General features: G+C 46.9%; 1 protein-coding gene across 3 annotated transcripts; it reads left to right on the top strand.

Annotated features, from left to right (window-relative positions):
• Positions 1-68,297: 68,297 nt before the first annotated feature.
• LOC140385345 (mediator of RNA polymerase II transcription subunit 30-like) lies at positions 68,298-132,348 on the top strand. 3 transcript variants are annotated; one of them, XM_072467412.1, is made up of 5 exons: positions 68,298-68,331; positions 75,841-76,048; positions 98,883-99,041; positions 114,381-114,491; positions 131,598-132,348. In XM_072467412.1, exons 2-5 carry the CDS (start codon positions 75,878-75,880, stop codon positions 131,691-131,693), a joined length of 537 nt encoding a protein of 178 aa, XP_072323513.1. In that variant the 5' UTR covers positions 68,298-68,331; positions 75,841-75,877; the 3' UTR covers positions 131,694-132,348. The 3 variants fall into 3 exon arrangements, with proteins under 3 accessions (XP_072323513.1, XP_072323512.1, XP_072323511.1); XM_072467411.1 differs by lacking the exon at positions 68,298-68,331 and adding an exon at positions 68,556-68,673; XM_072467410.1 differs by lacking the exon at positions 68,298-68,331 and adding an exon at positions 68,556-68,913.
• The last annotated feature ends 11,831 nt before the right edge of the window (positions 132,349-144,179 follow it).

Genomic DNA, 144,179 nt, shown 5'->3' with positions numbered 1-144,179 from the left:
TACATAACAGTCCTTAACAACTTACAGGACATTCCATCCGTAATAACTATTACACTCGCCAATGCCATATTGTTTGCTGCATTGGTTACAAATTTCCCGCCGTGGCATCAAGCTGCCAAGATTCTTAAACTATTGGCATTTAAAATGCAGGGGTTCCTCGTCAGTCACGGCTGTCTGCCGAGACCCTGAATAACACAACCGCGTAGTACATACCCCGTGGAGACCACAGTTCATCCATCAGCTAATGTCCAGTTGGAGATGTCTGACCGGAGGTTTCACTGTTCAGTAATAATTTGATATTTTGATTTGTTTCTAACCCGTAAGGTTTTTCTTCCGGCTCTGTCATTTAATTCCCTCAAATATGTAGCCAATTGTATCATTAGTCCCCCCCCCCCCCCTCCCCTCCCATACTGTCTAAAATATTCTTCTCTGGAGTGTAGTTCTCGTTCTTCATCTGTGTTATTTTTGCTTCATCTGAAAACCAAATGAACAGGTCAAAGGCGGAGAGGGCCCTATTTCTTAATTTGTATCTTTCTATTCTTGTTTGGATGTTCCAGAAGTGCCCTCTCCAGGACTTCCGGATTTCCATTGCCACCATTCCCCCCTTTTTTTTCTGATCATTGATGTACATCATACGATTAAGGCCTGTTAAGCCTCCTCCTTCTATCGTTGCACCCCTGAGTGAGACTCAAAGAATCTCAAACTACTCCTCCTTTGCTCTCTCAGTGATCCAAGCGGGTCGCAACTTCCCCTGATACATGTCGAATATTGCTACTGCATTTACTTTAATTTCTTTAATTTTGATTACGACTGGATTTTTATGAAAGTAATTTCCAACCATGACATTTTCACTTTATCATCTGTCCTATCGATGCTGCTAACAGGTTTCAATTTACTGCCATCCCGCTCCACTGATTACATAATACTAGTAAGTGCAGTTATCCCCTGCCACTCACAACCAAACATTCCTTTTCCCTTGTCCGAGCGGCTTGGGGATATGATCTATCCTGTGGCACGGCATCATTGCAGTGATACAGTCTCTGAACACTGTTAGGCTAATTTTACGTCCCCGGGTCATCCCATCATCTCGTAAACTACGTACTCCCTCACTAATTGGTACCACAAGTTTGTCACTTCTCCACAATCCTGCACATCCTTTCACAATCATTTCGTCGTCAGCTAGGTTTTCTCTGCAGTAATTATAATTTATCATTATCACATGGTCAAAATCTATCATGTGGTCACAAACTTCAATCATCAGTGTTGCCTAATGTTTCACAAAACAATCATGACAAACTGAATTCCCCAAATTTCCCTGAGAGCCGAAGCATTTCCCCATTTCTGTCGTTCTAAATGCAATATCAACTCACCTGAATGCTATATCTGCCATTCTCCTAGGTCTCATATGATTACTCCTTGTGCAAACTACTGGGCTACAAAACGTGCCACATCCTTGACACGATGTTTCATTATGTTGACAATGAATCATTTTAAACTGGGGTCCATTAATAACAGCCCTTGATCTATCATCCCATATTCTCAATTCCTTACTGATTACGTTTCTTCGTTTGCTGCCGATAGGTTGCCTATGGATTATAATAATCTCTCTTTTATCATTTAATTGGGTCGGATGTTTTAGTTCTGATACAATTCCTTTGCTCCAGATGCCACTGATTCTCTAATTCAACTTCCACCGTGCTGCTATCAGCTTTGATTAAAAGGTACAAATTACATTTGCTGCTCCTAGGAAAAAGAGGGCCTGCATACTCTAATGACCATTCTTCCATCGGTGTCTCAGTTTTTTTTATGCTACTCCCTGTTTCTCCATCGTTTTCTTTCCTGAATTTCTTTTTTAAATGGATGCCCATCTGGCTTGTTCTTCGTCCTCCTTAACTTTACTCCTATCGAGCTGTATTCGCACCTTGCTGGCAACCCTGTCTCTTGGTCAACTCTGTCAATTCTAAAAATTCATTTGTGACATAAATTTCCTTCCCGGCTGATAAATTTTCAATCTCTGCTATCCTTTTTGTTATGGCTGCTAGGCATTTTGCGATGTCCGAAAACTTTTGTTCCGCCCTTGCCCAATTTCCTGTCAATGTTTGATAGGTGTCTGAATACTATGATTAGCAAGCACCATACCATATCCATTTGCGTACAGATCAAATTTAATGCTCAAATCGTCCTCTTCATGTCTTTCCTCTAATGGCCCGGATGTTGCTACAGCTGTTTCTAACTGGTCCAAACGCCTCTGTGCTTCACAGCGAAAACAGCGCGAGAAGAGAGAGCCGGGAGATTTAAAAAGCACGGCAGGAGAGAGCCGGGAGATTTAAAAAGCGCGGGAGGAGAGAGCCGGGACAGCGAAAACAGCGCGGGAGGAGAGAGCCGGGAGATTTAAAAAGCGCGGGAGGAGAGAGCCGGGACAGTGCTGGGAGAGGTGAGTGCACAAAAGGTGTGGCAGGAGTGCCTTTAGACACGGAGTGCTGATTGGAACAGAGTGCATCTGAGTTTAGGTGAGTGTCTGAGTGCTGATTGGAACAGAGTGCATCTGAGTTTAGGTGAGTGACTGAGTGCTGATTGGAACAGAGTGCATCTGAGTTTAGGTGAGTGACTGAGTGCTGATTGGAACAGAGTGCATCTGAGTTTAGGTGAGTTACTGAGTTCGGGTGAGTGGCGAGAGAGGGCTGTGTTTTTGTTGGTGTTCGGGTTTATCCTTGAGGTTATATTAAAAAAATTATTATTATTATTTAAATTAATTAACTAATTGAATATGGCTGGACAGGTGATGTGCTGTTGCTGTATGATGATGGAACTGGTGGATCCCATTGAGACCGTCAGTGACCACATCTGCAGCAAGTGTTGGCTGCTCGAGGAACTTCGGCTCAGAATTGATGAGCTGGAGACCAAGCTGCGCACACTGCGGCACATCAGGGAGGGGGAACATTACCTGGACGCTTTGTTTCAGGAGGCAGTCACACCCGGTAGAATAAGTACTGTTAATTCGGACAGTGGTCAGGGACAGCGTGGTGTGACTGCAAGGGAGGCAGGTAGGGGGATCCTGAGTTTAGGAGTTGAGGAGCCTCAGCCCTTGACCTTGTCCAACAGGTATGAGGTACTTGCTCCCTGTGTAGATGAGGAAGAGGGCTGTAAGGAGGATGTGTTGACTGACCACTGCACCGTGGTACAGGAAGCCATTCAAGAGGGGGGAGCAAAAAGACAAGTGGTAGTTGTAGGGGATTCTATAATTAGGGGGATTCATGGCATCCTTTGTAAGCCAGATCGAGAGTCCCGCATGGTATGTTGCCTGCCCGGTGCCAGGGTGAGGAACATCTCTGATCGGCTTGAAAGGATTTTGGAGAGGGAGGGTGAGGATCCAGTTGTTGTGGTCCACGTTGGGACTAACAACATAGGTAAGACTAGGAAAGAGGACCTGTTTGGGGATTATCAAACACTAGAGACTAAATTAAAGAACAGGTCCTCCAGGGTTATAATCTCTGGATTACTACCCGAGCCACGTGCCAATTGGCATAGGGTTGAGAAAATTAGGGAAGTTAACACGTGGCTAAAGGAGTGGTGCGGGAACGAGGGATTCCATTTCATGGGGCATTGGCATCAGTACTGGGGCAGGAGGGACCTGTACCGTTGGGACGGTCTTCACCTGAACCATTCAGGGACCAGTGTTCTAGCGAATAGGATAAATAGGTTGGTCACAAGGACTTTAAACTAGCAAGTTGGGGGGAAGGGAAGTGTAAAGCTATGGACAGTATAATGGTTAATGGAGATCAAGGCAGCAGGTTACGTGACAGGTTATTATGTAGAGATATGGGTTCAAAGACAAGGAAAATTAGGAGAAAGGGTAAGAGGAAAAATAAATTGCGAACAGTTACTGATCAAGGTGTTAGGATTCATAACGAAGACATAAAAAACAGCATACGTGTACTTTATCTGAATGCTCGTAGTATACGAAATAAGGTAAATGAGTTGATGGCGCAAATCATCGTGAATGACTATGATTTAGTGGCCATTACTGAAACATGGTTAAAAGATGGTCACGATTGGGAGTTAAATATCCAAGGGTATCAGACTATACAAAAGGATAGAATGGACGGTAAGGGCGGTGGTGTAGCTTTGTTGTTTAAGGATGGCATCCGGGCAATAGTAAGGGATGATATTGGTGCTATGGAGGACAAGGTTGAATCAATTTGGGTGGAAATCAGGAATAGTAAGGCGAAAAGGTCACTGATAGGAGTAGTCTATAGGCCACCAAATAGTAACAGGATGGTAGGGCAGGCAATAAGCAAAGAAATAACGGATGCATGTAGAAATGATAAGGAGGCAGTATTGGGCAAGCTAATGGGGCTAAAGGTAGACAAGTCTCCTGGCCCTGATGGGGTGCATCCCAGAGTGTTAAAAGAGATGGCTAGGGAAATTGTAAACGCACTAGTGATAATTTATCAAAATTCACTAGACTCTGGGGTGGTCCCAGAGGATTGGAAATGAGCAAACATGACACCACTGTTTGAAAAAAGAGGTAGGCAGAAAGCGGGTAATTGTAGGCCAGTTAGCTTAACTTCGGTAGTAGGGAAGATGCTGGAATCTATCATCAAGGAAGAAATAGCGAGGCATCTGGATGGAAATTGTCCCATTGGGCAGACGCAGCATGGGTTTATAAAGGGCAGGTCGTGCCTAACTAATATGAGGGCATTACCAGTGCGGTAGATAACGGGGATCCAATAGATATGGTATATCTGGATTTCCAGAAAGCTTTTGACAAGGTGCCACACAAAAGGTTGCTGCATAAGATAAAGATGCATGGCATTAAGGGTAAAGTAGTAGCATGGATAGAGGATTGATTAATTAATAGAAAGGTAAGTGTGGGGATTAATGGGTGTTTCTGTGGTTGGCAATCAGTAGCGAGTGGTGTCCCTCAGGGAAATGCAATGTTGTCATTCATCTCAAGAGGCTTGGAATATAAAAGCAGGGATGTACTTCTGAAGCTTTATAAAGCATTAGTTAGGCCCCATTTAGAATACTGTGAGCAATTTTGGGCCCCACACCTCAGGAAGGACATAGTGGCACTGGAGCGGGTCCAGCGGAGATTCACACGGATTTTCCCAGGAATGGTAGGCCTAACATACGATGAACGTCTGAGGATCCTGGGATTATATTCATTGGAGTTTAGGAGGTTGAGGGGAGATCTAATAGAAACTTACAAGATAATGAATGGCTTAGATAGGGTGGATGTAGGGAAGTTGTTTCCATTAGCAGGGGAGACTAGGACCCGGGGGCACAGCCTTAGAATAAAAGGGAGTCACTTTAGAACAGAGATGAGGAGAAATTTCTTCAGCCAGAGAGTGGTGGGTCTGTGGAATTCATTGCCACAGAGGGCGGTGGAGGCCGGGACGTTGAGTGTCTTTAAGACAGAAGTTGATAAATTCTTGATTTCTTGAGGAATTAAGATCTATGGAGAGAGAGCGGGTAAATGGAGTTGAAATCAGCCATGATTGAATGGTGGAGTGGACTCGATGGGCCGAATGGCCTTACTTCCGCTCCTATGTCTTATGGTCTTATGGTCTTATGGTTCAGTGTTGCGCCCACAATTGTTCACAATTTACATAGATGATTTGGAGTTGGGGACCAAGTGCAATGTGTCCAGGTTTGCAGACGACACTAAGATGAGTGGCAAAGCAAAAAGTGCAGAGGATGCCGGAAGTCTGCAGAGGGATTTGGATAGGTTAAGTGAATGGGCTAGGGTCTGACAGATGGAATACAATGTTGACAAATGTGAGGTTATCCATTTTGGTAGGAATAATAGCAAAATGGATTATTATTTAAATGATAAAATATTAAAACATGCCGCTGTGCAGAGAGACCTGGGTGTGCTAGTGGTGGAGTCGCAAAAAGTTGGTTTACAGGTGCAACAGGTGATTAAGAAGGCAAATGGAGTTTTGTCCTTCATTGCTAGAGGGATGGAGTTTAAGACTAGGGAGGTTATGCTGCAATTGTATAAGGTGTTAGTGAGGCCACACCTGGAGTATTGTGTTCAGTTTTGGTCTCCTTACCTGAGAAAGGACGTACTGGCACTGGAGGGTGTGCAGAGGAGATTCACTCGGTTAATCCCAGAGCTGAAGCTGTTGGATTACGAGGAGAGGTTGAGTAGACTGGGACTGTACTCGTTGGAATTCAGAAGGATGCGGGGGGATCTTATAGAAACGTATAAAATTATGAAGGGAATAGATAGGATAGATGCGGGCAGGTTGTTTCCACTGGCGGGTAAAAGCAGAACTAGGGGGCATAGCTCAAAATAAGGGGAAGTAGATTTAGGACTGAGTTTAGGAGGAACTTCTTCACCCAAAGGGTTGTAAATCTATGGAATTCCTTGCCCAGTGAAGCAGTAGAGGCTCCTTTATTAAATGTTTTTAAGATAAAGATAGATAGTTTTTTGAAGAATAAAGGGATTAAGGGTTCTGGTGTTCAGGCCGGAAAGTGGAGCGGAGTCCACAAAAGATCAGCCATGATCTCATTGAATGGTGGAGCAGGCTCGAGGGGCCAGATGGCCTACTCCTGCTCCTAGTTCTTATGTTCTAATTAGGGATGGACAATAAATACTGGCCTTGTCAGTGATGCCCACATCCCATCAACAAATAAAACAATTATGACCCTGTCCTTTGGGATTTTCTTCCAAAACGACATTGCCCTATCTCTCTTTCGCCTTTCGAAAACCTCGTAAAAGCAAATCACTTATTCCTTTAATTTTTACTTGTCCATATCTGGCACTGTAAAGTAAAATAAATGTTCTTTTCTATGACAAACATTATACTGATGCCTAAAACTAATAACAATCTTGATTTGATTAAATGAAAATAGTCAGAATTAAAACAACCAGTATCTCCTCTCAGGTAAAAGATCATTAAATGTGTTTTTTAAATCCTACTTGCTTTTCAACTATTTTCATGGACCTGCTTCCAGCATGGTCTTGCATGTAGCAGTGACTTGCTTCTCATGAGCTTTAATTAATGTGCAGCCTTGGAAATTAGAAGGTAATTTGCTTTCATTTTTTAAGAGTTTACTTACATTTGCACAAAATTAAATCAAACTTCGATCAAAATAAAAGTCTTGTCAGAATGCAGCAAAAAATCTTCTAAGTTTTAAAAGAAGCAACTTCAAATAATTCCCATATTAAGTTTTTTGCTCTTTAGTTGCCCCTACTCTGTCCTTGCATTAAGTATTGTTGGGTTCTCCCAATTTTACTTTTCACTATTTTTTACTTACCTCTCTTTGCTTACCTGGGGAGAGTCTTACCTCCTTTGATAATATTCTTCCATTCGGCATAAATGCTGGTGTTGTCCCTAATGGACTGCGAGACTCGCCCTGCATGATTATCCGAGAGATGGTGAATTACAAGGCCATCTCCAAGAACCACGTCCAATTAAGGATGGTAGGTGGGTTCCTGAGGTGGCAGGCCCAATCAGAGGCCTCATAATGCAAGTGTCCTCAGGAGCATACGTACAATGTCAAACCAAATGAGGACTCAAGCTCTATGAGTTGGAGGGGAGAGACTTTCGGAGGAATTGTTGGGCCATGGCTGTGACCTTTCCTGCCTGTGGCCCCAGTATTGGAGCCTTCTGCACTGTATTGTTCATGAGAGGCTGCTCTGATTCCCCTCAACAGCACACTAACTGATAGGATTTTTTTGTGATGTTAATTTCGTGTTAGTAATTTTTAAAAAATGTTTTAATTTGGATTTTTAACATTAAAAATAAATAAATGTAGAGTATCCAATTCATTTTTTCCAATTAAGGGGCAATTTAGCATGGCCAATCCACCTATCTTGCACATCTTTGGGTTGTGGGGGCGAAACTCACACAAACAAGGGGAGAATGTGCAAACTCCACACGGACAGTGACCCAGAGCCGGGATCGAACCTGGGACCTCGGCGCCGTGAGGCAGCAGTGCTAACCACTGTGCCACCGAGCTGCCGTGGATTTTTAACATTTAATAAAAGATTTATACACAACAAGAGCCATTGGCAAAAACGCAAAAGAAGAAATCAAGCAACAGCAACATCATAAACAACCGTACAACAGGTTATCACTCTTCCTGTGATCCAGGTTTCCGTGTTCGCATTATCTTATTTACATTTGTATTTATAATTAATGCCAGAACTCTTTATTTTCTTTGTACTTACACTCGGTTTGATGGGGGGAGTCCTATTCCCTCATTGGGTTTTCTAGGGAGGTTAGGATGGTCGACCTCCTCGATTTTCCAGTTGTGGAAGGGATCTGTGTCCCATCCGACGAATGGCCTCCCTCCCCGTCTCTCATCTGCTGTATACGAGTTTCCTTACATCCTGGTGGTACTTCCTGCTCCCATCATCCTCCCCACTTCCTGCCAACCCCTTCCCATCTGCTCCCCACCCCCTCAGTTCATTGCAGGTTGTGAACAAAGTCCATGGGCAGGATTCTCCACTCCCGCGCCGAAGTGGCCGCGCCGTCGTGAACGCCGCCGAGGTTCACGACGGCGCGAAACGGCCCCGATCCCGACCGATTCAGGCCCTGACAATGGGCTAGGAGCGGGGCCGCGTCATCTACACGCGCCAGGCCTTGTCGCCCGCGTAAAGGCGGCGCCGCATGGATGACGCGGCCGGCGCCGCATAGCTGCCGTCATCCGCGCATGCGCAGGTTGACCGGCGCCAACCCGCGCATGCGTGGTTGCCGTCCCCTCTAAGTCCGCCCCGCAAGAAGATGCCGGACGGATCTTGCAGGGCCGCGGAAGGAAGGAGGTCCTCCTTCAGAGAGGACGGCCCGACGATCGGTGGGCACCGATCGCACACCACCCCACATTTGAGGTACCGCCCGGTGCAGGATTCCCCCCTCGCCCCCCTCGCAGGCCCCCCCCCCAGCGTTCGCGCGCTGTTCCCGACGGCAGCGACCAGATGTGGACGCCGCCGGGGGAACCCGCCGTTTTGGCCTGGCCGCTCGGCCCACCCAGGCCTGAGAATAGCGGCGGTGCCGGAGAATCGCCATTTTGGGTGTCTCCGGCGATTCTCCGGCCTGCGACCCGCGGAACTCGACCAGGCCGTTCCCGCCGCTTGGGAGAATCGCGGGTAATTTTGGCGGCCCAGGCGATTCTCCCAACCGGCGCGGGAGTGGAGAATCTCGCCCCATGTGTCGTGAAATCTCTCCTCGGACTCGAGAATTTCATCTTCTCTAGTCTCAGGACCTCAGTCAGGTCTGAGAGCCACTCCGAGGCCCTGGGTGGCACTGCCGACTTCCAACGTAGCAGAAGTCTCCGCCTGGCGAACAATGAGGCCAAAGTCAGGCCATCCTCACCTCCCCCCACCCCCCACCCTGTGTAGCGCTCTGGATGTTCTGACACCCCAAAGATCACCACAGATGTATACTGCTCCATCTCGACCCCCACGAGCCTGGACATGCCTCAAAAAGGCGGTCCAGAACGCCCAGAATCTGGGCAGGACAAGAACATGTGTCTGTGGTTGGCCAAGCTCGCTTGACACCGCTTGCACCTGTCCTCCACCTCTGGGAAGAACCCACTCATGCCTGTCTTGGTAACGTGCACTCTGTGAACCACCTTGAGCTGCATCAGGATTAGCCCGGCACAAGAGGAGGTGGAGCTGATGCTGTGCAGCACCTCTTTCCATCTCCATGGCCAGCTCCCCCCTCCCCATTTCCGTCTGGTCTCATCCAGTGGGATCCTGACCTTTTCTATGAATCATCTGTAAATGCCGCCACATTTGTTGTCCCCTAACCAGTCCAGTCCTATCATTCTGTCCAAAAGTGTGTCCGGTCTCTGGGGAAAGTTTTTGTTTCCTTCCGGAGAAAGTCGCACAGCTGCAGGTATCTGAGCTCAAAGAAGAACAAAGAACAACACAGCACAGGAACAGGCCCTTCGGCCCTCCAATCCCGCACCGGTCATGATACCAACCTTGGCCAAAACCTTCAGCACTTCCTAGTGCTGTAACCCTCTATACCCATCCTATCCATGTTTTTATCAAGCTGCCTTTTGAATGCCGAATGTATCTGCTTCCACAACTACCCCTGGCAATGCGTTCCAGGTACTCACCACCCTCTGTTTAAAAAACCTGCCTCGTACATCTCCTCTAAAGTTTGCCTCACGGACCCCTTGTTGGCTGACCCCTCTACTGCTACGCTTTGCCTTAAGTTGACCGAGCCAGTTCAGTATCCATCTTAGCACCTCACCTCTGATCCCGTGTGACTTCACCTTTTGTACCAGTGTGCCATGAGGCATCTTGTCAAAGGCTTTACTGAAGTCCATGTAAACAACATCCACCGCCCTCCACTCATCAATCACCTTTGTCACCTACTCAAAAGATTCGATCAGGTTAGTGAGGCACAAGAGTTGGAGCTCCTCCGAGAGTTCCCCCAGGGTCACCAGTCTACCCACCATGTGGATGTCCTTTCTTCTCAATGTCCCGCTGTTCTCCCTCCAAGTCCCAAATGTGGCGTCTACCTTCGCCGGTGTGAGCCTTTGGTTGTTGCAGGTGGAGGTCTCTATAGACATACCACCAAGCTTGAAGTGGCATCTGAACTGGTTCCAGATCTTTATTGTGACCACTACACCGAGCTCCCGGTGTGTGTGAGGGGGAGGGGGATAGGGCGGTGCGGCGGTCAAAGCTCGGAGAGATGTCCCCGTACAGGAGCACCATTTTCCCTACGATAAAAAAGTCTATAAGTGAGCAGGCCGTGTGCACATGGGAAAGGAGAATTATTTTTCTCTCGGGTGACTGAACCTCCACAGCTCTCCCCCCTCCCCCATGATAAGCCGGTGGATGTCTAGGTCCGGGGTTTTGCCCATTGTTTTTGACGAACTCTGTGTCTTCCCAGTTCGGGGCCTATATGTTTGCCAAGACTACCGGGGCCCCAACCAGGCTCCCGCTGACCCCAACGAATCACCCCCCGGGTCCGTCACTGTGCTCACCGCCATCCCTTTGCCTTAATGTTGAAACATGCATGAAACATTTGTTCCACTCAGCCCTTCCTTACCCTCAGTTGGTCCCTCTTTATGTGTTGGGTGTTCTGGATCACATACAGGTTACCAACACTTGAAGTAGTGCAACACTATTTTATTAAAAGGTTAACTATTTAAACATACTTGAACTGTGAGTAAATACAAAACTAGCTTTAACTAAAGACCTTTGCCTTGTCCTAACCAGTTGATGCACTCAGCACATGGTGAATGTCTGTGCTGCAGGCTGTGAGCTCTGTGCTCCTAGCTAGCTGCTACTCGAATGAGCGGGAACTCTGATGCCACCTGTCTTTATGATGCGTGTGCTCTCACTGGTGATTGGCTGTGGTGTTGTGTATGTTGATTGGTCCCACTGTATGTCCATCAGTGTGTGTCTCCACCATGATATACTGGTGTATATTATGACATCCCCCCTTTTATATGTGCCTGCGTGACAATAAATAGGGTGTGGTGAATGTTCCTGTCTACGTGTGTGTGAAATATTTACAGGACTATGTACATAAAACTAAGCTATTTACATGGGAAGGTGCCTGGTGCAGAAAAAACAGTGTGTCACACAAATAACGAGATGAACACTATATACAAACCACTTGAACGATTAAACGGAAGAACAGAATAGACCAGAGAGTCCATTAGTGCACAAAGTTCACATATTTAGTCTCTGAGGTGGGCGCCGAATTCTGGTTGACCGTCAGGGTGACACACCACTCATCGTCTGGATCGATGCTGTATACCGACAGCGGCTGGTGTCTTTGCTTCGGGGACAGCCTGTTTTTTGTTATGACACCTACTCAAAAAGGCGCCTTTGGGTCCTCGGTGTCACTGCTGTGTGGGAGGTCCGCATCGGACTCGGTGACCATGGGTTGAATTGCCCGAACATTCCTGCGAGGCTGGCTGAAGCGATAAGAATTGGTAGGCGGAGCTGCTCGGCAGCAGGCAGCATAGTGGCCAAGTCTGCCACATCGTAGGCATTGTCGAGATTTTGCGAGGCATTGCCGCTTTACATGGGCAGAGCCACAGTTGCCGCATGTCGTGACTTCAGCATGTTTGCTGCACCACCGCGCATGCGCGGTGCGGTCATGCGTGGTGCGCGCCTGTGCATTACGTTCCTCCACGTCGCTGTCCCCTCGTTTGGTGCGTACAAGCACGGGAGTCCGTGAAAAGCACGCAAAATGGCTACCCTCATCCAGGCTGAGGCCCTGGAGGTGCTCAATCACTTGGACCCGTTCCGCCTCGTGGGGACCTTGCCACGCGTTTCAGCCGCTTGTAGATGGGAGTACTGACTGGTGGCATTTTCATGTAGGACACAGGTCTCGATGGCGGTCGCTAGGGTGAGTTGCTTCACTTTGAGGAGCTGCTGACGTAGGGGGTCCGACTGAACACCGAAAACGATCTGGTCGTGTATCATGGAGTCGGAGGTGGGCCCGTAGCTGCAAGATTGCGCAAGGATGCGGAGGTGCGTTAGAAAGGATTGAAAAGGTTCGTCCTTACCCTGCAAACGCTGCTGGAACACGTAGCGTTCGAAACTTTCATTCACCTCTACGCTGCAGTGAGTGTCAAATTTGAGGAGAACCGTCTTGAACTTCGTCTTGTCTTCGTCATCTGCAAAGGTGAGAGAGTTGAAAATGTGGATGGCATGGTCCCCGGCTGTGGAGAGGAGAAGAGCAATCTTTTTGGTGTCCGAGGTGCCCTCCCTGTCCATGGCTTCGAGGAAGAGCTGGAAGTGCTGTTTGAAAATCTTCCAGTTGGCCCCGAGGTTGCCGGCGATGCTGAGCGGCGGCGGCGGGCTGATGCTGTCCATGTTGCAGGATGACGGAATGCTGGCGGAAGGCAGATCACTTGCAGATAGGTCTAAGAAGTGCTAGTATGCAACCACGCCTGGTACCATGATGTGTTGGGTGTTCTGGATCACATACAGGTCACCAACACGTGAAGTAGTGCAACACTATTTTATTAAAAGGTTAACTATTTAAACATACTTGAACTGTGGGTAAATACGATACTAGCTTTAACTAAAGACCTTTGCCTTGTCCTAACCAGTTGATGCACTCAGCACATGGTGAATGTCTGTGCTGCAGGCTGTGAGCTCTGTGCTCCTAGCTAGCTGCTACTCGAATGAGCGGGAACTCTGATGCCCCCTGTCTTTATAGTGCGTGCGCTCTCACTGGTGATTGGCTGCGGTGTTGTGTATGTTGATTGGTCCCACTGTGTGTCCATCAGTGTGTGTCTGCACCATGATATACTGGTGTATATTATGACACCTCTCTCTTAGATATGACTCCTATCGGAAGGCTACATCCACCCTCCGACTCTTGAGATGGGTGAGGACTCTGGATCTTTTCACCAGTTCAGTGAGGCCCCTCACGTTACATATTACTATCCGGATTGGGCGGGAGGGGCTGCTGCCCCCCCCCCCCTACTTTCACCCTGTCATGCTCTTCGCCCACTTCAGGATCCGTTCTTTACCCTGGTACTTGTGCAGCCTCACGATAACTGCCCACGGTAGGTCCCCAGCCCTGGGCCGCTGCTGAAGTGACCTGTGGGTGCGGTCTACCTCCTTTTGGTGAAGCCCTCCTTCCCGGCAAGCTTCCAGAGCATCGCTGCAATGTATTCTGTGGGGGTTCTCCCCTCTGTTCTCTCCAGCAGCCCAACAATTCTCAACTTTTTCTGACATGATCGGTTTTCTTGTCTTTCACCCCCTTCTCGGTCTTGACCAATCTTGTCATCTCGGCCTTGAGCCGTGGTTTGGTTCCCTTGGTCGGTAGCTGCTTTTTTGGGGTCCCGTGCCGTCGTCTCCTGGGCCTCTAGCCTCCTCTTCATTGCCTTCCTCATGGGAGTCGTCACGGCCTCCACGAGGTCTTTTTTCATCTCCTTCCTATGTTTCTGTAACTCAGAGGTGACGAAGCACATCATTCTATCCATCAGCGCCTGGGTCTGTGCTGGGAACTCTGTGGGGTCGACCCTTGCCAGTTCTGTGCCTCCACGTGTATTACCCTCTTCCGAGGCTGAGGTCTCTACTGGCTTTTCGGCTGGGCAGCTGATCCTTTCCCATCTTGGTTGGCAGTGCGGTCGGTGGGGGTTTTCCGGTATTTCTGGTGCACGTTTGTTGGGGTTAATGGGCCTTAGTCAAAGTTCTTAGATGAGAGCCACTTTTCATGCTCAGTCCCACTAATGGATACGTTATTGCCTACCTGCCCTTTCCAGGTGTGGAGCGGTACCTGACAATGACCCATCTCCAGCAAAGTAGCCTGGAGGTGGGAGGACATGACAGACCCTTATTTCCATTTATGCTTCAGGCCCACCTCAAAGCAGCCATCCAGAGACAATCAATATTTTGTATATAATTAACATTTTAATTTCATTACTTTCTATACTCCTCTGGAGGTTCTGCAGTATTGAATTGTTGGCATATGACAATAAGCCTTCTTTTATGCCTTTTCTTATCCTCTATTTGACATCGAGGGAGAGCAGGGGTAAGACTTGTGAGTCTCTTTTTTAATACATTTAGAGCCCCCAGTTTTTTTTCCAATTAAGGGGGCAATTTGGCATGGCCAATCCACCTACCCTACACATCTTTTTGGGTTATGGGGGTGAGACTCACACAGACACGGGGAAAATGTGCAAACTCCACACGGACAGTGACCCAGGGCTGGAATCAAACCCGGATCCTTGGGGTTGTGAGGCAGCAGTGCTAACCACTCCGCCACCGTGCTGCCCTAGACTTGCGAGTCTCACCCCTTTTCTTTGTTGAAACATATTTTTCTGAACCCTCTTTATAGAGTCATAGGGGTTTACAGCATGAAAACAGGCCCTTCGGCCCAACTTGTCTTCTTTAAATTCCTCCCATTGCTCTGATACTGGGCAGCATGGTGTCACAGTGGTTAGCACCGCTGCCTCACAGCACAGGAGACCCGGGTTCGATTCTTACATTCTCTCCACTGTGTGGAGTGTGCACGTTCTCCCTGTGTCTGCATGGGTTTCCTCCGGGTGCTCCAGTTTCCCCACCCCCTCAGGTCCAAAGATGTGCAAGTTATGTGTATTGGCCATGCTAAATTGCCACTTAGTGTTCAAAGGTTAGGTGTCGTTAGGGTGGCACGGTGGCGCAGTGGTTAGCACTGTTACCTCACAGTGCTGATGTCACAGGTTCGATCATGGCCCCAGGTCACTGTCCGTGTGCAGTTTTCACATTCTCCCCGTGTTTGCGTGGGTCTCACTCCCACAACCCAAAGATGTGCAGGTTAGGTAAATTGGCTACGCTAAATTGCCCCTTAATTGGGAAAAAAAAAATTGGGTATTCTAAATTTATTTTAAAAAAGGTTAGGTGGTTTTACGGGGATTGGGCAGGGGAGTGGGCCTTTGTTAGGTTGTGCTCTTGGATTGGCGGTGCAGACTCGATGGGCCGAATGGCCACTTTCTGCACTGTAGGGATTCTATGATTGAATTTAAGTAGAGGTTTCCAATTCACCTCCATCTCAGCTTATAAAAATTGAACTTTCCCAAATCTAAAATTTTTACGCTTGGTCTATCTTTATTATTTGCAATAAATAAGAACGAGGAGCAGGATAGGCAACTCAGCCCCTTGGGCCTGCTGTGCCTTTCAATACAATCATGGCTGATCTCATCTCAGCCTCAATCCACTTTCCTGCCTGTTCTCCATAACCCTTCAACCCATTACTAATTAACAATCTGACTATCTCCTCCTTAAATTTACTCAATGTCCTGGCATTCACCGCATTCTGGGCTAGTGAATTCCACAGATTCACAGCCCTTTGGGAGAAGTAATTTCTCCTCATCTCTGTTTTTATCATCTTATATACCCCAATTAGATCTCCTCTCATTCTGCTAAACACCAGAGAGTGTTGGATTAAACTGCTCAATCTACCTTCATAACACAAACCCCTCATCTCTGGAATCAATCTAGTGAACCTCCTCTGAACTGCCTTTAATATAACTCAGGTGCTGGTTTAGCACAGTGGGCTAAGACAGCTGGCTTGTAATGCAGAACAAGACCAGCAGCGTGGGTTCAATTCCCGTTCCAGCCTCCCCGAACAGGCGCCGGAATGAGGCGACTAGTGGCTTTTCACAGTAACTTCACAGAAAGGGCAGGTAGGCAATAACGTATCCATTAGTGGGCCAAGTGTTAGATTTGTTTGTGGGAGAGCACTTTGGAGATAGTGACCACAATTCGGTGTCTTTCACGATTGCAATGGAGAGGGATAGGGCCATACGGTAGGGCAAGGTTTATAATCAGGGGAGGGGTAATTATGATGTGATTAGGCAAGAATTAGGGAGCATAAAATGGGAACAGAAACTGTCAGGGAAATGCACAAATGAAAAGTGGAGCTTGTTCAAGGAACAAATACTTTGTGTCCTTGATAGGTATGTCCCTGTCAGGCAGGGAGGAAATGGCTGTGTGAGGGAACCATGGTTCACAAAAGAGGTTGAATGTCTTGTCAAGAGGAAAAAGGAAGCGTATGTAAGGATGAGAAAACAAGGTTCAGTTGGGTCGCTTGAGGGTTACAAGGTAGCAAGGAATGAGCTAAAAAAAAAGGGCTTAGGAGAGCTTGGAGGGGGCATGAGAAGGCCTTGGCGGGTCGGATCAAGGAAAATCCCAAGGCTTTTTACTCTTATGTGAGAAATAAAAGAATGACCAGGGTGAGGTTAGGGCCGGTCAAGGACAGTAGTGGGAACTTGTGCATGGTGTCAGGATAGGAGAGGCTATGAATGAATACTTTTCTTCAGTGTTCACCGAGGAGAGGGGCTATGTTTTTGAGGATGAAAGTGTGAAAAAGGCGGGTAGGCTGGAGGAGGTAAATGTTCTGAGGGAAGATGTATTAGCAATTTTGAAAACCCTGAGGGTCGACAAGTCCCCTGGGCCAGATGGGATATATCCTAGGATTCTTTGGGAGGCAAGGGATGAGATTGCAGAGCCTTTGGCTTTGATCTTTGGGTCCTCACTGTCCGCAGGGATATTGCCAGAGGACTGGAGAGTGGCGAATGTTGTTCCTCTGTTCAAGAAAGGGAATAGGAATGACCCTAGTAATTATAGGCCGGTTAGTCTTACTTCGGTGGTCGGTAAGTTAATGGAAAGGGTCCTGAGGGATAGGATTAATGACCATTTGGAAAGATGCAGCTTAATCCGGGATAGTCAACACGGATTCGTGAAGGGTAAGTCTTGCCTCACAAATTTGATTGAATTCTTTGAGAAGGTAACTAAGTGTGTAGATGAAGGTAGAGCAGTTGATGTTGTATACATGTATTTCAGTAAGGCGTTTGATAAGGTTCCCCATGGTCGCTCATGAAGAAAGTAAGGAGGTGTGGGATAGAGGGAAATTTGGCCAATTGGATAAGTAACTGGCTATTACATAGAAGACAGAGGGTGGTGGTGGATGGAACATTTTCAGACTGGAGACCAGTTACCAGCGGTGTACCACAGGGATCAGTGCTGAGTCCTCTGCTATTTGTGATTTTTATCAATGACTTGGAGGAGGGAGCTGAAGGATGGGTCAGTAAATTTGCTGATGACACCAAGATTGGTGGAGTAGTGGATGAGGTGGGGGGCTGTTGTAGGCTGCAGAGACATTGATAGGATGCAGAGCTGGGCCAAAAAATGGCAGATGGAGTTTAACCCTGATAAGTGCGAGGTGATTCATTTTGGTAGGACAAATTTGAATGCGGATTACAGGGTCAACAGCAGGGTTCTGAGGAATGTAGAGGAACAGAGAGATCTTGGGGTTCATGTCCACAGATCTCTGAAGGTTGCCACTCAAGTGGATAGTGCCGTGAAGAAGGCCTATAGTGTGTTAGCGTTTATTAACAGGGGGCTTGCGTTTAAGAGCCGTGGGGTTAGGCTGCAGCTGTACAGGACCCTGGTGAGACCACATTTGGAGTATTGTGTGCAGTTCTGGTCACCTCATTATAGGAAGGATGTGGAAGCATTGGAAAGGGTGCAAAGGAGATTTACCAGGATGCTGCCTGGATTGGAGGGTAGGTCTTATGTGGAAAGGTTGAGGGAGCTAGGGCTTTTCTCATTGGAGCGAAGGAGGATGAGAGGCGACTTAATAGAGGTTTATAAGATGATGAGGGGGATAGATCGAGTGGACTATTTCCTCGGGTGGATGTAGCTGTTACAAGGGGGCACAACTATAAGATTCGGGGTGGGAGATCTAGGAGGGATGTCCGAGGTAGGTTCTTTACTCAGAGAGTGGTTAGGGTGTGGAATGGACTGCCTGCTGTGATAGTGGAGTCGGACACTTTAGGAACTTTCAAGCGGTTATTGGATAGGCACATGGAGCATACCAGAATGACAGGGAGTGGGATAGCTTGATCTTGGTTTCGGACAAAGCTCGGCACAAAATCGAGGCCCGAAGGGCCTGTTCTGTGCTGTACTGTTCCATGGTCTAACTTCATTGAAGACTACTTGTGACAATAAGTGATTATTATTACATCCCTCCTCAAATAAGGGGACCAAACTCAGTACTCAAAGTGCAGTCTCACCAATGCCTTGTACAGCTGCAGCAACACTTCCCTACTTTTATACTCTGTCCCTTTAGCTACAAAGGCCAAAATACCATTTGCCTTCCTTATTACCTGCTGTACCTTGTAAGGAACCTCTTTTAAATCCTTGTCTGAGCCTTGTGTCCTTTTTAATTTCTGTCTTACTGGCTGCTTTTAAACTACAGACGTTTGAATGCCCCCTCCCCGCAAACTATTTGAACTGGCCCAAGGGGATCCCCTGCGTGGACTGTGCTCTGTGGCATAGTCACATAGATATTTTGATGGACTTGGCTAGCAGCCAATTGACGCTTCTGAAATTCCGGGCCTTGTCCAATTCTTGATTCTGATTGGTGGTGCCCTTCAGAAGCTCTGAAAGGAAGGCTGGAAGAAGAAGCAATCTCCATTTTTGTTCATTTCTAATTATACCTAGAAGGCAGCACACAGCCAAGAGCAAAGAACAAAGAAAAAGTAAAGCACTGGAAAGGACCCTTCAGCCCTCCAAGCCTGCGGCGACCATGCTGACCGTCTAACCTAAAAACCTCCGGGGTCGGTATCCCTATATTCCTATCCTATTCATGTATTTGTCAAGACACCCCTTAAACATCACTATCATACCTGCTTGCACCTCCTCCTCCGGCAGCGAGTTCCAGTCACCTACTATCCTCTGTGTAAAGAACTTCCCTCGCACATCTCTAAACTTTGCTCCTTGCATCTTAAACCGATGTCAACTAGTTATTAACTCTTCCACCCTGGGAAAAAGCTTCTGACTATCCCCTCTGTCCATGCTCCTCATAATCGTGCAGACTTCTATCAGGTCGCCCCTCAACCTCTGTTGTTCCAGTGAGAACAGTTTGTCCAACCGACCCTGATAGCTAATGCCCTCCATACTAGGCAACATCCTGGTAAACCTCTTCTGTACCCTCTCCAAAGCCTCCACATCCTTCTGGTTGTGTGGCGACCAAAATTCAACTCTACATTCCAGGTGTGGCCGAACTAAGGTTCTATACAGCTGCAGCATGACTTGCCAATTTTTATACTCAATGCCCTGACCAATGAAGGCAAGCACCTTATGCCTTCTTAACTACCTTCTCCACCAGCGTTGCCACTTTGTGACCTGTGGACCTGTACACTCAGATCCCTCTACCTGTCAATACTCTTAAAGGTTCTGCCATTTACTATATATTTACCACCTGTACTAGACCATCCAAAATGCATTACCTCACACTTGTCCAGATTAAACTCCATCTGCCACCTCTCCGCCCAAGTCTCCAACTAATAGTCCTCATCACTCCGCAAATCCACCAATCTTTGTGTCATCCACAAACTTACTAATCAGACCAGTTACATTTTCCTCCAAATCATTTATATATATTACAAACAGCAAAGGTCCCAGCACTGATGCCTGCGGAAACCACTCATCACAGGCCTCCATTCAGAAAAGCACCCTTCCACTGCTACCCTCTGTCTTCTATCACCGAGCCAGTTCTGTATCCATCTTGCCAGCTCACCTTTGATCCCGTGTGACTTCACCTTTTGTACCAGTCTGCCATGAGGGACCTTGTCAAAGGCCTTACTGAAGTCCATATAGACAACATCCACTGCCCTACCTGCATCAATCATCTTCCTCAGACCCCGTGCACCGAAGAAGCAAACCCTAACCACTCAGGATGCCCCCAACAAACACCCTCAAAGAGGGATACCCCAAGCCCCCAGAGGCAACAAGATATGAGCCCCAGCGCCAGACCTGGCTAGCCCAGCACATCCTGCCCCCCAGCCGAACCCATACCTCTCCCACCCCATCCAGGGCAAGTACCAGCCCCATTAATACTATGAAGAAAAGGATAATCACTCCAGCCCGGGGGGGGCTCCAACCCAAAAAGAAGAGTCATCAAGACCTCCAACAATTGGGTGTCCTGGGAGGGAGTGCCGATTCCCTCCTCCCCGTGCAACCAGGGGAACGTCCTTCAGACCAACGGACCATGCCAGGATTAGAAACATCACCCTGCTCACCCAGATGAAGAGAGAAAGAAATGTTTTCCAGGGGAGAGACGCCCAAAATGACCCACAATGACCGATATCACAGAAAGGATATCAATGGCAAACCCTTCCCTCAATAGTCCAACCACAATTAGCCAATCCCACCTCAGCATATCCCAAAATTAAATCATCTTGTTCTAATAACTCAAAAGACGTCCACAGAGAGAGACCCAAATGAAAGCAGGCTCAACCTCAGGAGCCAGAAGGAACCCAGTCCTCCCCAGGATACTAAATTTGTCCAGGCAATCAATAATAATAATAATCTTTATTAGTGTCACAAGGAGGCTTAACACTTCAATAAAGTTACTGTGAAAATCCCCTAGTCGCCACATTCAAGGTCAAGACTGTTTGTAACAAAGGAGCACATGGGCTCATTAACCACAAGTCTTCAAATTCTAATTTAGATCTCTTGTTTTTTCACTTTGAGCGAAGAGCTCTCTGCCTGGTGTTTTTAATGCTCCTAGCCAGCCACTGGAAGCTAAGGCAGTTCTCTCTCAGCTGAGGACTTGTGGCCAAATACCTTCCTCTTTCTGCACAACCTGGAAGCTGTGGGCAAGTAGTCATTCCTGTTCTGATTAAGCAAATATGAGGCCAGAGCTCTGAATTCTCCCTCATCTTTTGGTTTCTTCCTGAAGGTTCAGGATAAAGGAAGGGGCCATTTGAAAATCCATTTTAAAACTCTCATGCTGAGAATTTCAGTTTGACTCAGTGAAGCTGGTAGTCCGTCTGTTGTACACAAGCTAGAATTGCACAGACCTGAGGGGAATCGTCAGTGTGAAAGCCCAAGTCAGTGTGAGTGAAGGTAACTTCCCAGAGTTCTAATTGAAGGCAGATATTAATAGGTCCGAACCAACCGATAGTTTTTCAACACTTTGTGTCCAGAGAAGATCATCGCCTAAAGACCACAACCTCAGCAGCGAAGGTACGCATCTCTTATTCCCAGTTTAATCCCTGTTATTTTGGATCTTTCCTACCCACCCACCCTGGGTCTGACTTGTGTGTGTTTGGGTGGAGGATGCAACAGGGTTTGGGGAACAGTTAGATTAGTGGACCATTGTTGTATTATTTCCATTCCATATTTCTCACTTCTTGTTATAAATAAACAGTTAAAAAAAATGTTTTACTTACAAACCTGATGCCTGTACGTCCTTGGAGCAGTTACAGGTCAAAGGTCACTTTGTTGGGACCCCGGGGGTGTGGGGCTGGAATTGACTATTCACTAGCTCAGGATGTGGTGACAGTCTAGTTTCCTGAGATTCATGCACAAGGACACCCAGATTCCTCTGCATGAAGTACTCTGATGTTTCTCTCCATTTAGATAATAAAACGCCTTTCCATTTTTCTGTCCAAAATGGATTTATCCATGTTAAACTCCACCTGCAAAATTTTGGCCCACTCACCTTACCTATGTATATCAATTTGTAAATTTCTTCATTGCAATTTACTGTCCCACCTATTTTCGTGCAATTTACAAATCCGGCTGTAGTACCTTCTATACCTACATCTAAGTCATTAATATAGATTGTAAATAGTTGGGGCCCGAGGACTGAACCCTGTTGCACCCACTAGTTAGATCTCGCCAACCAGAAAAAGAACCATTTATTCCAACTCTCTGCCTTCTGTCAGTTAGCCAGTCTTCTATCCAAGCTAATAAATTACCCCTAATCCCATGTGATCTAACCTTGTGTATTAACTGTTGGAAACACCTTACCTTCTGCAAGTCCACATATACTACATCTACAGTATGCTCATTATCCACTTGGCTCATTAAATCTTCAAAGAACTCTCGCAAATTAGTCAAACATGATTTACCCTTCATAAAACCATGCTGACTCTGATGGATTACGTTTTGACTTTTTAAATGCCCTGTTATTACTTCCTTAATAATGGATTCTAACAGAATCCCAACAACAGAGGTTAAACTAACTGGTTCATAGTTTCCTACTTTCTACCTCCCTCCCTTTTTGAATGAGGGTATTACTTTTGTGAGGGCCACGACGAATCCAGCACGAGTTTGTAGAATAGAAAGAAATAACATTTATTTACAATTACATATATATACAGCAGCAGCAGTACTCTCTTGCTGCTCACTCCTCTCCAGCTGGTTCCATACTGGCCAGCTCTATTTATGCAGGGACCCTGCTAATGATTTCTCCGCCCCCCCCTCATTGGGGAAGCTCATACTCCCTAAGGATTGTGGGATTGCCATTATTTTCAAGCCAGTGGTAAGCAGGCAGGTTATAACAATTACATTAGTGTTTTTCTAATTCACTGGAACCTTTCCCGCAATCAGGGAATTTTGGAATACTAATAACCAGTGAATCCGCTCTCTCTGCTGCCACTTCCTTCACGACCCTAGGATGTAGACCATTAGGCCCTGGGGACTTGTCTGCCTTAAATCCCAATAGTTTACCTATTGATTTAAAACATATATAATTGTATTAAATATTTTCCATTTTTACAATACATTTAACATCAAAACCAATATTCCCCATAGTAAAGTTAAGTCATCATAGTCCCAGATGACCATAGGCTGTATTCCCCTTTCAGGGGGAGAGCTGACTGGTGATGATTTAACCTGAAGATCACCACACTTCAGGTGAGGGGCAAGGTTGACAAGGCAGGGCCATCATGAATAACCTCCATAGTAAATGATGCACAAAACTGATATAACAAATACCCCAACCAACCATATCCACCCATCCATCAAGATAAAAAACTACAACCTATCAAACAAAACACCCCAGACTCCCCAACTCCCAACTCCCCTCCCCCTCCCCCCACCAACTAACGGTGATTAATTCCGTAAAGTAGGAATGAATGGCTGCCATCTCCGGTAGAACCCTTCAAACAACCCCCTGAACGATGTACTTGACTTTCTCCAGGTACAAGAATTCTATTAGGTCCCTCAACCGTACTGAGGCGCTGGGTAGTGAAGAGGACCTGCACCCCAGGAGAACCCGCCTCTAAACAATCAGCGAGGTGAAGGCAAGGACACCTGTTTTCACTGCCTGTACCCCTGGCGAGTCCGACACCCCAAAAAAGGCCACCAAGAAATAAGGCTCGAGCTCAATATTCAGAATTGCTGACATAGTGTGGATGAAGGAGACCCAAAAGCTTCACAATTTGGGGCAAGACCAGAACATGTGTGTGTGACTGGCCGGCCCCCCCGGAACACCAATCGCACCAGTCCTGAACCCCAGGTAAAAAAACACTCATCCTAGTTTAGGTCAGGTAAAATAATAATAATCTTTATTGCTTACATTAACACTGCAAAGAGAACTGAGGGACTGCTGTGTGCTCTGTTTCACGGAGACATGGCTCACTCTGCTTCACCGGATTGTGCCCTACAGCCAGAGGGCTTCTCAATCCATTGAATGGACCGTACTGCGGACTCAGGCAACGCAAGGGGAGGTGGGGTCTGCCTCCTAATCACCACCTCCTGGTGCCTAGATGTAGCAACACTGGCGAGTTTTTGCTCCCAGACCTAGAATACCTGACGCTAAAATGCCACCGCTACTACCTTCCGCGGGAGTTCAGCTCTGTTATCCTGACGGCAGTTTACATCCCACCCCATGTGAACGTGAAAATCACACTGGACGAAATATTCACCACCACAAATAGCCTTGAAACGAAACATCCCGAGGCCCTGTTCATTGTAGTTGGTGACTTCAACCAGGCCAAGCTCAAGAGCGTACTACCAAGTTACCACCAACACGTCACCTGTTCCACCAGAGGCCCAAACATCCTGGACCACTGCTACACAAATATCAAACATGCCTATCGCTCTATCTCTCGCCCACACTTTGGCAAATCTGACCACAAGGCTGTGCTCCTGCTCTCGGCTTATAAGCAAAAACTGAAGCGGGAGAATCCGTGAAAGAAAGTTGTGCATTGTTGGTCTGAGGAATCGGATGATCTCCTACGGGACTGCTTAGAGTCAGTGGACTGATCAGTATTTAAAAACTCTGCGACCAGCTCGAACGAGTACGCCACTACAGTAACTGACTTCATTAGTAAATGTGTAGAAGACTGTGTGCCAAAGAAACAAATCCACGTGTTTTCCAACCGGAAACCCTGGATGAACAGGAATATCCACTGCTTGAAGTCTAGGTCTGAGGAGTTCAAGTCAGGCGCCCCTGACCTACACAAAAAAGCCAGATATGATCTAAGGAGATCCATCAAAGATGCCAAAAGACAGTACCAGACCAAGCTCGAGTCCAGGCTAGCCACACGGACCCCCGCCGACTATGGCAAGGTCTGCAAGACATAACGGGCTACAAGATGAAGGCATGTAAAATCACCAGCTCCAATGCACCCCTCCCTAATGAGCTCTCAGGGACATTGAAAACAGCGCGGGGGACTTTGAAAACAGCGCGAGTGGAGAGTGAGCCGGGACATTGAAAACAGCTCGGGAGGAGAGTGAGCAGGGACATTGAAAACAGCGCGAGTGGAGAGTGAGCCGGGACATTGAAAACAGCGCGAGAGGAGAGAGAGCCGGGACATTGAAAACAGCGCGAGAGGAGAGAGAGCCGGGACATTGAAAACAGCGCGAGTGGAGAGTGAGCCGGGACATTGAAAACAGCGCGAGAGGAGAGAAAGCCGGGACATTGAAAACAGCGCGAGAGGAGAGAGAGCCGGGACATTGAAAACAGCGCGAGTGGAGAGAGAGCCGGGACATTGAAAACAGCGCGAGAGGAGAGAAAGCCGGGACATTGAAAACAGCGCGAGAGGAGAGAAAGCCGGGACATTGAAAACAGCGCGAGTGGAGAGTGAGCCGGGACATTGAAAACAGCGCGAGAGGAGAGAAAGCCGGGACATTGAAAACAGCGCGAGAGGAGAGAAAGCCGGGACATTGAAAACAGCGCGGGAGGAGAGAGAGCCGGGACATTGAAAACAGCACGAGTGGAGAGAGAGCCGGGACAGTGAAAACAGCGCGAGAGGAGAGAGAGCCGGGACATTGAAAACAGCGCGAGTCGAGAGTGAGCCGGGACATTGAAAACAGCGAGGGAGGAGAGAAAGCCGGGACACTGAAAACAGCGCGAGAGGAGAGACAGCCGGGACATTGAAAACAGGGCGAATGGAGAGAAAGCCGGGACATTGAAAACAGCGCGAGTGGAGAGAAAGCCGGGCATTGAAAACAGTGCGGGAGGAGAGAAAGCCGGGACATTGAAAACAGCGAGGGAGGAGAGAAAGCCGGGACATTGAAAACAGCGCGAGAGGAGAGAAAGCCGGGACATTGAAAACAGCGCGTGAGGAGAGAAAGCCGGGACATTGAAAACAGCGAGGGAGGAGAGAAAGCCGGGACATTGAAAACAGCGAGGGAGGAGAGAAAGCCGGGACATTGAAAACAGCGCGAGTGGAGAGTGAGCCGGGACAGTGAAAACAGCGCGAGTAGAGTGAGCCGGGACAGTGAAAACAGCGCGAGAGGAGAGAAAGCCGGGACATTGAAAACAGCGCGAGTGGAGAGTGAGCCGGGACAGTGAAAACAGCGCGAGAGGAGAGAAAGCCGGGACAGTGAAAACAGCGCGGGAGGAGAGAAAGCCGGGACATTGAAAACAGCGGGAGAGGAGAGAAAGCAGGGACATTGAAAACAGCGCGAGTGGAGAGTGAGCCGGGACATTGAAAACAGCGCGAGAGGAGAGACAGCCGGGACAGTGAAAACAGCGCGAGAGGAGAGAAAGCCGGGACATTGAAAACAGCGCGGGAGGAGAGAAAGCCGGGAGATTGAAAACAGCGCGAGAGGAGCGACAGCCGGGACAGTGAAAACAGCGCGAGTGGAGAGTGAGCCGGGACATTGAAAACAGCGCGAGAGGAGAGTGAGCCGGGACATTGAAAACAGCGCGAGTGGAGAGTGAGCCGGGACATTGAAAACAGCGCGGGAGGAGAGTGAGCCGGGACATTGAAAACAGCGCGAGAGGAGAGAAAGCCGGGACATTGAAAACAGCGCGAGTGGAGAGTGAGCCGGGACATTGAAAACAGCGCGGGAGGAGAGTGAGCCGGGACATTGAAAACAGCGCGAGAGGAGAGAAAGCCGGGACATTGAAAACAGCGCTGGAGGAGAGTGAGCCGGGACATTGAAAACAGCGCGAGAGGAGAGAAAGCCGGGACATTGAAAACAGCGCGAGTGGAGAGTGAGCCGGGACATTGAAAACAGCGCGAGTGGAGAGTGAGCCGGGACATTGAAAACAGCGCGAGTGGAGAGAAAGCCGGGACATTGAAAACAGCGCGAGTGGAGAGTGAGCCGGGACATTGAAAACAGCGCGGGAGGAGAGTGAGCCGGGACATTGAAAACAGCGCGAGAGGAGAGAAAGCCGAGACATTGAAAACAGCGCGAGAGGAGAGTGAGCCGGGACATTGAAAACAGCGCGAGTGGAGAGTGAGCCGGGACAGTGAAAACAGCGCGAGAGGAGAGTGAGCCGGGACAGTGAAAACAGCGCGAGAGGAGAGTGAGCCGGGACAGTGAAAACAGCGCGAGTGGAGAGAGAGCCGGGACATTGAAAACAGCGCGAGTGGAGAGTGAGCCGGGACATTGAAAACAGCGCGGGAGGAGAGTGAGCCGGGACATTGAAAACAGCGCGAGAGGAGAGAAAGCCGAGACATTGAAAACAGCGGGAGAGGAGAGAAAGCCGGGACAGTGAAAACAGCGCGAGAGGAGAGAAAGCCGAGACATTGAAAACAGCGGGAGAGGAGAGAAAGCCGGGACAGTGAAAACAGCGCGAGGGGAGAGATAGCCGGGACAGTGAAAACAGCGCGAGAGGAGAGAAAGCCGGGACATTGAAAACAGCGCGAGAGGAGAGAGAGCCGGGACATTGAAAACAGCACGAGTGGAGAGTGAGCCGGGACAGTGAAAACAGCGCGAGTGGAGAGAGAGCCGGGACATTGAAAACAGCGCGAGTGGAGAGTGAGCCGGGACATTGAAAACAGCGCGGGAGGAGAGTGAGCCGGGACATTGAAAACAGCGCGAGAGGAGAGAAAGCCGAGACATTGAAAACAGCGGGAGAGGAGAGAAAGCCGGGACAGTGAAAACAGCGCGAGAGGAGAGAAAGCCGAGACATTGAAAACAGCGGGAGAGGAGAGAAAGCCGGGACAGTGAAAACAGCGCGAGGGGAGAGATAGCCGGGACAGTGAAAACAGCGCGAGAGGAGAGAAAGCCGGGACATTGAAAACAGCGCGAGAGGAGAGAGAGCCGGGACATTGAAAACAGCACGAGTGGAGAGTGAGCCGGGGCAGTGAAAACAGCGCGAGTGGAGAGTGAGCCGGGACATTGAAAACAGCGCGAGTGGAGAGAGAGCCGGGACAGTGAAAACAGTGCGAGAGGAGAGAAAGCCGGGACATTGAAAACAGTGCGAGTGGAGAGTGAGCCGGGACATTGAAAACAGTGCGAGTGGAGAGTGAGCCGGGACATTGAAAACAGTGCGAGAGGAGAGAAAGCCGGGACATTGAAAACAGCGCGAGAGGAGAGAAAGCCGGGACATTGAAAACAGTGCGAGTGGAGAGTGAGCCGGGACATTGAAAACAGCGCGGGAGGAGAGTGAGCCGGGACATTGAAAACAGTGCGAGAGGAGAGAAAGCCGGGACATTGAAAACAGCGCGAGTGGAGAGTGAGCCGGGACATTGAAAACAGCGCGGGAGGAGAGTGAGCCGGGACATTGAAAACAGCGCTGGAGGAGAGTGAGCCGGGACATTGAAAACAGCGCGAGAGGAGAGAAAGCCGGGACATTGAAAACAGTGCGAGTGGAGAGTGAGCCGGGACATTGAAAACAGCGCGGGAGGAGAGTGAGCCGGGACATTGAAAACAGTGCGAGAGGAGAGAAAGCCGGGACATTGAAAACAGCGCGAGTGGAGAGTGAGCCGGGACATTGAAAACAGCGCGGGAGGAGAGTGAGCCGGGACATTGAAAACAGTGCGAGAGGAGAGAAAGCCGGGACATTGAAAACAGCGCGAGTGGAGAGAAAGCCGGGACATTGAAAACAGCGCGAGAGGAGAGAAAGCCGGGACATTGAAAACAGCGCGAGTGGAGAGTGAGCCGGGACATTGAAAACAGCGCGAGAGGAGAGTGAGCCGGGACATTGAAAACAGCGCGGGAGGAGAGACAGCTGGGACAGTGAAAACAGCGCGAGAGGAGAGAAAGCCGGGACATTGAAAATAGCGCGAGTGGAGAGTGAGCCGGGACATTGAAAACAGCGCGAGAGGAGAGAAAGCCGGGACAGTGAAAACAGCGCGAGAGGAGAGAAAGCCGGGACATTGAAAACAGTGAGAGTGGAGAGTGAGCTGGGACATTGACCGGGACATTGAAAACAGCGCGGGAGGAGAGAAAGCCGGGACATTGAAAACAGCGCGGGAGGAGAGAGAGCCGGGACAGTGAAAACAGCGCGAGTGGAGAGTGAGCCGGGACATTGAAAACAGCGCGAGGGGAGAGATAGCCGGGACAGTGAAAACAGCGCGAGAGGAGAGAAAGCCGGGACATTGAAAACAGCGCGAGAGGAGAGAGAGCCGGGACATTGAAAACAGCACGAGTGGAGAGTGAGCCGGGGCAGTGAAAACAGCGCGAGTGGAGAGTGAGCCGGGACATTGAAAACAGCGCGAGTGGAGAGAGAGCCGGGACAGTGAAAAGAGTGCGAGAGGAGAGAAAGCCGGGACATTGAAAACAGTGCGAATGGAGAGTGAGCCGGGACATTGAAAACAGTGCGAGTGGAGAGTGAGCCGGGACATTGAAAACAGTGCGAGAGGAGAGAAAGCCGGGACATTGAAAACAGCGCTGGAGGAGAGTGAGCCGGGACATTGAAAACAGCGCGAGAGGAGAGAAAGCCGGGACATTGAAAACAGTGCGAGTGGAGAGTGAGCCGGGACATTGAAAACAGCGCGGGAGGAGAGTGAGCCGGGACATTGAAAACAGTGCGAGAGGAGAGAAAGCCGGGACATTGAAAACAGCGCGAGTGGAGAGTGAGCCGGGACATTGAAAACAGCGCGGGAGGAGAGTGAGCCGGGACATTGAAAACAGTGCGAGAGGAGAGAAAGCCGGGACATTGAAAACAGCGCGAGTGGAGAGAAAGCCGGGACATTGAAAACAGCGCGAGAGGAGAGAAAGCCGGGACATTGAAAACAGCGCGAGTGGAGAGTGAGCCGGGACATTGAAAACAGCGCGAGAGGAGAGTGAGCCGGGACATTGAAAACAGCGCGGGAGGAGAGACAGCTGGGACAGTGAAAACAGCGCGAGAGGAGAGAAAGCCGGGACATTGAAAATAGCGCGAGTGGAGAGTGAGCCGGGACATTGAAAACAGCGCGAGAGGAGAGAAAGCCGGGACAGTGAAAACAGCGCGAGAGGAGAGAAAGCCGGGACATTGAAAACAGTGAGAGTGGAGAGTGAGCTGGGACATTGACCGGGACATTGAAAACAGCGCGGGAGGAGAGAAAGCCGGGACATTGAAAACAGCGCGGGAGGAGAGAGAGCCGGGACAGTGAAAACAGCGCGAGTGGAGAGTGAGCCGGGACATTGAAAACAGCGCGGGAGGAGAGAAAGCCGGGAGATTTAAAAAGCGCGGGAGATTTAAAAAGCGCGGGAGCTGCGAGTCAGAGCGGAGATTTTAAAAGATCGCGGCCTAGTCTCGGGAGCCGTTCGGAGGAGGAGCAGCAGTCTCTGTCAGGGAGAGAACCTGAGAACATCTAAGACACTCAGAAGGTAAGAAAGTGATTTTTACTCATTTTTACTTTGATACCTTTTTCAAATTGTGTGTGTCGGGGGGAAACTGAAGTGACATCACAGAAAAGCTGTGACCACTTCCGGGTGCGGCGATGACCAGCTGAGTCGCACGTTTCGGCAGCTCCCGGTGGAACGGACCTTTGGGCTCTTAATAAGAGCCCCAACGGCAATTTTAACGGCTAAAAGTGCTGTGCGGTGAACCAGAAGGGAATCCCCCCTGGATACGGATGAAAAAAGGAGAGGAAGGTGGCCGGATTGCGGTGGATCCTTTAGAGCAGCGGCAAGGAAGGCAAGCAAAAACCAAGATGGCGTCGGAAGGTGGCAGTTTAATATGGGGCCCTGAACAACACGAGTTTTTGAAACGCTGCGTGGAAGAACTCAAAAAGGAAATGAAGAAGGAGCTGTTGGCCCCGATATTACAGGCGATCGAAGGGCTAAAGGAGGAGCAAAAGACCCAGGAGCGGGAGCTTCGGGTCGTGAAGGCAAAGGCTGCCGAGAATGAGGACGACATACAGGGCCTGGTGGTGAAGACGGAGATGCACGAGGCACACCATAAACGATGTGTGGAAAGGCTGGAGGCGCTGGAGAACAACGCGAGGAGGAACAACCTAAGGATTCTTGGTCTTCCTGAAGGTGAGGAGGGAGCGGACGTCGGGGCATATGTGAGCACGATGCTGCACTCGTTAATGGGAGCGGAGGCCCCGGCGGGTCCGCTGGAGGTGGAGGGAGCATACCGAGTGATGGCGCGAGGACCGAGAGCAGGAGAAATTCCTAGAGCCATAGTGGTGAGATTCCTCCGTTTTAAGGACAGAGAGATGGTCCTTAGATGGGCAAAGAAAACTCGGAGCAGTAAGTGGGAGAACGCGGTGATCCGCGTATACCAAGACTGGAGTGCGGAGGTGGCGAGAAGGAGGGTGAGCTTTAATCGGGCCAAGGCGGTGCTTCACAAAAAGAAGATAAAATTCGGAATGCTGCAACCGGCAAGACTGTGGGTCACATATCAAGGGAGGCACCACTACTTTGAGATGGCGGATGAGGCGTGGACTTTTATCGTGGAAGAAAAATTGGAATGAGCGGGTTATTAAAAAAAGAACGTTTGAAACAAAGTGGTGGGGCAAGTATGGGGGGCGAAGAGGGAGGTAAAATGGGGGGAAAGAGGAGTTTTATGTTATTAATCCTGCGATGTGGTAACTTTTCTCTTTCACAGGTGGTGGGGGGAGGAAAGGAGGTGGAAGAGATGGGGCGATGGCCATTGGGGGCGGGGCCAAGGGGGAAGCGCGGGCTCGGTTCCCGCGCTATGATAATCATGGCGGGAATAGGGAAGCAGGAAGGAGGGGGCGTCGCACGGTGCGAGCCGAGGTCACGGGGGGAAGCCGAGGTCGGCCAGAGTTTGCTGACTTCTGGGAGCAACATGGGGGGTGTAACTAAGCTAGTGGGGGATCTAGCGGGGGGGGGGGGGGGGTGGGAGGGGGGAATTATTGGGCTGCTGCTGCTAGGGAGAGGGGGGAGCTGGTATGGGGTGGGATGGGCGGGGGGGCATCGCCTGGGGGGGACACAGCTGCGTGGGAACCGGGTGAGGAGCTGGAAAAAGGGGATGGCTAATCGACAAGGGGGGGGGGGGGGGGGAGGTAAAAAGCCCCCCAACCCGGCTGATCACGTGGAACGTGAGAGGGCTGAACGGGCCGATAAAGAGGGCATGGGTACTCGCACACCTTAAGAAACTTAAGGCAGACGTGGTTATGTTACAGGAAACGCACTTGAAACTGATAGACAAGGTGAGACTACGCAAAGGTTGGGTGGGGCAGGTGTTCCATTCGGGGCTAGATGCGAAAAACAGGGGGGTGGCTATATTAGTGGGGAAGCGGGTAATGTTTGAGGCAAAGACTATAGTGGCGGATAGCGGGGGCAGATACGTGATGGTGAGTGGCAAACTACAGGGGGAGACGGTGGTTTTGGTAAACGTATATGCCCCGAACTGGGATGATGCCAATTTTATGAGGCGTATGCTAGGACGCATCCCGGACCTAGAGGTGGGAAAGTTGGTAATGGGGGGAGATTTCAATACGGTGTTGGAACCAGGGCTGGACAGGTCGAGGTCCAGGACTGGAAGGAGGCCGGCAGCAGCCAAGGTGCTTAAAGATTTTATGGAGCAGATGGGAGGAGTAGACCCGTGGAGATTTAGCAGACCTAGGAGTAAGGAGTTTTCGTTTTTCTCCTATGTCCACAAAGTCTATTCACGAATAGACTTTTTTGTTTTGGGAAGGGCGTTGATCCCGAAGGTGAGGGGAACGGAGTATACGGCTATAGCCATTTCGGATCACGCTCCACATTGGGTGGACTTGGAGATAGGGGAGGAAACAGAAGGGCGCCCACCCTGGAGAATGGACATGGGACTAATGGCAGATGAGGGTGTGTGTCTAAGGGTGAGGGGGTGCATTGAAAAGTACTTGGAACTCAATGATAATGGGGAGGTCCAGGTGGGAGTGGTCTGGGAGGCGCTGAAGGCAGTGGTTAGAGGGGAGCTGATATCAATAAGGGCACATAAAGGAAAGCAGGAGAGTAGGGAACGGGAGCGGTTGCTGCAAGAACTTCTGAGGGTGGACAGGCAATATGCGGAGGCACCGGAGGAGGGACTGTACAGGGAAAGGCAAAGGCTACACGTAGAATTTGACTTGCTGACAACGGGTACTGCAGAGGCACAGTGGAGGAAGGCACAGGGTGTACAGTACGAATATGGGGAGAAGGCGAGCAGGTTGCTGGCCCACCAATTGAGGAAAAGGGGAGCAGCGAGGGAAATAGGGGGAGTGAGGGATGAGGAAGGAGAGATGGAGCGTGGAGCGGAGAGAGTGAATGGAGTGTTCAAGGCATTTTATAAAAAATTATACGAAGCTCAACCCCCGGATGGGAGGGAGAGAATGATGGGCTTTATGGACCGGCTGGAATTTCCCAAGGTGGAGGAGCAGGAAAGGGTGGGACTGGGAGCACAGATTGAAATAGAGGAAATAGTGAAAGGAATTAGGAGCATGCAGGCGGGGAAGGCTCCGGGACCGGATGGATTCCCAGTTGAATTTTACAGGAAATATGTGGACTTGCTTGCCCCGCTACTGATCTGGACCTTTAATGAGGCAAAGGAAAGGGGACAGCTGCCCCCGACTATGTCTGAGGCAACGATATCGCTTCTCCTAAAGAATGAAAAGGACCCGCTGCAATGCGGGTCCTATAGACCTATTTCCCTCCTAAATGTAGACGCTAAGATTCTGGCCAAGGTAATGGCAATGAGGATAGAGGATTGTGTCCCGAGGGTGGTCCATGAGGACCAAACTGGGTTTGTGAAGGGGAGACAGCTGAATACGAATATACGGAGGCTGCTAGGGTTAATGATGATGCCCCCACCAGAGGGGGAAGCGGAGATAGTGGTGGCGATGGATGCCGAGAAAGCATTTGATAGAGTGGAGTGGGATTATTTGTGGGAGGTGCTGAGGAGATTTGGTTTTGGAGATGAGTATGTTGGATGGGTGCAGCTGTTGTATAGGGCCCCAGTGGCGAGTGTGGTCACGAATGGACGGGGATCTGCATACTTTCGGCTCCATAGAGGGACAAGGCAGGGATGCCCTCTGTCCCCATTACTGTTTGCACTGGCGATTGAGCCCCTGGCAATAGCATTGAGGGGCTCCAAGAAGTGGAGGGGAGTACTTAGAGGAGGAGAAGAACACCGGGTATCTCTGTATGCGGATGATTTGTTGTTATATGTAGCGGACCCGGCGGAGGGGATGCCAGAGATAATGCGGACACTTCGGGAGTTTGGAGAATTCTCAGGATATAAACTGAACATGGGGAAAAGTGAGTTGTTTGTGGTGCATCCAGGGGAGCAGAGCAGAGAAATAGAGGACTTTCCGCTGAGGAAGGTAACAAGGGACTTTCGTTACTTGGGGATCCAGATAGCCAAGAATTGGGGTACATTGCATAGGTTAAATTTAACGCGATTGGTGGAACAAATGGAGGAGGACTTCAAGAGATGGGACATAGTATCCCTGTCACTGGCAGGGAGGGTGCAGGCGGTTAAAATGGTATTCCTCCCGAGATTCCTCTTTGTGTTTCAGTGCCTCCCGGTGGTGACCACGAAGGCTTTTTTCAAAAGGATCGAAAAGAGTATCATGAGTTTTGTGTGGGCCGGGAAGACCCCGAGAGTGAGGAAGGGATTCTTACAGTGTAGTAGGGATAGGGGGGGCTGGCACTACCGAGCCAAAATGAGTACTACTGGGCCGCCAATATCTCAATGGTGAGTAAGTGGATGGGAGAAGAGGAGGGAGCGGCGTGGAAGAGATTGGAGAGGGCGTCCTGTAGGGGGACTAGCCTACAGGCTATGTTGACGGCCCCATTGCCGTTCTCACCGAAGAAATACACCACAAGCCCGGCGGTGGTGGCGACTTTGAAAATTTGGGGACAGTGGAGACGGCATAGGGGAAAGACGGGAGCCTTGGTGGGGTCCCCGATAAGAAATAACCATAGGTTTGCCCCGGGGAGAATGGATGGGGGATTTGGAATATGGCAAAGAGCAGGAGTAACGCAACTGAAAGATCTGTTTGTGGATGGGAAGTTCGCAAGTCTGGGAGCGCTGACCGAGAAATATGGGTTGCCCCAAGGGAATGCATTCCGGTATATGCAACTGAGGGCTTTTGCGAGGCAGCAGGTGAGGGAATTCCCGCAGCTCCCGACGCATGAGGTGCAGGACAGAGTAATCTCAAAGACATGGGTGGGGGACGGTAAGGTGTCAGATATATATAGGGAAATGAGGGACGAGGGGGAGATTATGGTAGATGAGCTGAAAGGGAAATGGGAAGAAGAGCTGGGGGAGGAGATTGAGGAGGGGCTGTGGGCGGATGCCCTAAGTAGGGTAAACTCATCGTCCTCGTGTGCCAGGCTAAGCCTGATTCAATTTAAGGTGTTACACAGGGCGCATATGACTGGAGCACGGCTCAGTAAATTTTTTGGGGTAGAGGATAGGTGTGCGAGATGCTCGAGAAGCCCAGCGAATCACACCCACATGTTCTGGTCATGTCCGGCACTACAGGGGTTTTGGGTGGTGGTGACAAAGGTGCTTTCGAAAGTAGTGGGGGTCCAGGTCGAACCAAGCTGGGGGTTGGCTATATTTGGGGTTGCACAAGAGCCGTGAGTGCAGGAGGCGAGAGAGGCCGATGTTTTGGCCTTTGCGTCCCTAGTAGCCCGGCGCAGGATACTGTTGATGTGGAAGGAAGCCAAGCCCCCGGGGGTGGAGACCTGGATAAATGACATGGCAGGGTTTATAAAGCTGGAACGGATTAAGTTTGTCCTAAGGGGATCGGCTCAAGGGTTCACCAGGCGGTGGCAACCGTTCGTCGAATACCTCACAGAAAGATAGAGGGAATGGAAAAGAAGAAGGCAGCAGCAGCAGCCCGGGGGGGGGGGGGGGGGGGGGGGAGGAACCAGAAGGAGTCTCAGGGTTATTAATATATATGTATAATATGTATAGGTCGTTGCTATAAATAATTGTATATTGGACTGTTAAATCATATTTTTGGAGAGTGTTTATCTGAGACAAGGCAGTTGCCATTTAGTTTTAGTTTTAGTTTTTGTTATATATTATTTATTCTTTGTTTATAAAGCAGGTCATTGTTAATTATACTGTTATATTATTGTGTAAAGGATACACAATGTACTGTGATGGTTGACCAAAAACTTTCAATGAAATATTTAAAAAAAAAAGAAAAGCTGTGACCTGAGTGGTTGGTTGGGAATCTACACTAAATTTTAAAAATTAAGCATTGGTAACTAATTAAACATAATTACTTAATTATAATTTAGAGGGGTATCTAAGCCAGAGATCGGAGAGTACTATATTTAGCTTTCGCATTTATATTAGAAATCTAGTGCTAGGAAACAGATAGTTAACAGTAACTTAAAATTTTTTTAAAAATATATATATAAATTTAAAAAAAAACCTTTTAATTTTAATTAATTGATGCAATGTCAGTTAGAGGGGTGCAGTGCTCTGACTGTGAGATGTGGCAGGTCCGGGAGGCTTCCAGCGTCCCGGATGGCTTCATCTGCAGAAAGTGCACCCAACTGGAGCTCCTCACAGACCGCATGGTTCGGTTGGAGCAGCAATTGGATGCACTTAGGAGCATGCAGGTGGCGGAAAGCGTCATAGATCGCAGTTATATAAATGTGGTCACACCCAAGGTGCAGGCAGAGAAAAGGGTGACCACCCGAAAGGGCAGGCAGTCAGCGCAGGAATCCCCTGTGGTTGTCCCCCTCTCGAACAGGTATACCCCTTTGGATACTGTCGGGGGGATAGCCTATCAGGGGAAAACAGCAGCAGCCAGAGCAGTGGCACCACGGCTGGCTCTGATGTTCAGAAGGGAGGGTCAAAGCGCAGAAGAGTAATAGTAATAGGGGACTCTATAGTCAGGGGCACAGATAGGCGCTTCTGTGGACGTGAAAGAGACTCCAGGATGGTATGCTGCCTCCCTGGTGCCAGGGTCCAGGATGTCTCCGAACGGGTAGAGGGCATCCTGAAGGGGGAGGGCAAACAGGCAGAGGTCGTTGTACATATTGGTACTAACGACATAGGCAGGAAGGGGCATGAGGTCCTGCAGCAGGAGTTCAGGGAGCTAGGCAGAAAGTTAAAAGACAGGACCTCTAGGGTTGTAATCTTGGGATTACTCCCTGTGCCACGTGCCAGTGAGGCTAGTAATAGGACGATAAAGCAGCTAAACACGTGGCTAAACAGCTGGTGTAGGAGGGAGGGTTTCCGTTATCTGGACCACTGGGAGCTCTTCTGGGGCAGGCGTGACCTATATAAGGACGGGTTGCATCTAAACTGGAGAGGCATAAATATCCTGGCCGCGAGGTTTGCTGGTGTCACACGGGAGGGTTTAAACTAGTATGGCAGGGGGGTGGGCACGGGAGCAATAGGTCAGAAGGTGAGAGCATTGAGGGAGAACTAGGGAATAGGGACAGTGGGGCTCAGAGGCAGAGCAGACAGGGAGAAGTTGCTGAACACAGCGGGTCTGGTGGCCTGAAGTGCCTATGTTTTAATGCGAGAAGGATTACGGGTAAGGCAGCTTGGATTAGTATTTGGAACTATGATGTTGTTGCCATTACAGAGACCTGGTTGAGGGAAGGGCAGGATTGGCAGCTAAACGTTCCAGGATTTAGATATTTCAGGCGGGATAGAGGGGGATGTAAAAGGGGTGGCGGAGTTGCGCTACTGGTTAGGGAGAATATCACAGCTGTACTGCGGGAGGACACCTCAAAGGGCAGTGAGGCTATATGGGTAGAGATCAGGAATAAGAAGGGTGCAGTCACAATGTTGGGGGTTTACTACAGGCCTCCCAACAGCCAGCGGGAGATAGAGGAGCAGATAGGTAGACAGATTTTGGAAAAGAGTAAAAACAACAGGGTTGTGGTGATGGGAGACTTCAACTTCCCCAATATTGACTGGGACTCACTTAGTGCCAGGGGCTTAGACGGGGCGGAGTTTGTAAGGAGCATCCAGGAGGGCTTCTTAAAACAATATGTGGACAGTCCAACTAGGGAAGGGGCGGTACTGGACCTGGTATTGGCGAATGAGCCCGGCCAGGTGGTAGATGTTTCAGTAGGGGAGCATTTCGGGAACAGTGACCACAATTCAGTAAGTTTTAAAGTGCTGGTGGACAAGGATAAGAGTGGTCCTAGGATGAATGTGCTAAATTGAGGGAAGGCTAATTATAACAATATTAGGTGGGGACTGAAGAACATAGATTGGGGGCGGATGTTTGAGGGCAAATCAACATCTGACATGTGGGAGGCTTTCAAGTGTCAGTTGAAAGGAATTCAGGACCGGCATGTTCCTGTGAGGAAGAAGGATAAATACGGCAATTTTCGGGAACCTTGGATAACAAGAGATATTGTAGGCCTCGTCAAAAAGAAAAAGGAGGCATTTGTCAGGGCTAAAAGGCTGGAAACAGACGAAGCCTGTGTGGAATATAAGGAAAGTAGGAAGGAACTTAAGCAAGGAGTCAGGAGGGCTAGAAGGGGTTACGAAAAGTCATTGGCAAATAGGGTTAAGGAAAATCCCAAGGCTTTTTACATGTACATAAAAAGCAAGAGGGTAGCCAGGGAAAGGGTTGGCCCACTGAAGGATAGGCAAGGGAATCTATGTGTGGAGCCAGAGGAACTGGGCGAGATACTAAATTAATACTTTGCATCAGTATTCACCAAAGAGAAGGAATTGGTGGATGTTGAGTCTGGAGAAGGGTGTGTAGATAGCCTGGGTCACATTGAGATCCAAAAAGACGAGGTGTTGGGTGTCTTAAAAAATATTAAGGTAGATAAGTCCCCAGGGCCTGATGGGATCTACCCCAGAATACTGAAGGAGGCTGGAGAGGAAATTGCTGAGGCCTTGACAGAAATCTTTGGATCCTCACTGTCTTTAGGTGATGTCCCGGAGGACTGGAGAATAGCCAATGGTGTTCCTATGTTTAAGAAGGGTAGCAAGGATAATCCAGGGAACTACAGGCCGGTGAGCCGTACTTCAGTGGTAGGGAAATTACTGGAGAGAATTCTTCGAGACAGGATCTACTCCCATTTGGAAGCAAATGGGCGTATTAGTGAGAGGCAGCATGGTTTTGTGAAGGGGAGGTCGTGTCTAGAGTTTTTCGAGGAGGTCACTAAGATGATTGATGCAGGTAGGGCAGTGGATGTTGTCTATATGGACTTCAGTAAGGCCTTTGACAAGGTCCCTCATGGTAGACTAGTACAAAAGGTGAAGTCACACGAGATCAGGGGTGAGCTGACAAGGTGGATACAGAACTGGCTAGGTCATAGAAGGCAGAGAGTAGCAATGGAAGGATGCTTTTCTAATTGGAGGGCTATGATCAGTGGTGTTCCACAGGGATCAGTGCTGGGACCTTTGCTGTTTGTCGTATATATAAATGATTTGGAGGAAAATGTAACTGGTCTGATTAGTAAGTTTGCAGACGACACAAAGGTTGGTGGAATTGTGGACAGCGATGAGGACTGTCAAGAGGATACAGCAGGATTTAGATTGTTTGGAGACTTGGGCGGAGAGATGGCAGATGGAGTTTAATCCGGACAAATGTGAGGTAATGCATTTTGGAAGGTCTAATGCAGGTAGGGAATATACAGTGAATGGTAGAACCCTCAAGAGTATTGAAAGTCAAAGAGATCTAGGAGTACAGGTCCACAGGTCACTGAAAGGGGCAACACAGGTGGAGAAGGTAGTCAAGAAGGCATACGGCATGCTTGCCTTCATTGGCCGGGGCATTGAGTATAAGAATTGGCAAGTCATGTTGCAGCTGTATAGAACTTTAGTTAGGACACACTTGGAGTATAGTGTTCAATTCTGGTCGCCACACTACCAGAAGGATGTGGAGGCTTTAGAGAGGGTGCAGAAGAGATTTACCAGAATGTTGCCTGGTATGGAGGGCATTAGCTATGAGGAGCGGTTGAATAAACTCGGTTTGTTCTCACTGGAACGAAGGAGGTTGAGGGGCGACCTGATAGAAGTCTACAAAATTATGAGGGGCATAGACAGAGTGGATAGTTAGAGGCTTTTCCCCGGGGTAGAGGGCTCAATTACTAGGGGGCATGGGTTTAAGGTGAGAGGGGCAAGGTTTAGAGTAGATGTACGAGGCAAGTTTTTTACGCAGAGGGTAGTGGGTGTCTGGAACTCGCTACCGAAGGAGGTGGTGGAAGCAGGGACGATAGTGACATTTAAGGGACATCCTGACAAATACATGAATAGGATGGGAATAGAGGGATATGGACCCAGGAAGTGTAGAAGATTGTAGTTTAGTCGGGCAGCATGGTCGGCACGGGCTTGGAGGGCCGAAGGGCCTGTTCCTGTGCTGTACATTTCTTTGTTCTTTTTTGTTCTCAACGCATTCTCTGCACGCTTTGAACAAGAGGTCAGCGAGAGCAAGCCCTCCACCCCAGAAGCCTCGGATGAACTTGTGTCTGAGATCACCATTGCAGACGTCAGAGCAACCTTCTCGAAGGTCAACCCTCGGAACACCACTGATGGGGTACCCGGACGGCACTCAGGTCTTGTGCGGATCAGCTGCCGGGGGTATTCGCAGACATCTTCAACCTCCCTTTACAACAATCTGAGGACCCTATCTGCTTCAAGAAGACGACCATCATCCCTACCAAAAAAAAGCCAAACAGTGTGCCTTAATGACTATCGTCCAGTGGCTCTGACATCCATCATCATGAAGTGCTTCGAAAGGTTAGTCATGGCACGAATCAACTCCAGCCGCCCGGATTGCCTTGATCCACTACAGTTCGCCTACCGCTGCAACAGGTCCACAGCAGACGCCATCTCCATGGCCCTGCACTCTACCCTGGAACACCTAGATAACAAAGACACCTACGTCAGACTCCTATTATTCGACTACAGCTCAGCCTTCAACACCAACATTACGACGAAACTCATCTCCAAACTCCGTGGCCTTGGCGACTGGATCCTGAACTTTCTAACCCACAGGCCACAATCAGTAAGGATAGGCAACAACACCTCTTCCATGATCACCCTCAACACTGGTGCCCCACAAAGCTGGGTCCTCAGCCCCCTACTATACTCCTTGTACACCTATGACTGTGTGGCCAAATTCCCCACCAACTCGATTTTCAAATTTGCTGATGACACCATATTGGTGGGTCGGATTTCAAACAATGACGAGACAGACCATAAGACATAGGAGCGGAAGTAAGGCCATTCGGCCCATCGAGTCTACTCCACCATTCAATCATGGCTGATTTCAACTCCATTTACCTGCTCTCTCTCCATAGCCCTTAATTCCTCGAGAAATCAAGAATTTATCAACTTCTGTCTTGAAGACACTCAACGTCCCGGCCTCCACCACCCTCTGTGGCAATGAATTCCACAGACCCACCACTCTCTGGCTGAAGAAATTTCTCATCTCTGTTCTAAAGTGACTCCCTTTTATTCTAAGGCTGTGCCTCCGGGTCCTAGTCGCCCCTGCTAATGGAAACAACTTCCCTACATCCCCCCTATCTTAGCCATTGATTATCTTGTAAGTTTCTATTAGATCTCCCCTCAACCTCCTAAACTCCAATGAATATAATCCCAGGATCCTCAGACGTTCATCGTATGTTAGGCCTACCATTCCTGGGATCATCCGTGTGAATCTCCGCTGGACCCGCTCCAGTGCCAATATGTCCTTCCTGAGGTGTGGGGTCCAAAATTGCTCACAGTATTCTAAATGGGGCCTAACTAATGCTTTATAAAGCTTCAGAAGTACATCCCTGCTTTTATATTCCAAGCCTCTTGAGATAAATGACAAGATTGCATTTGCTTTCCTAATTACGGACTCAACCTGCAAGTTTACCTTTAGAGAATCCTGGACTAGGACTCCCAAGTCCCTTTGCACTTCAGCATTATGAATTTTGTCACCGTTTAGAAAATAGTCCATGCCTCTATTCTTTTTTCCAAAGTGCAAGACCTCGCACTTGCCCACGTTGAATTTCATCAGCCATTTCTTGGACCACTCTCCTAAACTGTCTACATCTTTCTGCAGCCTCCCCACCTCCTCCATACTACCTGCCCCTCCACCTATCTTTGTATCATCGGCAAACTTAGCCAGAATGCCCCCAGTCCCGTCATCTAGATCATTAATATATAAAGAGAACAGCTGTGGCCCCAACAGTGAACCCTGCGGGACACCACTCGTCACCGGTTGCCATTCCGAAAAAGAACCTTTTATCCCAACTCTCTGCCTTCTGCCTGACAGCCAATCGTCAATCCATGTTAGCACCTTGACTCGAATACCATGGGCCCTTATTTTACTCAGCAGTCTCCTGTGAGGCACCTTATCAAAGGCCTTTTGGAAGTCAAGATAGATAACATCCATTGGCTCTCCTTGGTCTAACCTATTTGTTATCTCTTCAAAGAACTCTAACAGGTTTGTCAGGCACGACCTCCCCTTACTAAATGCTGACTTGTCCTAATCCGACCCTGCACTTCCAGGAATTTAGAAATACAGAGTATAGGAATGAGATAGAGAATCTGGTGAACTAGTGCGACGACAATAATCTCTCCTTCAATGTCAACAAAACAAAGGAGATTGTCATCGACTTCAGGAAGCGTAGTGGAGAACATGCCCCTGTCTACATAAATGGGAACGAAGTAGAAAGGATCGAGAGCTTCAAGTTTTTAGGTGTCCAGATCACCAACAACCTGTCCTGGTCCCCCCATGCCGACACTATAGTTAAGAAAGCCCACCAACGACTCTACTTTCTCAGAAGACTAAGGAAATTTGGCATGTCACCTATGACTCTCACCAACCTCTACAGATGCACCATAGAAAGCATTCTTTCTGGATTTTCACAGCTTGGTGTGGATCCTGCTCTGCCCAAGGAAATTACAAAAGGTTGTGAATGTAGCCCAGTCCATCACGCAAACCAGCCTCCCATCCATCGACTCTGTCTACAATTCCCACCGCCTCTGAAAGGCAGCCAACATAATTAAGGACCCCACGCATCCCGGGCATACTCTCTTCCATCTCCTTCCGTCAGGAAAAAGATAATAAAGTTTGAGGTCACGTAACAACCGACTCAAGAACAGCTTCTTCCCTACTGCCATCAGACTTTTGAATGAACCTACCTCGTATTAAGTTGATCTTTTCTCTACACCTTGCTGTAACTGTAACATTATATTCTGCAGTCTCTCCTTCCTTCCCTATGTACGGTATGCATTGTTTGTACAGCATGCAAGAAACAATACTTTTCACTATATACTAATAGATGTGACAATAATAAATCAAATCAAATCAAAACTTGTGGGAGGAAACCGGAGCACTCGGAGGAAACCCATGCAGACACGGGGAGAACGTGCAGACTCCACACTGACAGTGACCCAAGCCGGGAATTGAACCTGGGACCCTGGCGCTGTGAAGCCACAGTACTACCGTGCTGCCCAGGTGCGCCCTGTGCACCACATTAAGCTGGATTTGACCAAGCCACTCACATGAAAACGTCGAATTCACTCCACGAAGGGCCTCACTCCACACCTCATCATCTACTATAGCCGCAACTCCCTCTTCGCCTTCACTCCATCCACCAAACCCGAGTCCTCAGACACAATTCACCCATAAATACCAGACATACTCCCCTCTTCTTTTTTTATATAAATTTAAGTACCCAATTCTTTTTTCCCCCAATTAAGGGGCAATTTAGCGTGGCCAATCCACCAGCCTGCACATCTTTGGGTTGTGGGGGGTGAGACCCACGCAGACACGGTGTAGCCACCTCAAGCCAGGAAAAACTAGCAGGTGCAAAGTTCCTGTGTATTAAGACTTTGCAGAAACCCAGACAGCACTGAAACTGACAGCCATCTGCATATTAATGAGCGATCCCCGGGAACAATTGAAACATTTAAGGTGAATAAGGCCAAGCCAGACTACTCGGCGCCAGCAGGAGCCAAGACAAAGGCAGGCCAATGGACAGTCAGGGACCGCCCAGCTATCAGGGAACAACTCCAGTATTGGAGAAATCGATCCAAGTGATCAGAACATAGTCCAATCACTTGGAACCAGATACGGGGTCCGCCCCGAACGGCGCGAAGCCCCTGGGGACTATAGAGTCCCCAAGTTCAATTCGTCCTTCTTGGCAGGGTCACTCAGCAGCGCGAAACAACCCTTGACCGTGACCTGCCTAGCTGCCGCATCAACCAAGTAAGTCTCCAGTCAACGCACGCTACGAGATAGGCGCTCCTAGCTACCAGTCCATACCAGCTTTTGAATCCTGCAGACTCAGAATCGAACGAAAGGCCATTTGTTCCCCTGACCTGGTGGGCCAGTCCCAAAGCTAAGTATAGGTCTTTTAGTGTTAGAGATAGTCTAGTAAGTAGAGTTTTATGCATGAGTAGTGATTGACTGTGGATAATAAATGTGTTCTGATTTGAATCTTACTAATAAAATGAAAATCGCTTATTGTCACAAGTAGGCTTCAATGAAGTTACTGTGAAAAGCCCCTAGTCGCCATATTATGGCGCCTGTTCGGGGAGGCTGGTACGGGAATTGAGCCATGCTGCTGGCCTGCTTTAAATGCCAGCGATTTGGCCCAGTGTGCTAACCCAGCCATGTAATAATTGGTGTTGTAGCCATGTAAAATGGCTAACTCCCGATTAGAATGGGCAAACTCCGATTTAAAATGGCGAACGGAAGAGGCTGATGGGAAAATCAGCCAACGGGACTCAAACAGACAGCTGCAGGTAAAACAGTGTATTCGCCTCTGGGGAAGCCAGACCGAATCGATACCTGCAGCCATCAACATAACAACACCCCAGCCATCTGCATATAAAGTAGCAATCCCGGGAACAATATGCTACAAATTAGTAACACAAAGCCGACCCAGACCTTTCGGCGCCAGCAGGAGCTGACACAAAGAGGGGTAAACGACCACCCCTCGATCAAGGAATCTCTCCAGCATTGGAGAATATCGAACCAAATGATTGGGACCAAGTCCAATCACTTGGAACCAGGTACAAGGTCCGCCCCGAGAGGCGGGAAGCCCCTGGGCCAAGTTCAAATCGACCCTTCTTCTTCCCTTCGTCTCCTCTTCGCACTCTTGGCACTTACTTCAACACTCGCTACGAGATAGGCACTCCTGACTGTCGACCTGTACCAGCTTTGAATCCTGCAGGCTCAGAACCCATACGAAAGGCCATTCGTTTCCCTGACCTGGTGGGCCATTTCCAAAGTTAAGTATTGGCCTGTTAGTTGTAGGAAGTAGCTCAGAAGTAGAATTAATGTATAAGTATTAATTGCTGTATATAATAAATGAGCGTTGATTTAACTCTTACTAAGCGGTGTGTTGGATTATTAATCATTACTCGGACTTGAACCACGTGGCGGTATCTGACCCTGCCAGCAAAAGTATCCTTTTCAATGGAGACATCCGTAGGGAATGCCTCAGGAAATGTTGGGAAGGCCACCTGCACAAAACATCTTACCTGGAGGTACCTGAACAAATTTGACCCCCCCAACTCAAACTTCACCGTCTATTCTTCCAAGCTGGCAAACCGTCTGACTATAAACAGATCCCTGAATCCCACAACCCGAATGCTGCGTCCAATCTTGGCAGCTCAAATAAATATTTGGCACAGATAGGGGCCAGGCTTGACACAGCTCCAAGCTTAAAAGTAGCTACACCATCGGGTTCGAGGAGAACGTTGCTGAAGAAACTGGAAGCAAGGCCGTTGCGAATGCACCCAGGCTAAACCCCTGACCCAACATCGCCTCTATCTGCCCCCATTCAGAATCTGGGTCACTACACCACCCTAGCACCTTCTCAGCATAATAATAAAGCAAATTCGGCAATGGTAGGTCCCCCAACTGCCTATCCCTTTGAAGAACCACTCTACAAATCCTCAGAGGCTTGCCTGCCCATATACGAAATCAACAATTGACCCTCCCAAAAAAAGCCTTAGGGAGGAAAATAGGAAGACATTGAAATAAAAAAAAAACCTAGGAAGAATATTCAGTTTGATAGATTGGACTTCCCCCGCCAGGGGCAGAGGAAGGCTGCCCTATTTTTGCAAATTGGACTTCACCTTGTCCACCAGATTTGCAAAATTCAATTTATGCAACGGGTTTAATCATGGGTTACCCCGACTCCGAAATACCTGAAGTTAGAGCTGGCAAAGCGAAAAGGCAACACCCCCAAGTTGATTTCTCGGAGGATTAACCGGAAAACATTCACTCTTTTACAGATTTAATTTGTCGCCCGAAAATGAACCAAAGTTCCTGAATAGCTCCATTATATCACCCATAGTGGGAATCGAGTCTGTGACATAAAGCAACAGATCATCAGAACACTCTGTGCTCCACCCCTCCCCGATGTATCCCTTACACTTATCTGAAGCCATCAATGCTATGGCTGAGGGCTCAATCGCTGATGCAAATAAGAGGGGAGACATTGGACACCCCTGTCTGGTTCACCTTTTCATAACAATGTACCTCAAACTCAAGGTATTACTGTGAATGCTAGCCAAGGGGACCCCATATAACTGTACCCATGAAATCAACTTTGGTCCAAGATCAAACCTCTCCAGGACTTCGAACAGGTACGTCTATTCCACCATGCTGAATACCTTCCCGGCATCACCGGTACAATCACCTCCGGTGCAGGCTCCTCCGACGGGGAGAGAATCACATTCAACAGCCTCCGCATATTGGCTGACAATTGCCGCCCTTGACAAAGCCTGTCTGATTCCACAATTACCTCAGGAAGATAAGGCTCCAGCCTTTCCGCCAGTACCTTAACCAATATCTTGGCATCCACATTTAGCAGCGAGATAGGCCGGTATAACCCACACTCCGTTGGGTCCTTATTCTTTTTAAACCATAGTGAAATGGAGGCTTGTGATAGGCAGGGACACCCCCCCCCTCCCCCCATCCCCACCCCGGGACAGAGTCACTGAACTTGTTTTCATAGAATTTACAGTGCAGAAGGCCATTCGGCCCATCGAGTCTGCACCGGCTCTTGGAAAGAGCACCCAACCCAAGGTCGACACCTCCACCCTATCCCCATAACCCAGTAACCCCACCCAACACTAAGGGCAATTTTGGACACTAAGGGCAATTTATCATGCCCAATCCACCTAACCTGCACATCTTTGGACTATGGGAGGAAACCGGAGCACCCGGAGGAAACCCACGCACACACGGGGAGGATGTGCAGACAGACAGTGACCCAAGCCGGAATCGAACCTGGGACCCTGGAGCTGTGAAGCAATTGTGCTATCCACAATGCTACCGTGCTGCCCAATGGTGTCAACCAACAATGGAACCAATTGATCTGCAAACTTCTCAGAGAGTTTGACTGGAAATCCATCGGGCCCAGGTGCTTTACCCGTTTGCATCTGCCCAATAACAGTCCAACCTGTCCTCATGCCAGCAAAGTTACCTTTGTTTAACTCCAGAGTGCAAGTGTGGGACTCCAGTTTCTTGCTTTCAAACTAAATTTGAAATTCTATCATGCTATGATCACTCTTCCCTAGAGGATCCTTTACTATGAGGTCATTAATTAATCCCTTCCCATCGAATAATCCCAAATCCAGAATAGCCTGCATCCTGATTGGTTCCACATCATATTGCTCCAAGAAATGATATCTAATACATTCAATGGACTCTCCCTTGAGGCAACCCTTGCCAATTTGATTAATCTAGTCTATATGCATATTAAAATCACCCATGAATATCATTGTACCTTTCTTACAAGTCTCCAATATTTCCTTGTTTATACTGTGTCCCACTGTGCAACTACTGTTTGGGGATCCATAGATACATAGAACATTACAGTGCAGTACAGGCCCTTCGGCCCTCGATGTTGCCCCGACCTGTGAAACCACTCTGAAGCCCATCTACACTATCCCCTTATCGTCCATATATCTATCCAATGACCATTTGAATGCCCTTAGTGTTGGCGAGTCCACTACTGTCCCAGGCAGGTTTAGTGAGGGCCACGAAGAATCCAGCACGAGTTTCAAGGATACAAAGAAATAACATTTATTTACAATAACATATATATATACAACAGCAGCAAGCTTTATTTATACAGGGAGTCTGCTCATGATTTCTCCACCCCCCCTCATTGGGGAAGCTCCCACAGGATTGTGGGATTGTCATTAGTCCCCAACCAATGGTAAGCAGGCAGGTTATAACAGGGCATTCCACGCCCTTACTACTCTCTGAGTAAAGAACCTACCTCTGACATCTGTCTTATATCTATCTCCCCTCAATTTAAAGCTATGTCCCCTCGTGCTAGACATCACCATCCGAGGTAAAAGGCTCTCACTGTCTACCGTATCCAATCCTCTGATCATCTTGTATGCCTCAATTAAGTCACCTCTTCACCTTCTCTCTAACGAAAACAGCCTCAAGTCCCTCAGCCTTTTCTCATAAGATCTTCCCTCCATACCAGGCAACATTCTGGTAAATCTCCTCTGCACCCTTTCCAATGCTTCCACATCCTTCCTATAATGCGGCAACCAGAATTGCACGCAATACTCCAAATGCGGCCGCACCAGAGTTTTGTACAGCTGCAACATGACCTCATGGCTCCAAAACTCAATCCCTCTACCAATAAAAGCTAACACACCTTACGCCTTCTTAACAACCCTATCAACCTGGGTGGCAACTTTCAGGGATCTATGTACATGGACACCGAGATCTCTCTGCTCATCCACACTGCCAAGAATCTTACCATTAGCCCAGTACACTGCCTTCCTGTTATTCCTTCCAAAATGAATCACCTCACACTCTTCTGCATTAAACTCCATTTGCCACCTCTCAGCCCAGCGCTGCAGCTTATCTATGTCCCTCTGTAACTTGTAACATCCTTCCGCACTGTCCACAACTCCACCGACTTTAGTGTCATCTGCAAATTTACTCACCCATCCTTCTACGCCCTCCTCCAGGTCATTTATACAAATAACAAACAGCAGTGGCCCCAAAACAGATCCTTGTGGTACACCACTAGTAACTGGACTCCAGTCTGAACATTTCCCATCAACCACCGCCCTTTGTCTTCTTCCAGCTAGCCAATTTCTGATCAAAACTGCTAAATCATCCTGAAATGCCACCACATTTTCTGCAGTAGCCTACCGTGGGGAACCTTATCAAACGCTTTACTGAAATCCATATACACCACATCAACTGCTTTACCCTCATCCACCTGTTTGTTCACCTTCTCAAAGAACTCAATAAGGTTTGTGAGGCACGACGTACCCTTCACAAAACCGTGTTGACTATCTCTAATCAAATGATTCCTTTCCAGATGATTATACATCCTAGCTCTTATAAACCTTTCCAAGATTTTGCCCACAACAGAAGTAAGGCTCACTGGTCTATAGTTACTGGGGTTGTCTCTACTCCCCTTTTTGGACAAAGGGACAACATTTGCTATCCTCCAGTCTTCTGGCACTATTCCTGTAGACAAAGATGACTTAAAGATCAAAGCCAAAGGCTCAGCAATCTCCTCCCTAGCTTCCCAGAGAATCCTAGGATAAATCCAATCCGGCCCAGGGGACTTATCTATTTTCGCACTTTCCAGAATTGCTAACACCTCCTCCTTATGAACCTCAAGCCCTACTAGTCTAGTAGCCTGAATCTCAGTATTCTCCTCGACAACATTGTCTTTTTCCTGTGTGAATACTGACGAAAAATATTCATTTAGCACCTCTCCTATCTCCTCGGACTCCACGCACAACTTCCCACTACTGTCCTTGACTGGCCCTACTCTTACCCTAGTCATTCTTTTATTCCTGACATATCTATAGAAAGCCTTAGGGTTATCCTTGATCCTATCTGCCAAAGACTTCTCATGTCCCCTCCTGGCTCTTCTTAGCTCTCGCTTTAGGTCCTTCCTAGCTAACTTGTAACTCTCGAACGCCCTAACTGAACCTTCATGTCTCATCTTTACATAAGTCTCCTTCTTCCTCTTGACAAGTGTTTCGACTGCTATAGTAAACCACGGTTCCCTTGCTTGACCACTTCCTCCCTACCTAACAGGCACATACTTATCAAGGACACGCAGTAGCTGTTCCTTGAACAAGCTCCACATTTCCATTGTGCCCATCCCCTGTATTTTTCCTCTCCATCCGATGCATCCTAAGTCTTGCCTTATCGCATCATAATTGCCTTTCCCCCAGATATAACTCTTGACCTGCGGTATATACCTATCCCTTTCCATCGCTAAAGTAAACGTAACCGAATTGTGGTCACTATCACCAAAGTGCTCATCTACCTCCAAATCTAATACCTGTCCTGGTTCATTACCCAGTACCCAATCCAATATGGCCTCGCCTCTCATTGGCCTATCTACATACTGTGTCAGGAAACCCTCTTGCACACATTGGACAAAAACAGACCCATCTAAAGTACTCGAACTATAGCGTTTCCAGTCAATATTTGGAAAGTTAAAGTCCCCCATAACAACTACCATGTTGCTTTCGCTCCTATCCAGAATCATCTTTGCAATCCTTTCCTCTACATCTCTCAAACGTTTCGGAGGCCTAGAGAAAACCACTAACAGGGTGACCTCTCCTTTCCTGTTTCTAACCTCAGCCCATACTCCCTCAATAGACGGGTCCTCATCAAACGTCCTTTCTGCCACCGTAATACTGTCCTTGACTAACAATGCCACCCCTCCCCCTCTTTTACCACCTTCCCTGAGCTTACTGAAATATCTAAACCCCAGCACCTGCAACAACCATTCCTGTCCCTGCTCTATCCATGTCTCCGAAATGGCCACAACATCGAAGTCCCAGGTACCAACCCATGCCGCAAGTTCATCCACCTTATTCTGGATGGTCCTGGCATTGAAGAAGACACACTTTAAACCACCTTCCTGCCTGCCGGTACACTCCTGCAACTTTGAAACCTTACTCATGACCTCACTACTCTCAACCTCCTGTATACTGGAGCTACAATTCAGTTTCCCAAGCCCCTGCTGAATTAGTTTAAACTCTCCCGAAGAGCATTAGCAAATTTCCCTCCCAGGATATTGGTACCCCTTTGGTCCAGGTGTAGACCATCCCGTTTGTAGAGGTCCCACCGACTCCAGAATGAGCCCCAATTTTCCAGAAATCTGAAACCCTCCCTCCTACACCATCCCTGTAGCCACGTGTTCAACTCTTCTCTCTCCCTATTCCTCGTCTCGCTAGCACGTGGCACGGTAACAACGCAGAGGTAATAACTCTGTTTGTCCTAGATCTACGTTTCCACCCTCGCTCCCTGAATTCCTGTCTTACATCCCTATCCCTACCTATGTCATTGGTACCTATGTGGACCACGACTTGGAGCTGCTCCCCCTCCTCCTTAAGGATCCCGAAAACATGATCCGAGACATCACGCACCCTGGCACCTGGGAGGCAACACACCAACCGCGAGTCTCTCTCGTTCCCACAGAATCTCCTATCTATCCCCCTAACTATGGAGTCTCCAATGACTAATGCTCTACTCCTCTTCCCCCCTTCCCTTCTGAGCAACAGGGACAGACTCTGTGCCAGAGACCTGTACCCCATGGCTTACCCCTAGTAAGTCCCCCCCCCCCAACAGTATCCAAAGCGGTATACTTGTTACTAAGGGGAACGACCACAGGGGATCCCTGTACTGACTGCTTCCTCCCAGCCCCTCTCACCGTCACCCGTCATCTATCTGTATTCTTCGGAGTAACTACATCCCTGAAGCTTCTATCCATGACCACCTCTGCCTCCCGAATGATCCGAAGTTCAACCAGCTCCAGCTCCAGTTCCCTAACGCGGTTTCTGAGGAGCTGGAGATGGGTGCACTTCCCACAGATGAAATCAGTAGATTGCTCCCACCAGGGACTTCTTTCTTTTGCTATTTCTTATTTCTATCCAGACTGATTCCACGTCTTAATTACCAGTGCCTATATCATTTCTCACTACAGCACTGATTCCCTCCTTTACCATCAAAGCCACACCACCCCCTTTACCTCTGTCTATCCTTCTGAAATACTGAGTACCCTTGGATATTCAATTCCCAGACTTGGGACACCTTTGAGGGGGGGGGGGGGGGGGGCACTGTGGCACAGTGGTCAGCACTGCTGCCTCACAGCACCAGGGAACCAGGTTCGATTCAAACCTCACGTGACTATCTGTGTGGAGTTTGCACATTCTTCCCGTGTCTGCATGGGTTTCCTCTGGGTGCTCCAGTTTCCTCCCATAGTCCAAAGATGAGCAGGTTAGGTGGACTGGCGATGCTAAATTGCCCCTAGGTGGGGTTACAGGGATAGGGTGGGGGATTGGGTCTCAGTAGGGTGTTCTTTCAGAGGGTTGGTGCAGACGCGATGAACCAAATGGCCTCATTCTGCACCGTAGGATTCCATGAATCCTTGTAATCATGTCTCAGTAATCGCCACCAAATGAGACCTATTTGTCTCTATTTGCGCTATTAACTCATTAATTTTGTTTCGAATGCTTCATGCATTCAGACACAAAGCTTTTATTACAAATTTCCTTACTCTTGTCTGATTCCTTGGTGCAATATTACCTTGACATGCTCTGTCCCTTCCTTTTATTTTCTGGAAACAATCCACCTCATCATTAATCTGCACTCCTATTTTATAATTTTTAATACAACTGAACCCTTTCCCCCACCCCCCCTACACTAATGTTTAAAAAAAATATTTTTTTTCTCCTCCTTTTTCACATTTTCTCCCAAATTTATACCCACCAACAATAAACAATAATCAGTTACAAATATGTCAATCCCCATATCAGTAACAACTATCCCATCCTCCCACCAAACCCCAAACATTAGCCCCCATGTTCACAAACAAATTACAAAAAGGAATCAGGAATCACCCATAGTCACCATTAACACACACAGCCCCCCTCCCCCCAACCCTCCCACCATCCCCCCCCAACTAATGTTCGATGTTATCCAGTTCTTGAAAGTGCATGATGAATAATGCCCATGAATTGTAGAACCCCTCCATCCTTCCCCTCAGTTCAAACTTAACCTTCTCAAGAGTCAAGAATTCCAACAGGTCCCCCTGCCACGCCAGGGCACAGGGTGGGTAGGTTGCTCTCCAACCCATCAGGATCCGCCTTCGGGCAATCAACGAGGCGAAGGCTACAACATCTACCTCCGCACCCATTTCCTACCCTGGCTGGTCCGACACCCCGAATATGGCCTCCCGGGGGCCTGGGTCCAGCTTAACGTGCACTTTAGAAATTATCCTAAAAACCTTTCAGTAATCCTCTAGCTTTGGACAGGACCAAAGCATATGAACGTCACCCCCGCCCCCCCCCCCCCCCCTCACACACATCTTCTACTCCTTCAAAGAACCGGCTCATCCTCGCCCTCGTGAGGTGTGCCCTGTATACCATCTTCAGCTGTATCAGCATGAGGTGGAGGCATTCACTCTCTGGAGCAGCTCACACCAGAACCCCTCCTCCATATACTCTCCCAACTGTTGCGGGAAAATTTGCATTTGTGCATTGCAGTCACTGCATCCAGAAAGTGTACCTGAGCAAGGCACCCGAGGTTTAAAGGCAAGCATCCAGCAGAGGGCAGTAGAGCGGAACTGCTGATTGGCTGTTACGGGGACAATTTGCATCTGTGCATTGCGGTCACTGCATCCAGAAAGTGTACCTGAGCAAGGCACCCTAGGTGTTCAAGGCAAGCATCCAGCAGAGGGCAGTAGAGTGGAGCTGCTGATTGGCTGTTGCAGGGAAAATTTGCATTTGTGCATTGTGGTGACTGCATCCAGAAAGTGTACCTGAGCAAGACACCCTAGGTGTTCAAGGCAAGCATGCAGCAGAGGGCAGTAGAGCGGAACTGCTGATTGGCTGTTGCGGGGACAATTTGCATCTGTGGATTGCGGTCACTGCATCCAGAAAGTGTACCTGAGCAAGACACCCGAGGTGTTCAAGTCAAGGCAAGCATGCAGCAGAGGGCAGTAGAGTGAAACTGCTGATTGGCTGTTGTGGGGACAATTTGCATCTGTGGATTGCGGTCACTGCATCCAGAAAGTGTACCTGAGCAAGACACCCGAGGTGTTCAAGTCAAGGCAAGCATCCAGCAGAGGGCAGTAGAGCAGAGCTGCTAATTGGCTGTTGCGGGGAAAATTTGCATCTGTGCATTGCGGTCACTGCATCCAGAAAGTGTACCTGAGCAAGACACCCTAGGTGTTCAAGTCAAGGCAAGCATCCAGCAGAGGGTAGTAGAGCAGAGCTGCTAATTGGCTGTTGCGGGGAAAATTTGCATCTGTGCATTGCGGTCACTGCATCCAGAAAGTGTACCTGAGCAAGGCACCCTAGGTGTTCAAGGTAAGCATCCAGCAGAGGGCAGTAGAGCGGAGCTGCTGATTGGCTGTTGCAGGGAAAATTTGCATCTGTGCATTGTGGTCACTGCATCCAGAAAGTGTACCTGAGCAAGACACCCTAGGTGTTCAAGGCAAGCATGCAGCAGAGGGCAGTAGAACGGAGGTGCCGATTGGCTGTTGTGTGGAAAATTTGCATCTGTGCATTGCGGTCACTGCATCCAGAAAGTGTACCTGAGCAGGACACCCTAGGTATTCAAGGCAAGCATCCAGCAGGGGGCAATAGAGCGGAGCTGCTGATTGGTTGTTGCAGGGAAAATTTGCATCCGTGCATTGTGATCACTGCATCCAAAAGGTGGTTTGTGGAGGAGCTGTTGTCAAGTGACAGTTAAACCCGAAACACTTCTTCAGTGGTTCCCTCCCTACCTCCTCCTCTAACCAAAAAAAAAAGACAATCACTGTAAGGATCCTAGCCAAGTAAAGATCAAGAGGGAGACTCGAGTGCAGGTAGAAGTAGAAAGAAGTTGAACCGTCACGTCACAGCTTGCAGGTAAGTGATTGGCTGTGACTGGTAAGTAGTTTTTCTTTTCCCTGAGGTGTTATCGTGCGGGGCGCAGTGGTTGCTGAGTGAGTGCTTGCTGAGGAGAGTAATTTTTTTTTTTTTTTAAACTTACTGTTGGGGGTGTAAAAATGGCAGGAGATCCCAGACCCGTGTTATGCTCATCTTGCTCAATGTGGGAGTTCAGGGAAGTGGCCAATGCCCCTGACTCCTTCATGTGTGGGACGTGTGTCCAGCTGCAGCTCCTGTTAGACCGCAAGACGGCTCTGGAGCTGCGGATGGGCTCACTTTGAAGCATCCGCGATGCTGAGGAGGTCGTGTATAGCACGTTCAGTGAGTTGGTCACACCATAGATTAGGATTGGTAAGGGAGACAGGGAATGGATGACCAAAAGGCAGAGAAAGAGCAGGAAGGCAGTGCAGGTGTCCCCTGCGGTCATCTCTCTCCAAAGCAGGTATACCGTTTTGGATACTGTTAGGGGAGATGACTCACCAGGGGAAAGCAGTAGTAGCCAGGCTCATGGCACCGTGGCTGGCTCTGCTGCACAGAAGGGCGGGAAAAATACTGGCAGGGCTTTCGTCATAGGGGATTCAATCTTAAGGGGAGTAGACAGGCATTTCTGTGGTCGAAAACGAGACTCCCAAATGGTATGTTGCCTCCCGGGTGCACGGGTTAGGGATGTCTCAGATCGGCTGCAGGACATACTGAAGGGGGAGGGTGAACAGCCAGTTGTCGTGGTGCATATAGGCACCAACGACATAGGTAAAAAACAGGATGAGGTCCCACAATCAGAATTTGGGGAGTTAGGAGATAAGTTAAAAAGTAGGACCTCGGAGGTCGTAATCTCAGGATTGCTACCAGTGCCACGAGACAGTCGGAGTAGAAATTCAAGAATAGTCAGAATGAATACGTGGCTTGAGAGATGGTGCAGGAGGGAGAGGTTCAGATGTTCGGGACATTGGAACCGGTTCTGGGGGCGGTGGGACTATTACAAATCGGATGGTCTACACCTGGGCAGGACTGGAACCAATGTCCTAGGGGGTGCTTTTGCTAACACAGTTGGGGAGGTTTTAAAATAATGTGGCAGGAGGATGGGAACCAGATTAGGAAGTTAGAGGTCAGTAAAGAGGCAGCAACTAAAGCCAGTAAGGTACTAGATAATAAACTCAATGTGACTAAAGGGAAGAGTAGACAGGGAAGAAGTGCTGAACGCAAGGGGACAGGTGGTCTGAGGTGCATTTGTTTCAATGCGAGAAGTGTAGCAGGTAAGGCAGATGAATTTAGGGCTTGGATTAGTACCTGGGAATATGATGTTATTGGTATTACTGAGACTTGGTTGAGGGAAGGGCAAGACTGGCAACTAAATATCCCAGGGTATAGATGCTTCAGGAGGGATAGAGGGGGAGGTAAAAGGGGTAGAGGAGTTGCATTACTGGTCAGAGATGATATCACAGCTGTGATTAAGGAGGGCACGATGGAGGATTCGAGCACTGAGGCAATATGGGTCGAGCTAAGAAATAGAAAGGGTGCAGTAACATTGTTGGGACTTCACTACAGGTCTCCCAAAAGTGAGCGTGAAGTAGAGGTACAAATATGTAGACAGATTATAGAAAAATGTAGGAGCAATAGGGTGGTCGTGATGGGAGATTGTAACTTCCCCAACATTGAATGGAGGCGTAGATGGAGCAGAATTTGTTCGGAGCATCCAGGAGAGTTTTTTAGAACAGTATGTAAATAGTCCAACTCGGGAAGGAGCCATACTGGACCTGATATTGGGGAATGATCCCGGCCAGGTGGTTGAAGTTTCAGTCGGTGATTACTTTGGGAATAGCGATCACAATTCCATAAGTTTTAGAATACTCATGGACAAAGACGAGAGTGGTCCTAAAGAAAGAGTGCTAAATTGGGGAAAGGCCAAGTATAACAAAATTCGGCAGGAGCTAGGGAATGTGGATTGGGAGCAGCTGTTAAGGCTAAATCCACATTTGAAATGTGGGAGTCTTTTAAGGAAAGGTTGATTGGAGTGCAGGACAGGCATGTCCCTGTGAAAATGAGGGATAGAAATGGCAAGATTAGGGAACCATGGATGACGGGTGGAATTGTGAGACTAGCTAAGATGAAAAAGGAAGCATACATAAGATCTAGGCGACTTAAAACTGATGAAGCTTTGGAGGAATATCGGGAAAGTAGGACAAATCTCAAACGCGCAATAAAGAGGGCTAAAAGGGGTCATGAAATATCTTTGGCTAACAGGGTTAAGGAAAATCCCAAAGCCTTTTATTCGTATATAAAGAGCAAGAGGGTAACTAGAGAAAGGATTGGCCCACTCAAAGACAAAAGAGGGAATTTATGCGTGGAGAGGAAAACTGCAGGGGATGGGCACAATGGAAATGTGGAGCTTGTTCAAGGAACAGCTACTGCGTGTCCTTGATAAGTATGTACCGTTCAGGCAGGGAGGAAGTGGTCGAGCAAGGGAACCGTGGTTTACTAAAGCAGTCGAAACACTTGTCAAGAGGAAGAAGGAGGCTTATGTAAAGATGGGACATGAAGGTTCAGTTAGGGCGCTCGAGAGTTACAAGTTAGCTAGGAAGGACCTAAAGAGAGAGCTAACAAGAGCCAGGAGGGGACATGAGAAGTCTTTGGCAGGTAGGATCAAGGATTGGATTGGATTGGATTTGTTTATTGTCACGTGTACCGAGGTACAGTGAAAAGTATTTTTCTGCGAGCAGCTCAACAGATCATTAAATACATGAAAAGGAAATAAAAGAAAATACATAATAGAACATAGAACGATACAGCGCAGTACAGGCCCTTCGGCCCACGATGTTACACCGAAACAAAAGCCATCTAACCTACACAATGCCATTATCATCCATATGCTTATCCAATAAACTTTTAAATGCCCTCAATGTTGGCGAGTTCACTACTGTTGCAGGTAGGGCATTCCACGGCCTCATCACTCTTTGCGTAAAGAACCTACCTCTGACCTCTGTCCTATATCTATTACCCCTCAGTTTAAAGCTATGTCCCCTCGTGCTAGCCATTTCCATCCGCGGGAGAAGGCTCTCACTGTCCACCCTATCTAACCCCCTGATCATTTTGTATGCCTCCATTAAGTCTCCTCTTAACCTTCTTCTCTCTAACGAAAACAACCTCAAGTCCATCAGCCCTTCCTCATAAGATTTTCCCTCCATACCAGGCAACATCCTGGTAAATCTCCTCTGCACCCGCTCCAAAGCTTCCACGTCCTTCCTATAATGCGGTGACCAGAACTGTACGCAATACTCCAAATGCAGCCGTACCAGAGTTTTGTACAGCTGCAACATGACCTCATGACTCCGGAACTCAATTCCTCTACCAATAAAGGCCAACACTCCATAGGCCTTCTTCACAACCCTATCAACCTGGGTGGCAACTTTCAGGGATCTATGTACATGGACACCTAGATCCCTCTGCTTATCCACACTTCCAAGAACTTTACCATTGGCCAAATATTCCGCATTCCTGTTATTCCTTCCAAAGTGAATCACCTCACACTTCTCTACATAATAGGGCAACACAACATATACAATAAGCACTGGCATCGGATGAAGCATACATGGTGTAGTGTTAATGAGGTCAGTCCATACGAGGATCATTTAGGAGTCTGGTGACAGCGGGGAAAAGCTGTTTTTGAGTCTGTTTGTGCGTGTTCTCAGACTTCTGTATCTCCTGCCCGATGGAAGAAGTTGGAAGAGTGAGTAAGCCGGGTGGGAGGGATCTTTGATTATGCTGCCCGCATTCCCCAGGCAGCGGGAGGTGTAGATGGAGTCAATGGATGGTAGGCAGGGTCGTGTGATGGACTGGGCGGTGTTCACGACTCTGAAGTTTCTTGCGATCCTGGGCCGAGCAGTTGCCATACCAGGCTGTGATGCAGCCCGATACGATGCTTTCTATGGTGCATCTGTAAAAGTTGGTAAGGGTTAATGTGGACATGCCGAATTTCCTTAGTTTCTTGAGGAAGTATAGGCGCTGTTGTGCTTTCTTGGTGGTAGCGTCGACATGGGTGGACCAGGACAGATTTTTGGAGATGTGCACCCCTAGGAATTTGAAACTGCTAACCATCTCCACCTCGGCCCCGTTGATGCTGACAGGGGTGTGTACAGTGCTTTGCTTCCTGAAGTCAATGACCAGCTCTTTAATTTTGCTGGCATTGAGGGAGAGATTGTTGTCGCTACACCACTCCACTAGGTTCTCTGTCTCCCGCCTGTATTCTGACTCGTCGTTATTCGAGATCTGGCCCACTAAGGTCGTATCATCAGCAAACTTGTAGACGGAGTTGGAACCAAATTTTGCCACAGGGAGTAGAGTAAGGGGCTAAGTACACAGCCTTGCGAGACCCCGGTGTTGAGGACTATTGTGGAAGAGGTGTTGTTGTTCATTCTTACTGATTGTGGTCTGTTGGTCAGAAAATCGAGGATCCAGTTGCAGAGTGGGGAGCCAAGTCCTAGGTTTTGGAGCTTTGATATGAGCTTGGCTGAGATTATGGTGTTGAAGGTGGAGCTTTCTATAGATATATCAGGAATAAAAGAATGACTAGGGTAAGAGTAGGGCCAGTCAAGGACAGCAGTGGGAAGTTGTGCTTGGAGTCCGAGGAGATAGGAGAGGTGCTAAATGAATATTTTTCGTCAGTATTCACACAGGAAAAAGACAATGTTGTCGAGGAGAATACTGAGATTCAGGCTACTAGACTAGAAGGGCTTGAGGTTCATAAGTAGGAGGTGTGAGCAATTCTTGAAAGTGTGAAAACAGATAAGTCCAAGGGCCGGATGGGATTTATCCTAGGATTCTCTGGGAAGCTAGGGAGGAGATTGCTGAGCTTTTGGCTTTGATCTTTAAGTCATCTTTGTCTACAGGAATAGTGCCAGAAGACTGGAGGATAGCAAATGTTGTCCCCTTGTTCAAGAAGGGGAGTAGAGACAACACCGGTAACTCTTGACCAGTGAGCCTTATTTCTGTTGTGGGCAAAATCTTGGAAAGGTTTATAAGAGATAGGATGTATAATCACCTGGAAAGGAATAATTTGAGTATAGTCAACACGGTTTTGTGAAGGGTATGTCGTGCCTCACAAACCTTATTGAGTTCTTTGAGAAGGTGAACAAACAGGTGGATGAGGGTAAAGCAGTTGATGTGGTGTATATGGATTTCAGTAAAGCGTTTCCCCATGGTAGGCTACTGCAGAAAATACGGAAGCATGGGATTCAGGGTGATTTAGCAGTTTGGATCAGAAATTGGCTAGCTGGAAGAAGACAAAGGGTAGTGGTTGATGGTAAATGTTCAGACTGGAGTCCAGTTACTAGTGGTGTATCACAAGGATCTGTTTTGGGGCCACTGCAGTTTGTCATTTTTATAAATGACCTGGAGGAGGGCGTAGAAGGATGGGTGAGTAAATTTGCAGATGACACTAAAGTCGGTGGAGTTGTGGACAGTGCGGAAGGATGTTACAAGTTACAGACGGACATAGATAAGCTGCAGCGCTGGACTGAGAGGTGGCAAATGGAGTTTAATGCAGAAAAGTATGAGGTGATTCATTTTGGAAGGAGTAACAGGAAAACAGAGTACATAGAACATAGAAAATACAGCACAGAACAGGCCCTTCGGCCCACGATGTTGTGCCGAACCTTTGTCCTAGATTAATCATAGATTATCATTGAATTTACAGTGCAGGAGGCCATTCGGCCCTTTGAGTCTGCACCGGCTCTTGGAAAGAGCACCCTACCCAAACTCAACACCTCCACCCAACACCTAGGGCAATTTTGACATTAAGGGCAATTTATCATTGGCCAATTCACCTAACCCGCACATCTTTGGACTGTGGGAGGAAACCGGAGCACCCGGAGGAAACCCACGCAGACACGGGGAGGACGTGCAGACTCCGCACAGACAATGACCCAAGCCGGAATCGAACCTGGGACCATAGAGCTGTGAAGCAATTGTGCTATCCACAATGCTACCATGCTGCCCTTAAGAACAAATAAATCTACACTATATCATTTTACCGTAATCCATGTACCTATCCAATAGCTGCTTGAAGGTCCCTAATGGTTCCGACTCAACTACTTCCACAGGCAGTGCATTCCATGCCCCCACTACTCTCTGGGTAAAGAGCCTACCTCTGATATCCCTCCTATATCTTCCACCTTTCACCTTAAATTTATGTCCCCTTGTAATGGTTTGTTCCACTGGGCTAATGGTAAGATTCTTGGCAGTGTGGATGAGCAGAGAGATCTCGGTGTCCATGTACATAGATCCCTGAAAGTTGCCACCCAGGTTGAGAGGGTTAAGAAGGCGTACGGTGTGTTAGCTTTAATTGGTAGAGGGATTGAGTTTCAGAGCCATGAGGTCATGTTGCAGCTGTACAAAACTCTGGTGCGGCCGCATTTGGAGTATTGCGTGCAATTCTGGTCGCCGCATTATAGGAAGGATGTGGAAGCATTGGAAAGGGTGCAGAGGAGATTTACCAGAATGTTGCCTGGTATGGAGGGAAGATCTTATGAGGAAAGGCTGAGGGACTTGAGGCTGTTTTCGTTAGAGAGAAGAAGGTTAAGAGGTGACTTAATTGAGGCATACAAGATGATCAGAGGATTGGATAGGGTAGACAGTGAGAGCCTTTTACCTCGGATGGTGATGTCTAGCACGAGGGGACATAGCTTTAAATTGAGGGGAGATAAATATAAGACAGATGTCAGAGGTAGGTTCTTTAATCAGAGAGTAGTAAGGGCGTGGAATGCCCTGTTATAACCTGCCTGCTTACCATTGGTTGGGGACTAATGACAATCCCACAATCCTGTGGGAGCTTCCCCAATGAGGGGGGCGGAGAAATCATTAGCAGACTCCCTGTATAAATAAAGCTTGCTGCTGTTGGATATATATATGTTATTGTAAATAAATGTTATTTCTTTGTATCCTTGAAACTCGTGCTGGATTCTTCGTGGCCCTCACTAAACCTGCCTGCAACAGTAGTGGACTCGCCAACACTAAGGGCATTCAAATGGTCATTGGATAGACATATGGACGATAAGGGAATAGTGTAGATGGGCTTTAGAGTGGTTTCACAGGTCGGCGCAACATCGAGGGCCGAAGGGGCTGTACTGTGCTGTAATGTTCTATGTTCCATGTTCTTAATGAGTACTTTGCATCGGTATTCACCAAGGAGAGGGACATGACGGGTGTTGAGGCTGGGGATGGATATTTAAATACTCTAGGTCAAGTCGGCATAATGTAGGGGGAAGTTTTGGGTATTCTAAAAGGTATTAAGGTGGACAAGTCCCCAGGTCTGAATGGTATATATCCCAGGTTACTGAGGGAAGTGAGGGACAAAATAGCTGGGGCCTTAACAGATATCTTTGCAGCATCCTTGAGCATGGGTGAGGTCCCGGAGGACTGGAGAATTGCTAATGTTGTCCCTTTGTTTAAGAAGGGTAGCAGGGATAATCCAGGGAATTATAGACCTGTGAGCTTGACACCAGTGGTAGGCAAACTGTTGGAGAAGATACTGAGGGATAGGATCTATTCACATCTGGAAGAAAATAGACTTATCAGTGATAGGCAGCATGGATTTGTGCAGGGAAGGTCATGTCTTACAAACCTAATAGAATTCTTTGAGGAAGTGACAAAGTTAATTGATGAGGGAAGGGCTGTAGATGTCATATACATGAACTTCAGTAAGGCGTTTGATAAAGTTTTCCATGGCAGGTTGATGGAAAAAGTGAAGTTGTATGGGGTTCAGGGTGTACTAGCTAGATGGATAAAGAACTGGCTGGGCAACAGGAGACAGAGAGTAGTGGTGGAATGGAGTGTCTCAAAATGGAGAAAGTTGACTAGTGGTGTTCCACAGGGATCCGTGCTCGGAGCACTGTTCTTTGTGATATACATAAATGATGTGGACGAAGATATAGGTGGTCTGATTAGCAAGTTTGCAGATGATACTAAGATTGGTGGAGTTGCAGATAGCGAGGAGGACTGTCAGAGAATATAGCAAAATATAGATAGATTGGAGAGTTGGGCAGAGAAATGGCAGATGGAGTTCAATCCAGACAAATGCGAGGTGATGCATTTTGGAAGATGTAATTCAAGAGCGGACTATACGGTCAATGGAAGAGTCCTGGGGAAAATTGATGTACAGAGAGATCTGGGAGTTCAGGTCCATTGTACCCTGAAGGTGGCAACGCAGGTCGATAGAGTGGTCAAGAAGGCATACAGCATGCTTGCCTTCATCGGACGGGGTATTGAGTACAAGAGTCGGCAGGTCATGTTACAGTTGTATAGGACTTTGGTTAGGCCACATTTGGAATACTGCGTGCAGTTATGGTCGCCACATTACCAGAAGGATGTGGATGCTTTAGCGAGGGTGCAGAGGAGGTTCACCAGGATGTTGCCTGGTACGGAGGGTGCTAGCTATGAAGAAAGGTTGAGTAGATTAGGATTGTTTTCGTTGGAAAGACGGAGGTTGAGGGAGGACCTGATTGAGGTCTTCAAAATTATGAGAGGTATGGACAGCGTGGATAGCAACAAGCTTTTTCCAAGAGTGGGGATGTCAATTACAAGGGTTCACGATTTCAAGGTGAGAGGGGGAAAGTTTAAGGGAGATGTGCGTGGAAAGTTTTTTACGCAGACGGTGGTGGGTGCATGGAACGCCTTGCCAGCGGAGGTGGTAGAGGCGGGCACGATAGCATCATTTAAGATGCATCTAGACAGATATACGAATGGGCGGGGACCAGAGGGAAGTAGATCCTTGGAAAAGAGAAGACAGGTTTAGATAAAGGATCTGGATCGGCGCAGGCTGGGAGGGCTGAAGGGCCTGTTCCTGTGCTGCAATTTTCTTTGTTCTTTGTAACTCTTTCTCTCACTTTGTTTTGATCCCTTCCAGTGGTGCCTTGTCCTCTTCCAAAATAGCTCCGTAAACCGCTGACTACCCGCTTCTCCAGTCTCCCTGTCGTCAGCACCTCCTCCAACAATGTGGAGGTCGGCTCCACCGGGAAGCTCTGTATCTCCTTTCTGGCACAATCTCGAACCTGTATGTATCTAAACATTTCCCCCTGCTCCATCCCATACTTCACTTCCAGCTCCTTCAGACCTGCAAGCCGACCCCTAAGAAACAAATCTTTTTGTGTCTTAATCCCCTTCTCCTCCCATTTCTGAAAATTTCCATCCCACCTCCCTGGCTCAAATCTGTGGTTCCCCCGAATCGGCATTTCCCTTGACCCTGCCCCCAACCCGAATTGTTGGCGAAACTATCTCCAAATTCTCAATGAAGCTATTATTACCGGACTCCCTGAGTATTTCCCCGGGGCTATTGGGAGCATCGCTGTTGCTAGTGCTTTCAATCCCGACCCCCTGCACAAACTCTCCTCCATTCTGACCCACTGGGAATTGACCCCTCTGACCCAGCTCCGCACCTTCTCCACATTCGCCGCCCAGTAGTAATACATCAGGTTCGGAAGACCCAAACCCCCTGCCTACCTTCCCCTCTGTAGCAGCACCTTTCTAACTCTGGCCACCTTCCCTCCCCATATGAACGAAGTAATCATTCCCTCAATCTATCTGAAAAAAACCTTTGGCAGGAACATCGGCAGGCATTGAAAAATAAACAGAAATCGCGGCAACACGTTAATTTTAACCGCCTGTACCCGACCTGCCAGTGACAGAGGGAGACCATCCCACCTTGCCAGATCAGCTTTCACTCTCCCCACCAAACTAGAAATGTTGTACCTGCGGAGCCCCCCCCCCCCCCCCCACTCCCGGGCAACCTGCACCCCCAGGTACCTAAAGTGAGTCCCTGCCCTACGGAATGGCAGCCCCCCCCCACCCCTGCCCCCACTCCCGGCCGAGATACCGCAAAATACTCACTCTTATCTAGATTTAGTTTGTACCCCGAGAAAGACTCAAACACTCGAAGCAGCTCCAATATTCCCATCGACACACTCGGTTCCGACACGTATAACAGCAAGTCATCGGCATATAAGGACACCCTATGCTCTATCTCCACCACCCCCCCCCCCCCCCCACACTATTCCTTTCCATACCCCTGAACTTCTTAATGCGATGGCCAATGGCTCAATCGCAAGTGCAAACAGCAGGGGGGACATACGACATCCCTGCCTAGTCCCATGGTGGAGAGAAAAGTATCTCGAGCTGATATTGTTTGTGCGGAAACTTGCCCTCAGCTCCTTATATAGTAGCTTTACCCAGTTCACAAATCTTGGTCCAATCCCAAACCGCTCCAGAACTGCCATCAAGTACCCCCATTCTACCCGGTCAAACGCCTTCTCAGCGTCCAACGCCACAACCACCTTCGTTTCCTTCCCTTCTGCTGGCGCCATAACGATGTTCAATACCCATCTAACGTTTGAAAAGAGCTGCCTCCCTCTCATGAACCCCGTCTGATCTTCACCTATCACCTTCGGGAGGCACTCATCCAGCCTACCCGCCAGTACCTTCGCCAATACATTTACGTCCACATTCAGAAGCGAATGGGCCGAAACGACCCACACTCCGTCGGATCCTTATCTTTTTTTAGCAGCAGGGAAAATCGATGCCTGCCCCAAAGTTTGTGGCAACACCCCCTTCCTTATCGTCTCTTCAAACATCCCCACCATCAAGCTTATCCTTGATTTTTTTTATAATATTCCACCTGAAACCCATCCGGTCCTGCCACCTTCCCCAACTGCACCCTCCCAATCGCATTCTTTATCTCCTGCTCCACTATCGCTACTTCTAATGTAGTCCTGTCCCCCTCCCCTAACCTCGGGTACTCCAATCCATCTAGAAATTCCTACATCTCACGGTCTCCCCCAGGTGGCTCTGACCTGTACAACCTCATAAAATTCCTCAAAAACCTTGTTAATCAGATCCGGAGCCACCACCAACTTTCCCACCCTATCCCTCACCTGAACAATTTCCCTTGCCGCCGCTTCCCTCCAGAGCTGACCTGCCTTATCTCCATGTTCATAAACTGCACCCCTTGCTCGTCTCAGTTGGCGCACCGCCTTCCTGGTAGATAGTCGGTCAAAGCTCGCCTGTAGTTCCTTTCGCTTTTCCAGCTTTGCTGGGTCCCCATCGTCTGCATAACTCCTATCTACCTCCAACATCTCATCTATTACCCTCTGCCGCTCCAACCTCTCCTCTTTGTCCACCCTGGCCTTAAACAAAATCACCTCATCCCTCACCACTGCCTTTAGAGCCTCCCAGATCACTGCCTTCGACACCTCACCCGTACAGTTAAAACCTACATATTCCTCAATTACCTTTTCAATTTTGTCACAGAACACTTGGTTCCCCAAAAGTCCCACATGTAATTTCCACCCGGGCCTCTGCGCTACCCCCTTCTCCAGTACCATATCCACCCAATGAGGAGCATGATCTGACACGGTCATTGCCGAGTATTCCGACCCCTTACCCACTACGCTAAAGTTAACTGAATTATGATTACTACCACCAAAATGTTCTTCCACTTATACTTGCCCAGATTCATTACCTACAACTAAATTAAGAGCTGCCCTTTCTTTGGTTGGGTTTGCTGTTTACTGGCTGAAATGTTCTCCTGAATACTGTAAGAAGTCTTACAACACCAGGTTAAAGTCCAATGGTTTGTTTCGAATCACTAGCTTTCGGAGCACAGCTCCTTCCTCAGGTGATTCGCCCACCCCAGTCCAACGCCGGCATCTCCACATCATGGCTCCTGAATACTGTTTAAGAATGCTATGTCTTCTGCAATGCACTTACCCCAGTTAATATTTGGATAGTTTAAATAGCTTATTACTGCTCTCCAGTTTCTGCACTTTTCACCAATGTGCCTACATTTTTGCTCTTCTATCTTCTCCAGATTTAAGGGGGGGAAGGGTCTATATTCTACACCCAGCAGTGAACTTTTATTTCCTCATTCAACCCATTGGCTTCATTTGATATTCCTCACAACCGGGATTGTTTCTTTAATCAATATTGTGATTTCTCCTCCCCCACTACCCTGGCTGAAATCTGCCAGCAGCACTCGCTCCCTCTGTCTACCTCAGCTCTGTAAGAAGTCTTACAACACCAGCTTAAAGTCCAACAGGTTTGTTTCAAATCACTAGCGTTCGGAGCACTGCTCCTTCCTCAGGTGAATGAAGAGGTAGGTTCCAGAAACATATATATAAATTCAAAGATGCAAGACAATGCTTTGAATGCGAGCATTTGCAGGTCATTAAGTCTTTACAGATCCAGAGAGAGGAGTAATCCTAGGTTAAAGAGGTGTGAATTGTCTCAAGCCAGGACAGTTGGTAGCATTTCGCAAGCTCAGGCCAGATGGTGGGAGGTGAATGTAATGCGACATGAATCCAAGGTCCCGGTTGAGGCATCACTCATGTGTGTGGAACTTGGCTATAAGTTTCTGTTCAGCGATTCTGTGTAGTCGCGCGTCCTGAAGGTCGCCTTGGAGAACGCATACCCGGAGCTCAGAGGCTGAATGCCCTTGACTGCTGAAGTGTTCCCCAATTGGAAGGGAACATTCCTGCCTGGTGATTGTCACGCGATGTCCGTTCATCCGTTGTCGCAGCGTCTGCATAGTCTCACCAATGTACCACGCTTCAGGATATCCTTTGCTGCAGCGTATAAGGTAGACAACGTTGGCCGAGTCGCACGGCTATGTACCACGTACCTGGTGGGTGGTGTTCTCACGTGTAATGGTGGCATCCATGTCGATGATCTGGCACGTCTTGCAGAGAGATTGCCATGGCAGGGTTGTGTGGTGTTGTGGTCGCTGTTCTGAAGGCTGGCTAGTTTGCTGCAAACAATGGTTTGTTTGAGGTGCGCTTTGTTTGAAGGCAAGTAGTGGGGATGTGAGGATAGCCTTGGCAAGATGTTCATCTTCATCGATGACATGTTGAAGGCTGTGAAGAAGATGCCGTAGTTTCTCTGCTCCGGGGAAATACTGGACGATGAAGGGTACTCTGTCGGTTGTGACCCGTGTTTATCTTCTGAGGAGGCCGGTGCGGTTTTTTGCTGTGGCGCATTGGAACTGTCCATTGATGAGTCGAGCGCCATATCCCGTTCGTACGAGGGCATCTTTCAGCGTCTGTAGATGTCTGTTACGCTCCTCTTCGTCTGAGCAGATCCTGTGTATTAGGATGTGTATGGAGGGCCTGTCCATAGGGAATGGCTTCTTTAATGTGTTTAGGGTGGAATTGGAGAAGTGGAGCATCGCGAGGTTATCCGTGGGGCTGGAGCTCTGAGGAAGAGTCAGCCAGACTCGAAATGTTAGTTCCCTTCTCTCTCCACAGGTGCTGTCAGACCTGCTGAGAATGTCCTCCAGCATTTTCTGTTCAAGATTCCAGCATCCGCAGTAATTCGAACTCTCTTATTGATATCCATTACTCTTTTCTCTAGGTGGCTGAAGCAAATCCCCAGCCTTTCACTTTGCTCTCGCCTGACACTCACACAGCTCTTGCGCGGATGCAGTGCAGACGGCATCTCAGGTTGCCCGGTCTGCGTGCGCATGGGCGGTCTGCGGCTCTGTGCGCAGGCGCGATGTCAAGCTGTCCGGTCTGCACGCGCAGCGGAGTCTGAGTCTCTTTGAGCAGGCGTGACCTCAGGCTACCCCGCCTACGCGCAGGCGCAGTCTGGGACTCTGAGGGCAGGCGTGACGTCAGGTTGTCCGGTATGTGCGCAGGCGCAATCTGGGGTTCTGTTCGCAGGCGCACTCGCAGACAATCTGCGCAGGCACGGTATTGAGTTCTGTGCGCAGTCGTGGGCTCAGACCACCCAGTCTGTGCGCAGGTACGGGCTCAGGCTGCCGTTTGTGCGCAGCAGCGGTCTGGTGCTCTGTGCGCAGGCGCAGTTTCAGGCTGTCCGTGACTCTGTGCGCAGGTGCGATTCCTGGCAGTCCGGTGTGTGCGCAGGCGCGGGCTGCAGTTCTGGTTCTCTCCCACTTCAGTGTGTGTCAATGAGCTGCGGTTGGGGCTCTTTCCTGAGCATTGGGAAACTGGCATGAGGTTGGGTTGTGAGTATTGAAACGAATAACGTTCCAACATTGAGACGGAGTTTTGATCCAAGCATCTGTGCTGCTTCATGCTGCGGTCGGCCTTTGGGCTTGTTATCATGGCTGAAGGGATGACATTTAGACAGATGCCAACATCATTTATTTTTCAAAAGTTCCACGATTTGCGAGTATTGTGAAGTAAAGGAGTTCGTGTAGCATTTGTCGGGGAGAATATTTCTGTTGGTGTCAACCTATCCAACGGTTTGGATCTTTTTCTTAAAGTAATGTTTCCATTAAAAGCGTTTTTTTTGCGGTGTGATGAACTGGTGGCTTCACTGTTCTGTGTAAGCTGCGGTCAGGCATACTTGTGAACACATACGTTAGGATTGTAATTCCAGCATTAACAGCTCCATAATGACATTTTTTTCAAAGCTGCAAATTTTATACATTGTTAATTATAAAGAAACAAGAGCCTGTCTATATTCCCTTTGCTAAAAGGTAAAGTTCACCTTTTTTCTTTGCCCCGGGGTGCAGTTCGTTCATACTTCTTTCGTGACTGCCTGAGGAGCAACTTTCACAGCAGCCCAGGGCCAGCGAAGCAGCTCACACAATCTTAGCGGAATTGCACGTGAAATGCTGACAGAGCCTTCCAATAGACCCTGTCAGATCAGCATTAAATTGCCAGTGACACAATTTTAATTATAGATAGCTTTTGCTAAGTCTTTCTGACCCGGTTTCTCAGGCAATGATAAACCCCTTGAGGAATGCCTGTTGTTTGGCCTCGATACACAGCATTTCTACAGGAAGTATGTGTTTGGCGTCTGCTGCCTCCTACCTTCTAATTTCCCAGGCTGCACATTAATTAAAGCTCATGAGAAGCAAGTCACTGCTACATGCAAGACCATGCTGGAAGCAGGTCCATGAAAATAGTTGAAAAGCAAGTAGGATTTAAAAAACACATTTAATGATCTTTTACCTGAGAGGAGATACTGGTTGTTTTAATTCTGACTATTTTCATTTAATCAAATCAAGATTGTTATTAGTTTTAGGCATCAGTATAATGTTTGTCATAGAAAAGAACATTTATTTTACTTTACAGTGCCAGATATGGACAAGTAAAAATTAAAGGAATAAGTGATTTGCTTTTACGAGGTTTTTGAAGGCGAAAGAGAGATAGGGCAATGTCGTTTTGGAAGAAAATCCCAAAGGACAGGGTCATAATTGTTTTATTTGTTGATGGGATGTGGGCATCACTGACAAGGCCAGTATTTATTGTCCATCCCTAATTAGAACATAAGAACTAGGAGCAGGATTAGGCCATCTGGCCCCTCAAGCCTGCTCCACCATTCAATGAGATCATGGCTAATCTTTTGTGGACTCAGCTCCACTTTCCGGCCCGAACACCAGAACCCTTAATCCCTTTATTCTTCAAAAAACTATCTATCTTTATCTTAAAAACATTTAATGAAGGAGCCTCTACTGCTTCACTGGGCAAGGAATTCCATAGATTCACAACCCTTTAGGTGAAGAAGTTCCTCCTAAACTCAGTCCTAAATCTACTTCCCCTTATTTTGAGGCTATGCCCCCTAGTTCTGCTTTCACCCGCCAGTGGAAACAACCTGCCCGCATCTATCCTTTCTATTCCCTTCATAATCTTATATGTTTCTATAAGATCCCCCCCTCATCCTTCTAAATTCCAACGAGTACAGTCCCAGTCTACTCAACCTCTCCTCGTAATCCAACCCCTTCAGCTCTGGGATTAACATAGTGAATCTCCTCTGCACACCCTCCAGTGCCAGTACGTCCTTTCTCAAGTAAGGAGACCAAAACTGAACACAATACTCCAGGTGTGGCCTCACTAACACCTTATACAATTACAGCAGAACCTCCCTAGTCTTAAACTCCATCCCTCTAGCAATGCGCAATGAAGGACAAAATTCCATTTGCCTTCTTAATCACCTGTTGCACCTGTAAACCAACTTTTTGCGACTCATGCACTAGCACACCCAGGTCTCTCTGCACAGCAGCATGTTTTAATATTTTATCATTTAAATATTAATCCCTTTTGCTGTTATTCCTACCAAAATGGATAACCTCACATTTGTCAACATTGTATTCCATCTGCCAGACCCTAGCCCATTCACTTAGCCTATCTAAATCCCTCTGCAGACTTCCAGTATCCTCTGCACTTTTTGCTTTACCACTTATCTTAGTGTCGTCTGCAGTAATTGTCCTAAAGAGAAGTTAAGAGTCAACCACAATCCTTTTAATTTTTTTTTTAAATTGTACTCAATTATTCTTTTCCAATTAAGGGGCAATTTAGCATGGCCAATCCACCTACCCTGCAAATCTTTTAGGTTGTGGAGATGAAACCCAGGCAGACACGGGGAGAATGTGCAAGCTCCACACAGACAGTGACCCGGTGCTGCGATTGAGCCCAGGCCCCCAGCGCCATGAGGCAGCAGTGCTAATCACATTACTGTGGATCTGGAGTCATGTGTAGGCCAGGTAATAATGGCAGATTTCCTTCCCTAAAAGACATTAGTGAACCACATGGGTTTTTATGACCAACAATATTAGTTTCATGGTCATCATTGTTGAGACTAGCTTTCAATTCCAGGTTTTTTTTAATTAACTCAATTTAAGTTCCACCAGTTGCTACAGTGGGATTTGAAACCATGCCCTAGCCTAGGCTTCTGGTTTGCTAGTTTTGTTACATTACCACTGTGTCACTATCTCCACTGATTAAAAGATTCACACTTTTATAGTGATGTGAGAAGTTGCCAAACATGGGCAGGGGTGCCAGTAATGAAGCATAATCTGGAGTTGCAAGAATGGGTATATTCTGGTTGGGTGAGCTGATAGGAACTCAAAATGGAATTTGAAAGGTAGGAAGTGTGTCTTGAAGTTTCCTGGGGCACAAGGAATCAGTGGATGTAGCAAGGATAGTGGAGGTTCAGCAGAGAACATGACCACCAAGTTCAGCACTTGATAATTGCAACGTTGGAACTGGGAAAGCTGTCAAGGTACTTGTATGAACAGTCAGTCTCTGAGACCTGTAATGGTTTCATTGGCAGAGGGGCGAGCTAGAAATATAAGTGGCGAGCAGGATGACACTCTACTTGGAAGCCAGGGAGATTAATGGAAGTAAGTGTCAGGTAGTTAAAAATGGAGCCACATGGCTTCATTAATGCTGATTTTGATTTATGGGATGATGCCTATGACTTAATGAAGCTCACAATCATATGCTATGGCAGCAACTCCAAGTCGGTAGTTATGGTGTATAAGGATTGATTATCATTGGCCAGATATATGGAAGTTGACTATTTCAAGTTTTAAGATTCTGCCTCGTATTTTATTTCAAACTCACCATTGTTCAGCACTTTGCAATGTAGCAGAGAGAAAGTGAACATTGAAGCAGTCTGCAGGAGGGACTGAAAGAAAAAGCATTGCCTAGAGTATTATTGCATTTCTTGGCTGAGGAAAAGTAACTTTTAATTTTCACTCTGCACCATAACGTTGAAAAGGCTAATTTACCCCTTGGAAAATTTATAGTTTATTTTTGTGCTGTCTGGTATATTAATTCTAGTCCCCGTGCTGATCTGTGCCCTTTAAATTGTCAGTAAGTATTAGTTCTGGGAATCTATTCATGGTTCTAGACTATGGTGGTACTGTACTTGATCTACTTATGTGACATAAGTAGGCATTCGGTGAGTCCATGTAACAGTCAGTAGGTAACTTACTGTAATTCTTATCCTCTGAAAGGACGGATCAAATAAAAGTGTGTGATGGCCTGATCAAGAATCTTGCTTTATGGAAATGCCATGAAACATTTGACAGGAAAATCTGTATTCCTAAAAAACAAAATCACAACTAGAACAAAGAAAAGTACAGCACACTAACAGGCCCTTTGGCCCTCCAAGCCTGTGCCGATCATGATGCCCTAACTAAAAAAAAAAACTTCTGCCCTTCCTCGGTCCGTATCCCTCCATTTCCTCCCTATTCATGTACCCGTCCAGTTGCCTCTTAAATGTTGCTAATGTGCCTGCTTCCACCACATCCTCTGGTAGCACATTCCAGGCATCCACCACTCTCTGCGTGAAAAACGTACCAGCTAGTATGTATAATATGGCCTAATAGATTATAATAATTCTGAGTTGTTGCGAACTGGAATGCTATACCTGGAAAAGGGGTGGGACTGTTCCATCGATATATGTAAAAAGAAATTGGGCTGGTATTTGAGAATGAGGAATTTAGAGTTACAGACAAAAAGTGAACATATTGGATATGCACAGCTGCTCTTTCAAAGAGGCAGTATAGTCATGATGGACTGAATGGCGTTCTGTGATTCTGTGAACAAAATCCTTGACAGTTGGGAATATGATGGGTTTGAATGTAGTCCACACAGATAGATGTGTGCAAACGTGATATATTTTGTGTGTATGTGCATAAGTCATAATAGAGTACCTTATATCCAACTTTGCTGATAACTACCTAAAGGCCCATAACTTTCAGGCTCCAAGGCATTGAATTTGGGGGGAACTCCAGAGATGCACTGGGGAATCCTCCTCGGACGTTCCCAGGTTAGAATTCACGGGGGAATTGTCCAGAAGTGCTAACGTTGCACTGGGAATCATCCAACAAAGTGATTTAAATTGCTAACTTCAGGTAGCTCTCCCAGCTTTGCACCAATTATTACTCTGGAAGAGTTAGAAGAAATAAAACCACTTCTAATTTCAGTGTAACTATTTTAAACACCCAGGCCAGGTCCCGTACGTGACACACCCCGCGGGCTCTGATGTCTCTTCTCCCCCCCCAAACTAATGAACTCCCATGGTATTCCCAAACTCTCACCTGACTGCACCCCCTGACTCCAGCTGCATGGATCTAACCTTGTGGATCTGGCTAAGGCCCCCCGCCACAGATTCTGTGCACTTATCTCGACACTTATCTTATCCTGGCCTGTCAGTTTTACTGGGCTCTTTAAACCTACCTCCTTTACTGCGGAAAAAAGGGGGGGCGTGGTCTCTCCATGCTATGCCCATCTTCATTTTGGAAGACAGATGACGCAAGCAGCAGCCCAGAAATACTCATAAATCAAGAGATGAAAGGGAGGGAGGAAATTAAAATAATTCTAATCACCAGGGAAAGAGCACAGAGAAAGCTTAGAACTGAAGACTGGCATGTCTCCAGGACCTGATGGACTTCATCTTAACAGTCTTAAAATTAGTGGCTGCTCAGATTGGAGCTGATTTGCTGGTAATGTGCCCAAATTTACTCGATCCTGGAAAGGACACATCAGATTGGGAGGGCAGCACGGTAGCACAGTGGGTAGCACTGTTGCTTCACAGCGCCAGTGACCCGGGTTCAATTCCCAGCTTGGGTCACTGTCTGTGTGGAGTCTCCCCGTGTCTGCATGGGGTTTCCTCCCACAAGTCCTGAAAGACGTGCTGTTGGGTGAATTGGACATTCTGAATTCTCCCTCAGTGTACCCGAACAGGTGCCAGAGTGTGGCGACTAGGGGATTTTCACAGTAACCTCATTGCAGTGTTAATGTCAGCCTACCTGTGACACTAATAAAGATTGATATTCAATAGCAAATATAACCCCTCTATTCCAGAAAGAATAGAGACAGGAAACTACCAGCCAGTTAGCCTAACATTAGTCATAGGGAAAATGCTGAATCTATTATTAAGGAGGCTACAGCAGGGCATTTAGAAAATCTTAATATAATCAAGCAGTGCCAACATGGTTTAATGAAAGGGAAATCATGTTTGACTAATTTATTACTGTTTTTTGAGGAAGTAATATGGATAAAGGAGAACCTGTAGATATGGTGTTCTTGGATCTCCAAAAGACATTCGATAAGGTGCCACATCAAAGGCTTCTACACAAAATAGGAGATCATGGAGCATCTATTAACATGGATAGAGGATTGATTAGCTAACGGGAAGCAGAGAGGGATAATTGGGTCATTTTCAGGTTGGCAAATTCGTGGAGTGCCACAGGGATCAGTGCTGGGGCTTTAACTATTTATAATATATTAATGACTTGGGTGGAGGGACTGAATGTATGGTTGCTAAATTTGCTGATGACGCAAATATAGGCAGTGCTCACTCTTTCATGTGCCTGTGTACCGCACCACCGTGAAAATAAGAAAACATGCCTTTATGTTTCTTTTAACTCTAGCATGCTTGCCAATAATTCTTTTTCAAACTCTGACATGCTACAGGTTGAGTATCCTTTACCCGAAACCCTCGGGGCCAATTAAGTTTTGGATTTCAGATCATTTCCCTTTTCGGATACCACATAAGCCTCTAGGCCGACTTACATTACAGTGGCCGAAGCCTAGGCTTGCTATATAGTCTAAAATAAATTAAGTACCTGAAAAAGTAAGGTGGGCTACTGAATAATAAATACAGGATACCTGTAATAAGTTTCCACCGGTGGCACCATTTGCGAGTCTGCTTGTAGATGACGGTTTGCAAGGTAAACCGTGCAGACAAATAAATCTAGACTTCTCACGCTGACGGTCGGGTATAATCGGCGAAGTTCGTGGTGGCTGGGGTCATAGATGCTAAAGGTTGATGAGGTTAAAGCAAAGTGCGGTTTTTGGGTGTGTTCACTTTTGGGAATTACGGATAAAGGATACTCGAACTGTACTGTTCTAAGACCCTTCATTTCTCAGTAAAATATTGATTCTTTTATCGTCTAAAATAGTTAAGTCCTTGCATGTAAATCTGAATATGTGCAAACATTTATGTCACCAAACAGCACCCATTTGAAATTCATTGACTCAGGAAAGGTAGACCTTGATCACACAGGCAGCAGCTGGAAGGTCTCCATGTGTGGTTAACAAATGAGAATGAAATAGCATTTGTGCATCTGGATAATAAGCCTCAAGGGATGGTTTGGTGATGCACCAGCACACATGGGATTCTGGTATCGTTCCAAACATTGAGTGTTTCTCTATCAGTTAATGGCATCATCTGAACCTGCTGAGTGTGGCACAACTTTTATTCTGACCTACTGGAATTATATGAAAAAGTTTTTATGCTTTACCAGTCGCTAAACAAATTAATTAAAATTTTATGCAACGCATGTATATAGCATTCTTAATCTCTTTACTAAGGTGGCAACATTTGAAATATTCCTGTCTTCTTGTTTGTGCACAATCCTTTCTGCTAGAATTTCACATCATTGTCGTGTCAGAAGCAAGGGAGTCATGGCAACGCCCCCAGTGCCTGGTGCCGGGATGCCTGGAGCATTTTCTGGGCCCCAGGCCCAGGCTGGACGTGAAGTTAATACAGCTTCTCTCTGTCGAATTGGCCAAGAGACAGTGCAAGACATTGTTTCAAGAACAATGGAGATCTTCCAGCTCCTAAGGAACATGCAGGTCAGTGACTGCCTTTTACCTACATTGCTTCATTGCAGTAGGTACTGTGAATGAGACAGAGTTCTGAAACAAGACTAGAAATCTCAAGTACACCTTGCTTCAAATGACAAATATTCACAAGTTTGTTTCAAAGGTTTCATTACTTTTGAAGCACATATTCTGTAATAAGATTATCTTTCATACTCATTCTGAATAATACCCAATAAGTGGCTTTGCTGTGAGCAAATGGTATGGCATTATATGTTCTGTAACATTTCGATGAACAGTCAATCTACACTATACTGACGTGGAATTATTTTCCGAAGAGGCAAACACAATGGCATAGAACTTAACTGTTTAAAATTGGAAAGTAACACATCACAAGATATTTCACAGGAGCATTAGAAAACAAAATATGACAGCAAGCCACATAAGGAGATATAAGGACAGATGACAAAATGCTCGGTCAAAGGACAAGAGTGGGGTAGAGGGACTGAGAGGTTTAGGAAGGAATTCCAGAGCTTAGGTCCAGGCAACTTAAGACATGGCCACCAATGGTGGATTCATCAAAATCGGGGATGCTCAAGGCCAGCTAGGAGGATTGCAGTGATTCGTCTTTTTTATTCTTTCATGGGATATGTGTGTCGTTCGTAAGACCAGTGTTTGTTGTCGATCTTTAATTGCCCTTCGGAAGGTGGTGGTGAACTGCCGCCTTGAATCGCTGGAGGATTGTGGGGCTGGAGGAGATTAGAGATAGGGAGGGGTAAGGCCCTGGTGGGATTTGAAAACAAGGATGAGAATTTTTTAAAAAAAGTATATTTATTGAAGTTTTACATTTTAAAGAATAACGCAGCTAAATTTCAAAATAAAACATTGCCATAAGCAAGGGTCTATAAAAAAGATGGCTCAGCATACAGGAGTGCAGACAGGGTGAGACAGGAGAACAAATCACAACTGGCTCAGCACAATCACTAAACATAAATAAGTACCCATGCAGCCCCACCAGAATCCGAGAGAGAAACAAGATGAGGTCGTAAAAAACATGGTAAAGTAGTGCGCACCCCTCTTTGCGGCGTCAGCCCGCAATTACTACAAGATATCCACACCGTGTTTAAGTGCGCACCAACGTACATCTCCCCCAAATTCCAGCAACACCAAAGCCTCTTCTCCCCCGATACCAGACCCATCAGTATCCATGTAGGAGCCAAGCACAGATTCTTCATATCTACCATTACAAAAATAAAGAAAATGCATGAAAACCCCAGTTCTAAGGGCGGTTGCATATATACCACACAATGCAACTTAACCCCAAACTAATGGCCCAGTGCAGAACTAACATCATTCCACACTATTATGCAGAGAGGACCAGTGGTAACATGTTCAGAATGTGATCGAACCTTCAGAGCCTCCCAAGAAAGGAAGAAGAAATAGGAAGGAAAGGCTTGAACAACCAAACTAAGCCACAGGATAGATAACAAGAGATCAGGACCCAACTCAGGCTCCATATTATCCTAGCACATACCAAGAAAAAGAAACCACCAATGAAGAAGAGAAGAGAATAGGTCACTCAATCAACCAAAAAGATATCCCACCCCCAAAGGGAACAACTGGCTATCTACCAAGCATAGAACTGCACATCAAAGAACGAAGAAAAGTAAAGCACAGGAACAGGCCCTTCGGCCCTCCAAGCCTGTGCCGACCATGCTGCCCGTCTAAACTAAAATCGTCTACACTTCCTGGGTCTGTATCCCTCTATTCCCATCCTATTCATGTATTTGTCAAGATGTCCCTTAAATGTCACTATCATCCCTGCTTCAACCACCTCCTCCGGCAGCGATTTCCAGGCACCCACTACCCTCTGTGTAAAAAAAGCTTGCCTCGTACATCTCCTCTAAACCTTGCCCCTCGCACCTTAAACCTATGCCCCCTAGTATTTGACCCCTCTACCCTGGGGAAAAGCCTCTGACTATCCATTCTGTCTATGCCCCTCATAATTTTGTAGACCTCTATCAGGTCGCCCCTCAACCTCCGTTGTTCCAGTGAGAACAAAGCGAGTTTATTCAACCGCTCCTCATAGTTAATGCCCTCCATACCAGGCAACATCCTGGTAAATCTCTTCTGCACCCTCTCTAAAGCCTCCACATCCTTCTGGTAGGATGGCGACCAGAATTGAACACTATACTCCAAGTGTGGCCGAACTAAGGTTCTATACAGCTGCAACATGACTTGTCAATTCTTATGCTCAATGCCTCGGTCAATGAAGGCAAGCATGGCGCTTCCCTTCTTGACTACCTTCTCCACCTGTGTTCCCCTTTCAGTGACCTGTGGAACTGTACACCTAGATCTCTCTGACTGTCAATACTCTTGAGGGTTCTACCATTCACTGTATATTCCCTACCTGCATTAGACCTTCCAAAATGCATTACCTCACATTTGTCCGGATTAAACTCCATCTGCCATCTCTCCGCCCAAGTCTCCAAACGATCTAAATCCTGCTGTATCCTCTGACAGTCCTCATCGCTATCCGCAATTCCACCAACCTTTGTGACATCTGCAAACTTACTAATCAGACCAGTTACATTTTCCTCCAAATCATTTATATATACTACGAACAGTAACGGTCCCAGCACTGATCCCTGCGGAACACCACTAGTCAAAGCCCTCCAATCAGAAAAGCATCCTTCCATTGCTACTCTCTGCCTCCTGTGACCTAGCCAGTTCTGTATCTATCTTGCCAGCTCACCCCTGAACCCGTGTGACTTCACCTTTTGTACCAGTCTGCCATGAGGGACCTTGTCAAAGGCCTTACTGAAGTCCATATAGACAACATCCACTGCCCTACCTGCATCAATCATCTCTGTGACCTCTTCGAAAAACTCTATCAAGTTAATGAGACCCCTCATTCTCAGACCCTGTGCACCGAAGAAGCAAACCCTAACCACCCAGGATGCCCCCAACAAACATCCTCAAAGAGGGACACCCCAAGCCCCCAGAGGCAACAAGATATAAGCCACAGCGCCAGACCTGGCTAGCCCAGCACATCCTTCCCCCCCAGCCGAACCCATATCTCTCCCACCCCATCCAGGGCAAGTCCCATCCCCATTAATACTATGAAGAAAAGGATAATCACTCCAGCCCGGCGGGGACTCCAACCCAAAAAGAAGAATCATCAGGACCTCCAACAATTGGGTGTCCTGGGAGGGAGTGCCGATTCCCTCCTCCCCCGTGCAACCAGGGGAACGTCCTTCAGACCAACGGACCAGGCCAGGATTAGAAACATCACCCTGCTCACCCAGATGAAGAGAGAAAGAAATGTTTTCCAGGGGAGAGACGCCCAAAATGACCCACAATGACCTATATCACAGAAAGGATAACAATGGCAAACCCTTCCCTCAATAGTCCAACCACAATTAGCCAATCCCACCTCAGCGTATCCCAAAATTAAATCATCTTGTTCTAATAACTCAAAAGACGTCCACAGAGAGAGACCCAAATGAAAGAAGGCTCAACCTCAGGAGCCAGAAGGAATCCAGTCCTCCCCAGGATACTAAATTTGCCCAGGCAATCAATAAGAATAATAATCTTTATTAGTGTCACAAGGAGGCTTAACACTTCAATAAAGTTACTGTGAAAATCCCCTAGTCGCCACATTCCGGCACCTGTTCGGGCACACTGAGGGAGAATTCAGAATGTCCAATTCACCTAACAGCACATCTTTGGACTGTGGGAGGAAACCGGAGCACCCGGAAGAAACCCACGCAGACACGGGGAGAACATACAGACAGTGCCCAAGCCGGGAATTGACCCTTGGACCCTGACGCTGTGAGACAGCAGTGCTAACCACTGTGCTACCGTGCCACCCGAGATTATAGGCACGGATTCTTAAATTGAAACACCCCAAAAAATGTTTTACAAAATCACAAAGAGAAAAACCCAACATGGATTAGCTTGAACTGGGGGGGCTATCATCAATCACAGTGATGACTGGACTAACCCTACCAACTCCAACCATCCACCCTTCACCTTATAAACTCATCCTTATAAACAAGATAGGCGGTGATGAAATCAAAATGTTTCCCTACCATAACCGCAGGATTATAAGACATAGCAAAAATTCCAGATCATATTTCACATGATCAACTCAACATGATTTTGCTTGAACAGGATAATCATTCACACCCACCATCACACTAACACCTTACACTCCCTTGCAGGAGAAAGGACAACATTAAATAATCAACAACAGAATTACAAGAGAGTAACGTTCAGGATTATAGAAGATTGCAGGGTAAATTACAGGATAAAGACACCATACACATTGCACGAGAAGGAAAGGCTAAGCCAGGATCAGCAAGCACTCATCAGGATCTCTCAAAGATTCAAACGATCGAAGCACGAGGCACCATCACTCCCACCATGCTGTCATTCGGACGCTCAGGCAATCCACAGCCTAGGCCCTGGCTGTGTGGGGAGGAACGGAGCGGGGCGCAACCCGACCCGCTCAGCCCCCCCAATCCATTAGGACTAGGATAGAGAATAGAATGGTACAGGACCATCAATCAGTGGGCCCAGCCACCCCCTAGCCGCAAGGATCGGATTTGTTATGCTCCATCGAATCTAATGCACCCAACCTCCAAATCACGATGACCAAAATATGGCAGTCAAGTTTCGAACCCAATTGGGGACTCGGCTCTGGCCTCTCTCCAGGGACCAAGCCCACAAGCACATCCTGCCCATCAGGATAAACGGCACACCATGCAGTATGATCTCGAGGATGCAAAGGCGGCCCCTCACCAGGGAAAGTGTACTTCGAGTTCAAGAACTCTCTCATGCGCCTCCACTGCTCTCGCAACTGCACCCTGCAATTCCTCGAAGTGAGCTCTGATGACCTGCATCGCAGAGCCTTCAACCAAGACAACATTTTTGATGGTGGCCATCATCCAGACACACGCAGCACCACCGAAGGGAGACCCCGCTCAGCAGCAACTACCCCACTACAAGTTGGGCCCCATTCCGACTGCCACGAACTAACGATTTTTACTATTTATCTTGGCTCTTTGCAAAAGCACCAATCAGGAACCTCCGAGGGCATAGTGTGAGCCATGTAACCCAAGAGTAAGCAAATATGAAATGTTCACCAGGATAAAATAAAGGATTAAAGGATGATCAGAGCCGGAGCTTGTGAAAAGCAACAACGTCCACGCTCACATCACGGACTCCCAAGGATGACAATTTTAAAATTGAGGCATTGCTTCACCAGGAGCCAATGTCGGTGAGTAGGCACAGGTGTGATTGATGGCGGGGGGATCTTGGGGCTGCATTTTACACTCTGCCGATGGGTTTGAAGGCAAGGGGGCTCAAAAAATCCAGCAAGTGGCCGTCCCACCCACAACATGTCTTAAATTGTGAAGGTGTTGAATGCATCAGGTGGCCAGTCCACCCTTGGGCCTGTTGAAGCCCTTAACGGGCCAATCAATGACCACTAAAGTGCTCCATCCCACCCCTGCCACTATTTTACCCACTCCAATGGGAGGCCCACGCCTTGGCTTTAGCAGCGCCGGCTGGTGTCGGGCTGGAGATGGTTGGGGAAGGTGAGGCAGCCTCTGTGCGACCTTTGTAACTATCAGAGGTACACCCCTGCACCTTTTAATACATGTCAACCTTTACCCCCCACTGCCCTGGTGAGTTAATAATGGGGAAAAAAGGAAGAGAGAGGGGCAGGATTCTCGGTTGGCTGATGGCAAAATCGGGAAACACGACTGGGCGGAGAATAGGTTCCGACACCAAAATTGTGGCGGGCACCAATTTGACTCCAAATCGCAATTCTCCATCACCTCGACAGCAGCATCAGTGCAATCCAGAATGCAAGTACAGTAAACCCCATTTGCATATCATTAGTGGACCCGATCTGGTATTCTCCGCCTCCAATGGGCCGAGTTCCCGATAGCGCGGTTCACTTGTGCCTTTAAAAATTGTGAAACCGGGATGGCGGCTGCTGAGGAAGAGAGAGGGGGTACGGAAAGTGTCCCAACTTCGCCATAGTTTGCTGACAGTTGTGCCACTGGCCGGGAGGTTTCTGCCAGGGCCGGGGGGAGTAGCGGAGGGGTGACCCGGAGGAGGGCTGTGGGGTCAGGTTGGACGGGAACAGAACACCATTGCCGCAGCCAGCAAGGCAGCCATGCAGCTGCACACGCCGCTGATAGCCCACTTGTGAACTTGGGGCCAAGGGTCATATAGGTGTCCCCTCAGGCCACCCTCCTAAGTGTCCTCTGGCCTCAGCCGACCCATCAGCTATATGGGTGCGCTCCAGCACAACTAGTGCCATCTTGTTGGCTGAGATGAGTGTGTGTGGGGATTGTAATGTGTGTATGTGGTTTCAGCTTGTCAGCCTCCCGAGTGTCAATCATGGACCCGGCGAATCCGGCCCGTTTTCCATTGGAATGGATTGTGATCCACGTGGCGGCGGTGCTAGCCCCTCCAGAATCGCTGAATTGGTCCAGGTTAGGTGCCAGTTTTGCTGTTGTGAAAGTCCACAAGTTCTGCCCCTGTGTCAACACTTAGTCTCAGAAACAGAGAATCCAGCCCAGGGACTTTGAACAAATGTTATGTTCTTGGTAGAAAGCACTAAAAACACCCAAATAACAGTCGAAGATCAGGAGGCAACAGGGAGGAAGGAACTTAAAACAATCATTGGCAACCTATTGAGACTAAAAGCTGACAAGTCCCCTTGACCTGACCTCCTGCATCCTAGGGTTTTAAAAGAAATGGCTGCAGAGATAGTGGATGTATTTATTGATTGTAATCTTCCAAAATTCCCGAGATTTTGACAGGTTTTAGGAAAATGCAGATGTAATGACCGCAAACAGTAAACTCGACCAGTTAGCCTAATATCGGTCATTGGAAAATTTCTGTAATTCATTACTAAGGAACGAGTGTGAGGAAGGAAGGAGAATCATAATACCATAGAGCAGAGTCATCATGGTTTTATGGAAGGGAAATCATGTTGACAAATTTATTAGAGTTCTTTGAGGTTGCAATAAGCAGGGTAGATAAAGGAGAACAGGTAGCTGGGCAATGTATTTGGATTTCGAGAAGCCATTTGATAAGGTGCCACATAAAACATTATTGCACTAGATAAGAGGTCATAGTGTTAGGGGTAATATGTTAGCATCCGTAGAGGATTAACTTAGGATAAATGGGTAATTTTCAGGTTGGCAAACTGTAACTAGAGCGCTACAGGGATCAGTGATGGGGTCTCAACTTTTTAATAATCTTTATTGTCACAAGTAGGCTTACATTACCACTGCAATGAAGTTACTGTGAAAAGCCCCTAATCGCCACATTCCGGCGACGGTTCGGGTACACAGAGCGAGAATTCAGAATGTCAAATTACCTAACAAGCACGTCTTTCGGGACTTGTGGGAGGAAACCGGAGCATGCAGAGGAAACCCACGCAGACACGGGGAGAACGTGCAGCCTCCACACTGACAGTGACCCAAGCCGGGAATCGAACCTGGGACCCTGGAGTTGTGAAGCAACAGTGCTACCCACTGTGCTACCGTGCCGCCTATTAATGAAATGGATGAAGGAAATGAGTAATGTAGTCAAATTTGCTGATGATACAAAGATAGACAAGAAAACAAGTTGTGAGGAGGACAGAATCTGCAACAGGAAATTGATAGGTTAATTAAGTGGGCAAAAATTAGGCAAATGCAGCATAATGTGGGAAAACATGAGGTATTCATTTTGTTAGGAAGAATCGAAATGCTGAATATTTTTAAAATAAATTTTAAATTACCCAATTCATTTTTTGTTCCAATTAAGGGGCAATTTAGCCTGGCCAATTCACCTACCCTGCACATCTTTGGGTTGTGGGGGTGAGACATGGGGAGAATTTGTAAACTCCACACGGACAGTGACCCGGGGCCGAGATCAAACCCAGGTTCGCGGCACCGTTAGGCAGCAATGCTAACCACCCTGCCGCCTGAAATGCCGAATATTAAATTAAATGGAATGAGAATGCAGAATACTGCAACAGAGGAGCCTACGTGAAATGCAAAAGTTTAGCATTCAGATACTGAAATTAATTAGAAAGGCAAATGGAATGTTAGGCTTTTTTTCATGGGTTGGAGTATAGAAGTAGGAAGGTGTTGCTACAACTGTACAGGACATTGGTGAAACCACACCTAGAGTACTGTTTACCATTTGGTCTCCTTATTTAAGGCATTGGAGGCAGTTTAGCGAAGGCACACTATGTTGATTCCTGGGATAAGGAGTTTGTCTTATGAGGAAACATTGAATAGCTAAAATTAATACTCATTGGTGTTTAGAGGAATACAAAGAACAAAGAAATGTACAGCACAGGAACAGGCCGTTCGGCCCTCCAAGCCCGTGCCGACCATGCTGCCCGACTAAACTACAATCTTCTACACTTCCTGGGTCCGTATCCTTCTATTCCCATCCTATTCATATATTTGTCAAGATGCCCCTTAAATGTCCCTATCGTCCCTGCTTCCACTACCTCCTCCGGTAGCGAGTTCCAGGCACCCACTACCCTCTGCGTAAAAAACTTGCCTCGTACATCTACTCTAAACCTTGCCCCTCTCACCTTAAACCTATGCCCCCTAGTAATTGACCCCTCTACCCTGGGGAAAAGCCTCTGACTATCCATTCTGTCTATGCCCCTCATAATTTTGTATACCTCTATCAGGTCTCCCCTCAACCTCCTTCGTTCCAGTGAGAACAAACCGAGTTTATTCAATCGCTCCTCATAGCTAATGCCCTCCATACCAGGCAACATTCTGGTAAATCTCTTCTGCACCCTCTCTAAAGCCTCCACATTCTTCTGGTAGTGTGGCGACCAGAATTGAACACTATACATCCTTCTGGTAGTGTGGCGACCAGAATTGAACACTATTGAGAGATGGTCCGTTGAGACACAAAGTTCTGAGGGGTCTTGACAGAGTAGATGCTGAGAGGTTATTTCTCGTCATGGGAAAATCTCGAACTAGGGACATAGTTTCAGAACAAGGAGTCGCCATTTGAAGATGGCGTCTGAATCTTTGGAACTCTCTACCACAGGGAGCTGTGGAGGCCATGGTTGAATATGTTCAAGGCTGAGATGGACGGGGAAATAGAGTTTGAGGCCAAGATCAGAGCAGCTATGATCTTATGGAATGGCAGTGCAGGCTTGAGGGACCAAATGGCCTACTGCTTCTGTTTCTTATGCTCTTTGTACAAATTTGCACAACAGTATTGTGTTGGGGTATTGTGCAGTGAGCACTGCAGTATTTTATGCCTAATAATTTTGATTATGCATGAATTCATAAAATCTGCTCTTTTCTTGCCAGTATTTTATGCCCAGATTGATTTTAAAAAAAATTTTTAAAAAAAATTTTGTGTACCCAATTTCTTTTTCCAATTAAGGGCAAATTAGTGTGGGCATTCCACCAAGCCTGCACATCTTTGGGTTGTGGGGATGAGACCCATGCAGACACGGGGAGAATGTGCAAACTCCACATGGACAGTGACCCGGGGCTGGGACCAGACCCGGATCCTCGGTGCCGTGAGGCTGCTCAGATTGATTTTACATGAATTCTTCATATGAGTGAAGGCATAGGGGCACAGGGTTCAAACTCCAAAATCCAGGCAATGAAGGATCGAATTGGAGCCTAGACTTTATCCACTTACCAGTTTTTTTTTGGGAGAGATACACATTATATATCTGCATCTCCAACCCTGCAGTCACAGTTCTGGCCGCTCCCATATGTGTGAGCCCAGGTAAATCTCCCTGTTATTACCCACTACCTGAATACAGTTAAACATCGAACTAACCTACAGATAACACGTGGGTCTTAAAGAAATGATGGGGTCCAACTGTCTGACTGGACAATGTATGCTATGAAAAGTTTTCTTGTGTGGTTTTAGATTTTACCACTAGGGTGTGTTGAACTCCAAGATATAATCTGTAATTTTGAGTATATTCCATTCACATTTCCTGTCACGTTTTGCAGGCTTGGCTCCATTTACTGCTGGTTAGGGTGCAGAGGGTGTATTGTCGGTGTTTCTCTTGTGTTCTATTAATTGCAATTTTATTAATTATTGTGGGCTGAAATTTGTTTTGGCTCCTCTTGAATAGAATTAAGAACTGTCAGTAAAACAGATGAAGCTGGCACAAAAACCTCTTAAAATATGTGGACTCTGCAATTAACAATCCAGGGTTTATGCGGTAGCATTAACAGTCAAGCAACATGGTACTGTAATTGGTATGGAGCCACTCTTTTGTTTTGGCTCCTGAACCTTTTCACATGTATATTGAAGAAATAGTTCTGAAATCCCAAACTTTCCATATCATAAAAGACCCTTGACATTGCTTTGTGGGTGTCTGCACAATTACTCATCTGGCTCCTTTGTCCTGGGAGCTTCTATATTTACCTGTCTTATGATGGAGTGAGGCCTCCTTTCTATAACTGGTACGTGACCAGAACAAATAGTTATATTTATGAGCCTTCAAATTATTGCTAACTCTGTGTACAAATGTATACCCTTATCATTAATTTTCAGTGTCTGAATTCTTTTCCACTCAATAAAAACTATGAATGCTTTACCCAGTTTTTACAAAACTTCATATGACTTCTCTTGATTGAACACCGAATTCCTTTGAAAATACACAACTTGGAAACTGCATATAAATCTTTTCATTTTCAGATATTGATCATGTCATCTCAATAACTTTAAAAACATTAATCTTCATGCTATTGAAAGCAACTTTGCCCATAATCCATAGAGCAGCTCTGGTGCAGAAGTAAGTAACCTGTTCTTGCTTTATTTGCTTCTCAATAAAAGTTATCTTCAGAGAATCTCACTACGTGCAGTTGGGTCCTTCAGACAATTCAGAAACCACGCACATGATCAATTTTGTATCAATACAATTAGATTGTGAGTTCCAGAAGACTTTCCAACCAATTCAAATGGAATAACTTCTCTTTCACCTCACTGAAATGAGCTACTTTCAAGCATAATCTTCATTCTTTACCTGTTCTCAATGTGATAGTTATACGGTAGTACAGTTGTTCGCACTGTTGCTTCACAGCGCCAGGGTCCTAGGTTCGATTTAGCTTGGGTCACTGTCTGTGCGGAGTCTGCACGTTCTCCCCGTGTTGGCCTGGGTTTCCTCCGGGTGCTCCGGTTTCCTCCCACAAGTCCCAAAAGACGTGCTTGTTAGATGAATTGGACATTCTGAATTTTCCCTCTGTGTACCCGAACAGGGGCCGGAGTGTGGCGACTAGGGGATTTTCGCAGTAACCTCATTGCAGTGTTAATGTAAGCCTACTTGTGACAATAATAAAAGATTATTGTCCAATTTGGTGTTCATTGAACTAATGTTCCATAATATAAATGAGATAAACTGGCCACCATTTAAACTCACTTATAATTAGATTCTATATGCAACTGACTTTTTCTTGCACTGTCAACCTGCTGTTTTAGTGTAGCTCTTGATTGCAAAGAAACGTGGGATTTTGTTCACCTGTTATTTAATTTGTTATGTAATTTACATTGTTTGTTTTATGATACAAGATTATGGGTAGTTTCCCATCCTTTAAACCAGAGGTAAGTTAAGGCCCATGCCTGCATATGGAGACCGGGCAGAGAGTACTGCGTAGACTCTAGCTGTAGTGGAATGCTGCACAAATCATTTGGGAGTAGGAGGAATATATTCCGGCATCTATCTGGAAAAATGACACTGCAATTTCATTATTGGTTTGTAGCCTGAAAGTCACCATAGTCCCAGAAGACCATAGGCTGCTCTCCCCTTTGAGAGAGACAGAGCTGACTGGCAGTGATTTAACCTGAGGGTCACCACACCTCCTGCCTTCATGGATAACCTCAGCCAGTACAGGAATTGAACCCGAGCTGTTTGTGTTGCTCTGCGTCATGAACCAGCCAACTGAGCTATCCGACCCCGAATGTAGTCTGTACATCTCTTAATTGATTTATCGATTAACCTTTCACGCCTCCTTTTCATGATTGATTGTCCCAGCAATCACAGAGATTAGAATAGTGAAGTCTGAGAGAATTGATGTAATCGTGTAACATATACACTGTATACACAAAACTCTTGATAATACACATATTGATGAATAATAGCTAAATCAGCATATGCCCAATAAAAGAAATGTAAACTAAATATGTTGACTTCAAAATGAATTGAGAGGGCAACTAAAATTGAATTAAATAGGAGAAACTATTTAAAGCAAAAGTGATCAGAGAAATTAGAGAGCAGCGTAAGAATATGCTTACACATATTAAAAGAAAGGGCTACTAGACTGCCAAAAAGATATGATTTTACTAAGCATCCTTTGCTGTTATCTATCATAACCATAATATTGAAGGAGAAAGTCAGAATTCTACAGGATACAAACCAATGGTGAATTATAGGTGAAGAGAAAATAATGACTAATGAAGTAGTCATTTGAACCGGTGGTTGAAATTATGGCCAGCGAATCAATGGTTGGATCTATCTGCTCCACCTCCGCACCCCCTTCCCCCAAGATATGGGGAAATGTTAGTGAATTCACAGCCTCCCTAGGAAATTTCCCTCTTTTATGTCAGGAAAAGCCCATTTTTTAGAATCTTGCTCCGTAAGCCGTCTTCAGTCCCGAAACCTCAAAAGCTGGGGTACTAACTGATGGCACTGTAGCCATCTGGGATGGCCACTTACAACTAGGTACAGAGAAACTCGCAAAGCCTAGCGGATAAAATGGACAAGCCAAGACTCAGGCAAGCTCAGAGCCTGAAATGTATATTTGCAAGCAAGAAGTCCAGACGGTATCAAAACTCCGACCAATTAGCATTTTAATGGGGTCGATTAGCATTTGATGGCCCATCTTCACCAAGAGAAAGGACTGGTACTCGAGCGACCGGTACAGTCCCAGACATTTCGGCACCACTCCCTGTTCAGGGGAAGCGTAAACAACGGGGTCAGTGACCACTTGGGACACGCCCAGCCATCAAGATCCCCGCCCACGTATTGGTTAGGAATCGAACGGAGTGATCAGGGATCACTCAATTAGTGGGGCCCAAACTGAAGGACCGTCCAAAAGAGCTCGAAAACCCCTAAGTATAAGAAGAAGAGTTTGCCACATGTTCGTCCTCTCTTGGACCTGGTACCCCGGTCACGGCCATCTCCAATTGCAGCAACACCAGAAGCAAGTACAAGTTCAACGCTCGCTACCAGACGGATGAGCCTAGCTGAGCAGCAGTTACCCCTTCGAACCAGATAGATCCAGAATCGAACAGCAGCCACTGTTTCTCTGACCTAAGCTGGGTGCCCGAAGTTAAGTACAGGTTGTCTTAGTCGATAGGTGTAGTTATCTAGTAGTGTTTATGTTGCATGACTAATTGTGAGAAAATAAAGTACCCTTGACCTTGAACTAACTAACTGGTGTTTGACTCTTTGATCGATAGCCGGTTGAACCTTGTGGGGGTATCATTTGATACCTGGCGACTCTTAAGCATCAGAATATAGATAACACAGAAAGAAGGGCAAACTCACTGATTGCCATAATTGGAACTGAGCCACAGAAAGGAAAGAGTAAAAGAAGAAAACGCAACAGTTATTGGCGACATCTGACGGGACTCGACCCAGAAGTGACCGTGTCACTCCGAGAGAACCCACAAAAGTGTTTGAATTAGAATCCAAATTTGGCAAAGTTAAAGAAACCACAAACGAAACCAGTATCGATCAAACCTCCAGAATTTGGAAGTGTGTAAAAGGGATATAAGGTAAACGCAATAGATTTTGTTGCGTGAAACTTTTGGGGGTTGCGGAAACCGGAAAATAGCTTCAGCCGTACCCGTGTTTGCACCACCGCTTTATTCCCCCTTGTTCCAAATTTCCGGTAGAAAAGAAGTAATTGTAGGGATGGCCATGGAGGCAATGGAATGCCTTATGCATCCACAAGAGCCCGTGGTCGCAGCGACCAATAGATCAGAACAGTGTCCCGTATGGGAAGAAGAGCTTAGGGGATCCTAAAGGGGAAAGGATGGCCCCTATGGTCGGAATTTTGCGCAAATGAGGAAACAGCTTCTGGCAGCATAGGACAGACTTGGTAGGACAGACTTGGTGGGACAGCCTGACCGAGAGCCATAAGAAAAGTTTAAGCAAGGTTCGTAAGCCGATGGCAATCGTGTCCTGTCTGGCACAATTGCGAGGCACAGAGGAGGTCGTGAGGATGCTCCGTAAGCAGCTTGAGGAGAAGGGGAGAGGTAGAGAGGGAGATATTAGTGAAAGCGAGAGATTAAATGTGCAGCTCCGGGAGCAGTTAGCGGCGTAGGACAAGGAGATGGATGATGTCAAGAGGGCACATCAATCCTGTCTCGCCCACCTTTGCAGCTTCCAAATTCAGTATGACAAGGCCTACCAGGACACACAACGTGCTGTAATGGTAAGAGAAGAAACGGAGAGCCAGGTACAACAGTTAAGGAAACAGTGCGATGATCTAAAGGCAGCCCTCCGAGCACTCCACAGTTCCACCATGGAACAGAGGCAGAGTTTGGTGAATCATGCCAAGTGCAGGCAGCAAATTGCAAAGTTGCAATCCCTGCTATCTGTTCAAAATGGGTTTAGAGACACCTTTGGCCACAGCTAGATCAGGAAGACGGCCCCGATTGGCAGGAACTCCGTGAAACGGCCCAACGGTACGTAAGTGAGACTGAGAATCAAAATCGAGCCCCTCAGGCCCCGAATGGAAGACCTACCCGATTTTGTGTATACAACCCCATTAACCATCAGCCAGTTAAGAGATGCCCGCGAGAAGATAGAGACTTTCCACCCCACATCAGACCCACACCACTTTTTCGAACTAGTAAAGCAACAGACCCTCATGTACGGTTTAGACGAGCAGGAAGAGGTAAAGCTCATAGTGATGAACCTAGACCCGTCAGTTAGTTCAGCCCTTCCCGACCCACAAAACGTAGGAGGAGGTAGCCTCCAAGAAATGAAAACAGCCATTTTAGGCGCCATTGGCTATAATAGAGGAGATCCGGTAGAAGGACTCAACCGGTGCCGACAGAAAAAGGGAGAGCATCCAACAGCGTTCGCTGGACGCCTTTGGATCCATTTTACTGCGGTATTTGGTGAGTTAGCCCGCACCCAGTTATCGGTAGACAATACAGCCAAATGGACCCGTACCCTAGTATCCCATGCCACAGAGGCAGGACAGAAGGCATGTGCCAGTTACGACCCCTCAGACCATGCACACAATGTAGTTTGGGTTCTGAAACGCTTATCAAGAGCTTGGGAACAGTCCGTACAGAGAAAGACAGAGCAGGAAAGCGTAGACGCCACAATGAATCCAGTAAGGGCACACCAAGACCCCACATGGGTCAATGAAGGCAGAGGTACAGCGCAGCACCCCAAGACACAGGAATGTTATAATTGTGGACAGAAAAGACATTCCGCACGAGAATGTCAAGCCCCCCCAAAGCAGTAAAGGAATCAGCACCCAAACGCACCCCCCCCCCCCCCCCCCAGAAACAATGCCAGACCCATCCACCCAGTTAAGAGATGCCCGCAGTGTTAGTGCCCGACCAGATAATTTGGCCATGAACGGCACCAATTGACGGTGTTCGGGCTCCCAAACTTGGGTCTGCGATAAGTCCGGATGGCCGGTAGTTGCAGGCACAGTCCGGGGGCACCCCATAGAGTTCCTTTGGGACACAGGAGGGTCCCGAACCACATTAAACTCCTCCATCATGTACTAGAAAGAGATATGGCCCACTACGGACACCATTACCCTTAGTGGGTTTAAGGTCACCTCCAGCAGGGACACATCACAGCCCCTGTGGACGTACAGATAGGCAATATTCAAACAAAACATTCGGTCGTTTTAGTAGATTTACCCCAGGCAGCAGAACACATCCGAGGCATAGATTTCATGAGTACACACAACCTTTCATTCGACCCAGTCAACCGATGTATATGGAAAATGGCTAGAGCAGCGTGAGCCCCCGCCACGCTCACAGTTGGAGATTATGCCCACAGAATCAGCTCAGTAGGAGGGTACTGGTTTGATCCACAAACCATTACCACAGACAAAGCGGTTGGAGAGGTCTTGAAAAGACATAAAGCAGTGTTTGCCCAGCACAAGAACGACTGCGGCAAAATCCCAGGAGTAGTAAACATTGCAGGTCCCGATCCTAAACCCCAGTAACAGTACGGCTTCCCCCAGCAAGCCAAGGGAGAGATAGCCAAGGTAATCCAAAGTTTATTGAATCAAGGAGTGATTCGACCCATAGCATCGACGAACAATGCCCCGATTTGGCCAGTAAGAAAACCTGATGGTTCATGACGACTGACCATCGACTACAGAGAGTCGAACAAAGTGACTGCCCTAGCAGCCCCCACCATTGCCACGAGTCCCAAGACCATGTTGGGACAGGGACTCCAGTCAAAAATTTTTAAGGTACTGGACATCAGCAATGGCTTTTGGTCCATACCACTGGACAAAGCATGCCAGTCTAAATTTACGTTCACTTACCAGGGACAGCAGTGCATGTGGACGTGCCTTCCACAAGGCTTCCACAACTCCCCCTCCATCTTTCACAGACAATTGGCAAACGGCTTATCTAACTTTTCCTGCCCTGAATGCCTTGTTCAGTATGTGGACGACTTGCTCCTACAGACTGACACCAAGGAAGAGCACATTTAGTTTCTTTCAGAATTATTAGAACTACTCACAACAATTGGATGCAAAATTAACCCCAAGAAAGCCCAAATCCTCCAGGAAAAAGTCACATATTTCGATACGGTCATCATGCATGGGAAGCGAGAAATTGAACACAAATGCATAGATTCCATTGTCAAATTGCCCTTGCCCCAAAACGTTACAGCACTCCGGTCATTTTTAGGACTGGTTGGATATTGTAGAAACCACATAGACGGATTCGCCACAAAAGCAGCCCCACTTTCCGAGCTCCTAAAGAAACAGGCCCCATGGAAATGGCTTCCACAGCACACGGATGCCGTGGATGCGTTGAAACGCGCCCTAAGCACAGCCCCCGCTTTGCAAGCCCCAGATCCACACTCCCCATACGCGATAGAGGTAGCGACCACTGCCCGAACCCTTTCGCCGTACTCCTGCAGGAAAGGCACGATCGTCTAGGACCCGTAGCCTACGCCTCACGAGTTTTAGATCCAGTGGAACAGGGATTTTCAGCCTGCGAACTAACTAACTGGTGTTTGGCTCTTTGATCGATAGCCGGTTGAACCTTGTGGTGGTATCATTTGATACCTGGCGACTCTAAGCATCAGAATATAGATAACATAAGGGCAAACCCACTGATCGCCATAATTGGAACAGAGCCACAGAAAGGACAGAGTAAAAGAGTAAAAGAAGAAAATGCAACAGCAGTGGCTCTTGCCACTGAATCAGAGAAGATTGTTAATATTTGTTTTTATCCATGGTTGTATCTGTTCCAAAATATTTAAAATTATTTTTGAAACAATCTTTTTATTATTCTATCCAACTCACATGCTCGCTTTCTTTTTGTCCTTTTCACAATGATGCCAGAAATGTCAGTTACTCAAAGACAAGAAGGCAGAGATGCAGTGCTATTGGTACTTCAACCAGCTGGCATCTCTGAGTCAACCTGGACTGCTGATCTTGACTGACTGGTCAACTACAGGAGGAATCATAACTAGGGCTGTTCCTGACTCATATACACTTGTTAGCAGGGGATACAAGTAAGTCAGAAATGGGCATTCTGGCTGATTTGCACATTCGGGAAGGATCCAGGGAGAGGACAGTTACCTTAGCTGAGATTTTAAAAAATTTACATCAGTGGCATATTATGCATTTTATAAAGCATCAAGAGAGCAAATGGCAGAAGCACAAACAAATAAGCATCCATAGGAAACAGAATCTGAAAAATAGGAATATACACTCATTACAGTGAACGCTGGGATGTGTTCCGATGTTGTTGTCTGACTTGTTCCATCTGCACAAGCTAGGTCTGTACAAGTTGGGATGCCATCTGTGTGTGGTTGTATGCAATACAAATCTACAAACAGTGCCATTATGATAAGCTGCATTGACCTTGAGCACCATGTTCCCAACTCATTTAGACAAACATTGGCAAACACAGTAAACCTTACAATAGTATACCTAGGCACAGTCAGACGTCACAGAACTTCATAGATTACTGCCAAGCAAACATTGGCATGGAACAGCATCACAGAGTTAATGATTTCAATCAGAACTGGGAACTTGGGCAACATTTTCCCATCTGGGACATGTCACATGGAGAGGTGGGAACATGGTATGTTTCCAGCTGTGAAGGCTGGCGGGAAACACACCATAACCTTCCTCTCCGACCTCATTAATTATGCACCCAGGAGTTTAACGCTGTGTTCCATGGCAGGGTGAACATGATGGTGGTAGTCCTGCCATCATATCTAGGTGCCATAGTGAATAGGTGACCAACGTCGCTGGCCCACCGTTGAAGAATGAAGATGGAAATCCTGAAGAAAGAAGATGGATCTCCAGAAACACACTAGGCAGACAGATGGACCTCCTTAATAAGACTGAAGCTGGAAGATCTACCTGATCGATGCTCCCCTGATCTGCTTCAGTGGTATTCTCGGGTCCAGAGTTGCTGGTGGGTTCCATCCTGAACTCCAGCTGTGATCCTTTTTTACTTGATGATTGACTTTCACAGTCAGAGAGAGTTTTTACTTATTTCCTCTTTGTATGGATGCTGCTTCTGATCCTGTGGTGCAGGAAAGAGGGATTCAATTTCATGGGGCACGGGCATCAGTATTGGGACAGGAGGGATCTGTACCATTGGGACAGTCCACCTGAACCAATCTGGGACCAGTATTCTCGAGGAAAGAATAAATAGTAGTCGCAAGGACTTTAAGTTAGCAAATGAGGGGGAGGGGAGACCTCAGGAGAATACAATATAGTTCCAAAAACAAGGAGCAGGGCAGAGAGTAAATAAATAGTCAGGAATCTAACTTCAGGAACTGCAGCTAATGGTAAAACTACAAGAAGTACACTGGTTAAACCAAAAGTGAAAAATGATAAGTAAATAAAGCATCAAGGCTGAGGGACAAGTTAGGGAGAATAGCCCAACTAAGTGTTCTGTACACTAATGCATGGAGTGTAAGGAATAAAATAGATCAATTGCAGGCACAAATGCAAATTGAAGATTATGATGTAGTTACTTTACAGAGGCATAGCTGCAGGATGGTCGGGACTGGGAACAAAATATACCTGGTTATAAAGTTTACAGGAGGACTGAGAAGTAACCTTACTGATTAGAAATACTTAGGGCAGCATGGTGGCACAGTGGTTAGCACTGCTGCCTCATGGCGCCGAAGTCCCAGGTTCGATCCCGGATCTGGGTCACTGTCCGTGTGGAGTTTGCACATTCTCCCCGTGTTCGCGTGGGTTTCACTCCCACAACCCAAAGATGTGCAGGGTAGGTGGATTGGCCACGCTAAATTTCCCCTTAATTGGAAAAAATTAATTGGGTTCTCTAAATTTAAAAGAAAATAAATATTATCACTTCAATGGTGAGGGAGAATATAATGAGGGAAAGCATCCAGTGGAGACCTTGGGCGAAATTCTCCGTAATCGGCGCGATGTCCGCCGACCGGCGCCAAAAACGGCGCAAATCAGTCCGGCATCGCGCCGCCCCAAAGGTGCGGAATCCTCCGCATCTTGAGCGGCTGAGCCCTAACCTTGAGGGGCTAGGCCCGCGCCGGACTAAATTTCCGCCCCGCCAGCTGGCGGGAAAGGCCTTTGGTGCCCTGCCAGCTGGCACGGAAATGACATTGCCGGGTGGCGCATGCGCGGGAGCGTTAGTGGCCGCTCACGGCATCCCGTGGATGCCATGGCGAAGGCGGAAGGAAAAGAGTGCCCCCACGGCACAGGCCCGCCCGCGGATCGGTGGGCCCCGATCGCGGGCCAGGCCACCGTGGGGGCACCCCCCAGGGCCAGATAGCCCCGCGCCCCCCCAGGACCCCAGAGCCTGCCCGCGCCGCCTTGGCCCGCTGGTAAGAGAGGTGGTTTAATCCACGCCGGCGGGACATGCATTCTAGCAGTGGGACTTCGGCCCATCCGGCCGGAGAATCGCCGGGGGTGGGGTGGGGGGGGGGGGGGGGGCGCCAACCGGGCCCGCCAACCGGTCCCGCCCCCGTCGAATCACCGGTGCCGGAGAATTCGGCAACCGGCGGGGGCGGGATTCACGCCAGCCCCCGGCGATTCTCCGACCCGGCGGGGGGTCGGAGAATCTCGCCCCTGAGGTGCTAGATTGTATAATGGCAGAACTTAGGCACGTATGTAGCAAAGGCAGAGAAATATTAATGGGGGGTTTCAACTTTCGCATAGATTGGGAGAGGCAGAAAGGTGACTTTCTGGAATGTGTCCAGGATAGTTTCCTGCAGTAATATGTTCTAGCTGCAACAAGGGAACAGGCAATATTAGTTTTAGTTATGAGTAATGAGCCCAATTTAATTAGTAGCCTAACTGTGTGAATATTGGTTTAGCACAGTGGGCTAAACAGCTGGCTTGTAATGCAGAACAGGGCAGCAGCGCGGGTTCAATTCCCGTACCAGCCTCCCTGAACAGGCACCGGAATGTGGCGACTAGGGGCTTTTCACAATAAGCAATTATATTATTATTATTATTATTTATCAATTAGTGATCACAATATGACTGAATTCGGTGTAATGTTTGAAAGTGAAAAGCAGGTTTCAGTTACTAGAATTTTAGACTTTGATAAGGCTGACTTTAATGAGTCAGAGACTGTCCACGGTAAACTGGGAAGATTTGTCAATGTGTCAAACCACTGAAGATGAGTGGACAATATTTAGAGAAACATTTAACGAGATACAGAGCAAGTATATACCCCTGAGAGGGAAATTCTCCACTTCACAGAAAAAAAAGCCATGGACAACTAAAGAGGTTTGGGACAGCATAAAACTAAAAAAAAGGGCTTACAAAAATGCAACACATTGCACACATCCAGATGATTGGGAGAGGTACAAAGACCAGCATTGGGTCACAAAGCAGTTTATAAGAGCTACCAAAAGGGATCATGAAAGGAAACTTGCAAGGAACATCAAAATCAATAAGAAGAAATGTTAAAGTTTATATAAAGGGAAAGCGGGTGGTGAAGAGCAATGTAGGCCCACTAAAAGCTGAAAATGGAAATATTGTCAGTGATAATGGAGAAATGGCAAACATGTTGAACAATTACTTTGCCTCGGACTGGTTGGCCTAACATCTGGGATGGGGAAATTGCAGGAGTCTATAATCCGGGATGGGGTAACTGAACACCTGGAAAAATCTTGGTCGATCCGGGAGAGCCAGCATGGATTAGTGAAGGGAAGATCATGCCTGACAAATCTCATTGAATTTTTTAAAGAGGTGACTAAGGTGGTGTCTATGGATGTTGTTTATATGGGTCTTCCAGAAGGCATTTGATGAAGTCCCACAAAAGAGACTGTTAACTAATGTGGACATTGTTCGGAAATTGGTGGAGTGGCAGGCGACAAAGAATGAGGATTGGGTAATTACCTTAATTGGCGAGAAGTGACTAGTGGTATACACAGGGATTGGTGTTGGGGCCTCAATTATTCACTCTATTCATTAATGATGATGATAAAGGATGATGGCATAGAAAGTCATATATCCAAATTTGCTGATGATACAAAGTTAAGCGGCATTGTGGACAGCCTAGCTGATAGCATAAACTTGCAAGGAGATATTGACAGACCAGATGAATGAGCAAATGTGTGGCAGGTGGAATTTAATGTTAGCAAGTGTGAGGTTATCCATTTTGGATGAAAAAAGGATCGAGCAGAGCACTTTCTAAATGGAAAGAGGTTAAGTAAAGTGGATGTCCAAAGAGACTTGTGGTTCAGGTGCATAGATCCTTAAAATGCCAGGAACAAGTGCAAAAAATAATCAAAAAGGCTAATGGAATGCCAGCCTTTATATCTAGAGGATTGGAGTATAAAGACGCATTTCTACTGGAAGGAGATCTAGAACTAGAAGGGCCACATTTGAGATAATTAGTTGTTTTTTTAAATGAAGATAAATGCAGTTGATTGATACATTTGTTCCTGATCTTCAACTACTGTACCTTTTTATCTGTGTATATGGGAGAAAACCATTTTGTATAGTGGCAAAGTGAATCATACTGTGATGGTGCTTAACTCTTTCCCCAGGTGAGGCATGTAACCACCAGGGTTTTTGGAGATCTTGCTGACCCCTCATTTTTGTAACAACATTTATTTAGAAGCATCACCATTTTTGTATCTCACTACCTGTTTTTTGTCTCAATCTTATCATTGTTTCTGTTCATTTCTATCTTTCATCCGGATCTCCACAGTTCTCTTTTCTCCTTAGTTGAATACAGACAGTTTTTGCCCTTTAAATATTGAGTCAAATCTGGCATGTCTAACTAGTCAGGAAAAGATGTAATTTTGTGACCACACTTGGACCATGAGTTTTCCTGTTTCCTATAGCTCAGCTAAATAAAACATCCTCTTCCTTCTGTGGAAGATGCTTTTGTTTCTATGTTGACTTGGCAAACCTTGTGACTTAAGCACTTTGTGGAACCTAAACCCTGATGTCAGTGGCAAACCTAAGATAAATCTTAGTCAACAAATAACTTTTATAACATCTTATGGTTTCTGTGATAACACCATTTAATTTATCAACTTCAAAGAGTGGTATTTTGGTTCATCTGAAGGATTTGTTGATGGATTGCTATAGCTACAGGAATGTGATGAATTGAAATTTTTACCGTAAAATAAATAATCGTGCTATCTTTATTTCAGTTGCCAAATGGTGTATCATATCACACTGCCACACACCAGGATAGACAGGGGAAGCTGCAAGAACACCTTCGCCAGTTGTCTGTGCTTTTCAGGAAGTTGCGACTTGTCTATGATAAATGTAATGAAAATTGTGCTGGCTTAGATCCTGTCCCAATGGAGGTAAGAAACATCTGGAATTGGTTTGTATTGTATTTAAAGGGCAACTGACCGAGGCACAATATTTAAGAGTTTGACACATCCTGGGTAACTCAAGGATTTGAAGAGAGGTACATAAGTATGTCAAAAATGTATCAATGGGAGGGAAGTAACTGCTCATGTTTTCTATCCTTGTCCACATGTCCTGTAATTGTATCTGTAGAAACCAATCTAATTTCAATGTCAATAGTTTATTCATAAGCCTCTGTCTTTTCCATTGAGCCATGTGTTGTGAAGAATTCCAGCTTGTAATTTTGCACAAAGGATGCATTCCTATGCTGCTTACTTCTGCGCAGTAGCCCACTCAATGTTATCCTGAAATTTAAATATTGAGTGAGACTCAAACTTAAAGTTTTTGACCAGTTACTTCAAAGTCAATGATGGTGGATGCTGGCGCAGATTTTTCAGATGTTAACCACAGTCCCCGAAAGTGAGGAGAGGCCCTAAACATTTGGACCGTTTTGATTCCAAAGCAATGATTCGGCTTTGCTAATCTACCAGACTTCATTGAGTTGAATAAAGCTATTAAATTAAGATTATCTGGAAAAGAATATTTATTTAAAAACATTCTCCCGTGTGTCTTTTCAAGCTTGTATAAAGAATACAAAATTAACTAGCTTGTTTAAAAGCTGACTTGGCAGTAGGAAACAGAAATGATAGCGGAGGAGCTCTGCAGGACCGTAGACGGTAGAGTTTTCTAAGAATCTATTCTTCTAAGAATCTAAGAATCATTCTGTCCATTAATAAATTGGAAGAAGCTACATCCCCAAATGATTCGGTCAATTGCACCAAACATTGTTGCCAAGTAACAAGTATAATGACGATATCCAAAAACATGAACACATTTTATAAAACTGTTTGTGTGTCCACTTTATACTTGGACTTCATTTGAAGTAAGGTTTTATCAATATATTCCGAGAGTTATGTTTAGGATGATGTGGTACAGTACACTGGTGTATTATTGTACAATGCTAATGGTAATCAAACCAAGATATGACAAGTACATTTGCCAACAATATAAAGTACATTAGAGTGAATGTATACTCTTCTGAGTATGCAAATTAACAAGGCAAATGAATTGGCGTGGGGGGGGGGGGGGGGGGGCGGTAGTAGAGTGAGAGTGTATAGGCAGCCAGGAGACTCAATGAGGCATTTGTGAACATCCTTGGAACTAGCCTGGAGTGAAATGAGCAGAAGCCTCGGAGGAGACAGCTGCTAAATGGTGAATGTGTCGGGAAGAAATAATTACAAAGTGGAATGGAATGAGGATGACGAGGTGTATGATGAAGCGCTAATCCACACTGTATTGTGTTTGTATAAATATAATTGTAGACTCCTCAATCTCCAATGACTTTGCACATGGAGTCTTAAGACTAAGGGCAGGTGAAGCAGGTTTAGAAAGTGAGGGGTAACTAGGCCCGAATGCATTGAGGTAATTCATAGAAACATAGAACTTAGGAGCAGCATTAGGTCTTTCGGCCCTTCGAGGCTGCGCCGCTATTCAATATGAGCATGGCTGAGACTCTAGCACTACGCCATACTCCCGCACTCTCCCCATACCCCTTGAAACCTTTCGAGGTCCCAAGTTTGATTCCCGCTTGGGTCACTGTGTGGAGTCTGCACATTCTCCCCGTGTCTGCGTGGGTTTCCTCCGGGTGCTCTGGTTTCCTCCCACAAGTCCCAAAAGACGTGCTTGTTAGGTGAATTGGACATTCTGAATTCTCCCTCTGTGTACCCGAAGAGGTGCCGGAATGTAGAGACTAGGAGCTTTTCACAGTAACTTCTTGCAGTTAATGTAAGCCTACTTGTGACAATAATATTATTATATCTATTTCCTTCTTAAATATTTGAATGAATTGGCCTGCATGACCTTCTAAGGTAGAGCATTCCACAGGTTCACCGTCCTCTGAATGAAAAAGCTTCTCGTCTCAGTCCCAAATGGCCTATTCCATACTGTGACACTGTGATCCCCTTGTTCTAGACCCCTCACCCCAACCCCCCCCCCCCCACACACACACACACACACACACACACAGTCAGAGGAAACATCATCCCTGCATCCAGTCTGTCCAGCCATTCGTTTGAACTCCAGTGAATACAGGCCTAGTCGACACAATCTCTCATACGAAAATCCTGCCATCCAAGGAATCAGTTTGGTGAACCTTTGCTGCATTCTCACTATGGCAGGTATATCCGTTCTTATGTAAAGAGACCAAAGCTGCACACAATATTCCAGGTGTGGTCTCACCAAGGCCCTGACAGTTACAGCAAGATATCCCTGCTGTGTTTGGTGTACAAGGGCACCCAGTTTCCATTGCACATTAACATTTCCAAATCTGTACCATTAAATAGTACTCTGCCATTCTATTTCTCTGACCGAAGTGAATAACTTCACACTTATCCACATTATACTGCTTCTGCCATATGTTTTCTCACTCACTCAACTTCTCTAAATTGTCTTGAAGCCTCTTTACTTCCTCCTCACCACTCTTATTCCCACTAAATTTCATGTTATCAGTGAACTTGGAAACATTACATTTGATTCCCTCATCCAAATCATTGATGTCTATTGTGAATAGCTGGGGCCCAAGCACTGATCCCTATGGGATCCTACTAGCCACCGCTGCCACTCTGAAAAATACACATTTATTCCTACACTTTGTTTGCGATCTACTCACCAATTTACATGTCAATACATTGCCCTCAATCCCATGTGCTTTAATTTTACACACTAACCTCTGACATGGGACTTTATCAAAAGCTTATAAAAATTGAAATACACCACATTCACTGGTTCACTCATCCATTCTACTAGTTACATCCTCAAAACACTCCAGTACATTTGTCAAACAATTACCCTTTCACAAATCCATGTTGACTTTGTGTAATCCTGTTGATATTTTCTAAGTGTCCTGTTATCACATCCTTTATAATGGACTCTAACATTTCCCTACTACTAATATTAAGCTAACCAATAATTCCCTGTTTTCGCTCTCCCTCCTTTTTTAAATAGTGAGGTTACATTTGCCACCTTCTTGGACACTTCCAGAATCTACAGAATCTTGGAAGATGAAAACCAACGTGTCCACTATTTCCATTTAGTACCCTGGGATGTAGATTAACAGACCCTGGGGATTTATCGGCTTTCAATCCAATTAATTTCTCCCGCACTATTTTGTTAATAATACTAATTTCCTTCAGTTCCTCCCCACTAGACCCTTGCTTCCCTCGCATTTAGAAACATAGAAAATCAAGGAGTAGGCCACTCATTGTGATCATGGCTGAACCTCTAGCTCAACAACATGCTGCCCCCCCCCCTCCCCACCGCACCTTTTGATTCATTTAATGACATGAAATCCTACTATTTCTTTCTTAAGTACATTCAATGACGACCACCACAGCCTTGCGTGGAGTAGAATTCCAGAGGTTCACCACCCCCTGAGTGAAGAGATTCTTCTCATCTGAGTCCCAAATGGCCTACCACATATCCTGAGACCATGATTGCTTGGTTGTGACCCCTACCCCACCCCCCGTCCCACACACACACACACACACACACACACACACACACACACTGAACAGCCAGGGAAAACATGATACCTGCTTTCAGTCTGTCCAGCCCTATCAGAATTTCAGAAAAGGAGATCTCTCGTTTTCCTAAACTCCAGTGAATACAGACCTAGTCGACACAAACGCTCCTCATGTGATAATCCTGCCATCCCAGGAATCAGTCTGATGAACCTTTGCTCTATATCCTCTATGGCAAGTATTTCCTTTCTTAGGTAGAGAGACTAAAACTGCACACAATACTCCAGGTGTGGTCTCACCAAGGGCCTACACAGCTGCCGTAAGGCATCCTTGCTCTTTTACCCAAATCATTTTGCAATGTCCACATATTTGTCTTCCTAACTGTTTGCTGCACCTGCATGCTTGCTTTCAATGACTGGTGTACAAGGATACCCAGGTCTTTTTGTACATCAACATTTACCAGCCTGTCACCATTTAAATAATACTCTGCCATTCTCTTTTTCTTACTGAAGTGGGTAACTTCATACTTATCCACGTTATACTGCATCTGCCATGTATTTGCCCACTCACATTGTTTACATTGCCTTGAAGCGTCTTTACTTCCTCCTTACCACTCACAATTCACCCTAGTTTTGAGCTGTCAGCATGTTGACATGCTGGAAATATTACATTTGATTCCCTCATCCAAATCGTTGATACATATATTGTGAATAACTGGGGTCCAAGCACTGATCCTGTGGTATGCCAATAATCAACCTCTTGCACTCTGACAAGATACCTTTATTCCTATTCTGTTTCCTGTCTGCTAACTGGTTCTCAATCCATGCCAGTATATTAGCCCCCTTCTCAAGCGCTTCAATTTTGTACACTAACTTTTTATGTGGGACTTCAGAAAATCTTTCTGAAAATCCAAATATACCACATCCACTTGTTCTCCCTTATCTATTCTAGTAATTACGTCCTCAAAAAACTCCGTAAGTTTGTCAAACATGATTTCCTTTTCATAAATCCATGTTGAATTTGTCTAATTCCTTTGATATTTTCTAAGTGTCCTGTTATCACACTGTTTATAATAGACTCTGACATTTTCCCTACTACTGACATTAGACTAACCGGTCTGCAAGTCCCTATCTTGTCCCCTCCTTTTTTGTTGTATATATTTAAAGTACCCAATTCCTTTTTTTCCCAATTAAGGGGCAATTTTAGCATGACCAATCCGCATACCTGCACATCTTTGGGTTGTGGGGGTGAGACCCACGCAGACACAGGAAGAATGTGCAAACTCCACACGGACAGTGACCCAGGGCAGGGATCGAACCACTGTGCCACTTATACCGCCCTACCCTATCCTTTTATTAAATAGTGGGTTTACATTTGCCACCCTCCAATCTGCTGGGACTGTTGGAAGATGACAAGTAATGCATTCACTGTTTCCATGGGCATTTCCCTTAGTATCCTGGGGTGTAGACTATCAGGCCCTGTGGATTTAATAGCTTTCAGGTCCCATTAATTTATTCCGCACTTTTTTTTTAGTAATACTAATTTTCTTCAATTCCTCTTTCTAACTAGACCCCTGCTTCCCTCTTTTGCTGAGTTCTAAACTGCTCAAAATCCTTGCTACATTTTCTGGCAACTTTATATGACTCCATTTTGGATCTAATATTCTCCTTAATTTATTTTGTTAGCCATGGGGGGGTGGGGGGGGTGGGGGTGGGGGGGGGTGGGGGTGGGTGGGGGGGGTGGGGTGGGGGGGGGTGGGGTGGGGTGGGTGGGGGGGGGTGGGTGGTGGGGGGGGGGGTGGGTGGTGGGGGGGGGGGGGTGGTGGGGGGGGGGTGGGTGGGGGGGGGGGGTGGGGGTGGGTGGGTGGTGGGGGGGGGGGTGGGGGGGGTGGGTGGGGGGGGTGGGTGGGTGGGGGGGGTGGGTGGGTGGGGGGGGGGGTGTCCCTCTCTCCTTTGCCTCATTGAAGGTTCTTAGCAGGAGCGGGCTCAGTAGCTCCAAGAACTCCTCATAAAATTCGACAGGGAAGCCGTCCGGACCGGGGGCCTTGCCCGACTGCATGCTAGCCAGCCCCCTGACTACCTGCTCCAACTCAATTGGGGCCCCCAATCCCTCCACCCGCTCCACTTCCATCTCGGGAACCTCAACCGGTCCATAAACTGCCTCATTCCTTCCCCCTCCCAGGGGGTTCCGACTCTTATAACTTCCCGTAGAACTCCTGAAGACTTCATTGACCCTCTCTGGGCTCAGCACCATGTTGCCCTCCTTATCCCGCACTCCCCCAATCTCTCTAGCCGCCTCCCTCTTGCGCAGTTGGTGTGCCAGCATCCTACTCGCCTTCTCCCCATACTCGCAGACTGCCCCTTTCACTTTCCTTAACTGCGCCTCCGCCTTCCCCATGGTCAGCAAATCGAACTCCGCCTGAAGTTTCAAGTGCTCGTTCAGCAGCCCCCTGGGGCCTCCGCGTATCTCCTGTCTATCCGGAGTATCTCTCCCACCAGCCTCTCCCTCTCCGTCCTCTCCTTCTCTCTGTGGGACCTGATGGAGATTAACTCTCCCCTAACGATCGCTTTTCAAAGCCTCCCACTGCCACCGTTACCTCCCCTGTGTCATTCGCTCCCACATAGGTTCTCAATGCTCCTCCCTATCCGCCCACACACCTCCTCAACCGCCAGCAGCCCCACATTCAGTCTCCAGAGAGGGCGCTGACCCCGCTCCGCCCCCCAGCTGCAGGTCCACCCAGTGCGGGGCATGGTCCGAGACCGCAATGGCCGAGTATTCAACCCCCTCCACCCTCGGGATCAGCGCCCTACTCAACACAAAGAAGTCTATCCACGAATAGACTTTATGGACGTGGGAGAAAAAGGAGAACTCCTTCGCCCCTTGGCCGTGCAAACCTCACGGGTCCAACCCCCCCACCTGGCCCATGAACTCCCACAGGTCCCTGGCCGCCGCCGGCCTCTTTCCCGACTTGGACTTGGAACGGTCCAAAATCGGGTCCAAGACGTATTAAAGTCCCCTCCATAATCAGGTTAGTTGACTCCAAGTCCGGGATCCTACCCGCCTCATTAAGTCCGCATCGTCCCAGTTTGGGGCATACACATTCACTAGCACCACCCGGGCCCCCCTGCAGCTTGCCACTCACCATTATGTACCTGCCCCCCCTTGTCCGCCACGATACTCCCACGCCTCAAATGCCACTCGTTTACTAACCAAAAATTGCCACCCCTCTGGTCTTTGAGTCTAACCCTGAGGGAAACACCCGTCCCACCCATCCCACCCATCCTTTCCTTAGCCTCGTCTGGTCCGCTGAGCTTTAAGTGCGTCTCTTGCAACATGGCCACGTCCGCCTTCAACCCCTTTAAATGCGAGAACACGAGGGACCTCTTGACCGGCCCATTCAGACCCCTCACGTTCCACGTGATCAGCTGGTCGGGAGGTTGGCCACCTCCCCATCCTGCCGACTAACCATCTCCCCTTTTCGCCCAGCCACGTGACCCCGCCTACCGATTCCAGCCCTCCCCTCGGCAGCCCCCCAGCCCGACTCTCCATCCATTCCCCTCACCTGGCTCCCCTTCAGTCAGCACATGAGCACCCCACCCCCCCCCCCCTCTTTCCCCCCCCCCCCCCCCCCCCCCACCCCCCCCCCCCCCCCCCCCCCCCTGCAAGCATCCGCTTAGCTCTGATTCCCCCCCCCCCACTATACTCCCGTGAGTCAGCTCAAACAAAAAAAAAAAAAAACCACCTACCAAACTGGAGCAGACAAGCAAATAATCTTATGCTTTACCCGCCATCTTACCCCCGATCCACCCCCACCCGCACATTTCACCCCCATACAACTGTCCCTCAGTTCAGGTCCAGCTTCTCGTGCCTGATGAACGACCATGCTCAACCGGCGTATCAAAGTAATGGTGCCTGTCCTGGTACGTTACCCAGAGTCTCGCCGGATGAAGGAGCCCAAACTTCACCCCTTTGCTGTGGAGGACTGCCTTAGCCCAGTTGAACCCCGCACGCCTCCTCGCCAACTCAACTCCAAGTCCTGGTAGATGCGGATCTCGCCGTTCTCCCACTTACTGCTCCGCTCTTTCTTCGCCCACCGCAGGACTCGCTCCCGGTCTGTCAAACGATGAAACCGTATTACCATCGCCCTTGGTGGCTCGTTCACCCTCGGCTTTCTGGCGAGGACCCTGTGCGCTCCATCCAGCTCCAAGGGCCGAGAGAAGGCCCCCGTGCCCATCAGCGTCCCCAACATCATGGTCACGTACGTGGTTCGCGTCCGCCCCCTCTGCTCCTTTGGGAAGGCCCAGGATCGCAGATTATGGCTCCGAAACCTGTACTCAAGATCATCTAGCCTGTCTTGCCATCTCTTATGTAGCGCCTCCACCTTCACCGCCAGACCCAAGATCTCGTCCTCATTCTCCGCCACCTTCCTCCTCACCTCCTTGATCTCCTTCTTCTGGGCCACCACAATCTTCTCCATGGAGGCCAACATCTCCGTTTTAAGCTCCACAAAGCAACTTTTTAAGAATTCTTGTTGTTCTTTGGCCCACAGGGCCCACACCTCCCGATCTTCTCCGGCCGCCATTTTGTTTTCCCGGACCTTCTCTACCTTCCCCCGCGTTTGCACGTGTGCCGGTCACACTCCACGTTCTCTCCATGCAGCCCTGGGGGGGAACCTCTCCCGCACTCGGTCCCACACCGGTCTCAGCCTCCAAATGCCGCCGCCGTCCTGTTCAGCGGCCCGAAATAACGACCTCGGCGGGAGCTACCGTGAACGCGCGACCTAGCAGGTCATGGCCGCCGCCTGAAGTCTCGTTTCTTAAATATTAACCGTTGCCTTTACACCATGTTCCTTTTAATGAAGTTCCCCAATCTATTTTAGCCAACTCACGCCACACACCTTTATAGTTTCCTTTGTTTTGATTTAGGAAGCTGGTTTCAGGTTGGACTTCTTCAATGATGAAGAATTCTATCAAGTTATGGTCACTGTTCCCTAAAGGATTCTGCACAACAAGATAATTAGTCAATCCCTTCTCTTAGCACAATATAACATTTAAGAACACATATCCCCTCGCTCCTCAACAAACTGGTCTAAAAACCCATCTTGTACATATGCTCCCTTGTTACATCTCTTTTTCACTGTTTACTGCCATTCTCTACCTTACCACTACTGTTTAGAGGCCTCTCATAGACAACTCCCATCAATATTTCCCATCCCTTGTTGCTTTTTCGCTACACCAGATTGATTCTACTTTTAGATTTTCCTCTCACTATTGCATTAATTTCATCCTTATCTAACAATGCCATCCCATCTCATTTTCCTTTTTGCCCCTGCTTCCTAAATATAGAGTACGCTTGGATATTCACTTCCCAACCGTAATGACCCTGCAGCCATGTCTCCAGATTGGCAACCATATTGTACCCACTTACATCTGTTTGTGTTGTTAATTTGTCTTCCTTATTGCAAATGTTCTGTGCACTTTAGACTTATCTTTTTAACCATTTTAGCAATTTTTTGTCCTGCGGCCCTGTTTTCTGCGAGCACTTGTTTCCTCTGACTTCTACTTTTGTTTTTGACTTTTCTGCCTGTTTCCCTCTCTTGTGTCTTCCAGCTCAGGTTCCCATCCCCCTACCATTGTAGTTTAAACCTTCCAATAATCCTGAGATTATTTCCTTTGATGTTCTGCTCTTTAATTTATTTCCTATATTCTTCTTTCAGGACCTCACCTGTCCTTTCTTAAAATGTTGTTAGCACCGATATTGACCGCGATCTCTGGCTGTTCACGCTCCTCGTTCAGAATGTTATGTAGCCGCTCGTTAAGAACCTTTCCCTGGCACCAGGGAGGCAGCAAACTCTCCTGGTGTCCTATCTGCAGAAATATCTATTTGTTCCCCTTACAATAGTATCCCCTATTACTATTGCTGTCCCACATTTTATCTTCCCTGCCCCCCTCCACCAATCCCCACTCGTGCTTCCACGAACTTGGCTCTTGATAAATTTCCCTGAGAAACCATCTACACCAGCAGCACCCAAATATCTGTTAGATGAGTTGGGCCCAGGGGACTCGTGCACTACCTGCCTCGAGCTTTTGGGGTCACCTATTCCCTTTCTGCCTGTGCACTCTACCTGCGGTGTGACCAAGTCACTGTACATGCTATCCACGAAAACCACTTTGCCGATGCTCTGCAGTGACTCCAGCCAGAACTCGGAAACACGGATTTCAGGTAGCTGCAGCTGGAGACACCTCCTGCACACGCAGTCACCCTGGACACCAGGGGCGAGATTCTCCGACCCCCCGCCAGGTGGGAGAATCGCCGGGGGCTGCCGTGAATCCCGCACCCGGTGGTTGCCGAAGTCTCCGGCACTGGAGATTCGGCAGGGGCGGGTATCGCGCCGTGCCGGTTGGCGGGCCCCCCCGCTCGATTCTCCGGCCCGGATGGGCCGAAGTCCCGCCGCTAAAATGGCTGTCCCGCCGGCGTAAATTAAACCACCTACCTTACCGCCGGGACAAGGCGGCGCGGGCGGGGTCCTGGGGGCGCGGGGCGATCTGGCCCCGGGGGGTGCCCCCACGGTGGCCTGGCCCGCGATCGGGGCCCACCGATCCGCAGGCGGGCCTGTGCCGTGGGGGCACTCTTTCCCTTCCGCCACGGTCTCCACCATGGCGTCCACTGCGCATGCGCGGGAATGCCGTCAGCGGCCGCTGACGTTCCTGCGCATGCGCCGCCCGGAGATGTCATTTCCGTGCCAGCTGGCGGGGCACCAAATGCCTTTTCCGCCAGCTGGCGGGGCGGAAATTCGTCCGGCGCCGACCTAGCCCCTTAAGGTTGGGGCTCGGCCCGCAAAGATGCGGAGCATTCCGCACCTTTGGGGCGATGCGATGCCCGTCTGATTTGCGCGTTTTGGGCGCCAGTCGGCGGACCTCACGCCGTTTCCGGAGAATTTCGCCCTTGAAGTGTGCCTGACTTCCCACACCACTGGAGGAGCATTCTACATGGCCGAGCTGCCCTGCCATGTCTTACCCTTAAATTAGTCTCTTAACCTTTCTCTAGTTTAGAGAATATTAAGGGCAGTAGAAATACTCACGAGGTCCTACTTAACCAAGAATGCCACTCTCCTTTCTGAGGGGCAGCACGGTAGCATTGTGGATAGCACAATTGCTTCACAGCTCCAGGGTCCCAGGTTCGATTCCGGCTTGGGTCACTGTCTGTGGAGAGTCTGCACATCCTCCCCGTGTGTGCGTGGGTTTCCTCCGGGTGCTCCGGTTTCCTCCCACAGTCCAAAGATGTGCGGGTTAGGTGGATTGGCCATGATAAATTGCCCTTAGTGTCCAAAATTGCCCTTAGTGTTGGGTGGGGTTACTAGGTTATGGGGATAGGGTGGAGGTGTTGACTTTGGGTAGGGTGCTCTTTCCAAGAGCCGGTGCAGACTCGATGGGCTGAATGGCCTCCTTCTGCACTGTAAATTCTATGATAATCTATGAAAGGTCAAAAAAGAAAGGTGCACCTCTTTCCCCCCTTCACCAAACTCCCTCACTCACCAAACTCTAACTCAAGTACTCTAATGCAACCCAAACGAGCACTCCAATGCTGTTCCCAATTTAAAGGCATTTTTATGTAATAAAGTATATACCAGTTTGAAAACGATTGTTGGACAGGAGTTTCTCTGCAATGTAGATTGAAGGGGTGTGTGATCTAAAACTGAGATGCTTTTACATAATAAACATTTAACATACTTGACTCACCCAGAATTCTGCTATAAGCTGTTCATGATTCATGATTTCCTTCCAAAAGAATGGGTTCCTTTGCTTTTGCTGCTTTTAAAAAATTAATTCTAAAATCAATATTATCATGATTTTAACACATTGATTACTATGGTCTCTCTTTCTATGGGGCCATTACCTCTGATGGCCCCCAAAGATGGACCCTTTGTCCCCCCCCCTCTTATTTCTCATCTACCTGCTTCCCTTTGGTGACATCATCTGTAAAAACAGCATTAGTTTTTAGCATGTACACCGATCACACTCAGCACTAACTGCGCACCACCTCTCCTGACTCCTCCATCTTTCGTGGCTCCTCCACTTGCTAAATTATCAGACTACGAATCCAACATCCTGGGTGGGAAGAAATTTCCTCCAATTAAGTATTGGGAAAACTGAAGTAATTGTTTTAGGTCCAAACTCCCTTGCAATGCTATTGACTCCGTCCTTCTCCCTGGCAGCTGTCTGAGACAAACCAGACCGTCAGCAAATTTGATGTTGTATTTGACCCCGAGATGAGCTTTCCATTACATATTTGCTCTATTACCAAGATGGTCTGTTTCCATCCCACTAACATCACCCGACTGTGTTTCTGTCTTAGCTCATCTGCTGTTGAATTCCTCATTTGTGCGTTTGCGTCTAAACTTGACTATTTCAATGCACTCCTGGCTGGTTTCCCACATTCTACCCTGCAAACTTGAGCCCATCCAAAATTCTGATGCCCCTGTCCTTACTTGTACCAAGTCCTGTTCATTTATCATTCTTGTGTTTACTGGCCTACACTGCCTTCCATTCAAGCAATGTCTTGGTTTTTTAATTTTTTTCCTTATTTGCAAATCCCTCCAGGACCCTGGGCGGGATTCTCCGACCCCCCCACCGGGGGGCTGGCGTGAATCCCGCCACCGCCGGTTGCTGAATTCCCCGGCACCGGATATTCGGCGGGGGTGGGAATCGCGCCGCGCCGGTTGGCGGGTCCCCGCCCCCCCCCCGCGATTCTCTGGCCCGGATTGGCCGAAGTCCTGCTGCTGGAATGCCTGTCCTGCTGGCGTGGATTAAACCACCTACCTTACCGGCGGGACAAGGCGGCGCGGGCGGGCTCCGAGGTCCCGGGGGGGCGCGGGCCGATCTGGCCCTGGGCGTGCCCCCACGGTGGCCTGGCCCGCGATCGGGGCCCACCGATCCGCGGGCTGGCCTGTGCTGTGGGGGCAGTCTTTTCCTTCCGCCTTCGCCACGGTCTCCACCATGGCGGAGGCGGAAGAGAGCCCCCTCCACTGCGCATGCGCGGGGATGTCGTGAGCGGCCGCTGACGCTCCCGCGCATGCGGCGCACGGCAAACTCATTTCCGCGCCAGCTGGCGGGGCACCAAAGGCCTTTCCCGCCAGCTGGCGGGACGGAAATCAGTCCGGCGCGGGCCTAGCCCCTCGAGGTGAGGGCTTGGCCGCTCAAGATGCGGAGGATTCCGCCCCTTTGGGGCGGCGCGATGCCGGACTGATTCGCGCCGTTTTTGGCGCCGGTCGGCGGACATCGCGCCGATTGTGGAGAATTCCGCCCCGTGTCTCTGTAATATCCTCCAGTCCCACAACATGGGCGTCATTCTCCGACCCTCCAGCGGGTCGGAGAATGGCCGTTGGCCGCCGTGAATCCCGCCCCTGCTGGTTGCCGAAGTCTCCAGTACCGTAGATTGGGCGGGGGCGGGAATCTGGCCGCGCCGGTTGGCGGGCCCCCCGCTCAATTCTCCGGCCCGGATGGGCCGAAGTCCCGCCGAGAAAGTGCCTGTCCCGCCGGCGTAAATTAAAGTAGGTATTTACCGGCGGGACAAGGCGGCCTGGGCGGGCTCCGGGGTCCTGGGGGGGGGGGGGGGGCGCGGGGCGATCTGGCCCCGGGGGGCGCCCCCACGGTGGCCTGGCCTGCGATCGGGGCCCACCGATCCGCGGGCGGGCCTGTGCCGTGGGGGCACTCTTTCCCTTCCGCCTCCGCAACGGCCTCCACCATGGCGGAGGCGGAAGAGACTCTCCCCACTGCGCATGCGCGGGAAACTGTCAGCGCCGCCCGGGGATGTCATTTCCGCGCCAGCTGGCGGGGCAACAAACGCCGTTTCCGCCAGCTGGCGGGGCGGAAATCACTCCGGCGCCGGCCTAGCCCCTCAATGTTGGGGCTCGGCCCCCAAAGATGCGGAGCATTCCGCACCTTTGGGGCGGCGCGATGCCCGTCTGATTGGCGCCATTTGGGGCGCCAGTCGGCGGACATCGCGCCGTTTGGGGAGAATTTTGCCCCATATCTCCACCTATCTAATTCAGGCCTCTTGACCATCCACTATTTTTATTGTGCCATCCCATTAATGGCCATGCCTTCAGTTGACTGGGCCCAAAGCTCTGAAATTCCATCTCTACTCCTCTCTCTCTACCTTGATTTCTCATTTTGGGGCATTCCTTAAAACCTACCTTTTTGACCACAATTTAGGTCCTCTGACCAAATATCTCCTTATGCAAATCAGTCTCCCATTTTGTTTTGTATAGCTCCTAGATGTGCCTTGTTTAGTTTTATTACATTAAAAGTGCCTGATAAATGAGTTGTGTTAATTTCAGAATTTGTAGACAAACTTCTTTTAACGGATCAGATTTAAAAAAATAATTCCCATTTTGCCAAACCTTGCTTCTGCACGTTCTCCCTGTGTCAGCGTGGGTTTCTTCCAGGTGCTCTGGTTTTCTCCCACAAGTCCTGAAAGTCATTCTGTTGGGTAATCTGGACATTCTGAATTCTCACTCTGTGTACCCAAACAGGCGGCGGAATGTGGGGACTAGGGGATTTTCACAGTGACTTCATTGCAGTGTTAATGTCAGCCTACTTGTGACAATAAAGACTAAAAATAAATCATACACCCTCCAACCTTTCTGAAGGTATGATAATTTCATTTTAGAAATAGACTAGGATGTTTATTTTCTAGTAAATCACTTAACATATAATGAATGAAATTGTGTTCTTTGCCTCTCACATTAGGACTCTAATACTTATGTGGGGTCTTTTGCACTTGTTGAGGCAAACCTTTCACTAATAAAAAGATGAGAAATGCAAAGAAGTGGATTGTTACTGTAACCCTGAGCAAAATGCAAATTAAAGTAAAAAGCTTGGAACTAAGGATTTCTATTGAAAAGGATACTGCCTGGAAATCCCTGCTTTTCAAAAGAGGGTTCTGTACCAAATCATTATTGATTAAGAACAACAACCCTCTTTTTTTTTAATCTCGCTGTATTTTGGTCAGCAGCACACACCAGGTTAAACTGGAATCATCTGCCTGGTGGTTGGTGTATTCTTGGGCCCCTTTGGCAAGCCACTCCATCACAGATTATATATGTAAATTAGATTCAAAATCTGTGGAAGTCTCAACTCTCACTAATGCTACAGAAATCTGAATAAATATTGCTCTAATTGCTGCTGGAGCTCAAAGTATATTTTTAAAATAAATAAGCTTCAAAATTTCATTCGATGTCTGTCTGTTTTGACAATATCTTAAAATAGGAAACAGTAACATAAAACCTGCCTTTTTAAAGACCAAGAAATATTTCTCTGTAAATGAGCAGCAGTGGAGATTTGCTGGTGGGCTGCGACTTGGTACTGAAATATTTTGCCTTGTTGCACTGGCTTACAAATACTGGCAAAGTACCTGAGGATCAGACCATATTCCTTTATCCAAGGTAATGCAAGAACATTTAAAATATTATTCCTTTTGGGTTGGTTGAGGAGAATATTTACCAGGGCTAATCAGAAGTTAGTGCAATGTTATCTAGGACAGGCAGACAGCGCCTCCATTTAATGCATCAGTCTGCAGGTAGTGCTCCCTTAGCAGTACGGAAGTGATAGGCTGCATGTTAGGAATCCTCCAGATGGCGCTTGATGTTGCAACTCCAGTAAAAACAGTGCCCACGAAGCAAAATATATAGCATTCCACTTGTGTGGGTGGGGGAGGGGGGGAAGGAGGGAAGGAGAAGTATGATTTCATTAAAGTATCATTATATGTCCATAGCAACTGATTCCTTATGTGGAAGATGATAGTACAAAGCACGAAGATCGTAGCTTGGCGACTCAACTCCGCTTAGCAAATGAAGAGAGGCGAGAAATTGTAGAAGTAAATAAGGTACAGCAATATTTTTTCTTGACAGTTTTATTAAAATATGTTTGTGTAGATTTTGTGCTTTTGCCTGTTTCAAGCTATGGTTTAATGTTCATGAAAGCATTTATGAATAAGTGCAATGGAACATGATTTTTGGTGAAGTTTTGAGCTCATGATGGGCAATAGAAAGCTTCTCTACTATGGGCACCCAGTGACAGCATTGTGCAATCTTCGGCCAGCAATTGAGATGAACAATATGCCTTAACACCGGCCTTGGAAAAGCAACCTGCTGCACCACTGTGGAATTTCCATTTCTTACATGAGTAGTGCTGTAGTCTTTGACTGAGATTATAGCAAGCAGAGAGAGAGAGCTCTCATCCCATTTGCCTGGGCTAGATTTTAGAAGTCAAGAGAAAGTGAATTCATGCCAAGATGTCATATCTGCTCTCTTTTAATTGATGGTGTTTAAAGTTTATTACTGTGCTTAAAGTGGAAGATAGGTCTAGGGAGATTACACTTGGTACAAAGTACTCAATGTTTTATGGGAAGAATAAAGTTGTTTCGATGTGTTTTGTATTCTGCTCACTGAGATCTTAAAATTGGGTTTCCTACCATTCCAGCTGTTTCAGTGGCAGTCTGGAACAGCATAAATGACTAATTAAACATAAGAACTAGGAGCAGGAGTAGGCCATCTGGCCCCTCGAGCCTGCTCCGCCATTCAATGAGATCATGGCTGATCTTTTGTGGACTCAGCTCCACTTTCTGGCCCGAACACCATAACCCTTAATCCCTTTATTCTTCAAAAAACTATCTATCTTTACCTTAAAAACATTTAATGAAGGAGCCTCTACTGCTTCACTGGGCAAGGAATTCCATAGGTTCACAACCCTTTGGGTGAAGACGTTCCTCCTAAACTCAGTCCTAAATCTACTTCCCCTTATTTTGAGACTATGCCCCCTAGTTCTGCTTTCACCCACCAGTGGAAACAACCTGCCCGCATCTATCCTATCTATTCCCTTCATAATTTTATATGTTTCTATAAGATCCCCCCTCATCCTTCTAAATTCCAACGATTACAGTCCCAGTCTACTCAACCTCTCCTCGTAATCCAACCCCTTCAGCTCTGGGATTAACCTAGTGAATCTCCTCTGCACACCCTCCAGTGCCAGTATGTCCTTTCTCAAGTAAGGAGACCAAAACTGAACACAATACTCCAGGTGTGGCCTCACTAACACCTTATACAATTGCAGCAGAACCTCCCTAGTCTTAAACTCCATCCCTCTAGCAATGAAGGACAAAATTCCATTCGCCTTCTTAATCACCTGTTGCACCTGTAAACCAACCTTTTGCGACTCATGCACTAGCACACCCAGGTCTCTCTGCACAGCAGTTTTAATATTTTATCATTTAAATAATAATCCATTTTGCTGTTATTCCTACCAAAATGGATAACCTCACATTTGTCAACATTGTATTCCATCTGCCAGACCCTAGCCCATTCACCTAGCCTATCCAAATCCCTCTGCAGACTTCCAGTATCCTCTGCACTTTTTGCTTTACCACTCATCTTAGTGTCATCTGCAAACTTGGACACATTGCCCTTGGTCCCCAACTCCAAATCATCTATGTAAATTGTGAACAATTGTGGGCCCAACACTGATCCCTGAGAGACACGACTAGCTACTGATTGCCAACCAGAGAAACACCCATTAATCCCCACTGTTTGCTTTCTATTAATTAACCAATCCTCTATCCATGCTATTACTTTCCCCTTAATGCCATGCATCTTTATCTTATGCAGCAACCTTTTGAGTGGCTTTCTGAAAATCCAGATATACCACATCCATTGGCTCCCCGTTATCTACCGCACTGGTAAGGTCCTCAAAAAATTCCACTAAATTAGTTAGGCACGACCTGCCCTTTATGAACCCCTGCTGCGCCTGCCCAATGGGACAATTTCCATCCAGATGCCTCGCTATTTCTTCCTTGATGATAGATTCCAGCATCTTCCCTACTACTGAAGTTAAGCTCACTGGCCTATAATTACCCGCTTTCTGCCTACCTCCTTTTTAAAACAGTGGTGTCACGTTTACTAATTTCCAATCCGCCAGGACCACCCCAGAGTCTAGTGAATTCAAGTGCCTTCATGCAGATAATTGATAACATTAAGAAACTTGGATTATTTTTGATGAAAGGGTATTCTGATCAAAAGGTATTCCCATTCCACTCTAAAGGAGAATTTCCAAATCTGATACAAGAATATAAGTAACTCTAAAGGGCGGCATAGTAGCACAGTGGTTAGCACTGTTGCTTAACAGCGCCCAGGGTGCCAGGTTCGATTCCCGGCTTGGGTCACTGTCTGTGAGGAGTCTGCATGTTCTCCCCTTGTCTGCGTGGGTTTCCTCCGGGTGCTCCGGTTTCCTCCGACAAGTCCCCAAAGACATGCTGTTAGGTAATTTGGACATTCTGAATCCTCCCTCTGTGTACCCGAACAGGCGCCAGAATGTGGTGACTAGGTCTTTTCATAGTAACTTCATTGCAGTGTTAATGTAAGCCTACTTGTTACACTAAAGATTATTATTAAAAAAGTGAGAACAGCCATTCAACATATCAATCAATGTATTCCACCCACAATCCTCATTAGATTGTTTAAAATGTCTGTCATGCCTTCAGCCCCTTCCACCTCCATTACTGTTGATTCTATTTTAGAGATCAGTTAAGTTCCTTCAGCTACCTCCCTGAGAGGAAAAACTCCAATCCCCTTTCAATATGTCCGCTAATCCCAAAACAACGGCCCTCTTGTCTGCTACCCCGTGGCAAGGCAGAGAAGGGTACTTTTTCTCATCTCAGCTGAGCTTGCAGCTTATGGATTTTGAACTGTGGACTCCAGTCCCAAGCTCCTTATCTAATTTATACAGCTTGTTTATATGACCTTATCTATATCTTCCATGTAAAACAAATGCAAACAGTATTCTGTTTTTCCCTCCGCCTTTTCTCCAGGAAAAGCTTTAGTAGTTGTGGCTTTCTCCATTTCTTCAGGCTTTAGGATAATAATTATCTCAGCAGTTAGTCAACATCTTCTGGCTACAACTGACCCACATCTTTTTTCTCCCCAAACTTTCAGTATCTGGGGGCAGCACGGTGGCACAGTGGTTAGCACTGCTACCTCACAGCACCAGGGATCTGGGTTCAATTCCGGCCTTGGGTAACTGTCTGTGTTGGAGTCTGTACATTCTCCCCAAGTCTGTGTGGGATTTCTCCGGGTGTTCTGGTTTCCTCCCACAGTCCAAAGATGTGCAGGTTAGGTGAGTTGGCCATACTTAATTGCCACTTAGTGTTCATAAAAGGTTAGGTGGGGTTACGGGGATAGGGCTGAGGAGTGGGACGTGGTAGGGTGCTCTTTCAGAGGGTCGGTGTAGACTTGATGGGCTGAATAGCCTCCTTCTGCACTGTAGGAATGTTTCTATCTCCACCTTCTGTCATAATGGAGCTGATTAAAGTGGCTACTTAAAAGCCCACAGGTTTTGAATTTACAGGTATTGTCCACATTAACCAGAAGATGAGCACAATGTTTATAATAATGCAAAACAGAAGATTTCATCTTTTTATTAAAAAGATAATTTGTTGTTCAAACTTGATTAGGGAACTTAAGGTGAAGGAACCCTTAGGGAGCAGTGACCACAATATGATAGAATTTACGCTGCAGTTTGAGAGGGAGAAACTGCAATCCGATGCATCGGTATTACAATTAAATAAGGGTAACTAGAAAGACGTGAGGGAGAAGCTGGCCAGAGTTGATTGGAAAAGGAGACTAGCAGGGGAGACAGTGGAACAGCAATGGCAGGAGTTTTGGGGGGTTATTCTGGAGGCACAGCAGAAATTCATCCCAAGGAGGAGGAAACATGCTAAGGGCAGGACAAGGCATCCATTATTGACGAGAGAAGTCAAGGACAGCATAAAAGAAAAAGCATACAAAGTGGCAAGAATTAGTGGGAAGCCAGAGGATTGGGAATCATTTAAAAGCGAGCAGAGGACAACTGAAAAAGCAATAAGGGGAGAGAAGATGAAATATGAGTGCAAGTTAGCTAGTAATATAAAAGAAGATAGGAAGAGTTTCTTTCAATATATAAAAGGTAAGAGAGAGTCAAAAATAGACATTGGACCACTGGAAAACATGGCTGGAGAAGTAATAATATAAATCAAAGAAATGGAGACAAACTGAATAGTTACTTTGCATCAGTCTTCACGGTGGAAGACACCAGTGGGATGCCAGAGCTCCAGGAGAACCAGGGGACAGAGGTGAGTGCAGTGGCCATCACTAAGGAGAAGGTTCTGGAGAAACTGAAAGGTCTGAAGGTGGATAAGTCACCTGAACCGGATGGTCTACACCCCAGGGTCCTAAAAGAGATAGCTGAGGAAATTGTGGAGGCATTGGTGGTGATCTTTCAGGACTCACTGGAGGCAGGAAGGGTCCCAGAGGACTGGAAAGTGGCTAATGTAACACCGCTGTTTAAGAAGGGAGGGAAGCAGAAGACAGGAAATTACAGGCCGGTTAGCCTGACTTTGGTCATTTATAAGATTTTATTATTAAGTCCATTATTAAAGATGAGATCACGAAGTACTTGGAAGTGCATGGTGAAACAGGACTGAGTCAGCACGGCTTTGTCAAAGGGAGGTCATGTCTGACAAATCTGTTGAGTTCTTTGAGGAGGTAACAAGGAGGTTAGACAAATGAGAACCAGTGGACGTGATTTATTTAGATTTCCAGAAGACCTTTGATAAGGTGCAGCATAGGAGACTGTTAAATAAATTAAGAGCCCATGGTGTTAAGGGTAAGATCCTGGCATGGATAGAGGATTGACTGACTGGCAGAAGGCAGCGAGTGGGGATAAAGGGGTCTTTTTCAGGATGGCAGCCGGTGACTAGTGGTGTGCCTCAGGGTCTGTGCTGGGACTACAACTTTTTACAATATAGATTAATGATCTGGAAGAAGGAACTGAAGGCACTGTTGCTAAGTTTTCAGATGATACAAAGATCTGTAGAGGAACAGGTAGTATTGAGGAAGCAAGGGGGCTGCAGAAGGATTTGGACAAGCTAGGAGAGTAGGCAATGAAATGACAAATGAAATACAATGTGGAAAAGTGTGAGGTTATGCACTTTGGAAGGAGGAATTTCGCCATAGACTATTTTCTAACTGGGGATGTGCCCAGGAAATCAGAAGCACAAAGAGACTTGGGAGTCCTTGTTCACAATTCTCTTAAGGTTAATGTGCAGGTTCAGTCGGCAGTTAAGAAGGCAAATGCAATGTTAGCATTCATGTCAAGAGAATACAAGACCAGGGATGTACTTCTAAGGTGTATACGGCTCTGGTCAGACCCCATTTGGAGTATTGTGAGTAGTTTTGTACCTCGTATCTAAGAAAGGATGTGCTGGCCTTGGAAAGGGTCCAGTGGAGGTTCACAAGAATGATCCCTGGAATGAAGAACTTGTCGATGAGGAATGTTGAGGGCTCTGGGTCATTGGAGTTTAGAAGGATATGGGGGGATCTTATTGAAACTTAGAGGATACTGCGAGGCCTGGATAGAGTGGACGTGGAGAGGATGTTTCCGCTTGTAGGAAAAACTAGAACCAGAGGACACCATCTCAAACTAAAGGGAGGATCCTTTAAAACCGAGATGAGGAGGAATTTCTTCAGCCAGAGGGTGGTGAATCTGTGGAACTCTTTGCTGCAGAAGGTTGTGGAGGCCAAATCACTGAGTGTCTTTAAGACAGAGATAGATAGGTTCTTGATTAATAAGGGGATCAGGAGTTATGGGGAGAAGGCTGGAAAATGGGGATGAGAAAATATCAGCCATGATTGAATGGCGGAGCAGACTCGATGGGCCGAGTGCTTAATTCTGCTACTATGTCTTATGGTCAAAAATCCTAGTAATTGAGAGTAGCAGATATGATTTTTACTGTGTTCATTTGTATTGTGACATCAGTTTCTCTTATTTTAAAAATAAAAGTAAATATAGTCGAACATAAATTTATTATAGGAAAGTGATCGTTTGTTTAAAAAGTGGTCCAATCTATTCAGCAGCTATTAATTTTTTTTAAATACATGTGAAGTTTAAGCATCTGTTCATGTCACTGAGCAGTTGCAATCCATCATTCTCTGGTAATGGCATTCCAGGAATTGCAAAGCATTGACCAAACATTTCCAAAATGTCGAATTGTGCTGAAGCAGTTTTGCATTTTTCTGTCCTAAATTCAGATCCATCAGTTTACTGATAACACTTGTAAATCTGCCTGTGGAGCTTTTATTTTAAATATTGTGTATACCACAGATCTAACCCAAGCAATCGAGGATGAGGGGTATGCAAGGAACTTTTCTTCCCATGAAATAGTTTGCCTTTCTGTTCCTTGCAGCTGTAAAATGTTAGTGGTTAATGTGAGGTTTCACTGCTGCATGTTTATAACTTGTGCTGTGTCTGAAATATCAAAGATTAGTCCAATGCCCCTTCAACAATATTTAAAAGCTTTCAAAATGCTGAGGTTTTCAAAATGTGTACAAATAGGATGCTGAAATGTTCAAACTATATTTCAAACTTTGACTTGTACTCCCAGAAACATTACCAGTATTAATGTTGTAACTTTTAGTAGCTGCCACACCTTTAGTAAAGCCGCTGGGTTATCAATGGAACTTTCAACTGAGTAATTTGTTTTCCTTTTGATAAGTGCTCACCTCCTTCTCTCTTGAAAGTGGTAACTTTTGTAAGGAAAAGTTTCTGTAGTGTCTTCTGGTTCTTTGTCCATGTGCCATTCCTTCTGTGTGAACCCAGATATTGCCATCAACCCTGTCTTGAGTTTTGTCCTCCCGCTTTGGGTTTTCAAATGTAATCCAGACCGTAATCAGTTATTTTCTTCCTTTCCTCTTTCTTGCCTCCCTCTAATAACACCGAACCAAAGGGCTACCATGATCAGTTGAAACATCTTTACTGCCCTCTAATAATGAAATTTAATTAAACAGTAATAGTTGATCCTTGCACATCATTATATATAGAAGTGGAGGGTGGAGCATTAAACAAAATGTAGGCCAATTAATTCTTGGGTGTCTGAAAATTTCTCTTAAATGTACACCAGACAGCCCACTCTGAAACCTCTCTATCCAGTCCAAGGCCAGCAGGACTATATTTTACTTCGTACAGATTTTGGGAGATAAAGGAAAAGATCTTTGCATTAACGGGAGCACTAAATCCCAAAGCTCAGACTAAAATATCAATTTAAATAGAAACAATGAAAAATCTTTATATGGTTTTCCATACGTTTTGTTGCTCAGATTTCTTGGAATCTGCTAGATCTCAGGGGCGGGATTCTCCGCAATCGGCACGATGTCCGCCGACCGGCGCCAAAAACGGCGCGAATCAGTCCGGCATCGCGCCGCCCCAAAGGTGCGGAATTCTCCACATCTTGAGGGGCCAAGCCCTCACCTTGAGGGGCTAGGCCCGCGCCGGACTGATTTCCGTCCCGCCAGCTGGCGGGAAAGGCCTTTAGTGCCCCGCCAGCTGGCGCGGTAATGACCTTGCCGTGCGGCGCATGCGCGGGAGCGTCAGCGACTGCTCACGGCATCCCCGCGCATGCGCAGTGGAGGGGGTCTCTTCCGCCTCCGCCATAGTGGAGACCATGGCGAAGGCGGAAGAAAAAGAGTGCCCCCATGGCACAGGCCCGCCCGCGGATCGGTGGGCCCCGATCGCGGGCCAGGCCACCGTGGGGGCACCCCACAGGACCCCGGAGTCTGCCCGCGCCACCATGTCCCGCCGGTAAGAGAGTTGGTTTGATTCTCGCCGGCGGGACAGGCATTCCAGCAGCAGGACTTCGGCCTATCACGGGCCGGAGAATCGCCGGGGGGGGCCCGCCAACCGTCGCGGTGTGATTCCCACCCCCGCCGAATATCCGGTGCCGGAGAATTCGGCAACCGGCGGGGGCGGGATTCACGCCAGCCCCCGCCGATTCTCCGACCCGGCGGGGGGTCGGAGAATCCCGCCCCAGATACTGATCATCTGGGATATTAGCCTCATCTCTCTTCTAATTGTAATGCAGTTAAAACCACAAAAGGTGGAAGTTTAAACAACATTCTTGGGCTGAGATTTTTGATGTTCAGAGATTTATGCTTCCTTAGAATTCCAGATCTTGATTAAAAAATATTCATACAGAGACCTGGAGAGTGTTCATTGCAGCCTTTAAGTTTTGTAGTATCATGAGTATCATTGCGTAAGACTGGAACTTTCCAGTGGTAAATAGTTTTAGCTTTAAAGAGGAACATCATGATAACAGCACAATGGCTGACATTTTAAGATGGATGGTTGGATTCAAACTTACCTGAAGAAATAATTTTGGCTTCTATTTTGGGTGAAATATCAGAAAATAACAGATGCCGTGACATTTTGATCAATATTAGCTATTATAAGGTGCATACCTTTTTTCAGGACGTGTTTTTTCACATTTGTAAAAAGATCGATGACTTTAAAGGAATTCTGCTTCAGCTTAATTGGGTGGCACAGGTTCTCATAAGCATACGCTTGTGCTGATATTATTAACTCACTCCTGATTAATGTGAGACTGGCTGTTCTATTTATTACCTTCATTTTCTGTGTCAAAATGCTTACTTTAATCAGCTTCAAATTCCTGATCTTGGCTATGCTATCTGCAGGAGGTATCAAGCTCAAAGCGTTATACTCTCCTTCAGGGAGATACAATCAGAGGACAATGCACCACTCTGACAGCTAGCTAAGGAAAGTAATGGTGGAAGTCAGGACACTTTAATTTGGAAATTAAGAAAACGTAGATGAATGGAAAAGGAAAATGAAAATGGTTGAAAACATTTTGTGCGATAAGTGGAGAGCCGACGAGTAATTGGGGCCAATTAAATAAGTGACCAAAGTATGCTCGAGGAGAGGATTGGGGCTGGGAGGCCCAACAGAAGGGCTGGACTCACAAGTTTAATTGCTGTGTTTTATTCCAAACCAATTGATTCAATATAAATGGCAATTGATATTTAAATCAAAAATTCCGCCAAACTAAATAATGAGAACTTGTCACCTGAATTTGATGATTTAACACAATTCCACATTTTTGCCTTGACCAAATTCAATCTCTGAAAAACAGTCAGGGATGGGAAACCTGCTGACTTTTTCATTTTGTTTAGTTTTCTCTCTGGCACTGGAGGCACTGAGGACATGTCTGATGGCTGATCAATGACCTGGTTGAGAACAGCTAACTCCACTAAAATGAAGCATTGAACCTGAGAATTTGGCACCGCATGAAACAATGAGGCACTGGAAGTGCCCCAAGTGTGAGGTAGCGAGGGAATGGACGGGGCTCCATAAGTGGAACTTAACGAAGCTGGTGGAGGAGGCCAAGGAGGATCTTAAGAGGTGGGATACACTGCACTTAATGTTGGCGGGGAGGGTCCAATTGGTGAAAATGAATATTCTGCCGAGGTTCTTGTTTATCTTTCAGGCTCTCCCGATCTTTATACCAAAGGCCTTTTTTCGGAAAGTGGACACAATCATCTCTGACTTTGTATGGGCGGGGAAGGTGCCGAGGGTGGGGAGGACCCTGCTGCAGAGGCAGCAGGGGGGTTGGCGTTGCCAAACTTGCTTCATTGTTATTGGGTGGCGAATGTGGACAAGGTGCGGCGGTGGTGGGAAGGAGAAGGGGTAGAGTGGGTTAGGATGGAGGGGGAATCTTGTAAGGGGCCTAGTTTGAGGGCTATGGTGACGGCAGCATTGCCAATGGCTCCGAGTAGGTATTCAGGGAGCCCAGTGGTGCAGTCCACGGTGAAGATGTGGAGTCAGCTGAGGAGGCATTTTAGAGTGGAAGGGATGTCGGTGCTATCGCCGCTGTGTGAGAATCATGGGTTTGAGCTGGAGGGAATGGGTAGTGTATACAGGGGGTGGAGGGAAGTGAGGCTGGTCAAGGTGAGGGATTTGTATTTGGAGGAAGGGTTCGCCAGTCTGGAGGAGCTAAGGGAGAGGGTAGAGCTGCCGAGAGGTAGCGAGTTCAGGTATCTACAGGTTAGGGACTTTGCACGAAAGGTCTGGAAGGGGTTCCCTAGATTGCCGGGATACATCCTGCTGGAGCGACTGTGGAAGGGGAGGGAAGAATTGGGGATATATATAAGTGGCTGGGAGAGCAGGGAGGCGAGCGGGTGGTGAAGATCAAGGAGAAATGGGAAGCGTAGTTGGGAATGGAGATCAATTGGAGAGTATGGAGTGAGGCACTGCGAAGGGTAAACGGGACCTCCTCTTGTGCAAGGATGAGCCTGATACAGTTTAAGGTGGTGCACAGGGTGCATATGACTCGGGCGAGATTGAGTGGGTTCTTTCAGGGGGTAGCAGATGAGTGTGAGAGGTGTGGGCGGGGACCAGCGAATCATGCGCACATGTTTTGGGGTTGTGAAAAATTGGGAAGATTCTGGGCGGGAGTGTTCGTGGTCTTAGCCAGGATAGTGGAGGAGGGTGTGGACCCGGACCCTTTGGCGGTGAGATTTGTGGTTTCAGAGAAGCCGGAGCTCATGGAGAGGAGGAAGGCCGATTTCTTGGCCTTCGCCTCTCTGATTGCACGGCAACGAATATTGCTGGAGTGGCGGTCGGCATCGCCACCGGGGGTAGCAGCACGATTGGGTGACCTGTATGACTTCCTGTGGTTAGACAAGATAAAGTATGAGTTAAGGGGCTCAGCAGGGGAGTTTGAGAAAAGATGGGGGATATTTGTGACCGTGTTTGAGCAGCTCTTTGTCGCTGGGGGGTGGGGGTGGGGGGTTGATGGGGAGGGGGGGGGGGGGGGTGAAAAAGGAGAAAAATCTGTACAAATCGTTGATTGTTGGGAAGAATGTTTCCCGGGGTGTTTATTTGCTGTAACCTACTTTGATTCAAGTTTGAATAAAATGCGTTTTATAAAAAAAAAGGGAACTGCCCCGAGTGTGGTTTTCCTGTTTTTTTCAACAAAAAAAAATTACTAATTGTGGTGTAATTTCTCACTTAAACAGTTTGAAACCGAGAAACATGACACGTGTGTTTTATTGTATGCAAATCTTGTAGGTGTCTTAACCACAAATCTGATTATTGCTAATCACACACGTACCAAACATCATGATCTTCACAACTGAGCATCGAATACATTCATTTTCTCTCTGTACCTGCACTTGCATCAGTATACTTTAAAAAAATTATTCTTTCATAGGATGTGAACATCACTGGGAAGGCCAGCATTTGATGCCCGGCCCTCATTGCCTTTGAGGGGCGGTGGTGGTGAACTGTTCTAATCTATCTGCTGTAGGTACACCCATAGTGCTGTTAGGAAGCGAGCTCCAGGTTTTTGACCCAGTGACAAATAACCACCATGTTGTGACCCTGACCTACATCTTCTCAGCTTTATATTTCAATCAAAGCTATTTACAATGGAAGTAGAGCTACCAGTGCTCATAATCAGTCACATGGCAATGAAAGTCTGTAGAATTGCACATGTTCAACAGCACTAAAATGTTCATAATGGAATCCTTTAGCTGGGAGATAACCTCAGTTAATTAAATAGATAAATATATACACATATATAGGGGTCTTAATTAAATTGTCAGCTTATGATTTAGTATGCAATTGTGTATGGTTTATTATGGCATTGTTCCAGAGAAAGAGGAAGAATTTAAGTTGTATTTTTTTAACTTTTGAGTATCCAATTATTTCTTTTCCAATTAAGGGGCAATTTAGCATGGCCAATCCACTACCCTGAACATCTTTCGGTTATGGGAGTGAGACCTACGCAAACACCGGGAGAATGCGCAAACTCCACAAAGACAGGGCCGGGATCGAATCTGGGTCCTCAGCGCCATAAGGCAGCAGTACTAACCACTGCGCCAATGTGCCGTCCCCTAGAATTGAAGTTATGGTCGTTGATGGACATTAATAATCCATCCAGGACACCAATTTAATGTTTCATCAGATTTCAGATTTTTGTTTCCCCCTCTCTTTAAAGCAGTAACTCATGTCCATGTAGAGTTCCAGATGTGCCAAAACCATTTACCTTGCTCAAGTAGTTACTTGTTATGTGAGCCCATCAACGGGCAATTCCGTGTTCACGCTTCTGTGATCACTAGCTAATAGTGGTCAAATCTCTTTATTTATCCCAGGTTTTCTGAAGCCAAATAGATTAATCAAATGCCATTCTGATTATGGTTAGTTACCTCAGTACAGATCAGCCTCTTTCCCCTCCTGTACTCCTGGATCATCTGATACCCAAAATATCAACACCCGCGGATTTATGGCCACCTTTACCCCTAAAAACTCCAACATTGTCCCCAAAAAGGATTCCCAAAATCCTGCCAATTTCAGACAGGACCAGAACATGTGTATATGGTTCACCAGCCCCCTTAAACGCTGCTCGCATCTGCCCTCCACCTCCAGAAAGAACCCATTCATGCATGTCTTTGTCATATGTGCAATGTGCACTACTTTAATTTGAATTAAGCTCAATCTCGCACATGAGGTCTCATTTATCCTACGTAAGTCCTCACTCCACATCCTCCCTCAAATGCACCACCCAGCTCTTCCTCCCACTTCCTCTTTATCTCCTCCAGTGAGTTCCTCTCCCTCTCCATTAACTACCAATAAATATCAGAGATCATACCCTCCCCATCTCATCCTCAGACACTATCCTTTCCAGCAACGAAGGAGGTGGTAACCACAGAAATGTGGCCAGCTCGTTCCTTACAAAATTCCTAATCTTTAAGTATCCAAACCCGTTCCCCCTCAGAAGCTGAAATTTTCCTACCAGTTCCCCCAGCTCTGCAAATCTACCCTCCACAAACAGATTTCTAAACCTCTCTATACCCTCCCGTTCCCAAACCCTGTTTGTCAAATCCAACCCCACTGGAATAAATCTATGATTTCCACAGATCGGTGGCAACAACGACATGCCCTCCAGCTTAAAATGTTGCCTAAATTGGTTCCAAACTCTTAACGAGGAAACAACTACCGGACTTGTAGAGTATTTGGCTGGCGAGAATGGAAGCGGAGCCATCACCAGTACCCTCAGACTTTACCCTATACATGAAGCTTCCTCCATCCGCCCCCAAACCGACCCTCTCTCCACGACCCATTTCCGAACCTATTCAACAATTACCGCCCAATTATAGTTCAGCAAATTTGTCAATACCACGTCTGCCTTCAAACGTTTTCAATGGGTGAACATGCCATTCAGTCCCCTTAAGTTCCATGAGATAACTATGGTCGGGGGTCTCCAACACCCACCCTCCCCTCCGGATCAGCCATAACTTAACCCTAATGGGCTCTACCTCACCCACCTCCTGGGCCCACCCTAGATGGCCTCTGCAACCCCCCTCCATCCAATGACTCCATAAAGAAACCGTCATCAAAAACCGGCCATCCCCACCCCCGCATCTCAAACGAAGAAAACGCCAACAGTCCAGGCTCGCTATCCCAACCCTAATGAAAAAGAAGAAAACAAACCCCTCACCCTCTAAATAGCCAGCCCCCACTTCACTTCCATTAACCAGCATTTCTGCTAACAGGGTGACCTCCACCTGAGACTAGCCACAAACTTTATTTACAAAAAGACCCACACACTACCCCCCATGCCCAACCCACCTTTAATCATGTACCCCACAGCTCCTCCCCACCCCCCCACCCCCCCCGCGCTTCCCACCGTACACAACAAATGCTTTAATGCCCCCAAAACCCTGTACCCCATCCACAGGGTGAATCCACCCAGAATCCTCAAATGTTCCCCAATCCATGTTTCTTTATAAAGTTACTCGTCTCCTCCGGTGTATTGAAATAATGTTCTCATCCCTCTTGCGTGACCCACAAGCGAGCCGGCTGCATCATGCTAAATCACACTTTACCCCTGAAAAGAACAGCCTCGTCCTTGTTAAACCCGTCCCCTTTTGCCAGCTCCGCTCCCGAGTCCTGGTCGATTTGGAGAGTATGACCTTCCCAGCTACATTCATGGGTTTCCTTTACCCACCTTAGGATCTTTGCCTTGCCTAGGTATCGATGGAGCCATACAGTGACCGCCCGTGGTGGCTACCCAGCTCTCAGCTTCTTCCTCAATGACCAACGGGCCCGGCCCACTTCAGAAGGGCGGTCAAAACCCCCTCCCCACCAACTGCTCAAACGTCTTTGCTACATATTCCGTGGTTCTTGCACCCTCAATGTTTTCAGGCAGCCCTAATCCTCAGTTTCTGCTGCCTGGAGCAGTTCTTCAGGTCATTGATCTTGGCCTTCAACTTATTTTTCCCGTCTGACATCATCATCTCTGCCTCCAAAGAGGCAATACGATCTTTGTGGTCATCAATCATCTCCTCTACCTTCTGAATCGACACATTCTGCGACTTCAGCTGCTGTTCCCACCTTCCAGGGCAGACAGAATTTGTTCTGGCACTCTCTCCAAGTCCTGAGTGACTGCCAGCCTTTGCTTTTTAAATTTGGCCGACCAACTTGTTTGCCAACCGTTGAGCGAGCAACAACGCCACCGGTTCCCCCGCCATCTTTTCCCCTCATGTGCCACGCTTGTCCTCCAGGTCCGAAGAATGCTCCTTGCTCGACACACTCCTCGTCTGGTAACTCTTCGACATCACTCACCGGAGGAAAAATATTAGTTCTTCTATTTCACCACTTTTGCACCTGCACCACCCCTGCAAAATGGGCAAGGACCAAAAAAAACAGTCCTCAGGCTGGAGTCACCTTATGTGCGACCACTCACTCCCTGGCCGCCAATGGTAGTGGGGTAGGAGGGGGTCATTCATAATGGTGCCTTCCAGCATCAACCTTGTCGGATTATGCAAGGTCGGTGGGAGGGTACTTTGTAGTTGTTGTAGATGAGCAGTGCTGAAAGAATTGTTTTTTTTCTTCAAACACTAAGCTATCACTTTTGTTCAGATATCAAAAAGCTGCTGCGTTGCTGCCAGTCTCTCTACAGACATAACATTTGACAGTCATCTTTAAATTCAGGTGGGAGCTCAAAATGTTAAATAAGATCCATTCTATTCTCAGTACATGTGATTTTAACGTGCAAGGAGATGATTAGTAGTAGCACTGCAAGAATAAATACAAATTGGTACTATATTACTAGCTGCTTTTCATTTGGTTCAATTCAAATGTCTTGACTTGAAAGTTGCTGATTTCAAATTGATGACAATGCATTAATAAGAATCCTTTGCTCCCTCACATTCATAATTTAGTAATTTCACAAAGTACATGTTTGCAACAGAAGTTGTAAAAGCCATGATTAGATCCAAGTGTAGTATCGACTAAATTTGGATCAGGAAGGGGAGGCAGAAATTTGCAACTGAACTACTGTATAGTGACATTTGCCCTTAGGCCACTTTTTACAGCAGCAAAGTTGAGGACAGCGATTGGAGGATGGAAATTTTTCTGTAATTTTAATATTAGGCACCATGCAATATCTCTTATTGGTTTGCATCTTTCTATGCCACTGCCTTACTGCAAGTGTTCAGTAACTTTAGGATGGCATCCGTCATGCCTTGGTTTAAATCTGGCGATGAGATTTGAAGTAGTTTTTCTTTAAATTCCTTATTTAACTTCAGGGTAAAGTTGCGTAAACGAAACCCAACTTGAAATAAATTGCAAAGCTAATTCTGCTTTTATGGATAATTCCCTAATCTCCTGCATCAAACCTAATCAAACCTTTCCTGCCTATCTATATGGTGGGGGGCAATTCATCAGGCCACTTGCTTAACCTCAATCTTACTGGTGGGACCAGTATTCATTCTGGAAGCTGGTACACTCCACCTCACTGTATAAATCAACCACTTGTAATACCCTGCCTCTTTCTAGGTGCAGGGGCAGGAATTTCTGGCTTAATGAGTCCTTGCATACAGCTTGTTCTTTACCATGTAATGGTCAGACGGAACATTTGTCCCTCACTCAGTGCGAAGGAAATTCCAAACTGGAGTAGCTGGAGATGTAAGGAACCCTGAGGGGTTTCTGTAAAGTAGCTTCTAAACTTAGTAATAATAATAATCTTTATTAGTGTCACAAATAGGCTTACATTAACATTGCAATGAAGTTACTGTGAAAATCCCCTAGTTGCCACACTCCGGCGCCTGTTCGGGTACACAGAGGGTGAATTCAGAATATCCAATTCACCTAATAAGCACGTCTTTCGGGACTTGTGGGAGGAGACCGGAGCACCCGGAGGAAACCCACACAGACACAGGGAAAACGTGCAGTCTCCGCACAGACAGTGACCCAGTTGGAAAGGATTCAGTCCTTCCAAGTGTAAAAGATCCAACTTTTGGATTTATTAAAAAATTTAATTGTTCTGAGGCTTGACCTTGATTCCATCAAATTCCTTTCAGCACGTCCTGGTATTTTTGCACAATACAAAAGAGTACAACCAAATTATTTATCTTCCATTCATTGGTGATTACATAAAGGTGAATCTGGGATGCTCAGCGAACCTTCCCACTATAGCTCTAGCATATTATTTCCATCTTGCACTGCTGAGACTGGAATCGAATATATATCATGTCTGCTCGTTGAAGTATCTCCACAGAAATAAAGAGAGGGGTAAAATAATTGTAGGTATTGATTTGCCTTTGTGCTTTTTGGAGAACAGTATCAGTGGCCTCTTTTATGGGCATTTGAAAACTATTTTAAGCAAACCAATGCTTGGCATGAAGATGTTGCTGACATAGGAGTCCTCTAATAATGTTATCAAACCTTTGGAGTTTTAACATTTTTGTCGGGCATTTCTTCCTCCCCTCCTCTGACCTCCACTCCCCCCTCCACCTACCATACATACATACACACATCAGTACTGAAAGGAGGTCTGTTGTACTCTTCAGGGATAAAGCTGCCTTCGATCCAGTACAAATACCAAACATACATAGATTTGCAATTTTGTAAATGGAAAATTTCCCAAGAGGACTATTGTGTTTCAAATTACTCCCCATTCATTATGTTTCAGTGTGCGCTATACAGCAAATGAGATAGATGACTTAATCTGTGTGTTGGAAATGAAAGACTCTGACAAAGGTAACGTGAATGGCATGATCCTAGTTGTTGAGAGGTGATATTTTCCTAAATGTTTTCTGTTTCTTCACAGAATCTTAAACAGAAAAATCAGCAGCTGAAGCAAATAATGGATCAACTGCGGAACCTGATTTGGGACATTAATGCAATGCTGGCGATGAGAAACTGAGCCCAACTGTTCAATCTGTTTGTATTTTGACTGAATGTATGCCATTCATGGCGATGATCAGAGTCAGCACTTGCTAGTCAAGTTTGATGGCTGATTTGCAGTTTTAAGTCCGTGAGCAAGAAAGCATGCCCTGATGTGCACAGAAAAGCTTATCCAGCGCTGAAGGTCACTTTGTGATGCAGTATATTAATTTTTAGAAAATATTTAATCTATTTGTGTAGCAAGCGCCAAATTATCCATATCGACACAGTGTAGGGTAGAAACACTAATCCTGCAGGGATTGGGTACCACTCTTAAATGGGGACTTGTGCTATATGTGGTGACACTATCTCTGACCCGTACCCCCATCCAATGTAGCTGATTGCTGGGGCCACAGGATTAGTGTGTTTACCTTTTTGTTTTTGTCTAAAACAGGTTTGTATTTGCTTTTCGTTTTGAGAATTCATATTACATTTGTAGCTGAGCCTTTTGTTTCTTAGTATTCTAATTAGATTTTAAAACCTGCAATGTCCACTGCTGCTGCGAAACTGGGCGTGCTCCACAACGTCTCAAACTTAAAATGAATGTAGAGTAATTTCCTAATCCAAGAATAGATTTCCAATGCATCAGTCTGGCTGTAGAGCAATCCTAAACAGTAAAGCACTGTTTCAACCCATTCCTGATAGATCGAAGTTCTGATTCATTGAACTATATTGTTCCAGTTCATTCCTTTTGTATAGAAATGTTAAACTTTTAAAGGATTTTCGGAAATGTAGTTGTGTTTATAGCCGCTAAACTGCAAATCTTTATTTTGATAATCCTATATTTTACACTTGATTCGTTCCAGGGAACTATAAAAATATTTTAGATAATTTTAAGGTCAGTTTTATAAAGTAATACGTAGAAGGTATTTTTGCTTTTGGAAAAATGTGAGTAACTATGAACGACATTCACACATCCACAAAAAGAATTGAGTCCTGGGACTAATTATTATACAGGGTACAAGGCAATAAGTCTAATACACAGGGTTTAGATGGCACAATGAACTGTAGAAACAAGCCTCAAGTAGCTGATGATTAGCTGAACCTACAAACTAAATTTCAGCCTTGAGATCAGTTATATTTTACTATATACAGATAGTTGTAATCTTATCTAGGATTGTATTTTTTAGGGGGCACAATTGGCTTTCAATGCTGGCAGCCCATGTTAATGCAGGAAGATGATCTGAATGAACTAATGGCTGGGATCAAAACCTCCTGTTTATTGAGATAATTGAAAAGTTCAGTGCGCGGTATATAAATTGACAGACTTTGTTTTAAACATTAAAGCTTTGCGTTCCGAAAGCATTTTAAAACTATCATAAGCTCTGCAAAACTGTTTCCCACATTTGCACAAAATGGAAAGTTTTAATTTGCAGATATCTGGGGCGAGATTCTCCGACCCCCCCCCCCCGCCAGGTCGGAGAATCGCCGGGGGCTGGCGTGAATCCCGCCCCCGCTGGTTGCCGAATTCTCCGTCACCGGAGATTCGGCGGGGGCGGGAATCGCACCCCCTGGCGATTCTCCGGCCCAGATGGGCCGAAGTCCCGCTGCTGGAATGCCTGTACCGCCGGCGTGGATTAAACCACCTCTCTTACCAGCGGGACATGGAGGGCTCCGGGGTCCTGGGGGGGGGGGGGGGGGGCGATCTGGCCCCGGGGCGGGGCCCACCGATCCGCGGGCGGGCCTGTGCCGTGGGGGCACTCTTTTCCTTCCGCCTTTGCCATGGTCTCCACCATGGCGGAGGCGGAAGAGACCCCATCCACTGCGCATGCGCGGGGATGCCGTGAGCGGCCGCTGACGCTCTCGCGCATGCGCCGCCCGGCAATGTCATTTCCGTGCCAGCTGGCGGGGCACCAAAGGCCTTTCCCGCCAGCTGGCGGGGCGGAAATCAGTCCGGCACGGGCCTAGCCCCTCAAGGTTTGGCGCCGGACGGCGGACATCGCGCCGATTACGGAGAATTCCGCCCCTAATATGATGTAGATGAGCAGTGCTGAAAGAATTGTTTTTTTCTTCAAACACTAAGGTATCACATTTGTTCAGATATCAAAAAGCTGCTGCGTTGCTGCCAGTCTCTCTACAGACATAACATTTGACAGTCATCTTTAAATTCAGGTGGGGACTCAAAATGTTAAATAAGATCCATTCTATTCTCAGTACATGTGATTTTAACGTGATTTTAAGGAGATGATTAGTAGTAGCACTGCAAGAATAAATACAAATTGGTACTATATTACTAGCTGCTTTTCATTTGGTTCAATTCAAATGTCTTAACTTGAAAGTTGCTGATTTCAAATTGATGACAATGCATTAATAAGAATCCTTTGCTCCCTCACATTCATAATTTAGTAATTTCACAAAGTACATGTTTGCAACAGAAGTTTTGTGTAAAAGCCATGATTAGATTCATCCAAGTGTAGTATCGACTAAATTTGGATCAGAAAGGGGAGGCAGAAATTTGCAACTGAACTACTGTATAGTGACGTTTGCCCTTAGGCCAGTTTTTACAGCAGCAAAGTTGAGGACAGCGATTGGAGGATGGAAATTTTTCTGTAATTTTAATATTAGGCACTGTGCAATATCTCTTATTGGTTTGCATCTTGCTATGCCACTGCCTTACTGCAAGTGTTCAGTAACTTTAGGATGGCATCCGTCATGCCTTGGTTTAAATCTGGCGATGGGATTTGAAATAGTTTTTCTTTTAATTTCTTATTTACCTTCAGGTTAAAGTTGTTGCGTAAACAAAACACAACTTGAAATACATTGCAAAGCTAATTCTGCTTTTATGGATAATTCCCTAACCTCCACTTTAACTGGTTTATCCTTTTTTTTTAGTCATTCTCATTGTGACCTCATCGTAGGACATAAGAAATAATATTGTTTGGTAGTACAGAACTTGAGTATTGCTGAAATAAGAGACACACCAAAGATTTTCCTCTAGCACTCTTCAGCACATTTCACAAGAATACCAGGAGAAATATGAGAAGAGAGTGCTGATTGGTTGGGAAGTGGACTCTGATTGGCAAAGGCATTGCCATAGAAAATGCACCAGCCGATGGTGACAGACAATGAACTGCCAAGCATTATTTGAAACTTAAGGCAGATTGACCCCAAGATTGTTGTTTACCCCTTTTACATTGGTATTCTTGTGAAATGTCCTAATGATTGCAAGATGAAAAGCTTTGATGTGTCTCTTTCAGCAAGAAACATAAGAAATAGAAGCAGGAGTAGGCCAGAAGGCCCCTCAATCCTGCTGCGCATTTAATAAAATAATGGCTGATCCCCATCTCACTATACTTTCCCACCCAATCCCAAAATCCCTTGATCCAAAAGCCTCATCGATCAAAGCTTTGAACATTTCAAAGATTGACAGCCATCTGAGTGAAGAAACTTATCACCTCCATCCAAAATAGTTGTCCCCTTATCCTAGACTATTCCCCTAGTTTTAGACTCTATCTACTCTGTCAAGCCCTCTCAGAACCTTGGGTAGAATTCTCCGGTCCCCCAGCCGCATGTTTCTCGGCGGCATGCCACTCGCTGGCGCCGGAATTCTGTCTTCCTGGCGCTTGTAAATGTGATTTCCGATTGAAGCCACCTCACAATTTCGGGAAACTGCAGGCAGGAGTGCGCTGCCACCAGGAAAAGAGAATCCCAACGGCCAGAGAATTCTGGCCCTTCTGTTTCAATGAGGTCACCTGTCATTCTTCTAAACTCCAGAGAGTGTTAGTCCATTCTAATCAGTCTCTCCTCATAAGACAACTCTGTCATTCTGGAAATCAATCACGTGAACCCTCATTGCAACCTTATTCATTCAGGCAATGTGGGCATCATTGGTTAGGCCTGTATTTGTCGCCCACTCCTAATTGCCCTTGTGAAGGTGGTGGTGAGCCGCTGCCTTAAACCGCTGCAGTCCATGTAGTATAGAAACACCCACACACAGTACTGTTAGAACATAGAACATGACAGCGCAGTACAGGCCCTTCGGCCCTCGATGTTGCGCCGACCTGTGAAACCAATCTAAAGCCCATCTACAGGGAGGGAATTTCAGGATTTTGATACAGCCTGATACTTGTAAAGCAAATATATCTTTTCCTTTTTTTTAAATTTAGAGTACCCAATTATTTTCTTTTCCCCAATTAAGGGGCAATTTAACGTGGTCAATCTTGTCTCTTTTTGGGTTGTGGGGGTGAGACCTACGTAGACCCGGGGGGGAATGTGCACACTCCACACGGACAGTGACTTGGGGCCGGGATCGAATCCGGGTCCTCAGCCCCATGAGGCAGCTGTGCTAACCACTACACCACCGTGCCGCCCTGCAAGTATACCTTTCCTTACGTATGGAGACCAAAAGTATACTCCAGGTATGGTCTGACCAAAGCCCTGAAACATTGAAACAAGACCAGTGCTTGTCAAATCTGATTTCTCTTTCATAAGATCAAGTTGACTCAACCTGATCAAATTATGATTTTCCACGTGCCCTGTCACCACCTCCTAAACAGACAATAAGAGGGGGAGGAGTTTCTGGATTTTGATTTGTCCATGGAATTAATCATCATTGGTGAGGCCAGCTTTTATTGCCCATCCCTTATTACCGTTGAGACAGTAATGGTGAGTCACAACCTTGAGCCACTGCAGTCTGTGCAGTGAGGGTACTCCCACGGTGGTGTTAGAGAATTCCAGTTTTTTTTACTATGAAGGAACAATAATATATTCCCAAGTTGGGATGGTGTGTGACTTGGAAGGAAACTTGGAAATAGGTGCACCTATTTCCCTTGTCCTTCGAGATGGCAGTGGTTAGGGTTTTGAGTTATGTTGTCAAAGAACTGTGGCAAGTTACTGCAGTGTGACGTTTACCTGTTGCACAGTGTAGCCACTTTGTGTCAGTGGTGGATGGATGCCAGTCAAGCAGACAGCTTTGTCTGTGCTAGTTTGAGCTTTCTGTGCTCAGTAAGTGAATCACTTATCCAGCCTCTGACTTATAACTGCAATATTTATGTGGCTGGTCCAATTGAAGGTTTTGTCAATGATAATTCCCAGGATATTGATAGTAAGGAATTAGGTGAAAGTTGTTGGGAGATGGTTAGACTCTTGTTGGAGATGAACATTGCCTGGCACTTGTGTTGACACAAATGTTATTTGCCACTTATCAACCCAAACCTGGATGTTGTCTAGATCTTTCATGTGGGCACAGATGGTTTAATTATCTGAGGATCTGTGGATGGAAACGAAGATTGCAATCATCAGCAAACACCTCCATTCCTGACCTTGGGTGAAGAAGAAGTGATTGATGAAACAGCTGAAGATGGCTAAATGTGGGACACCACCCTTTGGAAAGCCTTCAGGGATGTCCTAGGGTTGGGATGATTGGCCTCCAACAATGAGAACCTTGTTTATTTGTCTGAATATGACTCCAGCCAGTGGAGAGCTTCCTGCTGACTTCCATGACGGCACACTGGGTCAAATGCTGCCTTGATGCCAAGGGCAGTTACTCACACCTCACCTTTGGAATTCAGTTTTCTTATTTATGTTTGGACCAAGATTGTAATGAGAGCTGGCTGTGAGTGGTCCCGAAGGTGCTCAAACCTGGCACTATTGAGCAGTCATTGATGAGTATTGTCAACAACACATTTCATACTTTGCTGTTGGTTGCAAGTAGAGTGATGGATTGGTAATTGGGTGCATTGGATTTGTCCTGCATTTTACAGACAGGACATATCAGGGTAATCTTTCACTTTGTTAATGTTCTAGCTGCAGTGGAACAGCTTGGCTAGAGGGTGACTAGCTCTAGAACACAAATCTTAAGTACACTCACAAGTTGGGCTCTGCCATCACTGAGGATTGGGTTGTTCATGGAGCTTCCTCCTCCCATTAGTTGTTTAACAGCCCACCATCATTCCATGTGGAGTTTGCACATTCTCCACATGTCTGCGTGGGTCTCACCTCCACAACCCAAATATGTGCAGGGTCGTTGAATTGGCCACACTAAATTGCTCCTTAATTGGAACAAAAAAGGATTGGGCACTTTAAATTTAACAAAAACAGCCCACCATCATTCACTACTGGATATGGCAGAACTGCAGAGTTTTGATTTGATTTGTTGGTTATAGGATCAGTTAACTCTGTCCAAAACAATCTGCTTCTGCTAATTGGTACATATGTAGCTCTCGTACCTTTGACAGCTTGGCACCTCATTTAGGTACACCTGGCACTATTTTGTAATTCTTTTCTGCACTCTTCATTGAACCAAATTAGTCTCCTGGCTTGATTGTAATGGTGTACTGAAGGATGTGTGGTTGCAGGTTATGGTGGAATTCCAGTTCTGCTGCTTGGGACCGACAGCACTTCCTGGATGCAGTTTGAGCTGCTGGATCTATTCAAATCTATCGCCTTGAGCACTGGAGTTGATTCACAAATACGACAGTCTGCTCAGTATGAAGACAGGACTTTGTCTTCCACAAAGGCCTTGGGCGGGATTCTCCCGCAATTGGCGGGATGGCCCGGCGCAAAGAACGGCGTGAACCACTCCGGCGCCGGACCAACCGGAAGTTGGGGAATCCTCCGCACTTCCGTGGGCTAGATCGGGGCCGGAGGGGTTGGCGCTGCACCAACTGGCGCCAAAGGGCCGCCAGAAGTTGGCGCATGCGCAGACCGGCCGGCATGTTCATGCGCAAGGGGGTTCTTCTCCGTGCCGGCCATGGCGGAGCCCTACGGAGGCCTGCGCGGAAGGAAGGAGTGCCTCCACGGCACAGGCCCACCCACAGATCGGTAGGCCCCGATCGCGGGCCAGGCCACCGTGGGCCCCCACCCCCCCCCCCCCCCCGGGGTCCGGATCCCCCTGCGCCCCGAGGACTCCACCAGACGGCCTACCAGCCGGGTCCCGCCGTGTGGGACCATGTCCATTTCACGCCGGCGGGACTGGCCAGGAACTGACGGCCGCTCGGCCCACCAGGGCCCGGGGAATTGCTGGGGGGGGCCGCTGCCAACGGCACCCAACCGGCGTGGCGTAAACCCCGCCCCCGTCCAAAAACCGGCGCTGGAGAATACAGCAGCCGGTGTTGGAGCGGTGGGGCGGGATTCACGTCGCTCCCCCCGGGGATTCTCCGACCCGGTGCGGGGGGGGGTCAGAGAATCCCGCCCCTTATGTCTCTACTGCCAATACTGTCATGAATGGATACATCTGCAACAGAGATTGGTGAGAGTGAGATCAAGGGAATTTTCCCATATTGACTCATTACTTACCACAAACCCAGTGTGGCAGCCATGTCCTACAGAACTCAGCGAGCTCAGTCAATCATGGTACAGCTGCGATATTTTTCATGATGGATATAGAAGTCCCCTGCCCAGAGTTCATTTTGCGTCCTTGCTTTTGTCAGTTCTTTTTCAAAGCAGTGTTTAACATGGAAGTCTTGATTGATCAGCTAAGGAAGAGCAGTCGGTAGTAAATAGCTGGAGGATTCCTTGCCCGTATTTGACCTGATGTCATGAGAGTCCATGGAGTTCAGATCAATGTTCCCTTGGCCATTCCTTTCTGATTTTTTACACTGTGCCATTGAGTTACTGTCTCTTGTGCTGTGCCGGTGCGACACAACAGGCCCAGGGAAGGTGATGGGGGAATTTAGGACATTAGTTGAAAGGCATGTTTCTGAGAGTATGGCTATTCCAGGCTGTTACTTGACTGGTATGTGGGATAGCTCTCCCAATTTTGGCACAGAATCCTAGTTGTTAGTTAGTTGAGCCGTTCATCACAGGAGTGCCCCTGGTTCACTTGATCATTTGTGCTGAAATGGGTAAACTCAGTCAGGGCAGTGCTACGTTCTGCCCTGCTGTCCACTTGGTTAAGGTAAATGTGGCCAGAAACCATAGCTGATTGTTAGCTAGTGGTCCCTGCTTTTGTGTGTGTATGTTGAGGTGTGGGTGTGTGCATGCACATCTGCTAATAATGTATGATTCATTGCTCCTTTTCTTTGATTCCCTGTCACCTTCTCAAAGGATTTCTGAAGTTTGTTTTCACAAGATTAATTGTGGGGAATGGAGGCCTATAGCAACATTTTATTGAAAAAAACAAATTACCTGAAACATCAATAATATAAAATCCAGCCTTTCAAGTTCGTCATATAGCTTCATCAAAAGACCTGCTAAGAACTGCCGATTGTGATTTTCGTACCCATTCATCAATATTTTTCTGGAGGGGAAGCACTGCACAAAAAACATTTCTAGTTGAAATTGTGTAATATTGACAGTGAATTTCAAATCCGTTCATTGAGATAAAATGTGTGTGTGCCCTACGTTTAACACTTTGTTTAACCTACATGGGTTGAAAGATCAGAGTAGGACATTGCAAAAAAACAAAATAATGAACAGTTCAAAGAAAGAGTTGACTTCATTGATCCACTTCAGTTTCTTATAAAGAATATGTAACCAAGTTTAAAAATATGATAATTTATTGGACTAGATTTGAGATTCCAATGGTGAAAGGACAGTGTGCTAATCCGACTTGTCACCCAAAGTACGATTTGAAGTTCTTTGCATAATATAACATGATTTTGCATTGTATTCGTCAGCATTTAACTGGGTTGACAAAAATAACACTGCTTTCAGCTCCAAGGAAAGTTCTCAAATTCAGCAATATTCTTTTTCAATCAGCGTGAAAAGACATTGATACATTGGGGTTTTTGTTTGTGCTTTTGTTGCTTTCAAAACACAACTGTGGAGTTGAGTATTGTGTCACTGCAATGTCCTTTTGTAAACTTAAAAGTTGCACTTGTAAAGTCTGCTATTTAATCCAGCCTTTTTGTATTCTCTTCTGTCAAGCTTCACCTCAAAATGTGTTCATTGAGCCTCTTGTGTAACTACTGGATAATGCTGGATGTGCTGAAAGAGTATTTATGTTTGATTTTCTAGTTTCAGTCAGAGATGAACATTAAAATCTGGAGAGCAAAGTTTACCTTGGATGCGCAAACATCTAAATTTATATATGAAGCCAAAATATTCGAATGATGGGAAGTTTCTGCTTGCTTTTTATTCTGAGAAGGATTTGGAATGTCAACTGGTCAAAACTTAAAACAATGTGAAAGTCAGGGTTTTTAAAAATGTTATTGCAGCCTTTGTTTTAAGCAAACTGCACAAAAATGTTTATTTGCTTAAAATGTACTTATGGGTGAAAACTTCCTTTAAACATCCAAATAAAACATTTTAAATAAATTTCCTTGCATTTATTTGGACGAATTTCATCAAGGAAAGGTGGCACGGTTGGACTGGCATATTCTAAGGAATGAGAATTTGCTGAAGGAGATGATTGAAGGAAGATTAGAGGGACCTAGACCAAGAAGAAGAAAGAAAGTGATCTTATACAACTTGAAACTGAAGAGGAAAGCACGAGACATATGGAGAAATGTGCTGCAGACCTGCCTGAGGCAGATCACTGCTGTGACTACGCTGTATTTGAAATCTCAGATACTTCAACCAGTATTTTAATCAAAAGTTCTACCCAGATGTCTTTATTAGCGCGGAGAACAAAGTGCAACAACACAAGTATAAAATAAAATCAATTTTATTTAACAACAACAATATTAACCCTTAAATTAACCCAAAACATATACTGAAGATTCCCACGATTCATTATACTACCCGTAAAAATGGTTTTGATTGAGCCGTTGGTCCGATTCTCTGAGTCTCTCATGTCTGTTGTTGCGAAGGTGGGCCTCACTGGTAGCTTGCTTTTTTCTCTAGTCGGTATTCGGATAGTCAAGGTCACCTTCCATGTCGAGTCTTCGCTGGGGTGTGTCTTGGGTGTCTACCTTTATCCCCCTCCCTTTGCTCCTTTCCAGAAAGTTCTCTGGCTTTCTGCCAATGAGGTCTCAGGAGGAGGTCCCAACACCCAATGGATGATATGATGACTTCTTGACAGGACACCGGGGCCCAGTGTCCGTCTCTGGTGTTGCTTCTGGCATGTAACCTGTTGCCATATAAGGTAATGGCGGGAATTCTGGGAGCCCGAAAAACTGGCTCGATCTGGGCATCCCAGAACATATCGGTGAATATCAATCGAATTGATCTCCTGATGCATGATTGACGGGGCAGGTCCAGACATGTTCTGGCAGTTTGTGGGTTGTGTATTTGACTTTTTGGTCAAGTCCGAATTCCCATCAGCCTACCTGAGGTTTGACTGCAGTTTGATTAAAAGTGCGCAATTCTTTCATTTAAGATATCCAATTTAACTGGGCCCAAAACTAGGCCATGCCAGGTCACCACAGTTGGAATTTGCCCAATAAAATAGGAGTCATACATTGATGCAAAGTCTGAAGAAAGGATTTTAAGTTGCTGAGATGTAACAGGTATCATGGGGGCGGGGGGGGGGGGGGGGGGGGGAGGACATAATCCACACATGACACAAAAGTCTAGGAACTGGTCATTTTTGTTTTGTGGTGGTAATTTTAAAACAGTAGAGGTTTTCAATCGGAAAGTTATGGTTTATGAATAAAATTCTAGATATATCCGTACCAATCCTAGATACACCAGTTTGCAAATGCGAGCTTGCTTTCATGCTGAAATCTTTGCCAACTACCTCATGCCAATTATTGAATGATTAATGTGATCAAGCATAGGGACAATAACGTGTCATATTACAGAGAACCTCTAATTAGATTTATTTTTTATTCAAAAGCTACAAAGGAAGTGCTTAATTGATATTTTAACATAAAAAATTAATGGAGTGTGCTCTAACTATGGATTTCATTTAATGATGCATGACTTCATTTTAAGCTGAGGAAGATGCAGTTTATTTTACTGTTGTCATAATTCCAATGATGTACAACAGCTCAGCTAAACTAATCTTGGTCTTGGTTACGGTGTTCACTTCAATTATTGTTACTACATTATTACATCTTAAGATGTGGTTCTTTGCACTGCCAGAAGCATTGCCTTGCTCGATGTCCATGATTTGTCACATTAATAGCAAAACTGCTGCATTAGATTTTCACAGTAATTCATAATTGAATGCCCACATTAGATATGTAATGGAAATTAGACAAACCATGAACAGAAGGATCATAATACTGAAATAGCAGAAACACATCATTGGTGTACACTTTGTAATATTATTGGAATTGTGTCATCGGCCCAGATTTTATGGTCAGCGGAGAACGACACTCGCTGTTCATTACATACCCGCCCACAGATACTTTGCACTGGGAGCTTGCGATTAGAAATACAAAACAGTATGCACTTTCGAGAATTGGATTACATCAAACATTAGGGAGTGGGGTGGGGGGGAACTGTATGTGTTAATGGTGACTATGGGTGATTCCTTTTTGTTATTTGTTTATGTTAACATGCGGGCTAATGTTTGGGGGTTTGGTGGGAGGATTGGATCATTGTTATTGATATGGGGATTGGCATTGCATTCGTTACTGATTATTGTTTATTGTTGGCTGTAAATTGGGAGAAAATGTGAAAAAGGAGAATAAAAATATTTTTTTTAATAAGAAATCCAAAAGAGCATGGTGCCCCCTAAGGTGAATCAGTAATCTCTGTAAACAGGGCAAACAACTATCTCCTTAACCAATTGGATTGCAGAATCCTTACTGAAACATGCAAGGTTAACAATTTGATATTCAGATCATGAAGTCTGTGATGTACGATTGCCCTGCAGCCGATCAAGATGTTGAAGACAGCGTGCAAACATTGTGCTGCCTGCTTATCTATGATTGCAGGTTAAAGCCCAGTGCTAAACATGCTGCTAACTGGGGGACCAGTTGCATTCGAGGCAAATATGAGTTAAAACGGACTTGTGTTCAGACCGCAGAAGGGGTTGGAACTATTTGAAAAGTGATTCTCCAGGGAAAATGTGCATCGATGGAGCAGCGGCGAAAGGGCTCCCAGCCCTCGGATGCAGCACTGGAGGTTTTAGTCCAGGTCATGGATATGAGGAGAGATGCCATCTGTCAGCAGGAGGCTCCCCAGACATAGAATGCAAAATGGTTGCAAGTAGGTAGGCACAGAGGCAAGAGTTTAGTCCAGGGACAAAAGAGGCAGATGCTACCTAGGCCATGGGGACAAATGAGGAAACTCTGTCCCTGAGAGGGGTTCAAAATCGATAAGGGGGGATGTGTTGACTCAATACTCAAAACACCAGGACCAGATGAGATCCATCCAAGCATATTGAAAGAAGTGAGAATGGTAATTGCATAGGTGCTATAATCTGCCAGTCTTTTCTAGACTCGGGAGATGCCAGAGGACTGGAGAATTGCAAATGTTACACTCTTGTTCAGAAAAGGTTATAAGGATAGCCCCACCAATTGCAGACCTGTCAGTTTAAAATCAGTGGTGAGCAAGCTTCTAGATACAATTATTCTGGATAGAATTAATTGTCACATGATGAAATGTGGGTTGATTAGGCAGAGACAGCATGGATTTCTACAGGGGCAATCATTTTTAACTAACTTGCTGCAGTTTTTTGAAGAGGTTTCAT

This window comes from Scyliorhinus torazame, chromosome 11, assembly GCF_047496885.1.
Source record: "Scyliorhinus torazame isolate Kashiwa2021f chromosome 11, sScyTor2.1, whole genome shotgun sequence".
NCBI lineage: Eukaryota > Metazoa > Chordata > Chondrichthyes > Carcharhiniformes > Scyliorhinidae > Scyliorhinus > Scyliorhinus torazame.
Note: the sequence above shows the minus strand (reverse complement) of the source record. Positions and strands in the feature narration are given on the sequence as shown.

Bases quoted from the DNA above. Each gene is read 5' to 3' on its own strand.
- LOC140385345 (XM_072467412.1), top strand. From the start codon at position 75,878: ATGGCAACGCCCCCAGTGCCTGGTGCCGGGATGCCTGGAGCATTTTCT. The intron at 99,042-114,380 runs GTAAGAAACATC...ATATGTCCATAG, and splicing joins TAGATCCTGTCCCAATGGAG to CAACTGATTCCTTATGTGGA. The intron at 114,492-131,597 runs GTACAGCAATAT...GTTTCTTCACAG, and splicing joins AAATTGTAGAAGTAAATAAG to AATCTTAAACAGAAAAATCA.